The 140,258-nt window shown below is 54.7% G+C and overlaps 1 protein-coding gene across 6 annotated transcripts; it reads left to right on the forward strand.

Annotated features, from left to right (window-relative positions):
- Nucleotides 1-40,575: 40,575 nt before the first annotated feature.
- On the forward strand, nucleotides 40,576-105,793 carry MVB12B (multivesicular body subunit 12B). Of its 6 annotated transcripts, none has more exons than XM_075439075.1 (11): nucleotides 40,576-40,623; nucleotides 45,664-45,749; nucleotides 46,814-46,936; nucleotides 52,939-53,046; nucleotides 56,434-56,530; nucleotides 59,599-59,728; nucleotides 60,024-60,146; nucleotides 74,303-74,400; nucleotides 95,960-96,015; nucleotides 97,844-97,903; nucleotides 101,220-105,793. In XM_075439075.1, the coding sequence occupies exons 3-11, from the start codon at nucleotides 46,826-46,828 to the stop codon at nucleotides 101,304-101,306; spliced, it is 870 nt and encodes a 289-aa protein (XP_075295190.1). In that variant the 5' UTR covers nucleotides 40,576-40,623; nucleotides 45,664-45,749; nucleotides 46,814-46,825; the 3' UTR covers nucleotides 101,307-105,793. The 6 variants fall into 6 exon arrangements, 5 of the variants coding, with proteins under 5 accessions (XP_075295190.1, XP_075295189.1, XP_075295186.1 ...); XR_012765837.1 differs by lacking the exons at nucleotides 40,576-40,623; nucleotides 45,664-45,749 and adding an exon at nucleotides 40,931-41,034 and having other exon boundaries at nucleotides 101,220-102,370; nucleotides 103,644-105,793; XM_075439074.1 differs by lacking the exon at nucleotides 40,576-40,623 and adding an exon at nucleotides 40,931-41,034.
- Nucleotides 105,794-140,258: the final 34,465 nt, after the last annotated feature.

Consider the following 140,258-nt stretch of genomic DNA (forward strand, 5'->3'; position numbering starts at 1 on the left):
AAAAGTGCTTTTCAGGAGCATTACTAAATTTCACTTGCAATATTGGCTGAAAATGACCACGGCCGAAGACACAAACACAGGGGATGTGGAGGGAGGGAGTTATTTAGCTGTTCTAACGAGGACATGTGGGAAAGCATTTGCAGCACAGATCCAGCTCTGTCCCACAGGTTGGAAATCCCACTGTGTGAAACTCCTTTGCAAAAAAATAACGTACCTGTCAAGCCACATGTGTGGAACTGGCATGAAACATTCAGGGTTAGAAACTAGCCATCGCTGGCATTGCTCTGTGTATCCTCTCTACTGATTAACTGATTAATTGATATTTAATTGATTGCACTGTCAGAGCAGGACTTTAGCACGTGCTGATTGTCTCGCTGACTGTTACTAACAAGTCTGAGGAGCATTTAGTATAAATCTGTAGGAACTGTGCACGCAAAAGGTACGGAAACTGCTTTGGTGGCAACAAAGACCTGAGTTCACGGAGCACGGTCAGTGAGCAATGTAATCATTCACACACAGAAAGGTCTTTCTCCGTGCTTTTAAAATAATTGTTTAGAGAAATTAAAATTTAGCTGATGAGGCTGGGTAAGAAGCGTCCTCCGTTTGACTGCCCCAGCAACGTGCTGCTCCCCGCTCAGGAAGTTCATCTGAAGCGTTTCTGCCTTTCCAGCACAGCCCTGTTTGTGCCCAGGAGATGGGGACACCACCCCCGCGGAGGAACTGGTGCAGACCGAGGGTCTATCCTGGTGCGGAGAGGAGGCAGGTTTGGGGGAGCAGCCGGGCCCAGCCCTGGCTCCCGCCCCGGCCTCGAGCAGGAGGGCAGGATCCGGCCCGTGCGCCGGGTGGGCAAGCTCCGTCCCCCAACGAGTGGTCCTGTGCGTGCACAGTGCATCGCGTGCTGTGTGTCGAGAGCTTCTTTAAAGGCCTCTCGCTCTGCAGAGTTACAGCCTGTAGCAATCTGTCCTTTTCTCCTCAAACAAACCCTTTATAGGCTTGTTCTTGTGAAATTTATGGGTTGCTGGGCAAAACATTAGGAAACATTACATCAAAAATGTAGAATGCTTTTCCCAGCCTGAACCAAGCGCTGGCTGCTGAGATATGGCTCTGAAGCCTTTTCTTCACAGCAACCAGGGCTGCTAAGGAGTAACAGCCAGCGCCGGCAGCCCCTCCGCCGCGCCGGGCGCCGGCTCTCCCGCGTGCCCTTCGGCCGGCGTCAGGGTGAGGGACCGGATTATGCCATGGGAACTGTAAAGACGCAGAATACACCACAGACCAGCCTGGTTTTTACGAGATGCGTGTTTCGGTGTGCTGGGGAAGCCCCAGAGTTCACCGAGGGAACAAAGCTGGCTGGAGAGCGGCTCTGAACGGAGTCCGAGAATTTGGAAGGACCAAAAGGTCTGCAGAAGAGCCGCCAGACAACCGTAACAACGCTGTCTCGCTGCATTAGCTTAATGCCCCCTTGAATCGCTGACCTTACGCTCTGAAAAGGACTCAACCCAGAAACGGATGATTTTTTCCATGCAACATGACAGAGGGGCTGTGGTCGCTCCTAAATGCAATTTTACGTTCGCTTATGGAAACGCTTTGTTCCCCCGCTACTTCGGAAAGAAACCGGTAGCTGCTCCCTCCCGGGGCTTGGGCCCCAGGCCCGGCGCAGCCGCTGTGTGCGGCGGGAGCGCAGCGCCGGGCCGATGCTACCCCCTGCTGCCCGCCGCCGGCTGCGCGCCTGCCCGCGCCTCCCCGCGCTGCTCCGCACCGCCCCGCGCTGCTCCGCACCTCCCCGCGCTCCTCCGCGCCGCCCCGCGCCTCCCCGCGCTGCTCCGCGCCTCCCAGCGGGCAGGGCCGTTGGCCGGGCCGCGGGGCCTGTGGCGTGGCGGCAGCGCCGAGCCGAGCCGAGCCGAGCCGAGCCGAGCCGAGCCGAACCGAGCCGAGCCGAGCCGAGCCGAGCCGAGCCGAGCCCAGCCGAACCGAGCCGAGCCGAGCCGAGCCGAGCCGAGCCGAACCGAGCCGAGCCGAACCGAGCCCAGCCGAGCCCAGCCGAGCCGAGCCGAGCCGAGCCGAGCCGAGCCCAGCCGAGCCCAGCCGAGCCGAGCCGAGTCCAGCCGAGCCCAGCCGAGCCGAGCCCAGCCGAGTCCAGCCGAGCCGAGCCCAGCCGAGCCGAGCCCAGCCGAGCCCAGCCGAGCCGAACCGAGCCCAGCCGAGCCGAGCCCAGCCGAGCCCAGCCGAGCCCAGCCGAGCCCAGCCGAACCGAGCCCAGCCGAGCTGAGCCGAGCCCAGCCGAGCCGAGCCGAGCCGAGCCCAGCCGAGTCCAGCCGAGTCCAGCCGAGTCCAGCCGAGCTGAGCCGCGCCGAGCCGAGCCGAGCCGAGCCGAGCCCGCCGGCGGTCCCTCGGGCTGCTGTCGCAGCAGCCGGGCTCGCTGCCGGTCACTTCCCTGGGGGCTGGCGCTGCCCCTCCGCGGAGCGAGGGGAGCCGAGGCGGCCGGGCGGGCACCCCTCGCCGGGGGGCCGGGAGCTGGCGGCGCGGCGGGGCCGGCCTCGGGGCGCGGGGGCACGGACGCCGTGCAGCCGCAGGGCCGGGCCCGGGGGCGCAGCCCGGCTGCCGGGCAGGGCTCCGCCGGCGCCGGGCACCCGGCGGAGCCGCCCGCGAAGCTTCCCGGGGGAGTTAACGGGGCCCGGGGCGCGGCCACAGCAAACGGGCGCTGCGGCCTGGGGCGCTGCGGCCTGGGGCACGGCGCAGCCTGGAGCTCGCAGCTCTCTGCGTTGTACTGCTCGCTCTCTGCATCTTGTTAATGAAAAGCATGGATGTAATTTCAATTAAAGATAATTACATATTTAAACTTAACATTAAATTCTGCACTAAAACAAAATTACATGAAATCTCAGTGTGCAGCCATGCTGCAAGGCGGCGCGTGAGGCGAGCGGAGGAAGGAAATGCTGTTCTGCAAAGCGGGCTGATCCTTTCCACTCATCTCCCGCCTGCGTGATGCTTCCCTGTCCAGAAGGTAAATCTGACCTCTTCCCACCGCCACCTTCCCAGGCGCGTCCTCTCGCTCGGCGCTGCTGGGCAGGCCCTGCAGCCGCTCAGCCAGAACCAGCGCTGCACCGTACGGCGCCGACGGGATCGTTGGCTACCCCAGGGCGAGCCCGCCGGCAGCGCTGGTGGCCTTTGCCACTGCCAGCAGCCGCCGCTGCCTTGGCCAGGTCCCAGCGGCCTCTTGCATCCATGGGAGGGGGCTGAGGATGCTGCCGCTGGACCAGCTCTGGAGTCAGCCAGGGCTCAGGATCCTGAGTGAAGCTGGGAAAGCATTTTTGAATCAGTGGTGAAAAACAGTTCCCAGACTGTTAATTTTTTGTGTGTGAAATCCAACAAATTTGTTGGTTTCAAAAGCAGTTTTCTGAAAATTGAAGACTTTTTTGATTATTCTTTACAATTCCCCCTCAAATCCCAAACACAACATTTCCTTCTTCCAAAAGCAAATACTTTTATTTTCTGTCCCCAAACACACTGAAAATCACTGGTTCGAGATGGCATAAATTGCTTTTTACTCTCCCTGCTCCCTGTTCAACCGACCAATTAAACACCCCACCCAATTATGTGCCCAAGTCGGTGGCTGGGTTCAAGCGCCAGGCTGGCACAGCGCAGGACTGAGCCCAGTCACCACCGGCCCGCCCAGCCATGAGGTTCAGCCCCCGTCCCCGCAGCCCAGAGTGCCACAAGACCTTCAGAGGGAGGGGACAACACTCACGTGTTGGTGGCTCGGCTTGAGGCCATGTAGGGATCTTTTTTTCCTAGCTTTATATATTTCCTAAAAATAAATGGCCAGAGGATGAGTGGGTTAAAGCCATGCTAATTCAGACCGACCTAAAGCCGTGCTAATGAGACCTGGATCTCGTGGGCTAAGCAGGTCTCCTGCCCCGGCTGCAGACAGAGCCTTTTCCGGGCTCGGCTGGAGGTGGTGGCCCCAGGCGTTGGAGCGGGGACAACCCCCTCTTCCCGCCTTAGCTTTCCATATGGCCGGCCGAAACGCGGGGGGCTGCGGGAGGGGAGGGTACGCTCACCACTGCCCGGAGTCCTTGTGCCTGCCTGCGGGTCTGTGCAAACCGCGAGCCCAGCGTGGGAGCGGAGAGGGACGCAGAGGGCATCCGTGCCCCCGTCCCTCCAGAGCAGGCTTGTGCTCGGGTTCGTCGCATTGCCCTGCTGTGGCAAACCAAAGACACCGTGGCACCATCAAACCTCTTCAGAGAGAGGCTTTTGTTTAATAAAACATGAAAATTATTCACTGTGTGATTTAATTTGATAGGAAATTCATGCTGTTCCTGTAATAATTATTATCATTATTGATTATTGCAGTGTGGCTGAGCAGCTGCAGCCAAGGGCCAGAGCCCCACTGTGCACGTTCCGCCAGGGGCCAGCCCTCACCCTCGCAGACACCCTTCTCGCACTCCTTCACCTCAACTGGACACAAATGCGGTGTTGAAATTGCGGCTTTGTGCTGTGTCAGGGTCAGGGCTGCCAGCAGACTTCATAGCTGCACCAGCGGCACCGTCAGTACCAGAAAATCAAGACATCAACTGAACAGACGTGGTGCGTGTGAAACTGCCACACTGGTGCTGCTGTCATTAAGCTTCAGTGTGAACAACACCGGCAGAGTCCTGTGCTCCTCTCCTCAGGCCACAGTTGTTTTCTAGCCCTGGAAGATGTCGGTTCCTCAGCATGCACTGGGCAGGGACGATTTGCTGCCGGGAGGGAAGGAGCTGGCAGGATTGCCTTGTTCCCGGGACGGACACGGCGAGCGGCACTGCGGGCACTGCGGGCACCGTGCACGGCACAGCCACCATGCTCCAGCACCGGGGTTTCTCCTCTGTTAAATGATTGCAGTTATCAAGCACTGACAAGTGGCATTAAAATTTATTAGCCAGCATAAAGTTTTATTTAAGGGATGGCTAGAGATTTAGTGGGCTCTGCCAGTCCTTACTTAGGCTGGCTGTGTCACCTTTAATAACTGCCTGTGGGGCGTGCAGGACACGGGGATGGCCCCGGGTGTCCCACTCTGCTCCCACCCCAGGATGTCCCCTCTGCTGCCCCCCACAGTGACCGTGCCCCAGACCCCACGTCCCGTCACTGCCGGCCCGGCCGTGCAGACCCGGCGTCGGTGAGGGACCTCCTCTGGCAACACTTCCATTAATCAGTTTGGCAATCGTGAAATACACTACACGCGTACTGGAGTTTAAATCCTGGACTCACTAATGGTTTACTACCCACTAAATCCCCCTTCATGTTATTTAACTTTTAAACCCAAGGAATATTCCAAATCAAAGAGGCTCTGTGTCACGCTTAGCCCATCTCAAAGAGCGCGGAATTAACATCCCTTCATGGCTCGACAGTGCCTGCCGCACAGAGCCACTGCTCGCTCCTTATTAATATTTATGATGGGGAGAGAAAGTTGCATAAATCTTGGTTGATACTTAATTAAACCCCACTTCTTTGGATTTCTTCTCTTTCAGCTTCGCTTGGTGCGGACTGTACAACCAGTCGAGGCTCACCCCGCAGGGACCAGCCTGGCATGCGCGGTGGCACCCACCGGGCCGCGCGGGATCAGCGCCCGCAGCCCCTCCGCCCCTCGCCCCAGCACCCCGTGCCACCGCCGTGGCCTGGCCGGGGCAGCCGCAGGTCGCAGACCGCAGAGGCCCCACGGGCCAGCGCAGCCCCGGCTGGCGAAGCACAGCTCCGCTCCGGCCCCTTCGCTCCGGTTTATCTGCGTCTGGTGTCTGATCTCCAGCGCGATTCATAAGCAAACGGTTAGCACGCGGCTGACATATCTGTGATGGGACGATCATACCGAGGAAGCAGCTTGACCCCCGAAGGCTGCCGCGAACGGCAGGATTGACACTTCACATTGACTTTGCTTCAGGCTTATCAGCAAATCTCAGCCAATTTTATTAAAGAGCCGCGTGTGGCGTGTGGGACCGCCAGGCTCAGACAACTTCATCTGGCGGCGGCTCACAGACCGGCCAAGGCCTTGCCTCATTTTCTGCTCCTTCGTGTTTTCACTGTGCTGGCGAATTTAACTTTACAAGAGCTCCTGGTGGGCTCCAGGGAAGGCTGGGAAGCAGTCACAGCCCGTAGCGCCGCAGGAAGAGCAGGGGGAGAGCCGCGGGGGCTGGCCGGGGCGAGGGGCTGCGGGAGCGCGCGGTGGCGGTGAGGCCGGTGTGTGCGGCCGGACCGGGCAGCGGTCCCGGCGGAGGCAGCACGGACACAGCGGCTCCGGCACAGCCGGACGGGCTCGGCCAGGCCGGGCCGCAGGGGCCGCACGCTTGGCAGGCCCGGCGCCGCGGCGGCCGCGGGGAGGTGGGTGCTGGCAGTGGGCAGGGATGCCCCAGCACCCCGGGAGCCGCAGCCCCGCGCTGCCCCGAGCTGGACGAGGGGCTTTCGCCTCTGCGGGGCTGCGACGCCCATCCGGAATGACAACCCCAGGAAACGCCAAACTCTCAAATCCCACCCAAAAGCCAGCCGAACCCGCTCGGGTGGGCCATGTGGGCCACACTGACTTTTCTAAACTGGTTTGCTTGCTTTAGGCTCTATTTTTGAGCTCAGTGTAACATGTACGTAGTATTTTTAGCACCAAAAGAGGACTGGGGCAGGGGCCCCCAGGACAAGAATCAGGGCAGCAAGCAGCCAGCAGCATCCACCGCTCTGAGGCATCACTTACTAATTATGTCTCTTTTTACTCATGCAAATTTTATCAATATTATTTATATATTCAAAGCCATTTATAAATAATATATACATTTATGCTAAGGTAATTGCCTCAACTAGATTATTTGTCCCAGTTTTTATTGTCTATCCAGATGCTGAATATTAAAAGTATGTTTTCTTGTACGCATTAGGGTTCAGAGCCGCTGTCTTGTCACGGGAACAGCACTTCTGCCTCTGCGGGGTTGGGGGGGAGGTGGAGGATGGTTCTGGTGAGGACAGGGCAGAGAGAGGGGCCGGGCGACGGGGAGCAGGGAGGGGAGCTTGGGGCGGGCGACCGTCCCGGCACCCCGGTGCCAGCCCCGAGCGCAGCGATGCCGCTTTGCCCCAGGGCTGCGGCCACCTCAAGCCCCTTCTGCAGGGCAGCAGCGCATGGGTGGGCTCTCACCGGGAGGGACGGGGCTTCAGCAGCAACTCGGGGAACTGGTCCCAGTATTGCTCACATCCCATCCCACCTCCCACCTCTTCACTTACCAAAACTTGACATCGCAATGAAAAAAGATTAGGAGCATTGACAGGCCTGCAAAGGTGACAGCTACAAAGAAATATGGAGCAATCACATTGTCAGAGTGCCTATTAGGAACCTAAAAAACCTCGGCTCTCCTGCACAAGCAAAACTGATTTATTGCACAGTACAGTTCATGAACTCATCAGTGGTTTTGCATGGAGAAGAGATGGATTTTCTTTCAGATGTTTATGGTGTGAGCAGACTGTCCTGAAAGTTATTGTTTGATTTTATAAATCAGTAGTGCTTGCTAGGGTGAGCTATGAACAGAGCTGGCTCTCCAGCCAACACACAGCCAAAATTCGAGCGGAGGCCTGAGGAAGCATCTCTAGGGTTGGGTTCCTCGGGAATTCCTGGCACGGCCTCTCTGCATGGAGGAGAGCTCGCACGAGGCTGGGCTGCGTCTGCCGGCAGTGCCAGCAGAGACGAGGATCCTGCCCGTGCCTGCCAGAAAGCCAACCGCTGCGGCCTTTTCTGACCGACTCCCAGACCACGGCGCAGTCTCCCCGTGCGTTCGCGTGGCACATGGCCGGCTGCCCAGCTCTGCACAGCGGAGCAGCAGCGCTGGGGGCTGCGGCACACGGCTGCCGGGTGCTGGGTGCTGGGTGCCATGGCAAGAGGAGCAAGAGGGTGTTTAAAGGTGCAGATGCAGGCTTTGCTTTCTGACAGTCTTGTACTTGTGTTAAACATGTAAATGTTTTCTCTCCAGAGCGGGATTACGCCTCGGATGCCCTGGGAACAGCTGTGGTTTATGTAGATTTTAAAGGTGAACTTTCATGCTCAGTGAAATTTTAAAAGCAGCTGATTTACACATGAATCCATTTCTCCGCGAGTGTCTGTGTAGCTGTTTCTCTTCCTTAATGGTTTGTGACTGAAGAGCCGGGCTGTAAACAAGTGGCTCCTGCGCAGAACAGCCCTGCCTGCGCGGCGGCCGAGACCACCCTGCGGGAGGGTGGGCAGAGCGGGCAGAGCGGGCAGAGCCTGCAGGCAGAGCGGGCATCAGGGTCAGGGCTGGCTGTCGGACCATCGACACCATCTCCACGGTGAAAAGTGTTTCTTCTTCATCCCCGCACGTCTGTAAGGGGCTGCAGGAGCTGGGACATCCCGGCATCCCACCTGCATCATCCCAGCAACTCGCCCACCTACGCAGCCCCAGAATAAGGGATCCATGGGCTGACGTTGCCATTTAATACACTTTATAGCAAATAGTTCATAAAAATCCATGTCTGCAGTCAAGCTGCCTTGCTCCTTCGTCCAGGTCACGTACCTCCTGCCTGGTTCTGGGCGCTGCGGGAGGTGACCTCAGGCACGTGTCCGCTCACCGAGTGTCCTGCTAGAGTCCTGCCCTGAGCCCCACGGCCAGTGAGTCCCTGCACGTCAGGGCATGGGCAGCAGCGTGCAGCCTCCTGCCCTGCCCAGGAGCTGCTGCCGGCTCCTGCCCTGCTCCTGCCCTGCTCCCGGGCCCTGGGGACCTGGCTCTGGTCAGCATGGCCACCGGCATGGCCACCGGCATGGCCACTGGCATGGCCACCAGCACGCGGGGCTCCCGCAGAGCCCGCGGCGGAGCTGCCGTTGCGGGTGAGCAGTGCCGGGTGAGCCGTGGCGGAGGCCCCGAGGCGCTGGCGAGCGTCAGCTGCCCCAGGCCACGTGCCAGCACCCCGCACACACAGCACCGCCGGCTCGCCCCGGCCACCGGCCCCGGCGATCCCTCTTAAACCTGAGCACCGCACAGAGGTCCCCAAGCCCTCTCCAGCCCTGACCCTTTAAAGACACTCTCTCTTTTTACTTTAAAAGCACAAACTTTAAATGGCTCTGAATAAAATAAAAGAGAATAACTGAACTGTGAAGGGTGATGATTGTATTTCTTTCACTTGTAAGAGAGACCTTTATAACTCTCTTGGGAGGAAAAAAACAATAATGGTCCTTCATGGATGAAGTGCTCTAAATATGGTGTATATTTTTTAAAATACCAGTTCTACAGTTATTGAAACAAATTATTGTTAAATGCATTTACAGCATAATAACTGTGCTAATTTGCTGATAAAAAGCATCCAGCGTTCAACCCCCCATACATTATTTTGTCATTAGCATTTGTTAGCTCCTCGTAGGTATTTTCAGACAGAAGGCTTTGTTCTGTATTTAGCACACAGGCCCCGCGCTCCTCGCTCTCCCCTCCCAGTGGGAATTGCTTGTGCGCAGAACTGCAGCTTTTTTTTAAAACTTCATGTTTAAAAACGGAAAATTTATTTCATTTCATTAATGGGCGAGGGAGGGAGGGAGAGGAGGGAGGAGGGTGCGTGATTTAGCGAGCAGCGTGTCACGTGCCGTGTCAGCACCAGCGACAGCCGCACCCAGGGGCGAGCGCAGCCCCGAGGCGTCCCTGAGGGGCACGGGGCGATGCTGAGCCCCCCACGGGACTGGGGCACGGACCCCACCGGGCAGCCCGGCCCATGGCCTCCCGCGGGCTCGGCACCGCCGCCGGCCACGCGCGGGAGCGATGCGCCATGGTGGGGTCAGGGGTCCTGGCCCGCTCCCAAGGCTGAGGGCCACCAGGGCTGCCACCGGCACCGCAGGCCCTGTGGGCACCATGGGTGGAGCTGGTGATGGCAGAGCCTGGACCCTCTGGGGATGGGGAGGGGGCCGGGGCATGGCCATGCCCTGAGGACAGTGCCGGGGGGTGGTGGGAAGGGGCAGCACAGGGCTGCCTGTCCCAGAGCAGCCCGGCAGCCGCCTGGCCCAGAGTGGGGTGTCCGTCCCACAGCACATCCCATGGTGGCTGCCCAGTGCCCCCAGCATCCCCGTGGGTGAGGGGGCCTGGGGCGGGGAGCAGGGGCCGGGGCGGTGGGCAGGGGATGGGGCAGTGGGGACAGCATGGGGCGGTGGGGACAGGATGGGCGGTGGTGCAGCACGGGGCGGTGGGCAGGGGATGGTGGTGCAGGCAAGGGACGGGTGGTGGGCAGGGGATGGGGCAGTGGGGACAGAAGGGGGCGGTGGGGACAGGACGGGCGGTGGTGCAGCATGGGGCAGTGGGCAGGGGATGGTGGTGCAGCACGGGGCGGTGGGCAGGGGATGGTGGTGCGGGCAGGGGATGGTGGTGGGCAGGGGATGGGGCAGTGGGCAGCGGACGGGTGGTGGGCAGGGGATGGGGCAGTGGGCAGCGGACGTGCGCTGGGCACAGCCCGGGCTGGGAGCGCCCGGCAGCCACCACCAGCGGCCGGGGGTTTCTAGAGCCACCGTTGCCATAGCAACCCCGCTCCGATCATATCATCGCCAGGAAAAAAGCAGCTTTATTATCAACACAGATCTTCCCAAATTAACCCTCGCACGCCCGCTTGGCTCCAGCCCGGTGCTGGCCCAGCACGTGCCACCAGCCGGCTCGTGCCCTGCGCGGCTGGGCTCCCCGGGGCATGGCACCCAGACCTCCACACTAACGGCGCGGGCGTTCTCCGCCGCCCCGGGAGAGCAGCAGCATCTCGAGGGTCCTTTCCAGTCGTAAATGTTTGTTGCCGTCCATGCAAGTGTCAAAACTTTAAGCCATCCACGTAACCAGCATGGCTGGAAGGGCCGGCGGTGCGCACCGTGCGTCTCCCCGCGCAGCGCGGAGCTGGGCAGCCGTCGGGGTGGCGATGGACCAGGGCAGGGGGGACCGGGGAGCGGGGGCTCGGCTCCCGGCCCACTTACCCCTCCTAGCTCCGTTTAAAACAGGAGATATATATTCCCCCCCTGAAATCCTGGAATATCACAGCTAATTCTCCATATGAATGTTCCCTGACCCTTCCTGCGGCCTCCAGATGCAGCCGTAATGGATAAATAATGATAATGAGCAGCGAGGGGGGGGTCAGCGCGGCGATGCCGGCGGGGACCGCGGGAGGAACCTGGCGGAGGCATCTGCAGAGGGCCCGGAGCCGGTGCCCCCGGCACCCCGCTTCCCGTCCCCGCGCGGGGACACCTCGCACCCGCTCCCCTGCCGCACAGGATAACCTCCGGGTAACCGATGGGCTGCGGATCGAAGGCCTTAGACAAATCAATTAAGATAGCTACTGTATATTGATTAATACCCGTAGCTATAAAAATATAATTGATTACCTGAAGAAGAGCAGAGGTAATGTACAGAACAGACAGAAAACCTGTCTGAAGAGTGATCAATACTTACATTCAGGAAACTCACCCAGGAGTATAATTGGACAAAGCAGAATTCGGGCCAAACTGAGCACCAGGAAAATAATTTTGCTAACAACAAGCCATTAGGAAGCTCGCAGGACTGGCCGCCGTCTGTCCCAGGGAGAGTTTGCAGCCATGCTAGCTGCGGTAACATTTTTTATTTTCATTCCTTTTGGATAAGGATGCAAGACTGTTTTCCTGACCAGACCGGACGCTCCGGATGGACTGAGCCTTCTCCCCAGCCCCAGGGACACGCCAGTCCCCGGGACGTTTCCCAGCCGCTTGTGCAACAGCCGTCTTGGCAACATTCCGCTCCCGACTCCAGGGGTGCTCTGAGCTGGACCTGCCCGAGGCGAGCGGTTTGTTCCTCGCTCCTCAGCCACACGGGAAGCCTGTGCTGGGAAACCCACTGAACCCCCAGGCAAAAGGCGAGCACAGTCTGCCGGGTGTTTGCTGCCCAGCCTGGGTGCCAGCCGTGCTCCTGCCGCACGGAGGGCCGGGGCGATTAGCAAGACAAGCAGAGAGATTACAAAATGCAGTGAAATACTGAAAATCTGCCCTGCAGACTAAAGTAAATCAGACATGACTTTGACAAGGTGAAACCAAAGTGATGAAACCAATCCATTGTGCTTGGGGAATCGATCTCCCCGGCAGGGAGTAGAGAGGCCATCGATTCACAGCCTCAGCAGTCAGGAATGTCAGGCTGCCTGATCTAAATTTCTATATGCATCACTCCAGATTAAATGATGGAGGAGCACGTCGTGTGCAGGCATCCACCTGCCCGGCCTCGCCGAGGCACCAGCACGAACCCGCTGGGCGACGCGCAGGCGGTGGCCGTGCCTCTCCGGCAGCAACGGGCGCCTGCTTGTCTGTTCTGGGACCTCCACGGCGCAGACCCCACACATGGACGGCGAGCGGCGGGGGGCTGCAGGCGGGGGGAGCCATGGTGGGGCCGGGAGGGTGCAGGGACCCCGACCGCCAGCGCCTGCCCGAGCATGGGGACGGTGCCTGTGTTACAGTCTCACTGTGAAACCTGGTGTAGTAATTAACATTTCATTCTTAAAAATTAAATATTTATCTGGAAACATGATCCCTAGCTGCGAGAAGCCGGGGCGTGCGTCGGCACTCGGGGCACTGGGACAGAGAGCCGTCCCTGGGCAGGGCACCGGCCCCATCACGGGTGACACCGCGCTGGTGGGGCCAACGCCATCGGCTGCTCCGTCACTGTCGGACCCGGCGAGGCCATTAGTTTTGTCAGTGTGAGAATAAAGAGACGTCTCTGGGGAGAGATGGAAAAACTCGATCCGGCTCCCAGCAGCCCTGAGGGGGTTGTGTTTTACCATTTCTTTATGACTTACCAGCTGGAACACGAGCAGGCTTAGCCGTCGCGAGTGGCAGGAGCATTTTCCGCTTCCAGCGCCCACAGGGAGCCTGTGACAGAACGTCAGGGACCGGTGCAGGAAGCCGAGAAGCTGGGGAACAGATTGAGGGAGGCAGGGAAGGGGCTGGTGCTCCGTCGTGCCAAATCCAAAACACTCCTGGCACGTGCCTGGCCCGTCCCACCCTCTCCCTCCCCCCGGAGCGTCGCTGGGACGGGCACAGCTGACAGAGGAAGACTCTGCGAAAGGCCCGTCTGCTCGGCGGTGACACGGCCGTGCTCAGGAGGGGCATCACCGGCCCAGGTACGCGCTGCGGAACTGGTCTTGGACCATCGCGGTGAGGGACGGCACGCAGCTCCCGGTGCCCAGCTGGGATGGCTGCTTTCACCTAATGGATGCAAATCTGTATGGAAATAAATCCCGGTCTCTGGACTCACAAAAAACCCAGAACTCATCGGAATAGATATGGTTTGGCTCAACTTTTTTTTCATCCACCAAATGAGTAAATTTCTCTTTTTCAACATTACGTCTCATGACACATTTAACCATTTCAGTACAACTCCACAGTAACAGAGATGATGAGCTAATGCACAACAGCAATTAAAAGCGGTCGTGACCGCTGTCCCGGCTGGTAACAGAGCTGCAGTCCTTGCCGCACCTCCTCCAAGTCACCAAACAGCATTTTCCTTTTTTTTCCTGTCACTTTTGCTGCTTTAATACACAGACACGCCATGTCTCTGAGAACAGCTGTGTGTGAGGAGCTGCCCAGCCCTGCCGGCCGCCGTGTCCCGGGATGTGCCGCCCTGGCTCGGGGACGGGCCAAGGGCTTTCCGCAGGGCTGCGCGGCGTGACGGGGCGCGTCGGGGTCCCCAGCCCTGCCCGTGGGCTCAGCTCCTCAGCGAGGCTCTGCAGAAGCACCTGGAGAGTTGTGTCCCCAGGGAAGGTCCCTTTCCCCACGACATCCAGGGTGGGATGAGGGGCAGGACCCTGCCGGCAGCCGCCCAAAAGGGGTCTGTAAAGCCGTGCACAGCGCCTGCGCCCTTGGAGGGGAAGCTGCGTGTGATGGACGGGGAGAGCGGGCTGGTATCAGCCAAATAATCCCTCTCATTAGTCTTCCGTAAAGCAGGAGATAAGGCAGTGAAAGGGACAGCTGCTCCTTCGGCCGTGCGGTGGGTGGGGGTCTCCCGCAGCAGATCTGACAGTGCCAGAGGACCTTCCCGCAGGAGGGGTCCCCGCAGCCGGCACGGCTCCGGCTCCATTGGCGGCAGCGCGTCGTCGCCCCGACGAGCGGCCAGAGCCCAGGGCAGCACCGGTGTCCCAGCCCTCGCCCGGGGCACCCCGGCTGCGTGGAGCGCGGCCCCCACGGCAGCTCGGCCGCCCACGAGCCAGAGTCGCTCCCTGACCGCAGCCCTGTGCCAGCGCCCAGCGTGGCCCAGCGAGCCCCGCAGAGCCCACGGGCCAGCCCTGCCTCCGCCGGGCACGAGGGAACAGAGGTCACAGGTTGTACTTCTTTCATGTAGGTATTTTACGCGTGGGTTCCATTCTGGGACGCTCGGACGTCTTTCTCCAAAGTGCTTTTGAAGAGACACCGTCACGCGCGGGTCGACGCTTCCTGCACGGACACATGGCTGCCCAAGGGCGATGCACGTCCTTGCGAGACGTCTGGCCGCTTTCAGAATGGCGTCCCTGAAAATGTTCCCGGTCTGTTCTCAACATCCTCAGAAGCTGCGCAGAGCAGTGTCTGCCAGCAGAGCACGAAGGGAAGCGCGGCGCGAGCCCCAAGCCAACAGCGTCGGTACAGCGCTAGAAAAAACGTGAGGCTTCTGTAGCTGAAGAGTTACCAGTTCGATAAGAGCTTCTAAATTGTTTGCTGCTTTTTAACCTCACAAAATCCATTTGCAGTTATTTATACCAGTTCTGAACCAAACAGACGCTGACAAACACACCTGAAAAAAGGAATAATCTTGATACGTGGTAATTGTTTATGCAGAATGAGCTGTCACTGCCCATGTTTGGCGTTAGTATACATCTTTGTCAACAGTATTTTAGTAATGTTCCATTTTCTGTATGAATTATATTTGCGACTATGAGATACAAAACACCACCCAGCAACCACACCAGCTTCAGCTTCCCACTCTCACATCGCCAGAATTTTGTACTACATGAAAGCTAGTTTCAAAATTTCATGTTTGTAGTTACAGATTAAATAACATTAAACAGTATTACACTTGAAAGATTTGTTTCCAAGTAGCAAATAGATTCCCCATATTATTCTTTAGTGTAAGTAGTTGTTGTTATATCTTATTCATCTGGAAAATAATTTCAAACAGCCATGAAAATAGCGGATTTCTCTCTGTTAAAATGATAGTCAGAGCCTGGGCCGCTGACATATAGTAACATGATTCACTTGGACAGTTACTGACTGCACATCCAATTCATTTCTTCTCTAGAGCACCAAGTTATTATCTGAAATGCACAAGGTGTCTGGGGGTAACATATGATCAGCCAGGGACGCTTTTGACGGCTTGAAGAGCAATCAATAAAAATTGTCTCCAGCAGTTTTGTAGAGTATGGAAGTTGGTGGTGAAATGAAGTGATGGAGATTAACTAGTGGAAGTCAATGCCCTGGTGCTGTGAACCCTGTTTTTTAATTAAAGATCCAAAGCTGCTTTTCACTTCAGTAGGGTTTCCTCCCCCCGCTGCACCAAATTCGGTGCTGAAGGATGACTTCCCTCCGCTCTGCGTGTGCACGAGTGCGTGTGCACCGGTCACAGCCGCCGCCGCGGCCCGGCGGGGACGTTGGCGTTGACGATGGTGTTGGCGTTGGCATTGGCGTTGGTGTTGGTGTTGGCGTTGGCGTTGGCGTTGGCATTGGCGTTGGCGTTGGCGTGGTGTGGCGCAGCTCTGAGCAGCCCAGCTCCCTCCTGCCGTGCGCAGGCGAGGGGGACGTGTCACTGCTGTGGGCAGTCACAGGGGCTCACCCCTCCAAAATGCGTGTTAAGGATAATCTTGACAGTCATGCTGACCAAATGAGTACTCTTGCTCCCAGCACCACCACCCAGCTACCGCCTTTACTGGCAGCTGTTGGTTCACCCAGTAAGCTTCCAGTCTTCTGTGACACTCGTTTAGTTTAGGTCCCGTACGTAGGGGTCTGCACGCACTCTCACTGAGGTTAACGCAAGTTTTTCTGTCAACATTAACAGCGCGGGACTGGGCTCTGCTCTCCTTGCAGAGTGACATTGGGTTGTGAGTAAGCAAGTTGTGCAGAGTCTGCTGGTTCTTTACGGCTCATCTGCATGGCACGGGGGTGTTTGTGTCGCTGAAATGGGTCATGGCAGTGCCAGCGAGGCACCCACCTGCTCCCAGCGAGCCAGGGACAGCCCAGCCTGCCAGCCCATGGCAAATCCGTTTGCCGTTCCAGCATTTCTTAGTGGCTTTTAAAATCCTCCGTTAATTTTCGTCCATTAGAAGCAGTACAAAGCTATACGGTTTTGATGGTGACAAAGTAATAAACACTTAAGGACTTGTTTACAAAGAAATAGTTATTGTTTGCTAAATAGTTTTAATGGAAAACAGCAAAGCTCCCTGCTGGGGTTTAGTACAGGGCTGCTATGGATGCAGGGTGGGCAGTCCCGAAGCAGCATGCCCTTTGCCTCTCACATGCCAATTACTGAGGCGCAGAAAAGGTTTTTGTAACAGCTCCAGCGCCCAAATATCAGATGATTGCATGCTTTAAAGCAAATCTTTCCTCCCATCCATTCAAGCGCCTTTCTTACCAGTGCCACGCTTAATATTTGCATTTCTGTGGATGGCTTCTTTCAAGCACGCCTGGCGAGGCCGTGCTTCCACAAACGGTACGCACGCACGTCGGCTCCCGCGACGGGGGCTACCTGACAGGATCCCTCCCCGGCGGGGTGAGGACTGGGTCGCCCTGAGCTGCAGGGCTGGGAGCTGAGCCTGGCCCGGCTCCTGCGGCAGGCACCAGCGCTCGCAGCGCGCCGGCTTCGGCAGCTGCCGGTCTCTAGCGGAGCAGCCGGCTGGCTGGTGCCCGGTCTGGGGGCAAAACAGAGCAGGGGACGTGCTCCTGCTCCCAGGGCCGGGGTCGCCCCCAGCCCGAGCTGCTGCCGGCTCTGCGTGGCGGGGCAGCAGCCCTGGCCCTTCGGCCCCCGACTCTGCCCGGCGCTGCGCTGCCTGCGCGGTGCCACGGCGTGTCATCCCCGGATAACTGCTGCGGTTTTCGGCCACTGCAGAATCCAGTCCTTTGGGTCCGGGTTTTGGTTCAGCAAAGATGTTTACAGACACTGTGTAAAGTAAATGACAGAAGAGAAGAGGTGAATTGTGGTTTGAAGGTAGCAGCTCACGGACGCAAACCCGGCAGACCGGGTCCACGTGCCACTCCTTGTGTGCCAAAACCCTACCATAGATGAAAAAGTCACGAAGAAACTGTGCTTAAAGAAATCTCTGCCAGTTCCAGTGTCAAGTGAACAGGAGCCCGGGCTGCCCCTGAGGACCATGAAGCCTGTGGGACCGTTCTTCACCACCCACCTGGGTACGAGCCCTGTGCCCGCACAGCCTGCCCGCTCCGCACACACCCGCCCAGGGCCAGGGCACCCTCAGCTTTAGCCCAGAGACCTCCGGGGATGTTTCGCACCGCAGCATCCAAACAGCCTCCCCACCGAAGCGACGGAGCGCGCAGCGGCGCTGACTTCTCCGCAGACCCACTCGAAAGCAGGGGGCAGCTGCCGAGCCCCGGCTTCCCCTCCCAACAGCCTGGGAGGAAAGGTGGAAAAGACAGATTTTTAAAGTGAAATTAAAAGAAATAGTTTTAGCCGTGAACCCAAGGGCCTCCTGCAGCCAGCAGCAGCATCCGCACGGGCCGGGTCCTGGCTGCGAGTGCCCGGTGCCGCAGCCCAGCCCTGCCAGCGCCCGGCAGCAGCCGCTCTGCCGCGCAGCGTTAACCCCCACTCCACATGCTTGCGGTAATCCACCCGCGAGGGCTGGCTGCACGGGCTTGAACTACACCGCTTGGTTTAATAAGAAATGTATAAAAATAATAAAAATGGAAACTCATGGATATTATTTGTCAAGTGTGTGCCTAGCAACTCCCTGTTATTTCACATATCGTTCTAGTGGGAACATAAGTAAAACACATTAGCAGTAATTTAAAGTTGCTATGTGCATTGATTATTTATACCCTTACATAAAACTCCAGTCTCTCCGTGCAGCACACCAGCCTTGATAAACTGTATATGTTAAATCACAATCTCCGCATATGTGGACAGAATCTCCAGGCGAATATTGTAGGTTTTTTTAATATATATAGAGAGAGATAGATCCACTCTTTCGTAGTGACTTGTTTGGTTCAAGTGCATCTCTAAATCACGCTATACATATAAATAATAAATAAGGGAGGCTCATATTCTTAATATTATTCTCATGTCTTATTAAACTAATATTTCAAAAAACTTTTATTTTTCCTTTAGTTGCAGGTCACCGCTAAAGTTAAAGAAAAAATTACAATCCAGCTCTGATGCTTCACAGGAAGAATGCAAGAGTCCCTGGTAAAGCACAGGCATGAATGATTATTCTAATTGCCTGGAGATGCCTTCTGAGAGATGGAATAATTAAGCGGTGAGATGATTGAGACCTTCGGCACCTTTGTCTGTGTTCCCCCTCAGGCCCCCCCCCCCAGCCATGGAGAAGAAAAGGACCGTTTTCTGAAAGCATGTTTTATTTTTCACTTCATCACTGTGAACATTTCATTTGATTTCTTGCCATGAAAATCTTTCACTGCGTCTGGGCGATTTCTGACGGCCCTTTGTGCAGAGCTTCCCCTCAGGAAGGCAGCGCTCGGGGCTCCAGGCAGCGCCGGGGTGGCCAACGGGCCGGCGAGCTCTCTGCGAACGCCCCTGGGACCACCACGCCGCTCGCACGGCCACCGAGACGGTCTGAGCACGCCTCTGCACGCCTCTGCACGCCTCTGCACGCCTCTGCACGCGTGCGCGGCACGGCGCGTGCCTGGGCTGCCCGCCCGTGAGCGCAGCTCCCTGCACCCTCGCGGGCGCGTGCCCTCGCTCCCGCTGCCGCTGTTCGCCTGGACCCGCTGCGAACCCGGCTGCATGCGGCCGCGGCTCCCTCCGCACCGGCACCCGCCCAACGCCGCCGCTGCCCCGCAAGCGCAGCGCGCACGCGCACGGCAGCGGTCACTGCCCTCGCGCGGCACGCGGACTCTGCCTTGCGTACGCACAGAGCTGCAGGCTGTCGACTGCTGACCGCTGCGGCCCCACGCGACGTGTGCCACAGCACCGGCGGCGTGGCAGCAACGACGATGCCATGGATAAGCCGACGGCGTCACTGGGGAAGATGAAATGGCAAATCTCCAGGCCGCGGTTATCAGAGCCCCCAGGCTGCGCGCGCACGGCTGCGGCGCGGGGCTATCGCCGTGCCCTGGGAATCGCTGGGAAGCATGCAGCGACTCGGGCGGCCGGGCACAGCGTGCCAGGAGCCGGAGCGAGAACACCGGCAGTGCTCTGCGGGGATCTCTGGGCTCTGCGCCGCAGCCGCGGAGGCAGCCAACGGCGCTCAGCTGCGGCCGAGTCAGCAGCAGCCGCGGGGGTTGCTCGGGAGGTGATGCCCGCAGGGATGGGCACGGCTCTGCCAGTCAAACCCGGAGTAAACATCATGCATCAAAATTTACTGGGAATTAGCATCCCGAGCATCTGCGGGAGTTTGACCAGTGACTGTCACCAGGGCAGCCCGCGGCGGAGGAGCCTGGCACGGCTGTGGGAGTCGGGTCGGGGCTCGGCGGGTCCCGCACCGGGCGCAGCGCTCGGGAAGGCTTCACCAGCCCCAGCACCGGCAAGGCGCTGGCTCCCGTCTGTTAATGCCTCTGTGGCCAGGCCGGGTCTGCAGGGACAGGCAGGATGTGCTGTTTAGCCAGTGAACACATTTGGAGGAAACGTCACAGCCTTGGGGCGCGCGGGCGATGCTCCAGAGCCGGCACGGGACGTCGTGGCTCTCTCTCCGCGTGGCCGGCGGTGCTTCGGCACGTCCCGGCTGGCAGAGCCGTCGGGGATGGGGAGCAGGCGGGCGCTGGGTGACAGCTCGGGGTGCTCCTGCTCCCCTCCCGCGGGGCGTCCGGGCTGCGCCGCCTCCGTCGGGAGCACCGGCTGGCCAGGAGCAAGATGTTCTGTAGGAACGTGTTGCCTTTGACAAAAATCTGTTTTGAAAGAGTAATTGGGGAAGTGGGGGGAAGTTTTCCTGATAAGGTCAAAGCATTCAGCCTCAACCTTTTCAGAGCAGAACATTTCAATTTTCCACTTCAGCCTGATATTTCATTTCAATTTTGTACTAAAAATGTAAGTAAAATAAATATTTTGAATCAAGTGTTTAAATTTTCCTGAAGCAAGTCATTTCTGTTGACCTGAAAGTAGACTTTTCACACAATTTTGTTCCATGGAAGATTCCAGAATGGTCTTGCCTCCTCCCACTCGGGAACCGGCTCCTCTTCCAGCCCAGCTTTAACTGCTCTCTCGGACAGCAAGGTCTGGCTTTCTGTTTTGCACTGGTTCATTGCCTGGTGAAAGGGTCTCCTATTTCCCGTGGGGCTTGCTATTTTCACCGTAACGTAACCAAATCTTTAATAATACTTCACAACATGATCGAGGGACGATGAGCCCCGGTTAGAATTGCACTCACGTGACAGTAGAACAGGGAAAAGCTTCCAGAAGAGACGGACGCAAACCTGGGCAGTGCTTCGGCCTCGCTGCCTGCAGCTGGTCAGAGTGACGGTACCGCAGTGCCGACAGTCATGTGCACCGCCTTCTAAAACGAGGTTTGTCCACTGCCGGCCCCCTGCCACAATTGCAGGGTGCAGGATGCTGTCCCTGGGAACGGGCACGTTCACTGCACTGCCGTCCGGCCCCGCCGCGTGAAGCAGCAGTGCGGCACGCTGTCCGTGCCCGAGGTGGTGAGCGACGGCCGCTGCGCGAGAGGAGAGCCCACGGCTGTGGTGCCGCATCGCGTCCTCGTGCGAATGCCGGCTGGGCAGCGCAAAGAAGCAGTTCCTTCGGCGCCAGGCAGCACTGCGGTCTGGTGACACCTGAAATGGCTGCGTGAGGTGCTGTACGCCGGCTCTGGCGACTCGCTCCAGCGCTGTGACTCCAGAGACTGGGCGTTACTGTGGGTAACCGCCTGCACCCACCACATCTGTCTCTCGAGGCAGAGCAGTGTGCGGCGTAGCCGCAGTCCTCGCTGCTCCAGGCTCTCTGTGCTGCTCACAACCATTTCAATTAAAAATCTCTATCCATTACAGAACCTTCAAAACTCTCCATTAAATCTAAAAAGCTTCTATATTGAGCATACAGAGCTGATCCTTATGCTACCAGGACTCAAACCGTTAATGCCGTCAGTGCTGCTGTGCTGCAGCTGGACCACGGACCGCAGTGCCCGGCCAGCTCGGCTCCCCCTTGTCCCACCAAGCACCGTGGTCCCGTGTCCACCGAAACCACTCCTGCTGGGGCCGACCAGCATCCTTTGGGCTGGCAAGCAGACGGAGCCCGAGGACATCGCTCAGCTGCCTCTGACACAGGGACCCTCTCCCACGTCGCAAGCTGCAGCCAGCACACGGAGCAGACGAACACGGCTGCTCCGGCGCGTGAGCAAACGGCAGCACCCGGCTGCCTGCTCTGCCAAAGCCCTCGGGGCTGGTGGCCGAGGCGCCGAGTGCCTGGGTGCTGCTCCGGAGCGACGCACAGCTACTGCCCCGCGCAGCGCCTGGCTCCGGGGGCTGCGGCCAGGGCACGGGGAGCTCGCTGCCAGCGAGCGGGAGGGCGGCAGCGGGACTGCGGGGGAACAGGCTCGGCACCGGAGGAGGGCGAAGTCCGGTGGCTGCTCGCTGCCCGGCTGGGCTTGGGGCACCGCTGCCCGGGGCGCTGCCTGGACGTGGGTGGGACCCGGAGCTGACGTGGGGACCCGCGGCGGCTGGGGACGGTGGGTGGCAGGGTGGGCACTGTGCCTGGGGACGGCCAGCTGCAGGGCCAGGCAGGAAGGGGGGACAGAGCCAGTGTGAGCCCAGGGCAGTGCTGGGAGCCCACGGCCCAGCTTGCGGGCTCAGTGTAGAGGCTGCCAGAGTATCAGCGGTTGGCTTATGGAAAGGGTCTTGTAATGTTGTGCTAGATACAGCGAGTTGCTTCCCCAGCTGGCATCCCCAAGGGTGTAGGAGCCACCTCTCCTGGTCTTCTGCAAGGTTTCGCACCCGTAAACCCCGGTGCGGGCAGGAGGCGGACACTGCCCGAGCCCCAGCCTGGGGAACCCGGCGTCAGCGGGGAGCTGGGGGCTCGGGGGGGTCAGTCCACCGTGCTCACCCTTCTCCGGCACAGCCGCCTGGGCCGCAGGGCGTTGCGGGCCGGAGCAGCAGCAGAACCGCACATTGGAGGCATTGAGGGCTGCTTTTCGCACAGCAGCGGCTGCCGCTGCACTGGCTGCCAGCGCCGGGCCCCGCGCGTTGCCCCCCTCCCCTAGCCTGGCGCGGCTGTCGGCGCAGTGACATGAGAACAATACTTTATGTAAATAACTTCCAAGCAGAGTTACTCATTATTAATGCAGACAGTTCTGAAGGCGAAAGCAAACAGCATTTGGCAGCAAGAACTTTTAATGAGAATGTCATTAAGGAATTCAGACTGCGCACCACAAAGTGATTCCTGGTGCACCCGGCTGACTTCTCTGCCTTCCCCTTTCTTTCCTGTCCACTAAACATAAAAATGTCATTTGTTTTTATAACCCCAGAATCCAGACTTTCTCTCTCTCCTTTTATTAACCAATTTATTAGCAGGACAAGAGCAGCCAGCTGGAGTTGGAGGGCAGTGCCCTATGAACCCTTTTTTTGCAATCGCCCTAATTATTTATTGCTATCAGACATCAGTGTTTCTATAAATTAAACCTTCTCTTCCCAAAGCTGCCCTGTGGGTTTAAATCAATACCACGCATCTCACATAATACACGATTATTAATAAGCAACGGTTTGAGATCATTCTGCATAGCATTACCCCTTCGTCTGGCGTGTGCCAAGGCGAGCAGCAGCGGGGGGTGGGCAGGAGGCAGAACGAGCCCCGGCCTGGGGGAACGTGCCGCTGCCCGCGGGGCTGGGGCGGCTCCGGGACCCGCCTCAGCCCGGGTAACAAAGTAAAATCTGGGATTGGAAACGGTCAGAGAACACCGTTTCCCTTCTACGGAACGTGCTGGCACTTTGAAATGCATTTCCCTCTTGAATTGGAAAAAAAACCTCAATATTCACCGTGGAATAGGGAAAAAACCCCAAACCTTAATTCAGAAGCATCTGGGCTTCCTTCTTGATAATGTCAAATTGTTTCATTATGTACAAAACATGTATTATCAAATACACGTTATATATCATAATGCTAAATATTTAATATTATATCCAGTTCTAAGCAAAAGTAATTTAAGTAACAACAGTGAATGTATTCATTTTTAATGTTTTACCTTCGCAAATCAAAATTTTCAACCAGATATAAAAAGGAAAAAAATGGTTTAATCTTTCTCCCATCAAAGGTGCCATCGAAGCTGACACCCCCACCAGCATTTCCATCTCAATGCAAACGCGTCCCTTGACGGAGAGCGGCTCTCCTCAAAAAAAAAAAAGAAACCCGCCCCCCCCCAGCAGCAGCGCCGCTGCCCTCCGCGGGGGGGGGGGGGGGGCGGGGGGCGCAGGGCGGCCCGGGGGGGGGGCCCGGGCCGGGGAGGGGGGTCCGACGCTGCTGGTTCGCGGCGTCCCGGTGCCGCCGCCCGCCGCCCCCCGGGTCCGGCCGCGCCGGTGCCGCCCGCTGCGCCCTCCCGGCCCCCCCCCCCCCCCGCGGTGGGCGGCCGCCGGCTCGCCCCGCGCCTGCCCCGCCCGGGCCGGGCTTGCCCCCGCCCCCGCCGACCCCCGCCGCGCTGCCCGCGCCCGCCCGGCCCCGCCGCCCTCGGGACGCGCCGCTGCGGGGGCTCCGTCCGCGCGGGAACACCGCGGCCGCCCCCCCCCGTGCGGGGCGCGGGGCTCCCCGGCACTCCGCGCGGTGCCGTCGGGCTGCGGGGCCCTGCGGGGCGGTCGCAGGTCAGCGGACGCGGGTCCCTGCCGTCCCGGCGCTGCTCCGGAGCCCCCGGCCGGGGCGCGGCAACTCCATCGGCCCCGAACCTGGAGCTGGGGGCGGGGGTCCCTTCCCGGGCCGGGGGGGCCGGGGGCGGGGCGGGGGCCGGGCCGGGTCCGCGCGGGCCCCTCGCCCCGGTGGGCTCCGCCGCTCCCTGCGGGCGGGGGGCGTGGGGGGGGCCGCGAGCCGCGGCAACGGACACGCGGCGTCCGCCGGCAGCGCCACCTGGTGGGCGGGGCGCGCTTCGCGCGGGGCCGCGCGTGTCCGGGCCGGGGCAGCGCGCGCGCCGGACGCGGCGCACACGCGCGCCCCTCGCGCTCCTCCCTCCGGCGTTTGCCGGCTCCCGCGCCCCGTGCTCGCGCCCCGGGCGGAAGAAGCAACTTCTTGTTCACGTAGCGGTGCGCTGCCCCGCGCGGCGGCACCCGCAGGACTCGGTGACTGCGCGGCGCCCGCGCTGGTGGCGTTTCCCTCCTCACACCTTCAGAGGCCGAACGAGGGCGGCGGGGCGGCCTCTGCTCCGCTCCCGAGGGAGCCGCGGGAGCTGCCCGGCCCGGAGGTTGGGCCCCCCGTGGCGTGGGGCCGTGCGGGGGACCCCCGGCGCGTACCCCACAAGCGCCCAGCCCCGTGCGCCGAGCGCCGCGGCCTGGCCCTCCCGCGCTGGCGGGGCCGGGTTTGCTCCCTCCGGCGGGCTCAGGCGTTGGGACACGCGTCCCCGAGTTTTGCAGACCGAGGGAGCGAGGGCGATGGCCAAACGTCTTCCTCCCGCATTCCGCCGTGCCGCAAACGCCACGCGCTGCCCAGCACCGCCGGGGCACTGCCTGGCGTCTGCTGGCGGCGTCTGGATGCCGAGGGGTCTCCGCGCAGGAGCAGAGTCCTTCGGGGAGCCCCCGCTCGCTGCCCCCCTGCTGCTGCGGACTGCGGAGCGCCGCTGCGCGCGCGACGCCGGGGCCTGGAGCAGAGGCACGCAGGCGGTGGCAGCGGCGGATGAAGATACCCGGTGCTCCGTCACGAGTCCCAGCGAGCCCATGCACGCGTGCCAGGGAGGCAGAAGCTGGGCAGGACCCAACAGGAGCGTGGCGACAGGCTGATCAGAAACACAAAGCCGCCGGCGCCGTGCGCAGCCGCGGGGACTGCCCTGCGACGAACACGCGCGGGCTGCAGCCGATCGCCGGCGACGCAGCCCCGGCTGCCTCCGCAGCAGCACGACGAGCCCTGGCGCGGCCGCCCGCCTCCTGGCACCTCCGCTCTCCGGCTGTATCTGCGCTCGCACATCTGTGCCGCCGTGCCGCCGCGTGCCAGCCGGGGCAGAGCCAGCCCTGTCACCGAGCAGCGTGGCAGCGTCATCCCCTGAGCACGCTGCCTCGCAGCTGAGGCCAAAAGCTGCTCCCGGTCTGAGAGGGTGGGAGAGCTTTCGGGGCGTGCTGCGCCCGGCTGCGCCCCGGCCTTGCGCGCAGGCAGGGGCTGTGCTGCGCCTGCCGCGCGGGCCCGAGCCAGGGAGAGGTGTGGGCAGGGGGAGCGGGGCTCTGGCTGCGGCATGCTGCTCGTTATCAAAACCTGTGAGACATTCGTTAGCTCGTTAGCGCTCCGGCTGTGGAGCGCTGCTGACGGCTGGAGCGGGCGTGCGGCTGTGGGGCTCCGGCGACGCGGGCTGCCCCGGGCGCGGCAGTGCCGGGCACCCGAGTTCGGGGCACGCGTCCGCTCATGGTGCTCCGGGTGCAGCAGCATGGAGATGGGATTGCGCTCCCCCTGTGCGGTCACCGTCCAGCGAGGAGCAGAAAGCAGAGCCAGCTGCCCCTCCTCAAGCGAGGAGGTGTCTGAGGGAGCTGCGGGAGTTGGGTCCATGCTTTGGGGGTGCTCGCCGGGAGCAGGAGACGCTGCAGACCCCGAGGGGAGCCCTTGCCTAGACGACCCTGCGCTCGCCAGCTTTCAGCCGCCCTTTTTGCGGTCTGTGTGCGGCCGTGCTGCTCTTGGGATGTGAGCCGAGCTGCCCGCAGCGCAAAGGGATGCAGGAGCCAGTTTGCGGGCAGGGTGAGCTCCCCGGGGTGAAGGCGTGCGTGGTCAGAGGGTCGGGGAGTGCCCCTAAATTCCGCACTGATGCTCAGCTGTCACACAGCAACACCGTGGGAAGGCTTCCCGGCGAGTGCCAGCAGCCTCCCCTCGTGCCCGGCATTGCCGGCCCTCGGCTGCTCGTGGCAGCGCTGTGGCTGGGTGACGGCCGCGCCGTGCCCACACCCGGCTCCCCTCGGCGCTGGCACCCAGCACGTCCCGGGGTGGCTCAGGGCCAGACCAGAGCAGGATGAAGCGATGACGGCTCGTGGGACAGCAGCAGGCATCGGGGCGGGACGCGGGGCAGGCTCGACGTTGGGCAGCGCAGGGGTGGGATGTCCTCGGGGTGGGTGCGAGTCAGGGCTGGGCAGCAGCCCCGGCTCCGCGGAACGCGCTTTCCAGCAGAGCTGGCGTTGGTGTCACCCGCACTGGCTGCCCCAGGTGGGGACAAGCAGGTCCCCAAGGAACGGGCGCCGACGTTGCGGCTTCGGCCGCGGGCAGCGGCGCCGGCAGCAGCGTGGTGCCAGGCTGAGCCCCGCGTGGAGCTGCCGGCAGCGAGCGGGCAGCGCTGCCCCGGGCCCTGCCGCGGCCGGCGAGACAGCGGTGAGTGACAGCAAACACCGGCGCCGCGCCAAGAGGCAGAGCGGGCTGTGACAAACACTCACTAGAAAATAATAAAGTGGCAAAATAATTCTGCATCGGACACACTTACCAGAGCATAAAGAGTCTGAAACGGAGACAACATCTTGTGTCATCTATCTTCCTTAAATACCCAAGCTGTGACAAAGTGGAAAGCAAAATTATGATGAATGATCGGACGTATTTAGTCTGTACCTGTGCTCTTTAACTAGGCCTGGTGAAATGGGTGCTAATCAAAAGCAGAACACCTACCAAAAAGAGGAGATTTCATTGAAAACAAGTCTTTATTACAAATTGGCACTTCGTTTTCATAAAGTGCATAATGAAGGTGCATATTGTGACATAAATTAAAACAGGCAAGTGATGGGTCAGCACTGCAAAACATTACACAAAGACAAATCACCAGTGAGCCCTCGACAATGGCTGTATCTCATTTACAATTTTTCGAGTACATTTTCAGATTGCGAGGGAACACGGCTAGGTTTTGTTCATAAACGGCATGCCATCATTTATTTTACTGCCTCATTTGAATATGATGAATACTGTAGCCCTTTATTTGTTCACAACAACCAAATAATTGTAGATCCGTGGGTTTCTGGGCAATTAATCACATTTTTTTCCTCCAACAATCCACTATAAACATGACATTGAACAATAAAGTACATTAACCTCTGCTTTGCACAAAAACTTTGCTTATTTAAACACGGCCAGGGTATCGGCTCCCGTTCTCCTGCAGGATGCATCCCGACGTGCCGCCGCGCCCTCTCCCCGTGGGATGCAGCGGAGGGCGAGCATCCCGCCCCGCAGCAGCTTCCCGGGCGCCGGGACCCTCGGGGCCGTGCCCGTGTCATCGCTACAGCACCGTCCCAGCCATGCCGGGCCGCTTTCTGCCACCTCCAAGGCGCAGAGCCGGGCAGCGGGGCAGGCGGCAGCTCCCCAGCGATGGACCGGGCACCGGGTGGTTTCTGAGTCGACCTGATAAATGCAGCTGCACTCGCAGCTTGGGCGTCCCACGCCACCAGCCAGGAGCCGATTCCTCCCAGCTGCCCGGCAGCCGAGCAGCCACGTCCTCCTGGCAGCGGGCACGTGGGCGGCCGTGGCAAAGCCGAGCTCGGCGCCCGCTCCCGCAGACGTCCCTGTGCTTGCCTGGGAGCGGGACGGCCGCGGGGATGGCAGCCTGTTTGGGGTGCAGGGGACCGTGTGAGCCTTGCCTGACGAGGGCCTTTCCTTCCGGTCACACATTAGTTAGGGGCAGGATCACTTCAGTGAATTTCCTGACTCCAAAGGACTTGGCAAAAAGCCTCGTCAGTGATTCGGGCGTCCTCTTTTTACAATAAAAAAGTCCCCGAGCAGCCCTGCCCTGCGGCCAGCCCGTCCCACCGCTCACGCCGCGGAGGCCCCACAGCCGTGTCTGGGGGTCCAGAGATCCCCCCCGTCCCGCTGGAGATCGGCAGACCCCAGCCTGGCCCCACAGCGGTGTGAGGGGCTCATGGTGAGGAGGGGGCTGCCTGGAACCCACCCACTCTGCCGTGTTAAACCGGAACATATTTTTCTTCCATGTTGCTGCTATTTTTAACATTTTGAAAAATCCTGTTTGTGGTTTGTGGCGTTTTTTCAATCTACCACTGGGGATAGAGCCTGCCTGGAAAAAAATGGGAGTGCAGCCACTGTTAAGCCATGAAAAGCAGTGGCTGGACCGCTATCTAACACTGTTGTAAGGTTACTATTTATCTAGAGCAACTGAAGTTGGCACTCACATCTGGCGCCTGGTACTTAGTGCAATTATTTATGATTTCCACCAAGATTTAAAAGCTCATCGCCGGCCTTGTAATGCAGTAACTGATTGCACTGCTAATGTAATTAAGAAAAGATTATGATGTCCACGTGGCACACCAGATGGTGGCATTCATAGCAATCGGCACACACAACTGGCAGACAACTGCACAAGGGCAGCGAGGCGCAGGCAGCTGGAGCGCTTCGTTTTGCACCCTCCGCTCGCAGGCGATGGAGCACGGGACCGCTGCCCGGCTGCCGTGCCCCCTGGGCTGGGGTCCTATCTGTGCTGAGCACCCATGCACATTCCTGCACGTGGGCTGCCCCGCTCAGCCCTCCAAAGGGGGTGTTTGGAGGGCTGAGCGGGGCAGCCCACGTGCAAGGAGGTCCCCCTTGGTGGGTGCACGCATCCTCTGCTAGCGTGTGCCCCCCTCGCCCTTGCGCAAGCCCACCCTCGTTACAGCGGGGAAACCGTTTGGTAGGAGCAGTCTCCAGTTTGCCGTTCATCGTCGTTCCCATCAAAGCCGTCTCCTGGGAAATGGAGACTTTTTCGGCTCCCCAAAGTGTCTTTTTCTCCACAGTGTCTTTTTCTCGAGCAAGCGTGGACAGCACCGTGACGCTGCCGCCGGCCAGGGGACCCTGCGGAGGGAAGGCGTGAGCCCCTCTGCACAGAATCACAGAATGGTAGGGGTTGGAAGGGACCTCTGTGGGTCACCCAGTCCAACCCTCCTGCTGAAGCAGGGTCACCCAGAGCAGGCTGTAGAGGACCTTGTCCAGGCGGGGCTGGAATATCTCCAGAGAAGGAGACTCCACAGCCTCCCTGGGCAGCCTGGGCCAGGGCTCCGTCACCCTCAGAGGGAAGAAGTTCTTCCGTCCTTGCTGTGGGGTCTTTACAAAGAATCAAGTCACCACGGGGCAGGCGCCGAAGGGATTTCTGCTGGTGGGAAGAGGGAGTTTGGTGCTGTGACTGCAGTGCTAACTCCTGTGCTACGGCCCAGCTCCACATCTCTGCACAGATCCGGGTGTGATCCGCTGTTTCTCCCGCCCGAATACGCAGGCGGTGGGGACGGAAGGCACGGGCTAGGCTCTAAACAAGAAAGTTTGCAATGTGCTCAGGGAAAATTGTGCTGCCACCTAAATGGGAGGTTTCTGGCTGATGGTGGGAGTCCGATCGCTGAGGGCGATGCAGCTCTGCACGTTGCGGGGGTGGAGGTCTCCCACCTACGACTGTCCGAGAAGCGGGGTTGGAAAGCAGGCAGCGGGCAGGGTCCCGGCTGGCCTTCCCCGGAGAGCTTCCCTCACGTCGACTCTCGCGGGACAGAGGCTCTTCTCCCACCGCGGAGCCGAAATTATCTGCCGCAAAAGGACAGCTCTGCTGCGCTGCTCCGGAAGCGTTCCTTGGCCAGGGGCCCTGCCAGGCTGGGCCAGCAGCGCCTGCCTTCTCCGGGATTTTGCATTCCCCACGAGCGGGAGAGGCTCGTCCCTGACATTGCGGGATCCATTATTCAGGATTAATGCCCATTTGCTTGTTGCACCTTCTGTTGCAGAAATAATGGTGCAGCTTTGAGCTGCTTCCAGCAGGGCAATGGAGAAAGCAGAGTTAATATTGTGTCAGAGCGGAGGGAAGAGAGGAGCGTTTTTTCTTGGAAGCAGTAATGTATGCAAGGAGCTTGTGTCACCCAAAGCCCATTCAACATCGTGCGTCGCCTTCCTTGCTATTGCGTGTGAATTTAATAAAGCGGCTGTGACTCATTCGCTCTCGGTGGTGGAGCTGACATAAGTAAATACGCAGGCTGTAACCTCGCTGGAGGTTTTATACCATCTGTATTTACAACATGAATATTTCAGCAAATTTGACATTTTGGAGACTTCTGTCTTCCAGGTTTAGTGATGACGAGTATCTGGGTCAGGAGTGCTGCAGGTTCACAAGCAGCATCCTGTCAATAATTTAATGCTCCGAGTGCTAAGCAGCGCTAGCAGGACGCACGCCGGCACTGCAGGGTTTGTTGGCTCATTGAGCCGACACAGCTCTGAAGCAACATAAAAACAGTTTTTGATCTCTTGCTGCTGGCCTCTGCCTGAAAAGCATAAAGCAGGAGGCAACCCTGTGGCAGCTATTCTGCTAATGTCACCATAATACGGATGCTGTTTTACTGTCACTTTTAAGATGAACACAGCAACACATGGGGCAGGGTAGGACAAGGCATTTTGCAGCTCTTTTTCCTGCTGTCCAGGTATGCGGGGTGGAGGAGGGTTCCTGGTGGAGTGCCGGGATCTACTGCTCGGCCACGTCCTCTGCTAAACCCCCGGGAGCTCGTGCCCCGGCAGCCGCTGCCCCGGCACAGGGACGGTGGTGCAGGCGTGCAGCCACCCAAGCCTTCTCCTCCGGTCACAGCCCGGACCTGAGCCGGCACGGCCGGAGCGCAGCGGGATTCCCGTCTGCCAGGACACACTGCGGGCGACTGCACAGAGTTTTGTCTCTGATTAATTTAGGCGTTTTTTTATAGACACAGGGTCGGAGTCTCCAGCACCGTGTCACTGGAGAGGGTGGACAGGGTGCCCTGAGCACGGCTGTAGTTGGGGTTCCTTTGGTGGGCTGCCACAGCAACACCCGACAGCCCTGGTCCTGCTGAGGATGGGCGCAGGTCATCACACCTGTGGGAGACGGCAGCATTTCCCGGGGAGCTCTGCCCCAGCGCGGGGCGTTAATTGCCCTAATGGCCCTGGCCAGCCCGACCTGGGCCCCCACCTCCTGGCCCAGGAGCCCATTTCAGCTCAGCTCTGGGTCCTGAGCCCCCACTTGAGCTATGCCTTAAGAGGCTTAGGCCCATGCCCTGCAGACCCTGTGGGTCCAGCCCCTGACTGGCTTCCTGGCTTGGCTTTGGTCCTGGCGTGTCCCCATGGACCTGCCCAGCAGCCACTGGACCTGACTTGACCTGTGGGTTGGTTTCCCAGCCTGGCCTCAGAGCTGTCCCATCCCATGGACCTGCCGGGGGGTCGGGCTGGGGGGCTGACCCTGGCCATGGCCAGCCCTGCTCGTCTCGCCCCGGGACCGTGGGGGGCTCCCGGGGGCTGGGGCCCCTGCGCTGCTGCCTCAGCAGAACCTCAGCGTGTGCACATGCTCGCACGTGTGTGCACAGGCTCGCACAAGCGGGCTCTGCGCTGGGAGCCCTGCCGCTGTCCCCGGGGCTGGGGGTCCCGCTGCCCCAGCCCAGCCCCGGGAGATGCCGAGGGCAGCAGGGACGGGACAGCCGGGAAATGAAACCCAGACCTGCCCTGCGCAAACCCCACGACTGCCCAAGAGACGGAGGGAGCAGGGAGTCCTGCAACAAGATCTCTCAGGAAAAGAAGAAACCCTGCGAGCAGGCCTTCCTGTTAAACTCAGTTGACATTTTTTTGTCTCTCTTATAAAACACTGTTCTTAAAATATTTACATTGAAAAAACGCACCACTTTCCATATGAAAGCTGTGTCTGGCACAAGCATCCTCTCGGCTAGAAAGGAGCCGGAAGAGCTGTTCTCATTCTAATGCCATCTCATTATCGCGTTGTTGAGGCGCATTGCACACCCTGAAAGCGAAGCCACCCCCGCTCCCCTCGCGTCAAGAAACGATGATTTCGGCAGCAGGGGAGCAGTCCTGCTTCAGAAGTGTCTGCACGCTCAGGATGTGCTTTGAGGGAACCGCGGGCCTGTAATCGTGGAACAAAAACCTTAAAACTTACATAGGAGTAAACTCAAAGCTGGAAAGAAAATAAAATGGGATGTCATATTATGTATTCAAAGAATGGCTTCTCATTAGCGATGCTGGGTGATCTGCGGATTCTCCCATCACACAGCACCCATCCTCTTGTACTTCCCAGCAATGCAGAAATCTTTCTGAGGGAACTGGCTGCTGCACTTCGTTTTGGTTTTATCTCCCTCCTTGTAAGGATTGTTAAGTGTGTTTTCCTGAAGGGATCCTGCAGGCGTGACGTTTCAAGTATCGGTAAAGCCGGAGGACGTTAAAGCAGGTGCTGGGTGCGCAGCCGGCGCGGGAGGCTCTGCCTGCGGTCGCACCACGGTGGGGCTTAGAACTGCTCGGCAGGGTCAGGGCTTCTGCTTCAGCCGCTGACCACGGTGGGTTTAGACTTTTCCATGGAGACCCCATTTCTGAGCTCACACTCCCGTTTCTGGTCCTGAGCCTCAGCTGCGTAATTCATCCGAGCGGATCCTGCCCTCACCCGAGGGTGCTGCGATGCCCTTGGGGCTGTGACCTTGTGCTTGGGGACGGCTGGGGAGGCTCTCGCGGCTCCCGCTGGCCCTTCATCAAGGGTATTTGGACGGCAATTTTTCTGATCTCCCAGTGATACTGTAATTGTCCGGTTACAACCAACTTTGGCATCGTTATCCACACTGAGTCCTGTCAGACGAGTAAGAAGCTCGCTGGGGTGCTAATATGCACAAGCTGCAGCAGCCGAGGAGCCAAGCAGCCGTGCCGAATGCTGCCAGCTGGCCTGGGAACTGCGACGGAGGGAGCCGGCGTGCTCTGGCGGGAGGGGACGGGGCCCTCGGCCTTACCTGGAGCTGCTGCGCTCCACAGTGGTGGGAAGCGGGGCAGGGATGATGGCTCGGGGCTGTGACTGGGGGCATTAATTCTCTGGCTGCAGCAGTTTAACCAATATGTGAATTATTTCTTTAGGTTTAAGATCAGTGAAGGGTGCCGGCTGTGGCCCTGCTTTGGGGAGTTTGAAGACCGGAGCTATATTTTTGGGGTCCTGCATGGCTCAACGGAGAAGGGGCTGCACCTAGAAAGTCTTGTGCAGGCAACTGAACCGTGGCCGATTTCCCAGTGCCGCCTGCCAAATGGTCACCTATTAACTTCCTCCCTGGCATTCCTCTGTGCAAACCATCTGAACGCCGTCTGCTGCCAGCCTGTTTCTGAGACAGCAGCTTTGTGTCCCTGATGGCCACCATCCATGGATGTTCCCTGCACGCATCCGCAGGGAATGCCTTGGCAAAGCCGTGAGCAGCGTGCTGCTGGGTCCAGCTCCCTCTGATGGCACAGCCCCCGGGCAGAACTGCGGGGCACTGCCCTCCCCGAGCCGGAAAGCAAGGCAAGCAGCAGCATTTCATCAGAGGAGGTCTGCAAAGAAAACATTATTTCCCCAAATGTGTTCATCATTCAAAATTATTCAAGCAAAGGTTTCCATCTCACTGTGGCTATTATTCATAATCTGAGAATCTGGATGTGTGGCTCTCCTTGGTAATTAAGCCACATGGATTTTTTGCTGCCCTCCGTTTGGGTGGAACAGCAGCTGTAGTTCAGTGTTGGGGTGTCTCTGCAGAGCAAACAGGGCTGGTCCTGGCTTCAGGGCCTTGAAACAGGGCTCATGAATCCAGAATTCAGCCTCGTGCCCCTAAATAGTGCCCGTTCCCTGTGACCCAGGCAGGCCACGGGATGCTTTGGGACCTGGCCTCCCTGCGGTGGGAGGGGGCTGGTGAAAGTCCCCCCTCCTGGGCCATCTCTTCGCACGAGGAGTGCCTTGAACCTCTTTACGGCGGGTAGGGCTGAGCGCCTGCCCTGCCGGAGCAGTCGCTGGTGCTGTGCAAATCCCGGTGATCGCTGGCAGCGTGGCTCTGTATTGCTGTTCTGCACATCGTAACCGAAGCGGGGACTGTAACACAAACCTGAGGGCTTAGCTATACCGCATCAGCGCTATTTACCAACAACTGTGGGACAGGGAAGTAAACAGGAAATAAATTGAGAAACAGTGGCTTTTCCAGATCATTTTACCTGGTCCAGAGTGGATCCCTGAAACAACAGTTCAGAGCCCTTTGCTGCAGAGGCTATTTTGGTAACTTTCCAGGAGTTGCTCGCTCATGTCCTGTGAGTGTGATGCTCCGGGCAGTGAACACACTTGCAAGCAGGATTTTCCTAACCACGTGTGTGGCAGGAAGGGAGGAACTCGGCTGCCAGCCAGAGCTGGCTCTCAGGAGAGGTCCTGGAAATGCGCTTGCAGGTGCCAGCAGGACCCTGACCCATGCATGGGGTAAGTGGCTCCCCTGCCCCCACAGCAAAGGTGTTTTGGGGTGCCCGACGACCCCCTTGTTAGGGAGAGGGGTCAGGGCCAGCAGCCCGGTCCCCTGCTCACCTCTGCCCGACGCCCGCCAGGCTCTGAACCCACCCACAGCGAGGGTGCAGCACCGTCCAAGCACGCCTGGCCCCACGGCAATGCGGTGCGTGCCCCACGGCCGCGGACATCCCCGGGAGGCAGTTCCCTCCCTGCGGGAGCCGGCCACAACAGGGACACGGCGGTGGCTTCGCTGCTCCGGCTCGGGCTGTCTGACTGCAGCAAGGCTCGCTGCTTGAGGGCTGCCATGGAGTCCCTGACCCCGCAGCCATTCCTCTAACTCAGGAGCTGGTTGAGTGCGTGCTTGAGACCGAACGCTTGTTTTTAGTGCTTTGCTGACCTGGGGCTAAGTAAGCAGCTGATAACACTGAATACAGCATTTTCCTTTTGTATGTGGGTCTTGCTCGGGACTCAGCAATAGCTGTGGCAGGAGCTGCACAAGCACGAGGGACCGAGCCGCCCACTATTCCCATTCTGCTGGAGCTCCAGTCACTGTTGAGGTCCAAGGTGGTGCTCCTGCCCCCGGGGCACCTTTTCCAGCAGGTAGGACCAAAGTCAGAACAGGAACCTGGATGAGGACCCACCACCCCGCGAGCAGGGCTGTCCATCCTCCGTGCTGAGGTCCTGGCTGGATGAGGTCTCTCTGGAGTGGGCTGGCTCACAGCCTGCCCCAGGCAGGGGTCTGCCGCAGTGTGCTCAGCGCCTGGCAGCAGGGACCCTGCCCTAGGCCCTCCCAGCACTGCCAGCCTGGCTCCTCGCCCCAGGGTGCAGCCAGCACCGGCATCGCCCTGGCGCCAGGGCAGCACCCGCCTGCGCGAGGGCTCCGGGAGCAGCGTGGGGCCCCAGCGTGGGGTTTGCCACTGTTGGGAAATTTATGAACAATTCATAAATGTGTTTTACAGACAGCTGTTAGTATGTGCTGAGCAATACTCGTTCTGTCAAGGAAAACTAGTTACAGGGTTATAGCCAGGCCACTTAAATATTATGATCCATAATATATAGGTAGTGGGCCAAGTGCTGCTGTGCCTTGGTGCTGTAAAGAGCCTTGCGCGTGCTGCAGTTCTGCACCCAGTGAAGGTGTCTGCAAGCCACATACTCTCACAGACACTTGGCACTTCCCAAAGCCGCTGGCCCAGGGTCACACAGCACGCTTGCTGACGAAGCTGCGAGGCAGCAGGCTGCCGCAGCTGCGGCTGGAGGGGGCGGCGGGGCTGGCGGGTGGGAGAGGCTTGCTGTGGGCTGGGCAGCAGCCCCAAGAGCTGTGCCACCAGCCGTGGGTGCAGGCTCCCAGGGCTGCCACTTGAGGTTTACACACATTGCCCCAAAACTACAGATGTGGTGATGCTGTGTGCCATTTCGCTCTTCAGCTTAAATTCAGAAACGATGTCTTTGAACCTTGGCTGAAGTCACACGCTTCCTCTGTGGTGTGGCCAGACCACACCAAAAGGGACAGAACAAAGTGTCGGTGCAGATGTGGCCGGGAACCAAAGGCCCAGCTCAGAGGCGACGGCTGCTGCGCTTTCACAAAGCATCTGCCCGGCTGTGGTGTGCCAGGCCTGGGTGGTGAGGAGCTCTGCTTGGGCTGCAGCCCGGCCGGCCGGCGTTAATTCACACCAAGGTGCATCGAACAGCCAAAAATGAGCAGGACTGCAACAGTAAAATAGTGAGATATTTTCCCTGCAGGAAATATTAGACAGCCTTGTTGAACAAGAAGAAAAGATTAAACTCAAAGTAAAATGAAATGCAAAAATGCTGTGAAACCTGGTGGGTGGTCTGGGGGTTTCTGACTACAGTGAGCTCCTGAAATATCCCTGCATCTCATCCCGGGATCATGTCACTACCTGAAATGCTTCAGGATCTCTTTATTGAAAAGCAACCCCCACGCCTCCCAGTAGAAAGGAGGTGCCTGCTGCAGAGTTTGCAGGTCTTTAGAAATGTTCAGGGTGCCTTGCTGGCTCCAGCTAAGAACGTGCCACTACTGCAAAAGTGGGGGTTTAGCTCTACTGTCGTGGATCTTCTGCAGGGCAGGGCTGTGCTCTGGGCTCTGGATATCGCTGAGGACAGCAGGACAGCGGTGCAGTAACTCCCAGGATTTCCTGGCAAACCTTTCTTGAGTATCCTTAGAGATAAAACCACCCAAAGCCTTCTCAGGGCAGACTTGTCGGCAGCTGCGCCCTTCCCTCATCGTCCGTGTGGGCTGCTGTGCTCCAGGGCGCCTTGGTGACGGGGATAGGGGCGTATGGGCAGCCACAGCTTCCCCACTTCCAGCGGTGCCCGAACTGAAACGTGCACAGGTGACACAAGGACTTTTTCATTCCTTTTAGAATAATCAAGATTTAAAATATGGAAGGGAAGTTGTAGCTGCAAAGAGACATTTTGGTGCACTAAGTTAGAGGCAGCAGGTTAAACCTACCTCCAAGAAACCTTAAACCCAGGCAGCAGCTGAGCCTCAACCTGCAGCCGTTCCAGCATGAAACTAAACTCTGGGCTGATTTTTCTCTAAAGGCAGGCATGGAAAAAATGGTACATGCAGCAGTATTTCACTGCTACACTAAATGTGGCTACAGAGAGATGGATTTGTGCAACACAAAGGATTTCAAACAAGCGAGGGCTCGAGCTTACAGTCAAGATGAGGATGCCGGATCCTTCACAGCTTGTCTTAGTGGTTCCCCCTGCAAACTGGAATCTCTTTTGGTGGTGAAGCGTGACCAGCGATTGCCAGGAAATTCTGCTCCCCCTTGGGAGTGAGGGACGGTGCCCCTGTGCCAGCCAGCAGCGCTGCACATCCCCAGCCCGGCACCAGCGTGCCGTCCGGCACAGCCCCGCTGCTGCGCTTGGGCGGAGCGGGGTAACACACAGCAAGGTGTGCACCGCTAACAAACCCGCTAGCACGCACGTTTATTTGCAGCAGTGTTCCGGGGGATGCAAATTTTGGCGTTCATCGACTCAGGGCTGAGCGAGCCGTGTTCGTTCAGCCACGGCTCCAGCATTGTAGCCAAGACTGACTTCAACTCCTCCTACTCAGCGTCCGCAAAGCAAGACGCTGGTACGAACTGGACGGCACGTACGTGACTGCAGAACTCGTGAGAAAAGACCCGCTCTGAATAAACAGAAGTAAACAAATGCATTTTGAAAAATATTTATGTAAAATATTCAGAGGAAAACATTACACTTGCAAATATTTATGCTTTTGAGTAACCTTACACTGGTAGATTAACCAGCTCCGGTTTATTCATGTACCTAATACCAAGTGTGCAAGGATTTGCTGATTCAGAGCCTGTGCTCTGTGGAAGAGCACAACGGTGCCTTTCCTCAGCCTCCCGGCTCGGCCCCAGTTTCAGGGTCCCCACAGGCAGACGCGCCGAGAGCTGGCCCGAGCTGTGCAGCCTCCCCAGCTGCCGCAGAGGCGGTCGCTCCCCCACGCAGCGCCATGCCCGCTCCGTGTAGCTTCTCCGAGGGTAAAACCGAAGCAGCAGCTAAACTGTGCTGGAAAGTGACTGTCTCTTTGGAAAAATGTTATTGCAGATCATGCCACTGACACGCTGGGATACATCTTTGCAGTGTGTCTTAGAATATTTTGTGGATACTAAGCAGCAATTAGAGTCTTCCTTTGGAATCAATTCATTTCCTACCACCGTGGTAGCAGGGAGGATCTTATTGAAACTCTAGGATTTTTAATATTATTACACTAAAGACTCTCTCAGTATCAGCATCTCCGTGGGGGAGCATTAGCACACTGTAATGTGTAACAACTTCTCCAGTTCAGGAAATCTTGTTGTATTTGTAATAGGGCATTTGGGGCATATATTATGTATGGGACATATATTTCTCATTTCCACCAGGCATCATCTTTCCTTCTCTCTAAATTACACTCCAAATCAAAAAAATGCATTGTATTCCTTATCACTCAAAATACATATATATATTTTTTTAAAATCTTTGGACCCAGAAGCCACCACCAGCTGTCAGGGCTGTTCGCGGTAGAAGCCAGAAAGCCTTGGTCGAACAGTGAGGGAGCAGAGACATCGTTAAGAATACCCCATCGTAACCATGGTTCAGCAAGCACCAGTCTAACGTGCTTTACTGGAGAGAAGCACCAGCCAGGACAGGAGGAAGGCTTGCTCCCAGCCCAGGGCTCTATCCAGTGGGACACCACGACTCTGCTGCTGCAGAACCCTTTGCTTTACGGGCGGGAACACAAACCCACTAATGTGTATGTTGCTTGCTGGACAAGCCTCTCAAACACGAACTAATCCAAGCTCATCGTGTTTCTCTTGGTAGTAAGTCTGACCACACTAGGCTGAAGAGCAGAGAGCTGGAGCAACCCTGAGGATCACACCAAAGAACTCCCCCGTCCCCCGCTGCACCAGCTCTGCAGGCACCTCCACAACTGCAGACCAGCTGCAGCCGGGCCTGCGGGAAACCCTCGGTCAGCCGAGCGCCCACCCGCCCACGAGAGGTGCGAAACCAGCCTGGAGAATCACGTGGAAGGAAAGAGAAGGGCTGTCTGCTCAACCGCTCCCGCTCAGTTCAGCCTGGCTAAAGGGATGTACATAGACAGCGAGGCCAAACAGGATAAAAGAAGCCAATGGTTATCCAGGCTGAACAGAGCTCCTGGAAAGATGACCAAATCTGAGCAAAAAGAAAATGGGAGAGGGGAAAAAATCAGGACTGTTTGGGAATGCGCAGTGTAGTTAAAGGCAGAATATCAAACAAGGAATCGCCCGGTAGGAACAGAGATGGGCCATCCATTAGAGGTGCCACCCCCCAGATGGTACCTGGTTTTGCCAGGGTGAAAGAGGAGAAGCGGGAGGAAACTCGGGCAGTATCACCTGAGTGAGATCTTTCTCCTCTTACAAGTCACAGAGGCGACACTTGAGCACAAAGGAAACCGTGGCCCCAAGCAGGCGGCCTGTCACTGAAACCAGAGGAGACCAGCTCCTGGCAGGACCCAGGAGACCATCCTGCCTGGTCCCTGCCCCGAGGGAACAACTGAGTAAAGTCTGATAAGAGCTTTTAGGAGAGCTTTCAACTTGACCGGTGACAAAAACTCTCCAAGCTGTGCTTCCCTGTCTTTGCTATTGGCAAGTTTTTCACATACCTTTGCAGAATCTCTCGCTGCACTTCACACCCATCGCTTCCAGCCCAGCCACAAAGCATGGGAGAACAGGTTACTGCCTTCCTCTTTAACTCACCTACAAATTAACATGTTTTCCTCCCTCCTTTACTTCCTTCTTCACCCCAGGATTTTTTCCTTAGACTAGCAGCTCCAGCTCTTTCAGTCTTGCACCAAAGGCCGCTGATGCCAATCCCCACACCAGCGCTGCTGCTCTCCAGGTGACCGTTGATGACCTTCCTTGTGGTGAGGTGCTCAAGACCAAACGCAGGACAGCTGCAGGATTAGTTCCTATGATGACCTACAGGCCATGCCACTGCTCCAGGTTATGCTGTGATTTGCATCATCTGCTAATTTAACAAGTGCGTTCTCCATCTCATCACTGGCATGCGGTAATACTGAGCAGAACCAGGCCTCTGCAGACCCTCAGGTGAGGATGTCTTCCGTGCTGCGAGTGGACTGCTGATGGCCCCTGGTTACCCAGCCGGCCTGGCAAACCCTGAGCTCTCGGGACCGTATTTGCTCCATTTGTTTTCCAGGCCGTGGTGAACGCCAGCATCTTACTGAAGTCAAGGCAGCCCCAAAGCTGCTCATCCCCCAACCCCAGGGCCTGTTTTCTCAAGAGCCCTAGCTCGGTTTGGCACAATTTGCCCTTCACCAGTCCGCAGCGGCTGCTGCCCGTCTCCTAGCTGCAGCGCGATTCAGAGCTCCTCGCGTTCTACCGCCTGGACTACGACCACTCGGCTCCTTGTCCGCCCGGGGCTCCAGGCCCGCGGCTGCCGGCCGGCTCCCACCCGCGGGGCTCGGCAGATGCGCTGGTGGCGAGGGGCTGCCCGCATCCGGCCTCTGAGCCGCCGCGGCGGGGGGCGGGCAGGGCCCGGGGTTGCGGGGGGTCGCGGGGCCCGGGCCGCGCCCGCGCGGGTGGGGCAGGGCCGCGGGGCCGGCTGCGCTCCGGGCCGTGCCGGGGCGGCGGGAGGCAGCGCGGCGCGGCCGCCACGGTGAGAGCCCGCGGGGAGGGGGCCGCGGCCGCGGGGGGCGCGCAGCGAGCGGGGCCGTGCGGCGCGGGCTCTGGGCCCTGCGCGCCGCGGGCCGGGCGCGGGTGGGCGCGGAGGGGCGGGGGCCTGCGCGGCGGCGGCGGGAGGGGGGGAGGCCGAGCTGCGCTGCTGCGGCCCCGGCGCTCCCCGGGGCCCGGCACGGCGCGCTCCGCCGGGGGAGGCTCCGCGCGGGGCCGGGCCGCGGCCTGCCCGCCGCTCCCCGCCCCGCTCCGCTCCGCCCGGGCCCGCAGGCCGCTCCCCCGCCGCCGCCGCTCCTCCCGCCGGGCCGCGCCGCGCCGGCCCCGCCGGGCGATGAGGAGCTGCTTCTGCCTGCGCCGGGGGAGCCGCGACCCGCCGCCCGCCGCCCGGGCAACAGTTAAGTGTCCCCGGGGCCGCCGCGGGCCCTCGGCCCGGCCGCCGCGCTCGCGGCTGGGGCCGGGCCCGGCGGGCGCTCGGGGCTTCTGGCGGCGGGGGCGGCGCGACCCGGAGCGGGGCCCGGCCCGGCCGCCCCTGCCGGCCCCTCCGCGGGCCATGGCGCGGGCGCGGCGGCAGGCCGGGACCCCCGCCCGCTCGGGGCGGCCGCGGGGGGGGCGGCGGTGCCGGGGGGGGGGGGGGGGGGGGGGGGCGGCTGCGGTCAGCCGGGGGGCAGAGCCCGGTGACCCCGACCCGCTCAGGGCTTACTGCCGGCGGTGTTAGCGACCGGTGGGAGAAAATAACAAACAGCAGCCCCCTGTGTTGTGCGCAGCGCGGCTGGCCTGGCTGCCCGCGTGCCTCGCCGGTGCCCGGGTCCCCGGGTCCCCCCCCGCGGTGGCACGGAGCTGCCTGTCGCTTGTGTACTCACCCCTTGCGTTACCGCGGCTTGTGAGCTTCCGCTGTGGTTTCTAGAGAGGTTCTCAAGGATCCGCCAAGCTCGGGTATTTTCTGCGCTTTCTCTGCGCTGGGGTGCTCGCAGCTGGGTCACGGTAGCGCGAGCAGAGTCCTTCAGCTGAAGAGAGCCGGGCTGGGCTTCGGCAGGTGTTCAGCTGCTCCGGCTGAAACTTGGGTTTCTCCATCTTGTGTTTCATTTTAACGGAGTGAGAACATGTTGGCGTATTCCTTAGCGGAGCCGGCCCTTCGTGTGGCAGCCTGGCGGTGCCATCCGTTTCATTTTTAGCTGAGATAGCCTTACCTGCTAGACTGTCTCAGCAAACTGGGACGAAGGCCTGGTTTGAGCTTCTCGAGGTGTGAAAGAAACCACATAACATCTCGGTCTCCTGGTGCGTGCTGCTCTGACAAAGTGAGTCCTGGGCTCAGGGGTTCCTGTAGCCCCCAGGGACTTGTTCACACACGTGCCAAGATAGAAATAACTGAATGTCATTGAGATTTTGATGCCCTGATGCAAGGTCATCTGTGCACGGGAAACCTATTTTGGTTTGAAATAGGACACACTGCTCAAATGAGCGTCCGTAGTTAGAACTGCTGTGAAGCAACACAAGATTCAATTTTGCTCATTCTGTGACTGAAGTTCCTGTTTCCATCCAGTTCAGTCACAAACTGTAGAAATTTTGCAGCTGGTACGAGGCAGCTGTCGCGAAGATGGGAGCCTGGGTGCAGGGGTGATTCCAGACATACCTTCGTTTGGGACGAAACGTGAAACTGCAGCTCTGCCTGCTTGTGATGGAGGTCTCCAGGGCCCCGACCCTGCGTCCCGCCACGGTCTCCTGTTTTTCTGATTGAAACTATGTCCTATTCCATGAACAGAAATAGAAGATTGGCTGGGGCTGTGTCCTGTTCGCGGACATGGTGGGAGGACTGGGTGTGCGTTGTGCCAGCAGTACCTGCCGCCTTTCCAAAATGATGGGGCGATAACCCGAGCAGGCGAGCAAGGGTTTTAGCAGCGCGTCTGCTTTGGTTTGATGGGATTATTTCCCGCAGGGTGCAGGAACTCAGTGAAGTGGTTGATAATTTTTTTTCCAGTTTTGCCTTAGCTCATACTCTTCTGCCTGTGGGAAGAGCAAGTCAGTGTCAAAGTGCAGGGCTTGTAGCTGAAGGAAGAAACAATACGACCATTCTCTCTCCAAGTTCCTTGCTATTTAACTCCAGAACTTGACCTGCTTTGCTGGCAGTGTGGTGCTTCTGTAGCAAATACGTCATCAGGCCTGATCTGATCATGTACCCACCAGTTCTTGAACTTGCCTAACTTGTTCAAAAGGAACACCGAGAGGGGAAAAACGCTCTGCAGACTCACAATAATACATTCGTTTCTGAAAATGTGTTCCTTTGCTCTGTGTGTGTCCCAGCCGAAGCCCAGCAGGGTGGGCGGTCAGTCACCTCGGTGGAATACTTGAAACGGACAGCGAAGCCAGCAGAAAAGTATGCCTGGGATAAACTAATAAAAGCGGAGATGAGCTAGCAAGAAAATGAGTGAGTGGTAGCAATAAGGACATAAACAGACAGTCTGGGGTGCTGGGCGAAGGGGAGTTGAGTGTGACTGCGGGCATGGGCTGCAGGACACCCTGCGCTGGGGTGATGAGCTGCCCTCGGCTTCGCCACCTCGCAGAGCCATCTCTGCCGATTTGAAGCGCTGATGAGGGATTGGGATGGGGTCTGTGCCCCGTGCCATGCAGAGGTGCCCCTTGGGGCCAGGCTGGGTCTGGCCGTGCTGGGCCAGGGCTGGGTTGATGCCGCGCAGAGCAAGTGGTCCCTTAAACCCCAGGCAGGAGGAGGCAAGGAAGACAAAGCAGGACCTTGGCTGAGGGCAGAGGAGGCTGGCAGAGTCCCTGAAGGCCCCTCCTGCAGCTGGGCATCGAGATCCCTGGGACCCCCGTACCTCCTGCCTCATGACCGGCTGGTTCAAGGGGATGGGAGGCATTCGGGATAAAGCCCACAGCGTGGTGACTGCATGTCAAGAGCCCGTTCTCCGTGTCTTGTCCTGCAGCCATGCTTCCCAGCTCTGCCACGCTCTGCTCGGTCTGGTGCCGGCAGGATGTGTGGGACTTTCTCTGGTGGAGGCACATCCTCTCCCCGCCGGCTCTCTGCGAGCGGCCCTGCAGTGTTTAGAAGCTTCTTCCTGCCCCAGGGCTCGCATCCAGCTTCCCTTCGCTGCCGGGGCGTGCTGGGGGCTGGATGTGGCCCTGCAGTTGAGAACAGCCTCCATGGAGCATGCTCCCAACGGATGGGAAAAACGTTCTTCTGGCAGTTTTGGGCTGTTCCCAGAATAACCCTGCAGTGGGTGGCGTGGCACAGGCCCCTGGCAGAGCTCGGCAGGCACGGCTTCGCGCGGGGTGGCGAGAGCCCTGGTCAGTCGGATTGAGTTCCCGGCCACCATGATGTTATGCAAGCGTATAGGTCAAACTTGTGTCGTTTAAAGAGAACTTTGTTAAAATAACAAGCTGTCTAATAGGAGTATTTATAGAATCGTGCTCCTTAATTTAATCTGTTCTTTCACTGTTTGTTTTTTAAGTTCAAAGGTGGGGTAGAAAAGAAACCAAACTTTGCAGACGCCCTGGGGGAGACGTGCAAAGTAACTAATCATCTGTGTGCCTGCCCAGCCAGGGACTGCCCTCTGACCTGTGCCGAGTTCACAAAAACATTTACCCGAGTGTGCAGGCCGGCTGCTGCCGCTCCGTGTCTGTTCCAGATGGCTCCTCAATGCCACCCGCGCGGCGGGGAGCTCCCGAGCGGCCGGCCTGGCACGGCACAGCCCCACCGGTGCCCCGGCCCGCAGCACGGCTGCCCGGGCCTCCGGCCGCGGGGCTGCGCTTGCTGGGCAGGTGCTTTGCCCGCCCGTCGCCCCGCGGCGGGCGCAGGCCGTGGTCTGGGCACACGGAGCTCACCTCGGCCCTCCCTGCCCTGGGCCCTGCGCCGCTGCCTCGCCGCGCGGCGGAAAGCCGCCGTGGAGGGGCTTTGTGCGAGGCGGCACAGCGCGAGGATTGATGCCGTGTCCCTCCGCCTGCCGCGGTCGGCTCTGACAAAGGTGCCCTTCTTCCTCCCGCCAAGGGGACGCCGCCGGGCCCAGGGCCTGCCCAGCCGCTCCACGCCGCGGGCCTCGGGGCCTCGGCCAGGCCGACCCTGCTGCCGCGGTCGGGTTCCGGCCGTGCGGCTGTGCCTCCCCGCAGCAGGCCCCAGCATGGCGAGCCGGGCCTGGGCAGCGCCTGGCACGAGGCCCCCGGCCCCGCTGCGGGAGAGCGGGGAATGCCGGGGCTCCCTGCCCGCCTGGGCTCTGCGGGCCCGGGATGGGGCACGGCCCCTCTGCCCCCCGCCGCTGCGGAGCGAACTTCGTCGGGGCGGGTTTGGGGGAGGCCAGAGGTGCCGGGGAGCAGGTCCGCTTCCCCACGGTGCGGCTGCAGCTGTGCTGGAACCTGCCGTGCGGTGTTCTTGCCACACCAGGGAATACCATTGCTTACCTGGGTTTCAGTTCAGAATGGCCTCAGAGAATCTCATATCAGCATTCATTATCTCCCAGCTCCTCCCGATGCGTAATAACAAGTCATTACGTTATTGAAAGTGACTTGGAAAAGTTTCAGAAAACGTGCATCTGTGTGAAGAACAGATTGTAAATTCTTTGTTTAAATTCACATCACATTTGCTCGGTACTGCACATTTTAGGCAGTGGGTTCTGGATTACTTGCCAGGCGTCTGGATGGAGCAGCGCAGGCAGCGGTGCCGGGTTTGCTGGGGCTGTGCTGGCTGCCACCAGCGTCCCTGCGGCAGGGTGCTCTGCTCCTCGCCCACCGTGAGGACAGGGAGCCCGACGGGGGGGAGGGTGAGCCCCTGCGGCTCAGCGCGCTTCGGAGGCTTCACCTGCGTAGGGAGCAAAGAGGGTCCGCCTTGCTCTGCGTGCTGGGTGCCTGTCTAGGTGCCGAAGCAGAGCTCTCCCCTGGGTTTGGTTCCTCGGCAATAGCGTTTTCACCATTACTGGTCACTGGCTTCTGTTGTTTTGCACCGCTCAGGTAGTCTGGCTGTTCGTGTGACATTATTATTATTTACATAGGGCCCAGACTTGCTCTTTTTTATTGCCTGCAGCACGATGTTTGTTCGGACTGGGCACTGTGAAGTGTAAACCCAGGTCCCACTGGCACCAGCACTCACCTCTGCCTTTTCTAGAAGCAGTAAGTAACCAGCCATCTACGTGGCCTAGAAATGCTGGGGTTTAATTGCTCTGAGGAGGGAATTGAATTAGGAAGCTCTGGTTCACGGCTTGTCTGGCTGCGCAGCAGTGACGCTTGTTTACTCAAAGCACTGCCCTTTTATCTCGGGGTGCGTGGGGGGTGGTTTCCTGGGGCATTCCTGCCTGAAAGCCAGAGAAGACTTGCCCTAACTGGCTGCCTCTGCAGGAGACCACGTGCTGAGGCAGTGGCACCTTTCCCCATCCTTCTCCTCAGCGAGTTGTTTCAGCAGCTCTCTTGTCCTCTCCTCCCGCTTCCTGCAACAGCATCTCTCCGGAATTGGTTGGTCTTACCTGCTTCTGTCGCCCTTTGCGTATCTCCCTCCCCTGAAGTACTTGGTGATGTTTCCCTTCTGGAAGATGCTCAGGCCTCTTCACGGCCTCTGTGCTTTGCATCAGACCGTCCTGTGCTGCTTCGTCTGTGTTCCCCTGGTGCTGAGGCTCTCCACGGCAAGCGCGGTTTTGCATACAGCGCCAGAGACATCTGTGCTGCTACATGAAAATGGTCTGGTTCGGGAGGGTGCGGTGGGGCTGAAGGCTTGCAGGGGAACCCCCGGCCTGTCTAACACCTGTAGTGGATGGGCAACCTCCCAATTAAGCCATTAGGAGCAGATTTCTTGCTGCTTAAAATGGCAGAACTGCTTCAACCAGTCTGACTTGGGGATGAAATTTGCCCTCTGTTTGGGAGGGAAGAGAATGAGCTTGGGTTTTCCGTCATTGTTAGATGGAGACCAGCCCATGTTAAGTATCCTGGAAGCAGCAAAATTAATCTCTGAAGGGGCTGCTGGCCCAAATTCCAAACCCATTGGGCACTGCACAAATGTACCCTCTTATCAAGAGCAAATGAAAGTGCAGAAGGTGTGTCTGGCCTAATCCTGTGTTTAACTTGGCAGTCTGTGGTGTGTCGGCACAGGCACTGCTGTGGCATGCATGCAGGCTCTCGGTGCTCTCTGTCTTCTGCTGGGGTGTGCTGCTGAGCAGCCCGTTAATTCTGCTCCTTTCTTTCAGGTTCAGTCCATAATGCCTGAGGTGCGAGACCTCTCGGATGCCTTGCCCGACTTGCCGATGGATCCCATCACGGGTGTCGGTGTGGTTGCATCCCGGAACCGAGCACCGACAGGTTATGATGTAGTAAGTAGAGCTATTTCTGCTGCTGTTGCTAATGCTCTGGTTCTGCACTAACGAGGTTTTTCTTTGCTGGGAAGAGCAGCTCTTCCAGAGAGGGCCTGCCTTCAGCCATGTGCTTTAAGAAGTAATTTGACATCCAGCTGCCCAGCTCAGCCCACAGCACTTAATGCTTTCCATCAGTGGAGGTTTGTGGGTGCAGTCGTGCTGCTTCATCTGTGCCACTCCAGAGGAGCATAATTACCTGGAGGAGGGGTTTTCAGAAACAGCTGGCCACTGTGGCATGCAAATTTAATAAATCCTAGTAACATTCATCCTGAAGGAGTCCTAAGTATTGCACAAATTATATCTCTGAATAAATGGATCCCACATCAGCTGTTTAATCCCACATATCAGCACTGCACAATGATGATGAGAAGCTCCAGAGCGGGAAACAGAGTTTCGCATCCAGCTGAAATTGCAAGGATGATTTTGATGGACAGAATGCAAACCTCTAAACTGAGCTTTGGCAGCAGGAAAAGGCAGCTGGATACAGCAGAAATGAATATGTGAATGGATAAAGGGAGGTCACTGTTTAACAGCTGCTTGTTCCTTGGATTAGTTGCTGTATAACCAACAGCATGGATTTTCTCCCCATAGATTAGTGTCTCAGACAGTGAAATATCATAAAGTAGTAGAGCTCTATAGCGAAAGATTTGGCCTGCAGTCTGTCTGCTCACCTTTCTATGTATCCTACTCCAACTGGGCTACGTCACACCTAGGGTTTGCAGAGTCGCACAGCTTGCGTGGTCGGGAGTGGAAACCGGTTGACTTGAGGCTTTGCTCAGACCTTTTCAGCTCTGGGCCGTTGCATACCTTTTTCAGTGAGGGAAGAAAGAAAATGGATCAGGCCAAAGTAAGGACACGAGAGAGGGAATTGTGAAAAGAATCCTTAAAGACCTGGATGGTTTTTGCATTTACTGCATTTTTCTGAGTGCTGATTACCTGTGTGAGCCAGGCTGTGTGATTAGCTGCTTGCCCTGATAAAAGAACACGGGACAGTGTGAGAGTTGAGATAACAGAATTGCGTTCTGCCTAAATGACTGGGCAGAGAGAGCGCTCACCCCAGATAGCCTGTCTGTGGTTTAGTAGGGAGCTTCAGCGCTAACGCAGTTTAAAGTAAACAAGATAGAAGAGTCTTCCTCTGGCTTAATCCAATTACGGTGGTGGTGTAATAGTGCTTGTAAATGTGGGTCACTCTCTCGTAGGGGCACAGGGAGGAGGCTGCCTGTCCTCTCCTCCTCCTCCTCCCTTCCTCTGCTGGCGGGGAGCTCCTCTCCGCTCCCACCCTGGGGCCGGCAGTCCCCGCGGCAGGCTGTCTGCAGTTGTCTTGCCCCAAGCGTGGCTTCCGCTCGCCCACTCCTTCAGCCTCACGTGTGGCAAATGCGCAGTCGGCTGTGCCGGGCGCCGTGAGCTGCAGCCGGCGTCCTGTCCGCTGCGCGGCGCCTGCTGTGATGGGGCCGCTCCGGCTGCCACGCTGCCGCGGCTGTGCGTTGCCGTGCCTGGGAGCTCGTGCTCTGCGCGAGGCCGGGCTCGGGAGCAGCGTCCGCGCTGCGGGGCTGCTGCTTCCCCCTGACCTCTCTGGGACCCAGTCTGCCCTGTCTGGAGGCGTGAAGCCCGGTGCACAGAAGTGCAGTTCTGATGGCAGCGGAGAAAGTCGTGTTCCGAGACAAGGGCAACGAGTGGACTTGGGCAATCTCAGGCTCTGTGTTTCTCCAGATACGCAATGTCCGTAATGGGACGCTGACAGCTGGTGGTTGCTTCAGGGAGTAAAGCCTTGATGAAAGCGGCTGTGGCAGCTCCATCCTGGGAGTGAGCTCCCTGAAGCCCTCACAGTTAGAGGCTCAAACTGTATCCTGAAAAGAAGAACCACTGTCATCTTCTGGGAAGCTTTAACACCGCTTTATCTTGCGCTGTTGTTGTAGTTCCCTTAGGGATCCAATAGCTTTGCCTTTTGCTACGGCAGCCTGCTGCATTCAGTTCCACAGGTGGATTCAGAGTTGCATGAGAAAGTACTTCCTCTTGTTAGTGATAAATTTGACATTGTGTAGTTTCACTGATGGTTCTGAGTTTTGTGATGGTGAAGTACCCCGTTGTCTCTTTCTGAGACAGCCATGTTATTTCTAGGCTTTACCCAGTTTCTCTTTCGCTCACGTCCTTTCTCTAATAAACAGCCAGTGCCATGTTCTTTTTCTTCCTTTTTCCTTCACTTCTCTTTAAAACAAACAAGCGAAGGCACGGGTGCTTTCAGCCTGGCTGTACGTTAAATGCCCAGGGGATGTGCTGGTCCGTTTCCCAGGTTCACACGGAGCCCCGGGGTTCGGCTGCTGCCCGGCTGGAGACGGCCGTGCGGCAGAGCCCGCAGTACCAGACCCGGGGGAATCTTGGTGAATGCGTTGGAGATCTTTTTGCCTCAGTAGTTTTTTAATTACTCAGAAAACTCTGTTGCCTTTGTGTCTGCTTAGAAAACAGCTACTGACGCTTGTAATGACTAGCCAGGTCTTTTAATAGCTGAAGCACCAAAGACTTGATTTTGCTAAAACGTAGAGAATGTGTCTGAACTTTGATTCCCGAAAGTCTGCCCAAACTGGCAAGACTGAGCGTAAGGGTGGGGAGGGCAGGGAGGGGAGGTGGGAAGCAGGGATCCTGGGGTAGGAGAGAGGTGTGGTGCGGGCTGAACGCCAGCTCCTCGCTGGGGTTTGCTCTGGGCCAGAGACCGAGGGTGCTGCTTGTGCAGGGCCGTGCTGGAGCAGGGAGGGCCCTGCATGCCGCCGGCGGGGCAGACCCGTGCCATGGGGCAGGGGGTTGAGTGGGCCGGGGGCCTGTCCTGCTGCAGGACTGCTGGGCAGCAGGTAGGTCACCGTGCCCTTGGAGGGGTGGGCTGGGGGACACCTTCCTTACTGGGCTGCTTCATGGAGTCCGTCTGTTTGTAGCACGTGCTTGAGGAGTGTCTTCCCCAGCTCTGCGAGGACAAGGACCGTTGTGCCCAGTGCTGGGCGCCTGGTGCAGTGTGCCGTGTCCTTTGTACCGCACGTTCCTGGCCTCTTGGCCGAGCGGGGGACCTGGTGAGCTGGGGCTGCACAGTCCCGTCCCGCGGGACAGGTCTGCCTGGGCCGCTCCAGGTCGGCTCCCTTCCCGTGTTGCCCCACCGAGGGCACGCTGCCATCGCGAAGCAGTGCTGCTCGGGCACGGCTCTGCTTCGAGAGGTGGAGGGGAACCTCCTTGCCTGCAGGAGCCCAGCAGATGATGCAAGAAGTTTCCTGTTTATATTGCTCTGTTTTCTTTCCCCATGAGTTTTCTGACAAGTTAATGCATGCTTATGTTCTCCAGGCTTGGAAGAAGTCTTCAGCAGGATGGTGCAGAGGCAGCACGCTCAGGGTTAATGGCTGGGGATGCCGCCTGCGACTGTTGCGTTTCGGCAGAAGCAGGAGGGTTTTGCAGTGGGGCTGCAGGGCTGTCAGGCCCTTCCCTCCGCTCCTCTCAGCTGCGCTGCTCATGTCCGCTGCAAGGCACGGCGCGGTGGCATGGCATGGTGGCACGGCGCGGCGGCACGGCGTGGCGGCACGGCGCGGTGGCACGGCGCGGTGGCATGGCGCGGCGGCACGGTGCGGGGGCACGGTGTGGTGGCACGGTGGCACGGCGCGGTGGCACGGTGCTGCTGGGTGGGCAGCGGCCGGCAGCTCGGCTGCGCGGGGAGGCGTCGGAGGGGCCCGCGTGGCTGCTCGGCGGGGACCCTGTTCCCAAGGGGCAGCGCTGTGGGCCGGGCCCGGCACCGCTGGCTCCCGGGAGCCCGGCTCCGTGCTGCCCGGGCCGGCGGTCGGGGGAGAGCGGCAGCGCGATGGGGTGTGCGGGGCAGCCCGGGGTGCTGTGCCGCCCTGGAGACGGGCCGGTGCCTCGCCGCCCGGCTCCCCAGAACCGGCTTGGGCCTTGCTGCTAGGTGCTCGATGGGTCAGAATGGCGGGGTTGTTCCTGAAAGGGGGTGTGGTGAGGGTTGGAGTTTTGGGGTTTCTTCTTCGTTAGGTCAGACGGTAACAGTGCCGAGCCTCCCTTCCTCAGAGGGGCGGCAGTGCCAGCGCAGGGGCCCATCGGACATCTTGGCCAGGGATCCAGCTGTGCCCTGAGCCGTGAGTTGTAGAGGTGTGTGCTCAGGCGGTGTACTTCCACCTCAAAAATTGTCTGGTATTGTTGTAAGTAATGTAAAGTTCCTAAAGCTTGCAGAGGTTAGATAAAAAGTGCATTTGACAGCAACTTGTATAGCACCGACTTTACAATCGCAGACTGAGTCTATTGCTGCCTGCTGAGTTTTGAGCATCTTTAGTGTGGGAGCAAAGAAAATAAAGCTGGCTAACACAAGAAAAATGGAACCATCGAACTCAAAGCATATTCATTAATAAAGTGATTAGATCTGGTTGTAGTCCTTCAGACTGTTTCTAACAAGGGTTGGAGTTCAGGCGAAGTGTCCTATCTGCTAGCATTTTTTCTAATTTTTGAATATCTTTTCACCAGGACTGACTTACCCATAGGAGAGGGACCTCTAATTTAGGAATGTATAAAATCCATGTGGATGCACATGGATTTTATACATTCCTAAATTAGCACTTTAGAAGAGAGTTGGATTCAAGGAATAATAAAGAAACAAAAAATCTGATCAAAATCCTGTTTTAAAATTTTGCTACTTAAAAATGGTGCAGGTTTCTTTGCAGAAGCCTGACCACAAAAGCTGTGTGTACCTTGCAGGGGCTTGTGGACAGCAGTTACTGAAAGGCGAAGAGCAGCCAATGCGCTTTGCTCCCTTTGCTGATCAGACAATAAACACGCTTTTCTCTCCCGCACTTCAGATAATTGGAGGGTCTTGTCAGCACACATCTCTTGCTGCTGCGCCCTGCGCAGAGTCTTGCTCGAGAAAACATGGGTGCAAACAAATGTCAGCTCTGTTCTCAGGCTGCTCTGGGGCCAAGGTCTGCTCAATTCAGTAAGATCAGACTTGGAAGCGCTGCAGTGGAGCGGTTTGTCCCCGTCGGAGAGGCAATAGGCAGAGGGTCAGCTGTGCTTCTGCGTAGCTTCAGACCATGTTAGAGACTCCTGTTGGGAGCCATCAGCTGGGCATTAGCCTGGTGGGGTCATCTTGTTTCTGCTACCCTTCTCTGTGTGTTTGCCGTTTTGTCTCCTCTCCTACTTGACAGCAAACCTTTTGGGCCGGGGCTCTTGCCAGCTTGCACCATGCCGGGCAAGTGCCCAGCTGCTGATGGAGCGGAGCCCTTTGCTGGGGATGCTGCTGCCTCGTGCCCGCTCCCTGAATTGGCTCCGAGGGGAGATGTTCCCCTGCCTTCCTCTCCTGAACATGCTCGTCTCCTCGGCGGAGGGCCCAGCGTCCGCTTCCTTAGCCCTCTGTGCGGTGTGTGCTGCGGAGTCGACCGACACGGGGCTGCGTTGGAGAGAGACATTGGCGGGGTCCGTCCTCACACGCAGCACTGCTGCCAAGTCTGCGAGTGACATGGGCTTTTCCCAGCTGCTGGAAGCAGCTTTTTGGCCTGGAAGCCAGAATCGCTTGATGGCTTTTCTGTGCAAATAATACAGAGATCGCGCGGTTTCTGTGCTTTGTCTACACAGACCCCTCCTCGCAGCTTGCCCCAGTGCAGCCTTGCATGTAGGCTGGTAATGAGAGCCTCAATATGCTGACTTTTCCAAACTATTGTTTGGAGACTGTAACCAAAGTTGCTGTTTCCTCATTAGAATAGCCTCTGTCAGAGCATCTTTAATCAACGGACTCCCACAGACAGCGTTTTTAGAACTTACTTTATACTTCCTCTTGGAAGTTCCTTGCACTGCACCTCGTGAAGAAACTAATGAGATGCTGTGAGAGTTCGGGCTACCGTTAATTAGAAGAGGTCTGAGGAAGAAGTACTGCACATATATTAACTTTATCTTGGCTCACATGTGTCCTCTCTGCCTCTGTCTCTTCTTTCCAGGTTGCACAAACAGCAGATGGCTTGGATGCTGACCTCTGGAAAGATGGCCTGTTTAAATCCAAGGTCACACGATACCTGTGCTTCACGAGATCGTTTTCAAAAGAAAATGTAAGTCCATTTGCTGAGTGTGTCTGCATGATTTGCATCTGTGCCTGGTATGCTCTTACCCATAAGATGATTCATTTTATGGAGCCAATTATAATTCAGGCAGGCATTTTGCTGAGTTTGGGTGAGTCAGGAGGCAAACTGCAATGGATAGATATTTGCATTTTGTCTGTGTTCTTTGTAGAAAGAAATCGCTGGCAAAATCTGCAATAAAAGCAGCAGAAAAGGGAATGCTTGGCTTTGAGCAACCCCCTCACGCTCGCGTTTGCTACTGTAGCAATGGGTGCTGCGTGCTCATGGTCTTGAAGAATTTGTGACTCTGGTTACCTGGAGAAGCAAACGCTGCAGGTAGTGTTGATGAAGGAAATGTTAGTTTCTGAATCCAGGGGCATCACAGATGTTTTCTTGCAGGATTAGCTTTTCCTTCTTTGTTGTTTTTGGTGCTGATTCTTGAGAATTTGCCCATGTTGTGCATATGCTACCATATTCTTGTAATCTTCTAGTATGGCTATTAAGCAGAAGTTAATTTCTGATCAGTGTCAGTTGTCTGCCCACATCTTCCGTGGAGGAGAGAAGACCATGTGCAGTGAGAACCTGATGCCTTCTACTCTGTTTTTGGCTGAGACTAGTGTGAAAACTTCCTCTTTTCTGGAGGAACTATTTAATTCTACAATGAATGCACTCCATCTAGTGGGTAATCCTGCCTTGTGTCGTCTTTTGGATATTCACAGCGACTCTGTTGTCAGGGTGTGGAGATACCATTTTGTACTCTTGCTTTCACCAATGACGGGAACAGAAAAGCGACTGTGACTTCAGAGGCTGAGCACGGGTCCTGACAGGAAAGCCGTGGGCTGCCAATTTCCAGCATTTGGCCTTTCTTCCATCCGCTTCCCTGCCTGCAGATTAAAATAAAGCTCCAGAGCTATGGGAAATATCGCTTCCTGGGGTGGAGGGGCAAGAATTGTGCTTTTCATCCTGGAGTACCTGCAGTAGCAGAAACGATAGCCCCAGAATGGGCAGGGAGGGTATTAAACAGAAAGATTTGTGATGATTTGAGTATTAAGTTTATCTGTGGCTACCTTAAATGCGAGGTTGTCAGAAATAATTACAGGATAGTAGCAACTGCTGGCTACCAGAGACAGTGTAAATACCCTCAGTCGGTGTCTGTTGAGCTTTTGGCACGAATCCTCTGCTCGGCGCGGTTTGGGAATGCGTTCCTCATATTGATGAGGAGTGAATTAAAAGGAGCATGGGGGGAGGACTGCCGGTCCCAGCTGTGCAGCAGCCTGGTGTGCGAGGCACTGCGTCCCACGGGTGGGCTGTCTCGAGGCCAGCATCGGCAACGCTGGAGACCCGCGGGCGCTCCTGACAGAGCTCCTGGGCACTGCTGCCCGTGGTCGGGGGCTCCCGGCAGAGCTCCTGGCAGCGTCCGCGGGCTGTGCTGCCCGTGGTCAGGGGCTGGCATGGCGCTGGTGCTCCTGTGGCTCGCTGCGGCCGTACCCGATGGATGGCAGAGCTCCCTCGCTTCTCGGAGCTGGCTTTGCCACAGCTGGGCAGCCTCCTCCGGCCGGCAGAGCAGGCTCCATCCCAAGGACACCTCGACACGCGCTTGTGCTGTGTGAGGCCGTGGCTTCACGTGTGCGAGGGGCTCTGTGAGGCAGAGACTGGACCAGGAGGGAGAGCCTTCTCTCACTTGAACCTTCATGTGGTGCTGCGCTTTGGCTTGGAAGTTTTACTGCTCAGAGATTTTTTTGTTTTTAACAAAACACTGGGAACTGTTTGTCCCGAAGAACGTGTTGTAGTTAGCAGAGTTAATGCACCTCAGATACCTGGTTTATGACGGAGATGGTCTGTAGTGTCTCTTTATCAGAATCATCCTTCGTAACAGCTTACAGTATTTGACATATTATGAGGACATTGCTGGTATTTGAATGTCACAGTGAGGAGGCCCGAAACGGTGCATCTCGCAGATGGGGAGGCTTTGTGCCCTTTTCTCCCATGTGTATGGCAGAGCATCAGTGCTGACTCCCAGTGTTTCAGCAGTTAACGAACTTGTCAGAGGCGTCTCTCCTGCCTGTCTGCCGATGATGGAGGAATGATCGTTGGTTCAGCTGAAAGTTGCACGCTGATGAAACACAGCCAGACAGTTTGAATAAATAAAACATGAAAGATGAATCAGCAGCGACCATTACCATTTGCTGTGCCAGGACAACGTTAACTGATACATTCAAGCTTTGCAGCATCCAGCGTTGCTCGCTCCGAGATGCCTTGGCCGAAGCGGGGACCGAGGCGCGTGGGGACTGCCCGGCCTCGGCTGCTGCGCGTGAGCCGGGGACGTGTGCCACGCTTGTGTGTGGTGGGACAGTGCTGCGGGCGTGGGGCCCCTCCTCGTGAGGAGCTGACCGTGAAATGCAGAACCTTCAGAAAACAGACTCTGAACTGGTCTCCCCTTATTTCAGAGGCTGCAAATTTAAATATATTTTTAAAATAGTTCAGTGTAATAATCGGAGAGTGGAGGTTTGCCTGAAATACTCTGCCAGATAAGAAGTGAAGGAGTTATGTAGCAGCCAGTGACAGCAGAACACACTGACATGGTTTGATGGCTTAGGATGAATTTTAATTGTTCTGTATTGCATTTCTGTTTGTAAAGGCTGTGCAATAACTTAAAAGTGTGTTTTTCTTCCACACATGAATCCAGATTATTGGCAGCAATGCTGGCTTTAACGAGAACTGCAAAGAAAATCTGGTCTCTAAACAATTGTGGAGGCTGTCATTCTGAATTGTGTTTTGAGCTCTTCAAGCCTTGATTAATAGGATGAGGCATCAGTTCAGAATTCATACGGACTCCAAATGAAGTTCTTCGTTCCAAATGGCCTGCTTTTCTGGAGCGCGCCTGTGTTTGGAGCTAGAACCATGTCTATTCAGTACTAATTAGCTAATGCATGTAATAGCTTTGGCTGCGTCTGCCTGAACCATCTTCCTGTAATGCTTTCTGCTGTTGCTGTCACGGAAATCTCATGTTGCTATTGTAGGTATAGGGTGTGTGAGAACTAAGGTGGCCTGTGTAGCAGATGAGTTGGTGGAGGCAATATTTTAAACTGCTGTGTTTCCAAAGGGAGGAATTGAATTGTGCTGCAAAGGATCCAGAAGTGTGGCAGTGGATGATGTATAAGGATCTGTAAATACTGAAAATTGTCCAGTATCTCCTAGGCAATCATCGTGCAGTTGCTGCAGAGACTGTTGCACGTGTTGGCTTGCTGTCTCCTTACCGGTTTTACAGTTGGTGGTCAGATCCAACGACAAGGCGTCTTGGTGTTCAGCAGGTGGGAAGAGCCTGGTTTGAATTTGGTGACATTGACATAGTCAACTGTTTCTTTCCTCTCTCCAAAGAGTCATTTAGGCAACGTCTTGGTTGATATGAAGCTCATTGATATCAAGGACACTTTACCCGTGGGCTTCATCCCCATCCAGGAGACCACTGATACACGTAAGTTGGCCTCTGTTCTTCAGCTCGGTGCCTTGGGAGCAGCCGCTCTGCTGGTACCTGTGTGGTTGGGCGGTGGAGGGCTGCGTCCGGGCAGAGGGATGCTCGGCACTGCCGCTCTCTGCGGTTACATGTGCATGTTTGAAGACCGCTCTGGACTGCGATGAAACAGCCTTCGGTTTTCCTGTACTCTCCAGGCTTTTTTAATACTGCTGCCTGGCGGTCACCACCTCACCTGAGAGCGCAGCGCAGCTCCGGGGCAAGAAGGAATAGTTCTTTCATTTTGCGAGGGTGGACTAGGCCTAGCAGGAGTAGAGCTGCTGTGCTGAGGGACGTTCACAGATGGGTACTGAAAGGAAGGACATGTGCATGTGGTGCTGGGTTCGTGCACGCCGACGTTACAACTCCCTCTGTGAGCAAACAAAGGCCCGTGCGGTGGCAGGTGGTGCTGAGGATGCTGGGGTGAGTTTGCGCTTGCTGAGAGAAGGCACAAGTGGAATGTCCAGGGAGAGTATCATGCTCGCTCTGCAAGGCAGAAATGGCTTTGCTGCAACATTTAAACCAGCACCTCCGGAACAGCGTATTCGGATCCCCCGAGACTGATGGCAGTGGCAGCTGGAGCCGCGTCTGGTCGCAGCACGTTGCTCTGCAGCAGGCGTCAAGCGCTCTGGGCTCGCAGCGCGGAGGAGGCCGGGGACGAGCCCCCCGGGAGCTGAGTGTGGGAGGCTGCAGCACACCGTGCGCTGGTGCTGAGCCTGCAGCTGCTGCGCAAGGGCAGGGCTGGTGCCGCTGCTCATCAGTAATGAAATCCAGCCTAGTTGTGAGCAGAAAGGAATAGTGTGAGCCTGCTTTGCAGGGAATAATTCATCTGAGTCTGCAGCAGATGAGGATGGTTTTTCAGTCACTGCTGACCTGCTTCTGGTTTGAACCCGTGACCTAGAAGTGAAAGGCTCTGCAGCCGATTTCCCGTTCCCCTGGGTCATCCCTTTTCCCTGGAGAGTTCGTGGGCACGCGTGGCGTAGGGGAGAGTCGTTGGCTTATCCTGCTCGCCCTTGGGAGCGCTGGACACTTAACTGTGTGCTGCTGTAATTTTTGTGAAAGTCCTGGTGGAAAGGTGGAAGGGGACTTTGTAATTAGTTCAAAATGCATTGGATTGCAACTCACACAACCCTTAAAGCGGAGGCACTGTCTGTATTAACGAAGCGGTGCATATCCCTGCCTCCGTTAGCATGAATAAACACATTCCGACTGACTATTTATACTACGTTTACTTAAAATTAACTCTCATTAAGCATGTGTAATTAACGAATCCAGCTCCTAAACCAAGTGTGCTAAAGACTGCAGACTCTAGCCAAGTGTGAAAGAGACCAAAGACAAAAGCAAATAGTCAGCTTTGTACTTACTGTGAAAGCCAAATAAGAGCCACTGGTTTAGTTCAGTTAAATTTGTGGTTGTACGTGTTTCTGTGCTCTTCTCTAAGTGACAGTTGACTGGTAGTAGCTGTACTAAATATAGTACTCCTTACTAGGTTCTGAGAAAATTTTCAAATGTGGAACCCTTAAACCCTGGGCTCCTAAAATCAGTTCTAGGCACTTCAGATAAAATCCCTCATTTTCCAAAGCAAGAGAAGACTAGACTTCAGGGATACAGGTATTTAACATCTCTACAAAGCAGCACTGTAACTGCGAAGCTGCATGCACAGATGCTGTGTTGTGACACACCTCGCGCTGTCTGCACGTTTATTGGTGCGGTGTGACAGCAAATTTCAGAGGCGGGGATGGATTGCTTTCTCCAAGGTGCGGATTACGAAACTGGAGGGGCCTGTAGAGACAGGGCTGCTTGCCATCTGTTGAAGTGAGAGCATATTTTTAAGCTGGAGGGTATTTATTCATATTAAACTGAAGGGTTTTTATTTCGCAGGCACTTGTTTGTAGTTGTTGGTTGTTTCCAGGTTTTTCATTCAGTGTTTGCGCTTGAGATTTTCAGTTTGTCGATAGACTTCTGTCATGTCTTTGAAGTGCCTGCGTTCACAAAGAGAAACCTCATCGTGCTCACGTTGAGACTCTCACAGACTCTTCAGGGCGAGACAGAGCTGTGGTTTCCAAGCACGGCAAAGCTGTGTCTGTGTGCCAGTACCACCCGCCGTCATGCAGCTGACCCGTAGCTGGGGGTGCATTGTGTCTGCATGCAGACAGCGTGCGTGTACCCGAGTTCATTCTACAGATAAGCCTGAACCCTGATGGGCTGGAGGTTTTTCGTGGTGGATAACATGGAAACAAGTGAAGTTGCTCTGCAATGCATAGCAAGAAAGCTGCATGCAGCATGCATCCACCCTCTGAGCACAGGTCAGTGCAGCACAGTTGCCTCGTAAGAGGTCCTAGCAATTAACGCTTTGTAAATGAGGGTTATCCCTACAAAGATACCAGGGCAAACACGGTGGGAGTATCGTTTCAGTGCCTGCTGACTGAGTCAGGAGAGGTCAGTAACACTTAGGATGCCTGAGAGCTGGGCAGACGGCTTTGTTGTTAGCCCCTCTGCATGGCAGTTGGGTTTTCTGCCTGCTCCTCCTCACGGTTTCGTCGGCTGTTTGGAAGCACTTGGCAGAACAAAATGACCGGCTGTGTCAGCAGCATCCGGGTATGTTCCTAGAGGCGATGCCTGTGGGAGGAATATTTAGATAGGACTATCCAGACTGGTAAGGCAAACATTACCCTGGAAAGAGAAGGCAAATGTGAGAAGTATGTGGAAGTGGAAAAATCACCTCCCATTTCTGTTCTGTGGTGCAGTACTCTGTGGCATACGTGATGTCTTATCTTCTCTGCAGAAGGTGGTAGGGAGTATTGGTTTATCGCAGTGCCTAATAACAAATCTCACACAGAGTGCAGAGAACTCCTGATAGAAGATTTCTCCAGTCACTGAATGGCACTGCACTCTCTGGTTTGATGACGTAGATCTGTTCTTTGGCTCCATTCCTAACATAATTATCTGCCTAATATCTGGAGAGACAATAAATAGCATTTATACCCTAATCTTGCATAAAAACCACCCTGTGTCCTGGGTTGTTTTTGCAGAAGAAATAGCTTTCAGAAAGAAGAGGCTGTGCATTAAATTCATCCCTCGAGATTCTACAGAGGCAGCGATCTGTGATATCCGAATCCTGGGTAGATCTAAACAAGCCCCTCCTCAGTACACCTTCATAGGGTAAGTATCCCTTGCTCCAGAAGCTGTTGTTATAAATTCAATTGTACTGAGGCTAAGCACTCTGTTTTCCTATAATTACTAAGTAGTAGTTTGTAAGAGCTGAAGCTTGTCATTAGAGAAGTCTGCATCAGTACAAGTGTTACTGAGTTTGATGTAGGAATTAACTACCCCCCCCTTTTTTTTTTCCCCAAGTAGACTGGTTCTTACTAAGCAAGGTGTTGGTGAAACACATCAGTGCCTGATACTTGTGCGGCATTTGCTTGTAGCTTTAATGTCTTCTGTATTGATAACACAGGGAGTTGAACAACATGGGCATTTGGTACCGGATGGGCAGAGTTCCACGCAACCATGAATCTTCACAGCCTGAAACTCCTCCTTCCCAAGTACCATCTTCAACACCAGCTCCTAACCTGCCAAAGTAAGTTTTCTGCTTTCCAGCCCCTTCTGTTACATGCTGCATGGTCTGTTGTTACTAACCTTGCCTGTTGGAATCAAGACCAGGGTACCACATTAGAATGGTTACGTGCCATGATCTGAGAGAATTGTAGAATGGAGTCACAGAATAATTTGGGTTGGAAGGGACCTTTAAACACTGTCTAGTCCTACCCCCTGCTGTGAGCAGGGACATCTTCAACCAGATCAGGTTGCTCAGAGCCCCGTCCAACCTGGCCTTGGATGTTCCCAGGGATGGGGCAGCCACCACCTCTCTGGGCAACCTGTGCCAGGACCTCACCACCCTCAGTGTAAAACACTTCTTCCTTCTGTCCAGTCTGAATCTCCCTCTTTCGGTTTAAAGCCATCACCGCTTGTCCTGTCGCTGCAGGCCCTGCTAAAAAGCCTGTCCCCATCCTTCCTACAGGCCCCCTTTAAGCACTGGCAACTGCTCTAAGGTCTCCCCGCAGCCTTCCCTTCCCCAGGCTGAGCAGCCCCAGCTCTCCCAGCCTTTCCTCCCAGCAGAGGGGCTCCAGCCCTCGGATCATTGCTGGGGCCTCCTCTGGCCCCGCTCCCACAGCTCCAGGTCTGCCCTGTACTGAGGGCTCCAGAGCTGGACGCAGGGCTCCCGGGGGGTCTCAGCAGAGCGGGGCAGAGGGGCAGAATCCCCTCCCTCACCCTGCTGCCCGCTCTGCTGGGGATGCAGCCAAGGGTATGGCTGCCAGCGCTCATTGCCAGGTCATGTCCAGCTTTTCATCCAGCAGTACCCTCAGGTCCTTCTGGGCAGGGCTCCTCTCCATCCCTTCATTCCCCAGACTATAGTGATACCGGGGTTGCCCCAGCCCAGGTGCAGGAATCTTGCACTTGGCCTTGTTGAACCTCATGAGGTTCCCATGGGCCCACCTCTCCAGCTCACCCAGGTCCCTCTGGATGGCATCCCGTCCCTCAGGTGTGTCGACCGCACCACTCAGCTTGGTGTCATCTGCGAGCTTACTGAGGGTGCACTCGATCCCTCTATGTCATTGATGAAGATGTTAAACAGTACTGGTCCCAGTACAGACCCCTGAGGGACACCATTTCTCACCATTCTCCACCTGAACATTGAGCTGTTGACCACTACTCTCTGGATGCAACCATCCAACCAGTTCCCTATCCACCGAACAGTCCGCATGTCAAATCTGTAGCTCTCCAGTTTAGAGAGAAGGATTTTGTGGGGGACTGTATCAAACGCCTTACAGAAGTCCTGATAGATGACATCCGTAGCTCTTCCCTTGTCCACTAATGTAGTCACTCCATCATAGAAGGCTGGTCAGGCAGGACTTGCACTTGGTGAAGCCATGCTGGCTGTCTCAAATCAGCTCGGTTGCCTGCCATGCTGTGGCACAGTGCTTGCTGTCCTGTACTGTCAGGTGTGCTGCAGGCAGAGATGCTGTCCTGCTTCTCAAACAGAGACGGAGACAAAAGACATGAAAAGCCAGCAGTCTTCTGGAGATTTCAGCCTGTCCCACTGGGAGCTGAGATGTTGTTTTGAAGCTCCACTGGACATAAGCTACATGCTAGCACAGGCCACACAAGATCAGAGAAAAAGATGTCTTGATTTTTAGAGCACAGATCTTCATTTTCTGTCTGCAAGAAATTCCTGCCTGGGCAGATTTCCACAATAAAGAGAAAAAATTATCATAGCAAGATAATGTCAAGGATGGTCCTTAATCACTAAGTGTGGAAGGGTCACTTTACGGCTGAGCAGGGAAGGCTGCAGAGCAGCGTCAGAGCTGTTGGGAACAGGGCCAGAATTAGAGCTCAGAGCATCAGCGACGGTCTGAAAAGAAGTGTTTACAAGGCTTATATATTTTATAACCTCTTGTTGTACAGTTTATGGTTTACAATGGCTGCAAGGAAATTGGATCAGTTTTGTTTTACTTGCCAAATAAAGCAAATGTCAAAATAGTCAATATAAAATGTATTCTAATTTGGCTGAGTTAAAACAGCCAGTATGCAGTGGAATAATTGAATGTTACATTAATGCCTCCTAGTAAAAACCACCTGTCTGTAGCCAGCTCCACTCTCATGCCCCGTGCGTGATTTACAGGTAACTTTTACACCACCAGCCTGATCATTCAAAGCATCTTTCATGTCTGTTTTTTCACTCTGATTATTTATTATCCAATATATTTTTTAAGAACTAGAAATGTATATAAAGGTGCATCCTGCAAATATTTCATTATTAGAGGGAACACATACTACTTGAAAGCCTTTTCTAATACTTTATCAGCAATGTGGTAAGTTACTCAACACTTAATGTTTGTGGAAGATTGTAGTCACAAGTAACCTCTTATTTTTACGTCACCGTAGAGAGATGAGATTACACTGGTAGCCAGTCTGCTGTTTTATTCCATGTGGATACATCCTGACAGGAACAGCAGCGAGTTACTCTGATGTTGCTGTGAGCGCTAAGAGAAAATCAGCGGGCAGTGCGGAATAGAGTGCTGTGGAGATTCTGCCATTAGGCTGGTCAGATATTTAAGCTATTCTCTTCGGTTGCTGTCTAGCATTATAAAATAATTTTAAATCAAGAGGCTGTGCTTGGGTGCTTCGGAACAATTGCTAACACTGGATATAAACTAAAACAGTAAAACACACCAGTGACCTTCTGCACAGCCAAACCTTCATAAATGGAAGGACTTTTTACTGTGGGAGATGTTTATTTCTGCACCAGCCACATTTCCTGCTCTCATCCGTGACGTAAGCTGCTGGTGGCAGTGGATGGCAGCACACCAGGGTTTTGTCATGTGTCAGAAGTTTGACCCTGCGCAGCTTGCAGTGCCGCTTCTGCTGCTCGCGTTGCGGGGTTACAGCTCGCAGTCAGAACTGCACAAGGGGAGGCTTTGTTTGATATTCATGCTGGACTGCATATGTTATTTTTCAGCCATTTCTTCTCCTTGGTGTTTCCTACTGCAGGCATCTGGCTTAATGGTCTCTAGCGGCAGCCCTCGCGCATCCCGGTGAGGCTGGCGTGCTGTGCTGTGGAGCACAGCCGTGCCATTGTGCAAGGCATCACGCCGCTTTACTGTCTTTTCTCTCCAAATTCTGCGACAGCTTCTTGGCACTAATGGCAGCCTGGAGAAATGCGCTCGCAGTTTCCCATCCTAGAAGGCTGCTACTACAGAACCGCTTTTGTTGGCGTCGTCACCAGTGGGGGTTTAACGTGGCTTTCCTCAGCACCTCTGCTCTGTGTTCCAGGCCTGCACTCTCTGGTGCTGGGTGGTGACATCGCTAATTCTCCCCCGAAAGGTGCTAGGAATAGGTATCTCACCTGGCCCTTTGCAGACCTTTGCTTCACCCAGCCGGTGGATCAGCAATTGCCAGTGCACGGGCTGGGGACCTGGAGAAAAGTACACTTTGCGGGCATTTGAGCAGTGTCGTGGGGCTCAGCCCCTCCATGCCTCGAGCTCTCTGGAGTAGGCTAGAGCAGGGTCTGTGTGACGTTCTCCTCTTCAAGTCCACTTCCAGCCTTCTGGGAGCAAGTCTCTGACTTCAGTGAATGCACGCAGGGCCAACCTGGAACCATTTTGTCTTGTGGCTGCCTACGCCCTGGCTCCGTCACAGCCGTGGTACTCTGTGAGCCCGTGTGGCTGCTGTGGTTCCATCACATCCCTTCCCGAGGTGCTGCAGGAGTCGCCAGCACTGTCGTCCCAACAGCCCTCTCAATTTGTCAGCTGCAAGCAAGATGTCAGTCAGTGCTGCTGAAGTGTGTTTTACAGTGACAGACATAATTGCGCTTAACTTTTTGCGTGGATGTTATCAATCTGTGACGGATACTTTGGGAAATGGAGCACTCTGATTGCAGATGATGTGTCACAGGCGTTTAATCTTCCTCTCGGAGAGACTGGGATTCAGTCACAACTTTTACTTGTTGATGTCAGGTTTTGAAAATGTAGATTCGTGCTGACCCTGGGAATCGTTCAGTCATTTAGTTTGCAGGGCTGTCATCTGGAAGGTTAATGGCTTACCGGGGAGAAGGAGGATCTTGCTGCAACCCGCTTGTACGCATATCATGCGTCAGCGTGGCTGGGCACTCAGCGTTTCGGTTAGGAAGGGCAGAACTCCTCCAGCTGCCTCCTGGGGTGCCTGTGGCAGGTCTCTGGGGATGTTCTGGTGGAGAACCGCAGAGGCAGGGCAGGGGACGGGGCAGGCCAGTCCTGGGGCGGGTGTAAGCTCGAGCTGAAGCTCTCGGTCAGGCTCTTGATGCCCGCTGCCATCCCAGAGGCAGAGCCACGAGTCGCTTGCTCGTGATCCAGGCTGACCAGGAAGGCACGTGGGTGAGCAGGGCAGTGTTGGCCCTGCGTGCCGCGCCTCGAAGCGTGCCTGGAGACCAGGAGAGGTGGCTGAGCCGGTGGGACGCCCGGCCCGGGGAGGCCATCGGCGAGGAAGCTGCTGTCCTGGGAACGCCGAGCAGCTCCGTTGGGCTTCTCGCACGTGGGGCTCCTGGTGCAGCCAGGCGTGAGCCATCGTGGGGACTGGCAGAAGGAGACACCAGTCTGCGGAGCCAGACGGAGAGGGGGTCGGCAGAGGGGTGGCCACTTCCCCAAGAGCGGCACGCTGCCAGCGCGCACAGCGGTGGGGCCAGCCGAGGCTGGCACGAGCCAGCCGGATCGAGAGGGCACGGCTCTCTCCGGGTTAGTGAGGCGACGCGGCCGGGCTGGCCTGAGTCTGCGGGCAGCGAGTGTGGGGCGAGCTGGAGTGTGGCAGCCCACTGCGGTGCGGGGAGCCAGGCAAGGCCTCCCTGGGCGGTGCGGAGTGTCCGCTGCGGCAGGCAAGGCACCCGGTGCTGGTGCTGGAGGTGAGGCCCGGCCGGAGGGGCTGCCGGCCCCTGCGGCAGCAGCAGAGCCCCCGGACCCCGTGCTGGCCCCGCTGTGCTCTGCCCCAGCCCGGCAGTGATGCCCAGGAACCGAGCAGCGTGTGTGCCTCTCCCTGCTGCCTGCCTCCTCCCCAGGCGCCCGGGCTTCTGCAGGCAGAGAGGGGCTGCGCGCCGTGCCGGAGCTGGGTCCCAGCACACGGCTGTTGTGCTTGTACCTCCTGCCTGACCCGCATGGCTGGCGAGGTGCAGAACCAGCTCGCTGGCGCTGCATGCAGCTCCCACCCGTCGCAGCTGCGGGTCTGCAGCCTGGCTGCCAGCCCTCGCTCCCTCCCTGCCCACGTGCCTGCTCCGAGCACAGCCGGCCGGTGCCACTGGGCACTCAGCTTTCCACACACTGATCTGCCAGGAGTATTGCACCGGGGAAGCGCTGCTCTGGTTTGGATAAGAAGGTAAAAGCTACCCTACTTAAACCCCTGAAATAAGAGCAGGAGGTGTAAATTTTCCTCCCGTGCTCCCAATTGCCTTTTAAATAGTTAAGCTACCCCTCCTTAGGAAAGGGAAATTATTTGCTCCTGTTCCTCTGCTCCCAGTGGAGTTTGATGTTAGGGAATGTAAGGGTTTCCTTTCTAGGCAGAGAAGTCTGATTTTTCAAATTGATTTATTAGTGGTGTTTGAACTTTGTCGTGTAAGCTTGGGAGTGATCAGTGTGTGGCTTTCTGCTGGAGGCCGACGATGTGCAATAGGCGGCAGCTAATAAAGCAGCACGGGCAAGCCTGTGTGGTGGAGACCTGGGCTCGCTCTGGTGATAAACCAGTCTTGCTCTGTGCAGTGGGTTAATTGAAGGCAAGGGGGAAGCCTCTTACCTTCCCTATTTTTTAAGTAGCAACAGTATTAGTTAGAAATAACTGTCTTTGATTTTTTAAGACATTTCAAATTGATTTAATGGAGAGTCTGTAGAGGAACAGGTTCCAGGGTTTCATTGCTTTTCTGCTCTGCTGGGAAACAAAGCCAAGACTTCAGAAAGCTGCCGTGGACCAGAGGCAGACACCTGGTAGCCTGACAGCCAGGATGCTTTTGCAGAGTGGTGGGGATCTACCTTAGTCCCTCATCTGAACCAAATTGTACCAGATAAGGAGTACCTCAGTATAGATGTTTCTGATTTGGCTGGAAACTGCTCTGAGAAACGTTGCCAGTGGGATCTCCGACAGTCTGATCCTTTCTACAAAGTGCTTTCTTCTTGATGGAGTTGTGTTTTCTAATCTGTTTCATCAAAAGAGCTCTAAAGTAAAACTGCCTTCTGACTTACAACTAATAAAACATATTATTTGGCTTGAATGCCCAAATCTCTTGTGTCATGAAATACAGCACAACATACCTAGTTTTTAAAATGTGTACGCTACAAGAGGCCAAGGGTGGTACAAGGACTGAGTTCCCATCACAGTAGCTATGGATAAAAAAAGCAATGAGATTGAAACAATAAGTTGAAGCTTGGAGGAAGTGTTTCCATAGACCCTTTCCAGTGGGTCTGGTAAGAAGCAGAGTTGAAGGATGAAATGTCCGTGATGCGTGTACGCTGTGCAAATCTGAACATGATGGTTGGTTTGAGAGTGTCAGGGGTGCTGGCATGCATTTACCCAGAGTCTGTTTCCCATAAGGAATTTGTTATGAAACTGCACTGACCATACGTATGGCTTGCATCCAACTCAGCTGGATGAAGACGTGCAAAAATTGGTCACCGTGCAGTGTGTTTTAGTGCTAGAAAATGATGATTAGGAAAAAATGTTTAAACAATACGAGTGGTTTCCAGGCACAAGAATCCCTTGCAGCAGAGAGAGAGATGTTAACTGTAGTTAGAAGTTTGATTTAGCTGGTTTTGAGGATGCATTGAAAAATTTGGGGAGTGCTCTGAGTGAAGAGGGTTCGATATCCTTAGAGTCATTTTTCTTTATAGAGCCTTGTTCCTGGTATAGTAATATTCCTGGAGGCGTATTTTCTTTAGGGTATAGTGGAGGGTCATTAAGTACAAACTGAAGGTATTCATTCAAGGGAGCTATATACTCAGTTGTTAAATAAGCCCTGCAGGGGAATTGAGTGTTTTTTCCCTAAAACTTGTGTGTTGTCTGCTGTTTAATATGATCTCTGCCACTGTTGATTTGTAATCCATGCTTTCACCCTGAAGTGCATGTGGTTGTGTTCAGATATTTCCTTCTTTAAATCAATCACTTTCACCATTTTCCAAAACACTTCTTGAGTTTATTGCTTTTAGTAAAGTGTTTGGACTGTCATTATTTATTACTGGCAAAGTGCTGACAACGTGCTCTTCCCCAGTGAGTCTTTATGCGGGGTATTTGTTTAGGAGGTTTGCAGGGGAGGTGTCGCGGGTCCCCGCGGCTGGGCCGTGCCTGCAGCAGCCTGTCCCGATCCGATATCGGGGAGGTTTCGAGTGCTGCGGGGAGCTCCTGGCCAGCAGCCCCCCGCGCCCGGCCCCGCAAGGGGCTCGCCCCGGAGAGACGCTTCTCGTCCGACGCGTGAGCCTGGGCTTTGTTGCGCTGATTAATTTGACAGAATTTAAAATCCTAACTAAGGAAGCTTACACCGTGTGTAATTTATCTTTTTGGAGTATTTCTGCTGGTTGGCAATTTTTCCCTACTGCTTCATTATCTGAAAACCCCTGACTCTGGAGAGTAGCTGGTGAAGGATGTGGAAAGCTGCGCTCTTCCCGTTGCAGCCTCCCGAGACGCTGCGCCGCTCCTCTCAGACAACCACTTCATAAGCACTCCATGCTTGCAGTATGAGGTCTTCGTTCTTTGATGCAGTCCTCTGCCTATAACAGTTTAATGGGCTACAGCTCAGACTTTCAAGCAGCGTAAATTAAACTTGTTGGGTTTCTTCTGCTGTTTGGCAGCTGTGCTATCCTGGTTACTGAAGTCCTCTGATCTAGATTAATCCCTGTACAGAGGAATCTGCAGGAGCTTCAGTCTGCATTAAGCCTTACATTTTGGATTGCTGGCCTGCAGCAGATCATGCTCCCTTGTTAGCACCATCGGGGTTCGTTCCGTTCAGCTGCTGGTTGTTTTAGTTTCGACAGAACAGCACAACATCATTTCCCCGGTCCTCGAGGCAGGGTCGTTTCGGGAGGGGGACGCGCAGCGGCTCGCTGTATGCAGTGCGCAGAGTACGTGTGCTGCAGACAGGCCTTTTCCCCTTCTACAGCTGGGAAAATTAAAAGGGTAAATCTGAAAGTGGAAAGAATCGCTCACTCCCTTTTTCATTCTCTCATGCATTTGGGCTTTTATAAAATCTGAATCTGGCACCACCAGCTCTCATTGATTTTTGGGAAACAGGATATTTTAGTAGCTTGGAATGAGATGAAATGCTTGCAAAGCCCATATGTTGCTTGTTTTAGGCAAAGGGTCAGAAAGGTTTTAGAAAGTATTTAAATATTTGGTTTACACGATTAGAATAGATTGTCTGGAATGAAGTCCGTTACCCGAGGTGATTGTTGCCTCACAGTTTTGTTTTTCATTGCAGTTCTTTGGAGTATGAGGTAGGTGTTCTGGCATCGCGGTGCCTGAGCACAGTAAAAGTTAAGGACTGTGAATAAATGCTGTAGATGGGATTCTGGAGACCGCTGAGCCATAGATACCTGCTATGGCGAGGTCTGTAAGCTGCAGTTTGGAAAATGCATTCTGCTGGAGCGAGCGATTGCCGAGAGGTCCTCTGATGTCTGTCAGTGAAACTCCAGCAGCTCGTTTCCTAGAAGTGGACTTTTTCCTCCCTCCATAGGCAAAGCTTTCAAGTTGGATTATGCTTCTTGAGAGCTACAGCCTGATTCTAAAGTCTTGTAGGTGTGTTGTAAGCTTTCTGCAGCTTGGAATGTAATTGTTCTGTCCTCATGTTTTCACGAGGCATGATCTTTGCATAATCCATTGATTATGGAAGGTACGACTCGTTGTATTTGAAGGTATTCCTGTGAGACTGCAGTTTTTGCAGCACTATTCTTAAGTTTGTTTAAAACAAATTGTGGTCATGACAGTGGTACATCAAAGAACAGGACAACTCCAGTCTGCAGCCTGCAGTATAATTTGTAATCTATTTGATAACATGGGGCCGTTCTTAAAAGTTTTGCCTGACTTCTCTACCACGCTCATCCAATCCAGTTGGAAAGCAAAAACTCACCATTGTTCTTTTGCTGTGCATTGTTGATGTTTTTATATGAATTATGAAGCATCCTTTGATATCTGGCATTTCCCCTTACGATCCTCGGTTACTTTTTATGAGTACTTGCCCCCTAACTTCAAAAGCAGTTCATCACCTTCCTGCAGACAGTTATTAATAACCGATTTGGAACTGTCGGGCGTTCCTGGGCATGTTTTATCCAAGTTTCTCTCCAAAAACATTCAAAAAGTGGCCATAATGCGCGCAGACCTCAAACCGCCTTTGCTAACACGTGAAGGATCTCTCTCATCACATGCTGCTTCTGTTGCTGTCACACGTAGGCTTGTTCCGTAGATTTAATGACTAAAAGAAAAACTGGAGTTAAGAGAGTGATTAAATCTACCCTGTCCTGAACTGTGCTGTTGCAGTTGTTCCGTCCTAAATTGCCTGCAAATTATTGTATGCTGGGGAAAAATATTTTTTGTATTTAACCTGTGCGGAGCAGTGTGGTTTTGACCAGCACTGGAGGGAGCGGGCTGGAGCCCTGACGGCTGGCCTGGCTGGGGCAGGCGTCTGTCTGTCCTCCGCTCCGTCCCCGCGGCACCAAGGCCGCCGGGTTGCTGGCATTCCGCGGGGAGGAGGAGAGCTGCTTTGTGACAGCTGGAAAGGAAAATAATTGGCATGGGGATAGTTAATGTGAGTTGCCATTCCTTAACGTTAGAGATTCCACTAAAGTACTAATAATTACTGTTAATATCTTTCAGTGGAAACTTTCAGAGTAAATGAGCACTGGTTGAAGCAGTATTTAACGGCATGCTGCTGGCATGATAAGAATGCAAATAAGCGTTATTAGCCTAATGATTTTGCTGTCGCCATGGCTGTGCAGCAGTAGTGTTGTGAATATGTCATGCAGTACCCGTGAATTTGGAAAGTGTGTCAAAACACAACTTCAATTAGTTTGCTCTAATTATGGCTCCAGAGAGTTCATAACTATATCACTCCTCATTAAAAGAGATTTTCTTATGTGGATTAATACAGCACGTAAAGGGATGTTTGAGCGATCTGGGGCAGAGCGGTGCAGAGGGAGGATGTCCCCGGTGGGGCGGGGGGTGCAGTGGGTCCGGAGCTGCATCGGGGTCCAGCCCCATCCCGTGAGCTCTGGTGCAGGGCTGGGAAACCTCCCATGCAGGACAGGCAGGACCGGGCGGCTGCGCTTCGGGTGTTCTCGGAAAAGGGCTTTGTCCCTCGGCACGTGAACCTGGCTGGTGGTTCTGGGCAGGCTCTTCAGTTTAAAAAAAAAACAATAAAACAAAACAAAAAACACGAACAAGGAAACCCAACAAAAAACCAAACCAAAACACAAAAGCCCTAGCAGGAACCATACTTGATGCTGAAATGGAGATCTGGCCTGAAAGCTTAGCTCTGATAAAGGTCGAGGAGCGTGGGTAGTCAGCAGCCTGCGCCAGCCCGGCGTCGCGGAAGGAGCCCTGCAGGGTGCCGGGCGGCCGCCTGCCTTGCCAGGACGTTTGTCGTGTGGTTGAGGGACTGTCTGTCTGTCTGTCCTGCCTGAGCACCTGCTCGCTCGGCAGAACTGGGGAAAGATTCTTCTGCTCACAGGTGAGCAGTTGGTGAAGGGTTAAAGTAGTAATTGTTTAAATCTTTTAGGCTTTCCTCCCACTTCTGTGATAATTTGATGAAGAACTTCACCCTAATTAAATATTCAAATTAGGAATAAGTGTCAATATGGCTTCCCATTGCCTGGAATGATGATTAATTGTATTCAAAACTCTAGTGGCCGCTGTAATCTAAACCAAACCGTTGTTCTTGATTATTTCTGCAACACATTTACCATGTTTTTGTTTTAAAATTTAAACTAGTAATTGATTTGCCATATGCTGCAGAGCTGCACATACTTTCACAATATGTGTTTAGGAACTTGGGGACTTTGTAATTGGGATTTTCTTGCTTTTCAGTGGCAGCCTCTTTTTTTTTTTTTTTTTTTGTCTTCTACAATGCAAAATGATTTGGCTTTCACAACGCATAAGGAAAATGCATTATGCAATCAACTTAGTAGGTATACGTTATGTTGATCCTGGCCAAAGTTTGCATTAATTTAAAATAAATTAGACTTTGTTTCCCATTTTGCCCTACAATGTCATGCTGTTAAAAAAGGGAAGGGGGACGGGGGGAGCTGTTCTCCTGCTGGCAGTTACTGCCCTGTGTCTTGTGGCCTTGCAGCGAAGTGTTCTCCTTGGGGAGACTTGGCTCTCCTCGGTGCAGCTCGGTGGAGTGACGCGATGCCCGTTCCCCTGCCTCAGAGACGGAAGGTGGCTGTGGAGGGGGCAGGCCAGCGTTCCCCAGCGCCCTGGTAACAGCCCACGTTCCGGCCCCGGTGCTGGCAGGCCGCTGCCGGTGGTGGCCAAACCGGCACTTCCAGCTGCTGAGACCCGCGAGCGGCTCAGGGTGCCGGCCCCCTGAGAGCGGCTCTTGGCGCATCCCCCCGTGTTGCCTTCGTCATTTTCCCCGCCGCGAGGGAACGCCCCGGGGTGTCTCTTGACGTTGGTGCGTCTGGAATGGAGAGCCAGCGGGATACCCTGCGGCAGGGTCTGGGTACGGCATCTTCTGCCGCCGTGTTGGTGCGTGTGTGGTCCCAGTCCCTTGGACGGCGAGCGATTCGTTTTAATTACACGCATGGAACGTGCACACCGCTTCAGCATATGGCGCTCCTGAAACCTGGTGCTTGCGTGAGCTGCCGGGCACGCCTGTGGCAGCTGGGGATGTGGTTCAGAAAGTCTTTAGCAAACTAAGGGTTTGCAGGTGTACTGGAAGGCTGCTACGTGACGGCTTCCTCGTGGTGCGCCCGCTGGACCCTCTCCTCGGCCTCTGGCCGAAGGGATGCTCGTCGCTGCCCTCGCTCCGTCTCCTCGGCCTCTGGCCGAAGGGATGCTCGTCGCTGCCCTCGGACTGCGGTGCTCCGGCCGGCTTGGCGGCGGGCTGCGGGGAAGGGCTGTCCGGGCGGCAGAGGGTTGGCCTCCCCTGCAGCAGAAGCTGGTAGAAACTTTTCAAATACTCTGCTTGGATCTGCTTTGTTTACTTCCAGAACAACTCCTGCTGTTTTGTTTGGGATGAAGAAAGCGGTCCCCCATACAAGGCCTTTCTGTTAGCTGTTTTGGTGCCTCAGAAAGTATTTTTGGATACTGCTATTAAAAAACAAATGAAAAGCATGTAATGCCTACAGGCAGTGGTCTTCTGTTTTAAAGTGTGTTCATGACAAACCTGCCTCTGCTCGCAAAGCGTCTCATATGGATTGTGTTTTGAACAGCAGACTGTTAGCCAAATTCAAAAATATTTTCATGCCATCTTTTTTTGGTTAGAAATAGCTTTGGGAAGCACAAGCAAACTCAAACCGATGTTTGCTTTTTTTTATTTCGTTCGTGCTGTTCATCATCAGCTGCATCAAGGTCTAAAAATACATAGTTCTTCACAAAATGTGTCCTGTTTTTAAAGGCAGATAATTTCCAGATGATTTGCTCAATAGATAAAACCTGCTGGCTAAGAACATGGATTTGATGCTCTGCTGGAGAAGACCCGGGCCCTTTCCGCAGATGGGGCGTTTGTGAGGGGACACGAAGGCCGCCTGGTTTGTCTGGCAGGAGGGCGGTGCCGCGGGTCGCGCCGCGTCCGGTAGCTCTCGCTCCAGCGGGGTGGTAGCTGCTGCCTCTGCTCTGACGCAGCGCTAAGCCTCTCTGGGAAGAGGGAGCATCTTCATTGCGTATGGCAGCGGAGTCCAGGTGATTAGTGATAGCGTTTTATAAAAATTCACACAGACCTGGGATCCGCGTTAGAAAAATACAGATTTGAATGAAAAGGGAAAAGCCCAAATCTCTCTTCAAAGCCTAGAAAGCTGTGGGTGATCAGTAACAGTTTATAGGTTAAGTCTTTTCGCAGCGGAGCTCGGTGGCTGGCCGGGAGGCCGTGCAGCGTGGTGGCAGGGGCAGAGCCGTGCCTGCCGCGGTGGGCAGCCTCGCTCCGGCTCTCCCGAGCCCGGGCAGCTTTCCTGGGCTGTGTCCCGCCGGGCTGTCGGGGCTACCCGCGGTGCCGGGGGCTGGTGCAGAGCAGCTCCGGGCTCCGGCAGCGTCGTGTGCAGCTCCCTCCCCGGCCCTGGGGCCTGGCGAGAGCGGGGCTGGCTGGACGTCGCACCCTGCCCTCCTGCACCACGTGTTCCTGGGACCTGCGCCCTCCTCGTCTTCTAGCCTGTGTGTCCAGGCTGGCCGGGTGCTGGGCTTTTCTTCTAAGAAGCTCTGAGACACTGAAAATAGTTTCAACTTCACTTCCACGAGCTCTGCTTTTTCCTATTTATAGGAAGGTTTATGGAAGATGTAAAAACATCTGTCCGCTGCAGGAATGCTGGGCAGGGTGTTGTCGGGAGGGAGGGCGTCGTGCACGGCTGCAGCAGTGACGGGTGGAGTTCGCCTTCCCTTTCCTCCGGGGCTGGTGTGGGGGGCTCAGCGTGGGCATCACCCCCTGCCTCGGGGAGCGTGGGAGCACGCAGCAGGCCCTGGGTGGGTTCAGAGCAGGCTTTAGTCATCAAGAGAGTTTCAAAGATCTCATTTATGGATGTACTCAGAACTCTTTGGCACAGACAACTCCGAAGCACTTGCTGTTAGCGCTTTCTGCCTCGAAGGAGACGCGGTTGGGTCCGGCGGGGTGTTCAGGCGTGCTCTCGATGCCTGACGTTGGGGCGCGGGGATCGTGCTGGCCGGGCACTGTGCAGGCGTCCGACGTGGGGAGCGGCCGTGCCCCGCCGGCGGGCGGCCGGCTGCCTCTGCAGCGTGCGGGGTGCCGGCAGTCTGCTGCACAGGGGCTTGCACCGGCGTGTGCACAGGCTCACTTGCAGCTGGGCTGAGGAGCGGCTGAAGCAGCTGAACCGCCCTTGCTTCTAATGGTCGAGTCACCACCTCGGTCTCCTTGTGGTAACTGGGGTCTGCTCCGGCTTTTGCAAGCAATGTTAAAATTGATGTTTGCTGTTTAACCTGACCGGAATCATCCGGCAAGAGTGAGCTGACAGCAGCAGCATCTTCCGCTCTGTAGTAACGTCCTCTCTGTTTCCCGTCTCTCTTCTTTAGGCATATCTCACTGACGCTCCCTGCCAGCTTTCGAGGGAAGAGTCACAGCACTCGCCTGGACTTGGAGCACCAGCACTCAAATTTGTATGCCATATCAGGTAAGCTGGCGCGCGCGGCGGTTTCTCTGCTCTTCTGTGTGATCGGGAGTAACCAAGCAAAGCAGCCCTGCTTGCGCAGCCAGCCAGGCGTGTGGTACCCGCGAAACGTACGCCCGGCTTTTCCTCAGTGCCGTTCGAGTGTCGAGAGCAGGAGGGGTGCACAGAGACCCCAGGAAGCGCCCAGGCACACGTGTCTGGCAGCAAAAATTACTGATCCCTGGGGAGATCGCAGCCCGCGGGGAGGGATGCTGCTGCCCACAGAGGTGCCAGATGAGAGCTCTGATGGAAAGCAGCACTGAGGCAAACTTTGCTCATCTTTTTCGTGATCGTCACAGGTGAGTCATAAGAGACAGCATCTCTGCCTGCTTTGCAGGAAGCTTTGTCCTGCCTAGCAAGGATGAGTTTCGTATACACTGTTCTTTGCTATACTCAACGTACATGTTAAAAACAGATGAGACCTTTACTCTTTCCCATTTCTATATATTGAATACTGGCACTGCACAGATTTGTTTCCCCAATACTACGGCAAATTTGGAATAAGATGTTAGGCCGTGGGAGGGTTCTGCATTATTTGTAAGAAGCATGCGCTTGCACATGCACGTTTGGTCTCTCTAGCTGCAGCTTTCTCTCTGTTCACCATTCCAGGCTAGTATACAAGTGCTGGAGCTAGTGATAGCTTCCAGATGTCAATGTGGAAAAAAACTGCCAATGAATAATTTAGCTGGTTTTTATTTTTAACTAGTACTAGTGTGCAGGGAAAACGTGCGTTTAAATAGAGTGGTGAGGATCAAGCCCAGTCCTTCACCGATGCAGGGACAGGTACTTGTTACTGTGCTTCAGGGCCACACAGTGGGTGCGGTTTGGAGCTGGGTCCCTGTGAGCTGTCCCTGACAGCTCTGCGCTTCTGGAGGAGGTCCTGCTTTTAAGTGCTCGCTGCTTGAAGGACTGAGCTACAAAAGAACGTAGCGTGGTTCTCGGAGCCCGGGAAGAAATGCCTCTGGGAGCGAGAGGCAGGGATGCTTTAGAGAGTTGTATCTCATGGAGTCTGTCACTCCTGATGTGCTGAGAGCTGTGTGGTCTGGAAGCTATTCATGAACCACAGTGAAAGGACTTTTGGTTCTGCAAACTAAAGAAAAATGTTAGGCACAGCTGTGGCACAGCAGTGCGTTTCACCTGCCTCTTCTCTTACGGAGCTGGCTCGTGTTCTGCGCTTCAGCGGGAGGAGTGCTGGGGTGCAGGACAGTTTTCCTTGGCAATTTTTTTTCTTGAGTAATATTGTACATGAACAAATATTGTGATAGGCATGGTAGAATCACAGTTAGCCACAGTTATTCTCTTTGTTATGTGATTTTTGAAAGAGGAGAAAGATGTTGACTTTAAATCTGACTCTGTCAGAACCTAATGAAAATGCAGTCCCTTCATCTGGCTGAAGGAGATTTTCAGGACTGTTTGGAAACCCAGAAAAAGCAGCAATGGATTCAGTGGGCTGTACAATAGGTAGTGCTTGTGCATAATCAGGGAAGAGAAGATGGCAAAAATGTGCCATTCACAGGTTCTTGCTATTAATAGTGAGTGACACTTCTAACATGGGAACATGGCATTAATTCATGTACCATAATCAAAGGGTTATTTAAAAGGTAATCTCTGATTGAAACTGCGGCTTCGGGTTCCTAAATAGGTGGAATATAACAGTTGCATAATTCTTGTCAGTACTCGTTTTTCTTGTTACTCTCCTGCCCTAATAGATTTAGAAATGTAAGGCAAGGCGTGTTCTTGTGTTCACATGAGACAGTCCTGCATGGAGGACGGAAAGCTGCGCTCGCTCTCCTGAGGAAGCATCAAACGTGCAAACAGCGAGGCAGCAACTCTGCGTGAACGTTACTGAGAACAGCCCTGCTCTCGGACTTCCGTGGGCTGCCTCTGTTTGCTGGGCAACCTGGAAGGGTGACCTATTTTGCAAAGAACTTGAATACTTTAGCAGATAAGTAAAGACGAAGCACAGAGCAGGCCTGCAAAACCGGGCATGGCATTAGTGCTCCACGTTTGCCTGAGCATATTTCAGTCAAAGTATATAACTCTCCCTCCCTCCCCCCAAGCTGCATGATCTCCACCAGACACGTTGTTAGGCGAGTTGTTGTGCATACGCTGGCTGTAATGGCTATTGCAGCTGTGAATCGCTGCTGGAGAAAGAAAGGGTCTTGTCATAGGAAACATCCTGTGCGCTGGCAGGGATCTTTGTGCGTAACTCCTGACCGCTGCTGCCTTTTCAGCAGCTGTGATGAGGTGCTGTGACAATTCCCTTTGCGTGCTTGCACATTGCCAAGGTAGACTGGCCCCAGACGCGCTGTGGAAACCATTCTGAAGTTTCCTGTTACGTCGATGTAGTTTGCAGCCAGTCCGTCATATCTGCGCTGCAGTGCGAGTGCCTGGCCGCAGTGCCATGGCAACGGGAAATTTATTAATGTGCTTCCACTGTCGTCCCTAATTGCTCTGCTGGGATGTGGCTTGCCGCGGTGGGGTCCTGGCTGCAGCCGGGGCGGTGCATGGGCCGTGGCAGCGAGCGGCCGGCGCGGTGGGCGAGGGGTCCGGGGCTCTGCAGGCGCGGTGGGCGAGGGGTCCGGGGCTCTGCAGGTGCGGGGCTCCTCTCCGGTGCCGCCGGCGCAGCCATGCTCGTGGGCTCCCTCTTGGCTCGCAGCACAATGGAAGGTGCTGGCGCAGGGAAACAAAAGCCGTCACGAACGGTCTCTTATTTTCCAATTTCGGTGTCACCTCTGTCTGAATTCTTGTGGTGGGGACAGGACGGGGTGTTTGGGAAGGGAGGGCTGTAAAGGAGGGTGAGACAAAGAGTTGCAGCATGGTCTTGGTTCTCTGTACCTGTAGATGCCTGAGATTTTCTCAGTAGTCAACGAAAACAGCACTTCCATCTGGGGTTCGGCTTGTTTATGGAAGGTGAAATGAATTTTGGCTGTTGAGCCTACTCTGCATCTCAAAATACATTTTGGCAGAAATGGCGAGATCCCCACTGGAACCGTCCTGTTACTCCCTGGGGTGTGTAATGTAATGATCATCACAAATCTGGAGTCGAGGGAAAAATGGTCCTGAAAGTAGTAATTACACTTTTTAACCAGCCTTATGTCATTTCCAGTCTTGGCAATGAAACATTGGGTGACCAGAAAGTTAGAGACTTCCCTTTGCACAGCAGACGAACGAGTCAGTCTTTGACAGGGTGCGTGCAGGAAGCTATCGCCCGGGCCTCGCAGCCCTGCGCCGGCAGCCTGTCCCGCGCCGTGCGGCACGGCACGGCGTCGCGCTGATGCTTGGCTGCTGGCATCGTCCTCGGCACCCGGTGGGCTCCCTGTTCCCACCCCGTGCCCTGCGCCCGAGACCGAAAGGCAGAATTACTTCTAGGTTGATCTGCAAAAGGTCTCTGGGTGCTGCTGGGAGCGCGGTGCTGAGGAGCTGACAGGTTTAATGTGCATGTTGGAGCGGGCAGCTGCTGGAAGAAGAATGCCTTGCTCCAGACAGACCTGTCGACAGACACTGCTCAGTATTTCACAGCGTAGTCTTTCTTCATGGCCTTCAGCTTAATTAAGATGTTGTTGTGACTACATACTGCCTTCATTTCAGACTTCAGCATCTTCTGGCTGCATATTGTTTTGGCTTATTGGAGCCATAAGGACAGTGAGGGAGAGAGGGAGCCCTCTCAGGCAGCCACGGATAATAACGTGCAGGGAAAATTCCTGAATGAAGTGAAAAATTATTTATAATAATGGTACTCAAATAGAAGGGAAATAAGTCACTCTAAGGGTATATAAATTTTTATGATAGTGTATAAACAGCCATAGCTTGCCTTGTCTCCCATCTATCCCTGCAGAGAATGAGAGCAACATCTAGCATAAAGAAAAATATAATAAGAAAACGAAGAAATGAATGGGAAGAGCTGGAGGATTGATCACTCGTTGTATTTGTATATCCTGATGTAAAAGGTGCTGCTGACAGGTGGCCAGGTTTCGTCTGTATAAAACCATGTGTGTGCTGTCAGGGCGGTGTGAGCAGCCTTGTTTCGATTGATGAATTGCCTGCTTTCTTGATTAAACCTTCCGTCACTTAAGAAACAAAAAGCCTGTGTTTGGATGGCAGAGTGGGACATGTCAAAAAAATCTGTCTGCTCTACCTTTGTGCAGATGTTGGGCACAGACTGTAACATGTATTATTAAAATGAATGTGGCATTTACTGTGCATTATTTCTTTCCTGGGAGAAAGGACCTGTAAATTATATGCTAATAATAAGCTTTAACCCTTTCGGAAACCAGGAGATTTAGGAGTGCAAACATTCCTGCAGGCCTCACTAATTGGATGGGCTCTAATACCAGTGTAGCTCTCTCTGAAGTTAATAAACAGCGTGTTTCAGGCCGGTGTGCTGATGCCTCTTGGGGATCTTGCCTCCAGTAAGTCTTCTGCTCTGTAAGTGCCACTGAAACGTAAACCTTTCGAATTGCAAAATCTTCCACTGAAAGCCCCCTTCAAATCCTGATTACAGGCGAAAGCTGTCTCCTGCCTGGGGATGAGGCCGGGGCGAGCGGCTGCGCAGCCAGCCATGCGCGACCTCCGCGGCGGGGGGACAGCTCTGCCCGCGCCGCCGGCACGGCCGCCCCGCACCAGCTCCAACCTCCGATTCCGCTTGCAGACTCGTGTCAGCCTGCCAGTTTGACATGCGCTCGGACCGACTCCTCTCAGGAGAAGGATTAGGGGTGGGAAAGACGTGTTAACTCACCTTGCAGAGCACATGGCAGGGTGGTGCCTCGGGAACGAGTGACTGAGTTTGCAAAACGAGATTTTTACGCTCTCAGCAGTGATTTCTGGTCCAAGCTGCGTGCCTCCCCGTCGCGTGGGTGCTCTCTGCAAAAGTCAGGTGGGCGAAAGCCGTTGCTGGCTTTGGCGTGTGACTGCATGCTGCTGGGCAGGCTGCTGTTTTGCCCTGGCATTTTGCTGTAGCCGTCTTCTGAGCCGTGTTGCAGGTAGAGGTGTTTGTCGGTTGTAGCATACAAATTTACGTAATTTGAGTGTAGGACAGTCAATACTCGGACCTTCTCTTAACCTGTTCTCAGACTGTGTCAGGACAGAAATCTCATTGCATGGAGTCTCAGATTCTTTTGCACAGCCCCATCAGAATGTGAGCACGAAGTAATTAAAGCCTCTGTGTACCAATTTTGTGTGTGAAGCAAGTGTACGAACTTCCAGATACTGCTACGGCTGTCATCTCATGGCCAGAAGCCCATCCTCAGTCGTATAACCCTATCTCCAAGGATTTTTGTTCTAGCAGAAAGCTGGAGATAACAAGATGATCACAGTTACCCTTGGAGAGGACCGAGTTTCATTTTTTTAAATACTTAAATATGGAAACTGTGCTGGGGAAAAAAAACCAAACCAACCCACAAAACAAAAGCAGAACATACTTTGATGTATGTTTGTTGATAGTATTTTCGAATAATACTTGCCAGCTGTCAGCCCAAAACAATTAAAACATTTGTGCAAGTAGAAATGGTTGATGTTAGCGGACATGCTGGTGTGCCACCCAGATGTTTGGTACCTCAAGTCGTGTTAATCCGTAGAGATAAAACGGGATCCAGAAGCACGTGTTGTTTGTGCTGCGTGCAGGTTAATTGAATTGGTTTTTACGGTCGGCGTAAGACTCTTGTGCCGTTCGGCGAGTTCTCGGTTCCGCGGCAGACCCTGCGGAAGGTGCTGGTGGGGCGGCGGTCGGGGCTGTGTGCTGCGCCCACCCGAGCTGCAGGCCCTGTGCAGGGACCCCGAGACCCTCGCCCCGTGCCTGCGCCCGAGCCTGGTGCCCCGGCCTGCAGCCTCACACGCTCTGCTGCGTGCGGCTGCGTGTGCCCTTCGGCCACGGCTGCTCCCTGCTCCGAAACCCGTCCTGTGCGTTCAGACTGCCCGCGGCTACGGCTGCCGTTTGCTGCAAATGCCAGCGTTCTGCAGTTTTGCTGATGCTGGACTGAAGGTGAAGGTTTTCATTCTCTGTCAAAGGAGAAATGCCTTGTCCTCTGCATTGAAGCTTGGATGCCGCACCCCGAGAGGTCACACGCTGTATCTACCGATAAAGCAGGATTTGTGATTGTGAACAAGGCTGCACTGTTTGCCATTCGTTTGCTGGCGGCGGGTTTCCAAAGTAGTTATTTGATGCAGCAGTGCCTTTGCGTGTGTATCTTATCTTAAAAGTACTGTTCTGTAATTGTCTTTAACCACCTTATCCACACAGTTACTTGCGTGAAGGTTTTTTTTCCCAGAGAAACTGGCCTGAACACCGAGGAAGGGAAACACGGCCAGTTGCCAGTGTGGTGTTGGCTCGCCAGCTCGCCCTGAAGAAGGATGCTGCTGTGGGCAGCTCTTACCTGCGGCACTCTCTGCAAATCTCTGCTTTGTTTATTTTGGAAGCACGCACCAGTATCTCTTACCCTAATATTTACCCTAAAGAAGTAAATATTTATTTAAATGGTTGTTCATTATTGTATGTCATATAGAAATGTTTCTTTATTGTATGCAAGTATCTATTGACCTCCTCTGACCTGTACAGGAAGGTCAGAAGAACCCGTGTGATCTGGCCGGGCAGCAGGGCGGCTTCGTGCCGTGCCCGGGGGGCCGGGGGCAGCAGGCGGCGCAGCAGGCGCGGTCGCGGTGCGGGGCAGTCGGGCTTCAGTTGTAGAGGGAAACGGTTGCACGCGTGGGTGCAAGCCCGAGCTGGGTCCGCTGGGTCACCCGGCAAACCCTCCTGGCGGGACGTGGGGAGGGTCCCCGGCGGGGCAGGGACGGGGGCTCAGCCCCGAGGAGCCCGGCAGGGGCGGTGGGTGGGGGGCCAGCCGGAACCTGTGTGCGGCGAGGCTGTGGGACGGGGGGATGTGGGAAATACCGTGAGAGCTGGCCTTCGTTCCACGCCGGTTTGTAATCTCTGGAGGCAGCAGAGAGAGTGGAAACTGATGTTAATGATCTGGAAAAACATCAAAGCTGGTGGATTCCCGAAAAGGAAACCACGTTGCTTTTCTGTATTGGATAATGCAGATCTTGGCAGGGGGGAGTTGTAATTTGTCTGGGTAGCTTTGTTGGAAGCATTTATTTCACACACTGCTCTTATGGCAGCAGTGAGCTTCCAGATTCCGCCTTCCTTTCTGGAGCTCGGTCGATTTATTCCGCGTGCCTGTGAGTTCTGATATTCTTTTGCTCCGAAACGCGCCTGGTGAGACCTTGCCAGCGCCTGGCCGTGGGGCTGGCCGGGGCCCGGGGCAGCCTGGCCCCCGTGGCTGCTGGCAGCTGCGGTTTTCCAGTGCTCAGCGATCGACTCGGCAATGTCTTGTTGCATGGGCCACTAAAAAAAAAAAAAAAGTCTTTCAGAGGTCTTTCTAGATTAAGAAATGGAAGAAAAATTATTTAGTTATATTGCAGTGCCCATATGTCAACTTCTTTCTTGTTGCAAAATGTCAGGTTATCTATGCCACAGCTGCCACTTACTGCTCTTCAATGTATATTTTCTTTTAAAAGATACTGTATCTTTTATCGGTATGTAATGAGGACAGACGTTTTAATCAGAGGTTAGTCATTTATTTTTGCAAACTATTGTTTTGGTTCATCGTTTTTGCAGATAATTAAATGGTTCACTTGGCACAGTGTGTCTCCTTTATTAAAACAGGTAATTTTGAAAAAAAGGAAGATGCTATTTTTTGGATCACTGCACAAGAATTGCTTTTATCTTCATCTTCTAGCATAGTTTCTGGTGGGTTTGCAATACCCTCCTATGTTCAAGTGTTTTAGTACGCTCCGCTCGCTGGAGGGGGAGGCCCTGTGCTACATTTTACTGTCGATCCCGATTCCCACGTGTGTGTTCTTTGCACTTCTGAAGAATAGAAGCGGAACTAAATTTATTTTTTGTGACACTGAATTTTAATCAGGATGGTCCAAAAACCAGACAAGTTGTGACACAAGCTTTGTTCTGCGTCGAAACCTCTTTGCCAAGGCTGAGATTAAAGTCAGCCTGTTTTTTGCCCTACTGCAATTTCCAGCCCTTGGACTAAGAGACCTGGATAATCTTCAAAATATAAAAGGCTCTATTAATATCCAGCGATTCAGGGAGACTGAAGTCTCATGTAAAATGCTGCAGCTGCGTTTTTCAGAGAGGGAAATGGAAGTGTTACTTAACACTATATTTAATGAGATTCAAAAAAGCATATTTCTTATTAAATTGGTTCATCGGTGGTACAGAGGTGCTTTGCACGCCTGCTGCTGCGGTGTTCTGCCCCGCGTTATCGGTGCTGTGCTCACGCAGGCTTGGCCCAAGCGGTGAAAGATGAAGCTGCGAGTTCTCCTGCCTGTAGAATTTTTCCAGACATGTGATTTTCTGATTAACCTGCTGTTGTCCGAAGTGGCGTTGTTCATCATCTCACTTTTGCACACTCGGAGAAGAGCGCGGCAGCCCTGGCAGCATGCGGCTCGCTCAGCTGCGTTGGCCTTGGCCGTCGCACGGAGCTGCGGGCTGGGGGGGATCCTCGCCCTCGCCTGCTGCCGCCCGCCGGGTGCAGACTGCGTCCGTCCTTCTCGCATCGCGCGTCCCCTTCCCAGGAAGCTGCTTGGGGGTCTCTGCCGGAGGACTGTCCGGCCGCAGCCCCGAAGCCGTGCATTACGTGGGAGCAGGGCCACCGGCGGGGACGTTGGTCCCGGTGGCGTGGGCACCGGCGGGGCTGAGCACCCGAGAGCGCGCGGCGGCTGGAGCAGCGCGGTGACGCCCGGGTCCCCGCCGGTGACGTGGAGCCCGCTGGGCAGGGGCTGCCGTGCTGGAGGGGGCCGAGCTGGCGGGGCTGGCAGCGGCTGCTTGCGGAGCGCGACCTCGGAGGCGGGCTGCGCAGTATTTGTTTTGCTTTTCCGAGTGCCATAGTTTAATTTTTTTTAAATAGGAAGCTGCTCTGTGGTTTGGATATTTGAACAGTTATTAACCGAATGACAATTAACAGATTGCATAGACAGATTTTTCTTTTCAAAACCTCTGAAATGGAGTACAGTTTGCAAAACTATCACGGCATAGTAATGACAATGAATTTTGATTTCCCGGAACTGATATTAGACTCCTTATTAAACTATGTGCATCTGCTTTTAATTTACTCCAAATAATTGGAAAATGCAATGAAGCTTTCCAATTAAAGCACGGCTTTATGCTGTTTAATAATACCCCCATAATATTATAGCTTATGAAGTGACAGGTGAGTTGGTGTATGAATAAAACATAAAGGCAGCAATAAGGGACAGAAAACCGGAGACAGTTGTTGGGGATTTTAAATGCTGGATGTAATTTGCATATATTAATCTCTTCTTTTCAGCCTTATCAGGCGTTCTTCAGTATTTGAAGTTAAAATAGCGTTGACAGGCGGGAGTACGCTTAGTTTTTTCAAGGATTTATTACTTGTATAATTTCTGATCTTTAATAAGCAGATATGACTGATCCTCATAGTTCTATAGAAATCGGTTAATTGTTCCAGATGGCGTGTACTGATTATGCAAAATTACTTTTCACACCATTTTTTTTTTCTGATGGAGTTTGGAGTAAAATTAAATTTTTTATAGCCTTCTTATCATGCTGTTTTACAGTGGTTTTTGCACAGAAGTTGAATTTAATCTACTATATTACATTGACCAGCAGAGTTATTCTAATGTAGCATTCTGTTATTTGACAAAGAATAATAGAACACATTGCTCATTGTTCGTAACTGTGCTGCTAATAAAAAGGAGTTCTAGTGCAGAAAACCAGGCTGTTATTTATGAAGAATGCTTAATTTGCACAGTTAAAAATGCAAAATTGTTACAATGAGATGTTCTCTCTTGGATAGAAGACTTGGGCAGAACAAATGAAAATAGTCTTGTTGCTACAGATTTCATCTAATAAAGGAGGGGTTTTTTAAATGGCTGGTGTGGCTAGGCTGTGTTTTACTGGGAGGAGCAGTCATCCAGGCAGCACGCTCTGACTCCCATCAAGAGGTGTCACTGGTGTTTTCCCTGATTATCATCATCTGGATATCTCAATGGCATAATTTCATAATTGAGAACATTTATAAAAGTTGTTGGGCTTCATTTATCTAATGAAAAGCTGTTTATACAAAATAAGCCACACATAAAGCCCTCTTGCTAATAAGGTTATTGCCGTGCGTTTTGGTGGTGACTCAGTAGCTGGCGGCATCGTCCCGCTGCCTCGCTGTCCCAGCCGTGCCGGGTCCGGTGCCTGTCCCGTGCCACGGCAGGGGTCCCTGTGCCGCGCTCGGTCCCGCTGGCGTGGGCAGCACATTGCAAGGGGCGTTCTCATGCTGCTGCAGGTGTGTCCGGGAGGAACGTCGGGCCCCGGTTAGTTTGGCGTTGCGTGCCATGCCGTGGGCAGGCACGCAGGCAGCCCAGGCTCGTGTGGGTTTGCTCAGTTTTCCTCCTGCAGGCTGGCCCTGGGCTGCGGAGCCTTCGGCAGCGAGCAGTGGGCAGGCTCACGGTGCGGGGCTCCGGCTTCGTCCTGGGGTCTCTGCTGCCACGCGCAGACCTCGGTGGAGGGGACGAAGGGACAGTCAGGGGCCGAGCCCAAGGCATCTTGCTGATCTTCACAAAGCGAAACAGCAAACGTTTAAAAAAATGACCTTGTGGTTAATGGAATTAAAATCTCTGATTAAATTAGAAAAGTGGGGTGATAGTAAATGGACTTGCATAAAGAGTGCTTATTTTTAATTCAGTAAAAAAAAGACAAGTAATTAACTCAGCCATTAGAAAGCTCAAAATTTCTCCTGTCTCCTGTGGAACTATAAAATTGTTTTGTGTGTACTCCTACATGTATACGAATAATATATATAGAGACGACTAACAGCATAAATCAGAAATGATTAGAAAATATTTGTTCTAATGAAGTAATAATTTGGTAGTAATGCTTTTCATCAGTGTAGCTTAAGGCTACATTAAGTGGACAGACTTTATATGGATTCTCTAATTTTAATCTTCAAAATGCTATCTAATGTCTCATTAAGACTTGCATATAATGTATCTTAAGTACAGTCATTAAATATAGTTTAGGGAGATTTATGTTCAGATATTGCTTAAAGATGTTTTAATAGGCCCATTTACTCTGATGGTATTAATGAGCTCTTAACACATATTAAGCTTCTAAAACTAGTGGTATTCCTCTCGCAGTGAGCAAAACAACCCAGGAGCTGTAAATGAACTGGCTGCTCCGCCAAGGCTGTTGTTCAGCAGAGCCTTCAGCCGCCCTCTGCCATCCGTTGAGCTCCGTCGGCGCGGGGCTGCGTCCCTGTCTGCCGCTGCGAGCTGCCGGCGTTCCTCTAGCGCGGGTGCCTGGGCCCCGCGCCGTCGTCCGGGTCGCCGCGGCACGCGGGGGCTGTGCGGGGGCTGCGGTCGCTCGCGTGACCGCGCGGGTGGCAAGAGCTGCGGCGGGACAGGAGGCTGGGCCACGTCAGTACCTGTGACGTGTCAGGCAGGTTTGGCTGTCTATCTGCTGCAATAAATGGATCGGATACTTTAACGAAAGAGCAAAACGCAGTCGTGCTTTTAGATAAATTCTGCTTTTTGATGATCTAAAGTTAAGACACGAGAGTTGTAATTACGATAATAAAAACTGTTCATTCCCCTATTGTCACTTTAGTTCCGACTCAGAAAGTTATTGCAAATGAAAGTCTCCGTTTTCATCACTCAGCTCTTCTTAAAAAATCCTTCTGAGTTCAGAGACTTTTATAATTACTAAATTGGTTTGTTAGGAGGAGATAATAGCAAATTTCTTCTTTTCATAATTGGACATTTCTTCCCTGTAGGCTAATGTATGCACGGCGCTTGCATACACAATAAGCTGTGCTTTTGAGAAGCCGTAACTAGCTAATAAGTGCCGTGGTGTCATCAGAGAGTAATGGTTTGCTGATTAGCATAATTAATGACAAACGGTGTTGCAGAGCGGGTGGATTGGTTTAGCAGATGATGGATGCGCTGCAGCCGCGGCCGAGCCCTGCCAGGCGGTGCCTGGCTGTCGCCGCTGCTCCTCGCGGCGAGGCCTCGCGCCCGCCGCCGCGCCCCGGGAAGCGCCGCGGAACGCGCCGCACGCTGTCGTGGCGCCGCGGGGCGGGGCGGGGCTGGCTGCTGCTCCCGCCGCGCCGGCGCAGGGCCCTGGGCCTGCTGCGCGGTCCCGGGGCCGGCCGAGACCAGCGGCGGCCGGCCGGCTGCTCCCCAGGGCCGCAAGCGGTGCCCGTGCGCCGAGGGCTGGAGGGAAGCGCCCGGCCGCCAGCCGTGTTACGAGAGGGGCACGTTTAGCTGTGACTTGATTAATCAGGGCTAATTTGCATTCGCAAATGAGACTGATAAAAATGGAGTTACCTTTTCACCTTTAAGGGGGAGGAGGGATTATTTCTAGGTTGTCTCTTTTTTAAGTGATAAGCAACTCTTTTACCAAAAAGGATGAAAATACTTAATTTGCATTAGCAAAAGAAGCTAATTATTATATAGTTAATTAGCATCTGGAAATGAGGATTATCTTAATTACAAAGCACAATTTCCTTAATAGCTACAAAACTGTAAGTTTGATCTGTGTGGAGATTGGTGACTATTATTATGTAATTAGTGATCATATTAATGGCGCAGTGTATTTAGATATAATTTGCATATGCAAATGAAATTTACCTGATGGAAATATGTGGCTCCACTAATGACTCTCAGCGCTTAAAAAATTAAGTTACATTAGGAGATCTGGATCCTGAGTCGCTGTGCAGAGGCACGGTGGATCTCCTCGCGCAGAAGAGCTTGTGGCTCTGCAGGGCCGTGACTCCGTGGCCCGGCTGTCGGCAGGACCAGGAACCCTCTCCTGTTTGGGGCTCCCCAGAGCGCGCTGTTGGGTGCGTCTGCTGCAGCTGGGCACCATCCTGCGCGGCACGGGCGTTACCGTGCCGTGCTGCCGTCCTCCTGCACGGAGGAGCTCAGCTTTGGGTTCCCGTCGAGGCTCCTCTGGCGAGAGCGGCGTTGCGTCGCTGGGTGGTGGGAGCGCGCGCTCTGCTCAGCCGTGAGCTCCCGGGCAGGAGACGGGGAGCCCCGCGTCCTCTGTAGCCGTGCTCGTGGTGAGGTTCTGCTTCCCGTTCACGTTCAGGGGTGCCCGTGGTTTGGGGACCGTGGTGCTTTCAGGACAGCTGACCTGGCTTCTTTACGTCTACTGGAAGCAAAAAACTGCCCGTGTGTTTAAAAAAAAAGAGTGTTTTACAGCAAAACCATGTTGAGAGCGGGTGCTGCGCAGCCTGACCCCCCGGGGAGCCCTGTGGGACAGATGTTGGTGCTCGGTGCGCAGCTGGAGACGGCCGGGTGCTGCTGCTGGGCACGCCAAGGGCGAGCGCCCGCCGCTGCCCGGTGCCCTGGCCCCCACAGAGGTGCGTGGCCAGGGAGCTGGGTGCCCTGGCAGGGACGCCCTCCCTGCCCCGCTGCAGTCACACCTCCGCAGGCGTCGGCGAAGGGAGGGCGCAGCCTGCGGGGCCAGACGCTGTCACAAAATGCGGTGTGTTTCTTCAGCGCACCCTGCGCCCAGCCTGCAGCACCGAACTGACCCAAGTGCGAAACATCCCCGTGCGGGAGGGAAGCAGCCCTTACCCCACAGGATGTTTCTCTCCGCCGGCCGGGAGCACTGCGGCCATGGCGGGGGCTGCCCGCGGTGCCGGCGGTGATGGCTCGCTCCTGCCCAGGCCTCCGGCCTCTCGCGGCGGGCAGCCACGCACGGCTGAGGGCTGCGAGGAGCCCGCCGGTCCCGGCAGCCGGAGCGGCCGCGTTTCTCCTCAGCGCGGGGGCTGGAGCGGGGCCTCCCCTCGCCTCCCGTCCCCACGCCAGTGCCCTGCTTTGTATCTGCTCGGGTCTAATTAATTAGGGGTTGGTGCTTGGAAGTAGCACATGCTTAGGTGTGATCTTTGAAGTTTAGTGTGGTGCGGAGACTTCAAAGGGGACATTTTATTAAAAAATAATAAAATCAAGAGCTCCTAAACACTTGCAATTTGAAGAGCTTGTTTGAAGTCTCTCCATGTTCTCTGGTGCCGATGCAGCCGCAGCGATGAGGTCCTACTTAGCCATCACCATGCAGTACTTAACCTTCGCTTTATTTAAAAAAGAAAATAATCAAAACCAGGAGTACTTTCTCAAGTGTTTTCATGGCTTGATCTAGCAGTAAAGAACTAATTGTGCTGTGTCCTGAGCTATGCAGGAAACAGAGAAAATCAAGGCTGACAATCAAATTAACAAAAATGAAAATTTAGTCCAGGTCTGTTTTTTTAATCAAGGTCCTTTCAAGACGAACAGGAAAGCTGTAAACCTTTCCCGTTGCAGAGGTTTCCTTCCCCAGCCTGGGAGGCCCCTGCTCTCCCGCTCGCGGCGCCGAGTGCTGCGTGGTTCGGTGCCGGGGCCGGCCCAGCCCGTCCCCGCGGCCCCGCGGCAGCTCCCCGGCGCCAGCACCGCTGGCACGGCTGCCCCAGGGCTGGGTGCGGGGCTCCGGGGCCGGCGGCACCAGCGTCAGCCTGGGCTCATGCCTTGGTCCGGAGCTGGGCCCTGCACCCTGCCCGCCGGCCGGGGCTGAGCCGGCGGTGCTGCCAGCCGAGCGGAGCGTGGACCGTCCCGCCCGCTCTGCTCTCCTCTCGTCAGCGTCTTCGACTAACAAGGGGCTGGCAGCCCACCGACCCCCCGGCACAGCCGGCGACGCGGCCTCTGCGGGAGCAGCACAGATGGTGAGCCGGGCGACGGCGTGAGCTGCAATATGTCGTGGAGACGCCGTTGGCTGCGGCTGGTCTGCCGCGTCGTGGCCGGGTGTGGGCGCGGGCTGCTCTGCCTTCCGCTGCGCCGCGTCCGAGGGCTCCCTGCCCGTGGGGCTGCTCTGGGTAGGCCGAGCAGCGGCCGGTGATGAGCCAGAAGCAGCGGGGCCGGTGTCCGAGTGTGTGGGACTTCATTAAATACTGAAGCGTGTGTGTGTGCGGGGCGGTGCTGCAGCCGGGGAGTGCAGCCTGGGGCGGTCGCCGTATTCCCCATGGCAGTCGGCTTGGCAGGAGCTCGCGGAGAGTTTGCGTTTGTTTTCCCCCTGAGGTTTTGCTATCATTAGTGATTTGGAAACGTGGAGTGGTGGTGTTCCATCTGGGACTCGGTGCACGGTAGCACAGCGTGCGCACACACGTTTGCTGTTCAGGCTGCCCTTTAAATGGCTGTGTACAGACGTACAGAAGTGGGAGGCTTAGCTGTACATTGTGGAAAGCGTGGTTTGTTCTGAAAAGCTTGCGTCCTTCTTTTGATGCGTTGCAGGCTGTTGTAAAACATTTTTTCTGTACTTCTGAATGACTTCCCCCTGTGCTGAGATCTCGTAACATGCCGGGGCCCGTGCAGGTGCCCTGTGCCGTCGTCCACGTGCGGGTGTGAAGGCTGAGGCCGCAGAGCTTGCGCCGGGGCGCTGGGTGCAGCCACCGAGGTGCCAACAGGAGCAGCGCCGCGTGAGTGCCGAGCGTGCCGGGGCGGCTGTTCTTGGGAAGCTGTCAGCCTGGTGCCGTCACCCGGGTTAACAGCCACGGCTGCAGAGGGGGGTGTTCCCCGGGGCAGAGCCGTCTCCGTCTGCGGTGGGGTGGCTCCGTGGCTGTCACAGCTTCGCCCCGTGCCAGGCACCGCTTCCAACCGCGAGAGCTGTCCCTTCCTCGCCTTGGCTGGGGGACAGGGCTGCACATGGGCTGCGCGTCCGCGCGTACACACACGTTTGAAGGGCGTTTGAAGGGCCTCCCTCGAGCCGGGGTGCCCTCCAGCCCGCAGGAGGCCGGGCTCTGTGCTGGGTGGCCAGAAGCTCTGCTGGTGGGCACCCTTGGAGTCCCCGCGGGACGGGGCTCGCGTGTCCCTCCGCGCTCGCCGTGGCTTCCCTTGGCAGGTGTGTGCGGCCGTCCGGTCAAAGCCCTGCCATGCCCACGCTCGCTGCCAGCCCCCCGGCTCTCACCCACTGCCAAGCTCCTCTGGTGTCGTTTAGCTGACAATTAAGTTTTCTCCAAACAGGTGAGCTTTGCTGGTTTTATGGTATTGCTGTAGGCTGGTTTATGAGATATTCATCTTGGTAAAACATAAACACTCTGCTAGCGTTTCAGGTCTGGGGAAAATCTGAAGACTTTTGCAGTATTACAGAAAACTCCTTCTAAAATTTAGGATCATCTAAATTTTAAAGGTGGCAATAGTACATTCGGTGTTGGGGTTTTTTTTTTGTTGGCTTGGATTACCAATGCTTAGTTTTCAAAGTCATGCAGGAAAATGTTTTGCAAGGGATTTATTTATTTAAATATTTTTAATATCAGCAGTTGAAAATTCAAGTGTAAAAGGCCATGCAAAAATAGCAATAAAGAAATCCAACGCTATAAAAGCTTATGGTGAGAATTTAAATGCAGAAACAGCTGTTACTTCCTTGGGAGCTGAGGTATATGAACTCTTCCATGGCTGTGTATCCCCACAATAGTGGTGTGAAGAATTAGCGCTCGCTGCAGTGTGCAAACTGAACCCACCAAGCACTGAGGCAGCTATTCATCTATACCCAGGAGCTAAATATGACAATGTTAGCATTTTTCATTTCCCTGACGTTACCATTAATAAAGCAATGATCCAAAAGAAGCTTTGCTGAGTCTGTTCTTTATGCTTCCATCACTCACGACTAGATAATTTCACACAGGATCGTTTCTAAATTAAATGACGATAAAAGCGCTCTGCTGTCCTGTGTTCACTAGTTCATAGAAGTCTATCAAGTCATTAATGTGTCATGACAAACTGCTGGTTGGATACAAGAGTAATTAATTATTTGCATAAATAACAGGTTGAACTTCGTGCTTTGAACCGCAATGACACACGCGTCACATCATGGACAGCTTAGAACCTCTTGCCGAGAGTTCATGGGAGGGGTGAAGCGAGCCGGGCGTGTGTGCGATCGCATCCGCGCGCGCCTCAGATGGTCGGGAGCTTGGCTTGAGTTGTGGTGCTTTTTGTGTTCCTAAGTTCTTCGTTAACGGCTGTTTCAAGAAAGCATCTGATCACTGGAGATTTCAATGAACAATTATACAGATTTTCATAATCACCATTAATCACCACATATTTTTAAAGATAATTACAGCAATTATTATTTAGATTCCCCTTTTATGTGTGCATTGTAGAAAAGAACAAGTGCTTATTACGCTGGGTAGTGTAGAGAACTACAGTCTGAAGTTCTTTGTCATCCAGAAACTCATTGTGTTAGCTGATGCTGCCTGTGAAAGTTCGTCAGCGTGTTTAAATTAGGGTAGCATTGGCAGGTCTGATTATTTAAATCTGGTAGCTTTGCTAAAAATATAGTTATTCAAAAAAGATGAATTACTAATTTGACAACTGAGATTTAGTTGGAGTCTACAGTACAGAAGGCAGCATCTATCGTGTGCTTAGAGAAGGGTGACAGTACTTTTTTGGATTAAAGAGAATTTCTAAGCAAGCTAACAAGTTGTATTTATAGAGCACGGTTTTGTGGCCTGCCCTTTAAAGGCTGAGCGTAAGTCTTGAGTAAATTATACTGAAGAAGCAGCAACTGGTTAAAGGTTGGCCGTGGTTTTGATGGTCCTGCACCGACTGAGGAGGTGGCTCTGGTGCCTGTTCGCGTGCCTCGCTCACCGGAGGGGTCTGGCTGCTGCCGGGGATTCGGGGGGATGCTGTCCTTCGGGGGGTGGTTTTAGGAGCGTGGTTCTGGCCGCTGTCTCCTTTTGACTCTTTTCTCTAATTGCAGTGGCTGAGCTAATGGGATGTGGCCCCCAAGGAGGAGCTGCTCCGAGGAGACACCAAACAGCCATTGAGAACATTTTTCTTTCTGAAATCCCATTTTATTTTGTTGTGTTTTGAGGGAGAAGAGTGCAGGCACGTCCCTGGTCTGTTGCAGAGGCTCTGGGTGTAGTTGCACGGTCAGAACCTGCTGCCAACAGGATTCAGCCGCTCGGTGCCGGGCCCAGTGCCGTGGACGTGCTCCCGGCGGGCGAGGCTCTGCGGGCGAGCGGCGGTGCCGCGTGCGGGGCCGGGAGCTGCGGCTGCCCCAGGAGACGCCGGCGGAGGGGGTCCGGATGCCCGGCCACTGGCCCAGCTCGGAGCGATGCAGGGCAAGAGCAGCTTTGCCTGCCTGTGCAGGAGGGCTCCAAGTGAAACGTGCAAGGTGCAAACATCTTACAGGTCTTTGAAAACAGAGTTACAACCTTTTGAAGACGTTAAAACCTATGGGGCTCAATGCGTGAGCTTACTGATGTGGTGGTGTGAGTAACGCTCTAAAAGTGGGACCTTGCCCACCTTTTTTATTCTGAATCAGTACTCGCTGCCTTTGGAGAGAGAGCTGTGCTTTATCACTCACCAGCACCAATTCCTTTTATCCCTTTGTGTTCCCATCTGCCGGTCCTGAGCGTGGTGCAGGTTGACGTCGAGGAGCATTGAATAGCTCTTGGCCAGACCAAAATGAGAACTGCAGCTCCAGGCCCGAGCCTGGCTGGTAAGTCTGGACGCTGCCCAAGAGAACGGTAACACCGGGCAGAATCTCAGCACAGCGCGCTGATCATCAGAGACTGCCAGGGACGCTTCAAAAGCAACGGAGGAAAAAACAGGAAAAAGGGAGGAATCGGAGGCTGCTGCTGCTGTTTATTTACAGCACAACATCAGAACAAGGGACACAAAATTAAAAGCTTCCTACAGTTCTGGTTTCATTTAATTTTATTATGAAACTAACTGTCTGCTGTAAATGGCAATTGTGTACTGTCTTATGGTGTGCGGCAGGAGCAATGGCACCCGTGCCCAGGCCCCGGCGCTGGACCCCCAGCAGACAGCGGCGCAGCAGTGGGAGCTCTTGCCCATGGCTGGAGGTGCTGGGCCCCGACGATGGCTTCCTGCGGTTATCGTCTTCCCTCGCTGCAAGTCGTGGTGAGCTGGTGTGCGGCAGGGAGTGCTGTCAGGGGCTCAGCCCACGCTAGCTCTGAGCGTGAGCTTGCGCAGGTGCAGCCCCATCACCGCAGCATCGCTGCTCGTGCCACGCTCTGCCCGGGAAGCGCGAGGGGTGGTCCCTGTGTGGGGAGAGGGCGTCTGCCGCGGGCCCAGCGCTGCTGGAGCTGGGGGTGCCGTGGAGCAGCAAGGGGCTGTGCGGCGGGCAGGGCTGCGCGGTGCCGAGCCTCCCCGCTGCGTCCTGCGGCTGGGGTTCTGTTCAGCGCAGCGTGGTGCGCGGGAGCCCCGCAACGCACACGCTGCACGTGGCGTGACGCAGCCTTGTCCGCAGGGTGTAAAAGCTAACATCAGCGTGAGACGGTTCCGTACTGTGGTGAACGGATTCTCACTGCATTTATTAATCTGCTTGGGTTTGGATTTACGCTCCTAAGAGGAAGCTGGGTGCCTCGCCCCCGAAGTCCTCGCGAACGTGACAAAGCCCTTCTCGGGCAGCAGCAGCTCTGAGGCTCTCCCTTGCTGCGGCCAGGGCTGCACCTCCGAGGGCGGCGGGGACAGGGCTGTCCTTCCTCCGACGCGTTGGCTTTGTCCGGGCTGTCGTTCAGCTTGGAAGCCGAGGCGAGGGACGAGCGGTGGTCCCCACCGCCTGCCGGCAGCACCTCCTGCGCCCAAAGAGCTCTGAGGCGCTGCGGGCTGCCGGGCTGGGGCGAAGGCGCGAAGAAGGGGCAACGGGGCGAAGGCGCAGGGGCTGCCCCGCTCCCAGCGCGGGGCAGGCGCGGCCGTGGCAGCCTGGGGCTTTATTTCCCTGAAGTTCCCCGAATCGGTGGGTGCCGAGATCCTGGCGGCTGCCGGGGCCCGGCTGCGGAAGGAGCGTCCCCGGCTCTCCCGCCGCGTGCTCCGCCGGCAGCCTGGGCCCGCTCCTTCCTGCGCTTGGGGAGTGCAGCCTTAATAACACACTTCCATGCATCGTGCCGTTTTTAAGCATGGTCGTTATGATAAAGGGCATATACTTAATTACAGGCCTGCTTAATTACAGCTCTGTTGAAGCTCGTTTGTTTAGGAGAGTGCTAATTGCGCTGCTGAGCCCTTGGCACACCCTGCTTTCATCTGCTGCTTTGCTCTGCAGTTTTGAGCTCCGGGAGGGCCGGGGCGTGCGAGGACCGGAGGACGGACGGACGGATGGACGGAGGCAGTCTGGCGGGGCTGCCGGGGAGCGCGCGCTCATCACAGCTTATTCTTTAAATTACTTGACGAAGGCCGGCGTGTGACTAATCAAAGCAGGTTTCTGTCAGGAGAACAAATGCAGATGGCCTTTCGGTTCAAAACTTCCTGCATTTGGTGATGCTGCTTTTCGTCTGTTTCCTTTTGTTTCATGTAGGGCTGTGGCTGCTACACAGCACCTTTGATAGTGAAATTGCTCCAGTGGAGGGGTTTTTCTAAGTCAAAAATGTACAAAGCAAATGTAAAATGCTAAGTATTCGTAAATAACCCTTGTTAAATCACTAGCGGGGTAACTCACTGGTGCTGATGGAAGTTACAAACAACAAGCAGAGAAACACGAGATTTGTGGGTGCAGATGCTTTGTGAAAGAAAACCCTATTTGAGAATTACTTGAGGGCATTTCAGGGCTTAAATTTACTCTAGTTTGAAGATTTTATTTCTTTCAAAGCTGAAATTTGAAGATTTATAATGCTAAAGGTGTAACTGAAATGAAGTGGGTATATTTGGGGCTGCACTCTGCCTTAGAAATGCACCCTTTTCACTCTTGTGTGGAAATTGCTGAGTTACGAGTTTTAAAAGTGTCTTCCTTGTACTGACACGTCTTGTGAGAGGCTTTCTGCTGTTGCCGAGGTGGTGATAGCAAGACAGAAACACTGAACATCGTTGTGCTACCTAAGAAGAATATACAAGGCAATAGGAAGGCCAGCAGTCCTCTTAGCATCATTAAGGCGGTGCTACAGAGAGAGCTTGGCCCGGTGACACGAGGCCGTGCCGTGTGCCGTCGTGCCCCTGTGCCTGTCTCCGCTGGCTTCTGCCCTCCGGGTGTGGTCTGCGGGTGTCCGAGCTCCCGTGCTCGCTGTGGAGCTTGCAGGGGCAGCAGCCGGGCCGGGGAGCGTGCGTCCGTGTCAGTCTGCCCGGCAGCGGTGCCAGCTGCTGCGGGGAGGTGCAGCTCGCCCGGACCAGGCGTGTTCCTCGCCGCGTTCGCTCGGGTGGTCCGGTGCGGTGGGGTTAGGTAGGTGTCTGTCCTGCTGAACTGTTGTTCAGTTTCATACACTGTCCTGGTTTGGCAGCTGAACCGAGTGGGAAGACTCAAAATGGAGAGCATGAAACTGCGTGTGGACAGAGCAGGGAGGGTTCATTGAACCCCTGATTTGGCAGGGACTAACCCAGCTGCGTCTCGAACAGAGAGAAACCGCTGACAGGTTAGAGGGAGGAACAGGCTGGCAATGACGTCTATGAGCTGTCAATCATGTGTCAGTGCCGTGAATACCTGATCTGTCACTGGGAGTGTGTGAAGTTGCATATCAGAAATCAGCTGGAAATGTGACGTGTCTGCTTGTTTTGTCCCTTTCAGCAATGGATGGAGTGCCTTTTATGATTTCGGAGAAGTTTGCCTGTGCTCCTGAAGGGGTGAGTTGCCTTCATTGTTCTCCCAGTGTCTCAAATTCATCTTTTCATGGAGAGCGATCACAAAGCATCAACACAAATTACCCGCCTATGGGAGCTTTTCTTTCGTGGGGCCTAACATATAGCCAGTGCTTGAGATGACCCAAGGCTGCGCTTCACAGTCCGCTCCTGTAGAGTGGCGGTGGCTTTTGCCGGATCACTTCTAGAGCTGAAATTCTCCTGGGAGGTGGAGGTTTATCGCCACCAGAAACAGCAACGGCAATGGGACTCTCTGGTGCTGGACACATTTCTGATTTCTTAGCATAGATCTCAGAGAGAGCTGCAGATGCACAGCTCTCCTAGATTTAACCTGCTGTGGAGACGGCGTAGTGCAGGCAGCTTTATGGCTTTCCTTTTGCACCCCAGAAGCGCAGGCAGTGGAAGTGGCACGGTGCTGCCTGGCGCCGGCAGCTGCCGCAGCTTGGCAGGCTGCACGCCTGTGCAGGCGAGGGTCCTCCACGAATTCCAGAGCAGCTCGGTCTTGGTGGGCCCCGGTGGTTTTGCCGGTGGAGCAGGAGCGGCTGCGGCTGCCCGGGGGCAGCAGGGTCGCGGCGGCTGTGCCGGCCGAGCTCCGATTTGGTGCGCAGGCTGCGCCCTCCTGCTTGCCAGCCCAGCCTGGGAAGTCTGCAGAGGCGGCTGTGTCCGGACGACACCGCGGCTGGCCTGCGGCTGGGTCCCAGGGAGCAGGAGCGGGGATGGGGACCTGGTTTCAGGATCCCTGTTGCCCTCTGGCATAGATTATCTGAGCCAAAGTGTCTCGAGTGCAGCGGCAAAACAGACGGGGTTATTTTGAGCACGGCGTGTTTCTAAGCAAGGTCACTCCTCAGGCAGGTCCTGCTCGGCGTGCCCGTGCTGCCGGCAGCACCGCTCCTGCCCGCTGGCGGGGCACCGTGTCCCGCCTGCTCGGTGCCGAGGGCTGCGGGGCCGGCAGAGCGTGCCGACGACGGCCTGCCAGGGCCGGTTTACTTGGCCAAAATGGAAACCCCAGTACCACATCAGAGCGACTTTGAGCGTTGCTGGCCCAGCAGTAATTTAAGTTGGTGATCCAGAGCTCAAAGGGTCAGCATCCCATTACCAGTTCCCTAATCCGTCCAGTCTTAAAACAGTATCTCTTTAAAAATCAATTTACAAGAAGCTGTTATGGCAAACACTGAGCCGTCAGCTGTATCTGATTTTTCATGTCGTGCTCACGCTTTGTGCTTTCTTCTTCCTGCTGACACAACCTGCGTGTGCAGCCGGACGCGGTTTTTCACAACCATTGCTTTCTGAAAGGGTTTTTTATGGGCCGTTATTCCCAGAAAGCCGGAGCGCCTGCTGCGAGGACAAATGCAGAGAGATTAGGTCGTGCTAACCCTCCCCTCGGATCCTTTAGACACCATTGCCACCATATGGTCAGTCTGGTCGGGGCTTCCCGCAGCCGATGCGGCTCCCTCCTGCATCTGTGGCCATACGAGATCTGTAGGGTGTCGCAGGGTGCGTTCCCAGAGGGTGTCACAGGGTGTGTTCCGGCCCCAGCCATCCCACGCAGGGAGAGGGCTGAAGGTCGGCCTGGGCTCCGCGACGCCGAGGTGAGTGTCAGCTGTCCCTGCGCAGGAGAAGGGCGTTGGAGCTGTTACCCCTAACCCGCCTTCCGCTTCCTCGCTCCTGTGGTGGGCTGAGGAGCAGGATTACGCCTGTGTTTGCAGATGGTGGCTCTAAATCTCTGGTGATAGAGCACTTGCTGACATGAAACATAATGAAAACAAACCAAAAAACTCCTAACTTTGACTTTTTTTTTTTTCTCCCTTGCCAGATGCAGCCAGTTGATCTCTTGGGCATCACAATCAAAACCCTTGCAGAAATCGAAAAGGAGGTAGGTACCCGGCCAGGCACTGAGCAGAAGTGTCAGGAGAGCTGTGTCCACTTTGCCATGGGATCCCTTCCCGTACGGAAGAGGCCTCTCTTGGCTTTCCCAAGTCGCTGCTGGCGGATGAAGTCAACGCAGAGTCAAACAGTAAGCTCAGAGTTAGGGATGTCCTCTGTGGTCTGTGCCAGGTGAAGATGCTTTAGGTGTTGAATCTAACGGCAAAGTCTGCTGCCCTCGTTTAATTCCAGACATCTTTCGTGTTTAACCTTTCTTTCTCATTTATTAACAAACCGTGTTACAAACAGGATGCTGTTTGTGTTGGGTTGCGTCTTGCGTCTCAGGGAAGCAAATGAACTGGATTAAGCACTGTCAGGTAAACTACTTCATTTCTGAGTTTGATGGTGCTGTTAACTTGTTACTGGGGAAAAACAGACTGTGCCTTCAGTGAGTGTGAGTCTTCCCGGAGCTCCGGGAGGAGGCAGCCATCAAACCGAGGACGGGCTCGTGTTCCCGAGGGAGTGTTTTGGCACAGGCGTGACTTGGGCTGCACGGTGCCGAAGAGCCGCCTGCCCTTCAAGGGCTGCCTCTCAGCTGCAGTCTCAGACCAGGAGGAAAATTGTCTCAGCAGCACGTGCTGCTTTGGGCACCGTCGGTCGCAGACATCTTCTCTTGTGCCAGCCAGCCGGGTTCAAGGCAGAGAGTAAGCAGATGGCATAGCAAAACTTCCAGACACCTCGTGGCTTCTCTACTTTTTGATTCCAGTTGTGAGTCCAATTTCCTAAATCCATGCTCTTCTCTGGCCTGGAAGTTTTATCGGAGTGCAGAAAGAGCGTGGCTGGTTGCCAGGGCCTTCCAGGCACGCAGCGGGCGGGGGAGCCGCGATGTGGGCTCTGAAGATGCTGCCCAGTGGGGGCCATTGCTGCAGAAGCCCCCGCTGCTGTGGGCGCTGCGGTCCGGCTGCGTGGCACGCGTGTCATCCTTCTGCTGGGGGCTGCCAGCGTCTGTCGGGAGGGCTTCGTGCGCTGGGCGGGCGCTGCCGGCCCCGGCACGTACCTGCCGCCTTCGCCGGGCTCTCGGCAGGAGCTGCCGGTCCCTTTCGCCGGGGGGAAGCGGAGTAGCGATGGGTTTGCTCCTGCAGCCCTCTGCCCGTGCCGGCTGCGGGGAGAGCTCGCGCAGCTCGGAGCTCTGCAGCCCTGCCCCGTGCCCCTCGCAGGCCCGCGGAGTGCGGGGACACCAGCTCCGGAGCCGTGGCAGTGGCCTTGGGAGGAAAGGTTGATACTTGCTGGCTCTCCCCACACCCTGCTCTCCCGTTACAGGCTGTGTGCGTTTCAGAGTAATGAAAAGTATAATTATGCAGCCCATATTCCTTGATGAAGCATCTTGTCTGCACATAGATAGCTACGCATATAAATATTGTGAATTTCTGCGTGGCTTTATTTCCCTTGCAAGCAATAGCACCATTACAGCAAATCTTCTGGATTTCCAAAGCAGCGAGAACGTTTTCCCTGGAGCTAGATGCCTCACAAAAAATATTCCCAAAGAATTCCAGGAGTTATTGTCGCCGCGTTTGCAGGTGTGAGCACCCATCCTCCGAGCTGGGGCCGAGCCAAGTGAGGGCACTCCACCTTTTCAGGAGAACTGGGGAAAACGGGCGCAGACGCTGCGCCGTGCACCCCGGCTGCGCCTGAAGCAGCAGCGGGGCTGCAGCGCCCGAGGGGCGAGAGGAGCGGAGGGTGGGGGGCGGCGAGGGCGCGTGAGACGCTGGCGTCAGCTGAGGGGCCGCTCGCCCGTGGCGTTCGGTGGACGTGGAGCCGTGCCCAGCAGCTCAGCGGCGGGCTGTCCCGCGGGGCTGCCAGCGCTGTCCTCGCCATCCCGTGCAGGGGACGTCACCGGGCGGGCGGCCGGGTGAGCGCGGTGGGCTCTGTGCGGTGCGGGGCGGCGGTGGCAGCGATGACACCGGGGCGGTTCGCGGGGCGGCGGTGGCACTGGGGTGGTTCGCGGGGCAGTGGTGGCACCGGGGTGGTTCGCGGGGCAGCGGTGGCACCGGGGCGGTTCGCGGGGCGGCGGCTGTTGGGCAGCCGTGGTACCCGCGCTCGCGGGACGCTGGCGGAGCGCGCCCCGGGTTTGTTTTGGCGTGGTGTTGGGTGACGGGTCTGGAGAGATCCAATTAGTGAAGTGGGCGTCCAGTGCTAATCACCCCTTTCAAAGTGGCAAGGCGGGCGGTTCATTTAACCGCTTGATCGCTCCGAGCTTTCATGGGCAGCTCTTCGCAAATACATTTAACGAAGAAATTGTAAATCTAAAAGAGCTCAAAATTTTAGTTTCCCGCCGGACTTGTGCCGCTCCCGCGCCAGCCGCTGGCTCCCGGAGCGCTGTCGCCGGGCGCGTTCCGCAGGTGAACAGGTTTGCTAACTGGCATGATTTCAGTTTTTAAAACATTGGTTCCACGATGAGGCATTTTTTTCAGCTCCCAAATGACTGGAGAAATTCGTCTTGATTATAATTGCTCTTAGCCACGCATATCTAATTTGTGTCTCTTTAAGTGTTAATTAGTAAACAGTTTGAGCTGACATCTTTATGTGCTGCGCTGAGCGCGAGGCGGGGGCCGCCTGCTGGGCCGGGGGCGGCGCCGCGAGCGGCGGCCCCGCGCCATCGAGCCGCCGTTAATGAAGACGCGCCTGCCAATTAACGGCGGGCAGGGCACCGCGGCTCCGCGCGCCGCCCCGCGCCCCGCCCCGCCCCCTCCGCCCTGCGCCCGACCGGGGCGGGGGCGGTGCCGCGGTCCCCGCGCGCCCTCTGCCGGCCTGCGCGCGGCCCTGGCGCAGCTCCGAGGGCTCTGGGCAGGGCGTGGCCGCGGCCCCGCGCGAGGGGCCCGCGCGTCGTCCCGGCGGCACCGGGGGGGGGGGGGGGCGGGGGCGGGGAGTAGCCCCGCTCATCGCCCCTCGCCGCGCGCGGGAGAGCCACCGCCCCCGGCCTGCCCCGGGCCTCGGGGTGCGGCCCGCGCCGGGCCGCCAGGTGGCACTGCTGCCGCGCGCTCCACGCGCGCTGCGCCTCCCGTTCCCGCGCGGCGGCGGCCGGCGTCAGGGACGCGCGTGGGCGACCGCCCAACTCGGGGCCCCGGCGCGCGCCAGCGGGGCTGCCGAGGGGAGCCGTGCTGACGCGCCGCGTCGCGCGCGGGAGGAGCGCGGCCACGTGCGCTTCCCGCCGGCTCTCGGGGGAGGGACCAGTCCGACCCGGGCGCGGGCCGGGGGCGTGGCCGCGCGGAGCCACGTGGCCCCACGCCGCGTGTGCCCCACGCCCGCCCTGTCTGCTTTGCCCGCAGTACGCCTACAGCTTCCGGACGGAGCAGAGCGCGGCCGCCCGCCTGCCGCCCAGCCCCCCGCGCTGCCCATCCGGGCCCCCCTCCTGAGCCTGCGCCTGCTGCGGGGCCGCCGCGTGCCAGGGCCGCCCGCAGACCCCGCGCTCCAGCCGCCGCCGCCCGCCGGGCCTGCCCGCCCTCCCTCGCCACCGCCGACGCCTCGCCACGGAGCACGGACCAGAGCCTGGCGGCAGCCCCTCCGCCGTCCCCGTCGTCGCCCCGCAGCAGGACGGACGCAGACACCAGAGCTGGAACGCGCTGCGGCGAGCGGCCGGCTGCGAGCTCACAGCCCGTCGGGCAGAGCTCAGCGGCCGGCGCTCAGAGGAGGGACCAGCACCCAGCATGGCGGGTCGATCCACCAGGCCCGCACGCCCTGCCCAGCTGGCGTGGAGCCGATGGGCTCCCGACACGGAGCCGATGGGCTCCCAACGCCCCACGGCAGGCGGCCCCACGGGCAGCACCGAGCCGCAGCGGATGCCCCGCCTGCCTGCGCCAACACCGGGCGCGGAACCACTCCGCCACAGCCGGGGCCAGCCCAGACTGGGATCGCTTGGTTGTGCTGTGGCTGCAGAGCCGGGGCCGCTGCTCAGCCCGGCCTCGGGCCCCCTCCCCGGGCACGGGCGAGGCAGAGGGGCTCGGGGAGCTGCGCTGCGGCTCCAAGGTGAGGCACCTCCGCCCTGCACGGCACGTCTGCCCACCCATCAGGACCCAGAGGGACAGACGTCCTGTGATTCCCTGCGGCCCCGGGCCGAGCTGCCCGCAGAGCTGGGCCCTGCTGACAGCGTGGCCGCTGGCACCTGCCCGTCCCGCCGCACTGTTGGCTGACGTTTGCCCCACCAGCTGCTAAGACAGAAGAGACGTGCCTGTTCCCTCGTGCACTGACGGCGAAGCGCTGCACTCTGACGTGGTGCAGGGTGAGAGTGGGACGCATTAAACCCTGACCTCGGCCTCCTCGTGATCACTGACCTGCGCTCGCTCCCGAGTCACAGGCATGTCTTGGAGAAGTCTGTTGCTGTAATAAGTTATTTAGAAGTGCCCATCTGACTCCGTGCTGCTTTTTCAAGTCTCTGCTGTAGAGCAAAGCTACATCATGGCAGCAAAATGGCCATTTTTAAGTAAGTGTTAAAACGTACAACTTTTTATATTGTAAGATACTGATTACCTAACCCCATTGAAATGCAATTGCCATAGTAACAAATAACAGTGTTGTCGCTCTCGGTCTGGGTCGTGCGTGTGCCCTGACCTGCTTTGCACTGCTTTGGATTGATACTGCGTTTTCTAGTTGGACAGAATGGTGACTAACGGTAGGTTTTGTACTGTCAGCTTGTATTTTTTATTTGTACATATGTAAAATATTTCTTGTCCAAAGATTCATTTCTGGTTTTGAGGCACCATACCACATTGCTGGGATAATGAGCACACAATATTGTAACATTCGGGACAGAGGGATTACGAGTCTCTGCTTCAACTTCTTCCAGTCAGGTAAATCATTTTCTAAAACTGCCTCTGGAAAGCAAGGCTGCGCGATTGGAAAGCAGAGGCCGCTTTGGTTGCAGGTGTGCATTATTTGGGCAAGAGAATTCAAGCTATGCCGTTTGCACCAGCTCCGGAGGTTGGGGTGGCCCCCTGGAAGCGCTGCTTTACTTGGAGGTTGCAGCACCATTTTTAGTTCATATTTATCCTGCAGGAAAGCAAAGCCAGACCTTACTGCCAAGCTGCACAAAGGCTAGATTGATGATGCTGACGTCGACAAATGAACATACCATGGCAGCCTGGTCATTCGGCTCAGGTTCACTTGAAGTTCAAATCCACTCCATGCTGTAGTGCTATGCCCATCTCATCCATCTTTTGTCTTTCTATTTTTCTGCTTGTAATTTGTTGTGTAGTTTTCTGTGGCATCCATTTACAGCTTCTCCTGTGGCTTGGTGGACTCTGCAGGTAGGTAGAAGCTGCCAGCAGCAGTGCCTTCCTCCTGGCTTTGGGATGGAGGAGCTGCCTGGAGCTGGCCTTCCCCATTACTGGTGGTGGAGGAGCGAGGGCAGCCGGCGCAGAGTCTGCAGAGCTCCAGGGGCTGTTCTGCTGCCGGGAGATGGGGAGGCGGCTGCCGGGAGCCCCTCCTCGAGCCGCATCTCCCCGTGCCGAGGGCAGGGCTGGCAGCACAGCAGCTGGAGCACTCGCCGAGGAGCGGGACGGGGTTGCTGCCGAGCCCCCCGTGCAGTGGGGCACTCCCTGCGTGTGTCTGGGGAAAATGGGCGCGTAGCTTCGAGTCCCCTCCTGTGAGATTTAGCTGAGAGAGCCTCAGTAGATATAATTGGTGCTTTAATATTTATAGTAACAGTTACGTTTGCTCAGCCTTCTTAGAGATATTGAGCTCAGCTTTCTCTTCAGCGACCTACAAGAAACACTGGATGGCTCAAAACGCTGACAGGACACGCAGCTGGGACAAGCGTCTAAGAAGTCTTCAGGATGTATTTATATAGGTGGTTCTCACTCTTTACTCTCTTACACTGGCCTAACAAAGCTGCTTCAGGGGTGCATCTGCAAAGAAACTTGAGATTCGTGTATTTTCAGTGTGTCTGCCCTGTGGCCCCTGTGCTGAAAGCATGGATAGTACAAATGCAGTCCTTGTGGTACAGACGCAGCAGAGGGGTTTGAAGCAAAGAGCTACAGCCCCTGAGAGGCAGCTGAGCTCTCGGACCTGCTGACCTGCTACCCGAAGGCCGGACAGCTGGGCATTTCCGAAGGGGAGAGGGCCCAGAGCCGGTGCTTGGAAGCGCAGCGGGACAGACGGTGTACGTGGCTGGCTGTATGTGTCATCTTCTCAGTCCACCGATTATAGGAAGCTTTTTTATTGCACCTCTGACTTCCCGGGATCTCGGGCATCAGGTCAGCGATTCCACAGGCAGGCTTTATTTGCTGTTCCGTAACTTTTGTACTCACGGTAACTGATTGCAAGGCTGGTCCTTGCGTCCTCGCAGCAAGTCCTCCCCGTTGGCAGGTGCCATAGCCAGCACCAGCATCCCTCTGCGTTTTACTCCCTCCCTGTCCAAAAGGCGACTGTGGTGGCATTGGCCCGGACAATAAATACTCAGGGAGCCTGATGTTGGCGTTGTCTGGCTGCGGAGAGGCCTTCTGGAGCGTCAGGGGAGGGGATGAGTCAATGGAAAGCAACAGCAGTGGATTTGCAGAGCTTTTACCAGATGTGCTTGGCTACCTTGCCTCTTATTTCTAGAACAAAACTAGTCTCTAGGTAGCTTAATCCTGTGGCTGATGGAGAAACTAGTTTGCCAAATTACCGTATGTCTGCAACAGAGACAGAAAAGCAGCGGTGAGGGGTTTGCATACTGTAAAACACTCCTGGTGTGAATCGGTGGTGAGCCACTGCCTCCGGGATTCCCCACGGCAGAGAGCAGGGCCTGCGGGCCGTGCGGGCCAGGCCGTGCCGTCTGCGGTGTCAGCCATGGAAAGGCAAGAAGTTAGTCCGGAACGGAATGTAGAGTGTGAACTTTGTGGTAAAATTCCAGTGTGGGCAGTTGTAGCAGGTGTCTTCCCTGTGGGAGCACCTCGTAGCTGTAGTTACGTAGGAGTAACCTTTGTCGGACGTTTTTCCTGTGGCTCTCCCCACGTTCCCGTGGTGTTTGTAGGGGAGGATCCCCCCGGCCTCCCGGGTGGGGCGAGGTTGTGGGTAGTCTGTAGCTTCGGGCTTGTTTGGTTTCACACCGCCCTTGACCCACCGATGTCCTGAGCTCCCCAGCCCGGCCACGCGCACCGCAGGGCCTGGCCGAGGTGCCGGCGGGTGGCCAGGAGGACGCGGGTGGCCAGGCCGTGCGTCCACAGGTCTGGGCACCTCCGCAGCCGGGCCCCGAGATCTCCCTGGGGAAGGAAGCGGGTGCGGCCGTCGGAGCTGGCCGGTCCCCGCTGCCCACCGGCGACCCGGGGCCGTCCCAGCGCTGCCTCCCCCCGCGGCAGCCGGGGAACGTCCGGCGGGGGCACGGAGCAGCCCACCCCGAGCCCTGCCCACGCCGCCGAAGGGCACGCGGCTCGCTGCCTTCGACCCTGCACCTCGGCCTCGGAGCCCCGGCGAGCAGGCGGGAAGCCCTCCCGGCAGCGGGGCGGCCACGCGGCGGCGGCCATCCGGAGCCGCGGAACGCAGCCTGGCAGCGGGGAGGGAGCTCCCCGGCTCGTGAGGAGGCTCAGCAAGGTGCTGCTCGGTTCGTCTGAGGCAGGGAAACCAAACAGTCTGCATATTCTGGTCGTTTGTTGTGAAATTGTTTCCTAACAGCAACAGTTTTAAACGTCATCGTGCAAATGGAAGAGAGAAACCTCTTATGCAGTTGCAAAGTGTTTTCTAAGATGCTATGCATTTTGTTGGGTTATTGAAAGTGAATTTACTGTGCATTAATCTTATGAATGTTACTACGTTTTATATTTATTTTAGATGACCCTCCTGTATTTTACAAAGGGAAGTTTCATTGTGTGATAACTTAGTCTGTATTCTTAATATAATTTGTTAAGTAAAACTTGGCTTAATCAGTTTATTCTCTGTGCTTTGTGTTTTAAACTTGGAGTTTAAGAAGCCTGAAACTCTGAAGCTCTGATTTGCAGGGGTGGAAAAGGGCATCCCTTGGGACCAGACGCTCTTTTCCCTCTGCACCATCGTTGCACTGGCTTCTTCAGATCCCAAATCTGGACGCTTTGAAAGTAGTTAAAAACATCTGGAGGAATGAAACATGGGTCAGTGCTTCCTCTGACCCGAGCCACCGTGTCGTGGTTGGGGCTGTGGCACCTGGAACTGCTTCTGTTTCGTGATGCGATTGCAGGTTTGCTTGGCACAGGTGATGCTTCTTACAGTGGGCTTGGACTTCAGCGGGCACCGGGCTTTGTCCCGTGACGGACGTTCGCTGGGGAATGTGGGGGGTGCAGGGTCGGCCTTACACGCCGCGAGGGTACGAAGCCAGGTTTGGCCGTGGTGCCCGGCTGAGGTGAGCCTTCCTCCCTCCCCGTCACCCGTCCACTTCGGGAAGAAAATACCAAATCGTCGTGCCCGTCAGTCCGTGGGCTGGAGACTCAGCAGAGACCAGGGATTGCAGGCCTTCCTGCGGGAGACTGCTCACAAGGTGCTTCTTCCTCTGCCACATCTGAGCAGATGATTGCTTTCTGCGTCTGATGGGGACTTTCTGAGCAGTTTTGGGTGGGCATGAGGGCTGAGAGCAGAGATGCCTTCTCCTCTGCTTGCAAGCTGTCCCGGAGGGTGAAGGACACTGCAAAAGATGGGACCTGGTTCCAGACACAGGGAGAATAAGGAAATGGGAGCAGAGGCAGCACTGGAGTTGGACCAGGGGCTGCGAAGCCTCCGAGGAGGAGCTGGCGAGCGGCGGTGGCTGCTGCGGGGCTGGCCGGTCTCAGCTGGCGAAGCAGCTGCGGTCTGGCCGGGGGTCTGAAGGGTCGGCTTCAGAGGTGACAGCGTCATCCCCCCGCAGGTAACGTGCGTTTGTTTGTGGTTCTTTGTCCTTGGAAATTAGATCCAAAAAGCCTTGGAAAATCTGTCCAGAATGTCTCTCAAAGGGTACGCTGCAAAGTCAGAACCCTGAAGTCAAAATAGCTCAACTCACGCGTTTTCTGGAGCATCAGGGACCGCATGTGACATCCACGCTGCCACACAGGCATGTCCCAAATACATGTGGCAACAAGTGTGTCACTACAGTAAATGACGGCAGCGCCAGTGAAATAACTTGTTTATAAAGATTAACAACTTTAGTCACTCATAATTACCAGCTGCAGCGTTTGCTTTGTGTGTAATTAGGAGGAGGTCAAGCTGAAGTCATGGAGTCAGCCTCAAAGCTTGGCGATGCCAGCGCCGGCTTGACTTGCCAGCACGGGCTTTCTCTGGGCTGCTTTCAACGTGTGCGCGCCTGCGCGTCGCCGGCCCTTCCCGGGCTCTGTCCGGGCGTGCTTCCCCGTGCCAGGGATGTCGCTGCCGCCGCAGCTCGGGGCAGTGGTGGCTGTCCCAGGAGCGCCTGGCGCCGCACCCAGAGCGGCAGTGGACGGCTGCAGCCGCGTGCAGCAAGTGACAGCGGTGTGCACTGGGACAGCGGTGTGCAGTGGGAGAGCAGCGGGCAGGGGGACAGCAGCGGGAAGCAGGTGACAAATATTATAAACTGGGATTCTGCAGAAATAAACAGGGTTTGTAACCGTCTCTGAAATACGTCCGTGCTTTAAGAGAGGCAGTTACGGGTGGAAGTGCGGGTTGCAGGGAGGTGCTGTGCTTTTACGGCTGACGGTCTGTCCTGCATGGCCGTGCTTTTCTCGCACTCGGCTGAGCACTGAGCACTCCAAGGACAGCACAGGGTCGCTGCCGGGACGGGCCTGGGCTCGAGCGATGGCAGACGGTGCCGGGTGTCCGTGCGGTGTCAGAGGGTGAGGTCCCTTCAGCGGCCTCCCAGCAGTGGGGTGACGCCTCATTGCTGGGCAGCACAGAGCGAAACCCGGCGAAAAGAGAGCCTGGCGTAGGGCCCGTGCCGGCGGCCGTGAGGGCAGCGTCGGCTCGGGGCAGAGCCGTCCCCGGCGGGCTCGGGCAGGCGGCCGTGGGGGTCCCAGCTGCGGTGGCCGCCGGGCCGTCATCGCTGCGGGCAGGCAGGGACCCACGGGGCCGGTGGCAGCAAGTCCCTGCGGCAGAAACGGACTTCTCAACTACAGAGAGGCTAATACAACACCACTAAAACTGAAAATTGTTATTCTTTGTGCTAAATTATTCTTCTGAACTTGACCCAAGCTGGTGGTGCACAATATGACCTCTGCCATCTTCTCTCACCCCAGCCAATATTTCTGTCTCACTTATTGTGAGTGGTCTTTGAATTAAAGGAGATTAATACCCAGTTCCCGACATTCTCTTCAGGCACATGTTTTTATAACCTCCTTTTGAAAGTGAGTACCACTTGTTCCACCAAAAACTAAGAAACTGCGTCTTGGAGCTGCTGTGGGAGCCATCACCGGCACCTGATTGAATGTCCCGGCCGGGGAGGGGGCGGCGCAGGGGGGACATGAACCAGAGTGGGCCCGTCCCGCACACCGGCTCCTGCCTTCCCGTGTGCGGCGGGCAGGCATGCGAGCCGCCTCGCAGCCGTCACGGAGCGGCTGGTGCCTGCAAACATCAAAGCCACTCCTGCCTCCTTAGCTGCCGCCGCTGGACGTGGGCTCTGTTCCGTGGCATGGAAGCTGCGTGGGGCTGCGCATCCACTGCCTGGAGACACGGCCGAGCCTGCAGGCAGGCCTGCCGGGGAGGACCCCCAGCCCCCAGCCCTTGTCTGTGTTTGTGGTTGGACCCAGGACCACTCTCGCACGGCGTGAGCTGCCCTTCGTGCCGTGGCTGGTGAGTGGCACTCCTCTCCCCGTGAGGCCTCTGGGACCGCTCTGCTGTTGAAATACTCCAGACTTTACTGAAATCCCAGTATTTCTGCTCAGCCTCTGATCTTTGCATTTCCTAATTCAGCTATTCAAAATTTTGGGGTAATTACTGAATGTTGAGAAAAAATTAATTCTTTACCAAATCTCTCTGCCGTTTCTGCAGCACTTCTTCTGAAACAGCCACCATCTGAAGAGTTGCTGTTACTGGTGGTGATGAGCTGGACGGGGGTCTCCATCCTTAGGCATCCTCCTCCCTCTGCCTTGCCAGCATCAAGGGTCTTCCCTGTCTGCCCCTCGAGGCATCGTGTGGTGCTTTGGCCGGAGGTGTTCTGCTCACAGACCAAAGGTGGAGCGTGGACACTCTGTTCAAAAGCACAAATTGGCAGGGATGATAAAAACAGACGGAAAGAAAACCCAGAGCCTCACCGCGTCCCTCGGTGCCGTCAGAGGCCAAGGCAGTGGCTGACCAGTGTTTCCTTTCGTTATGAAAACAGAAATTGCCATCCATTGAACCATCTTCTCCCCCTCAGCTAGAACAATATTCTCTGATATTTCAGTTCCTTCTCCTGTGTTTGTCCCATGTTGGACAAACTAAATTTAAATTGGTTTGCAAAGGGGTTTTTGATGCCAGGCGGAGAGCTCAGCTGGTGCCTTGGGGCTGTCGCCCCGAGCCCTGCGCAGGTCTCGGCCGGTGCCCGTGCCGCGGCGCAGAGGCCGGGGCGGTTGGCAGCACCGACCCGCCGGGCCATCGGCTCGTCCGGGCCCTCGGCCTTTGCCCAGTGCGACCGCTCCGCACGGCACCGCGGGTCCCGGGTACCGGCAGGGACCGACCCGCCTGCCAGGAGCATCCCAGCACGGGTGCGTGGGCTGAGGCCGCAGCTGGTTTACCTGGTCTGTCACGGAATTTGTTTTTTCATGGAAAAAGCACGGATTTCCCCCCCTCCCCCCATGGAATTTGTTTTGTAAGGACAATTTCTAATTTCTCGTTTCTTCCGCGCTGCTTAGCGCTCCCGGCACGGGGGCGGCTGTTTGTCCCTGGCGAGGCGGCTCCCGGCCATCCCGCCCCAGGGAAGTCCTCCTTTTGTCAAAGGGGCAAGCAGCAGGCGCAGGGGCTGCAAGGAGCCAGCCCGGTCCCCGCGGCGCTGGGCGTTGTGTCGGGCTTTGTGTGCCGCTGGTTTTGGTGGTGTTGTTTGTTTTCTTTTCCCCTCTCCCTCCTACAGCTTTAAAAATTAACTTGCCTGGGGAGTTTCTCAAAATCTTTTCCTTTCTCTGCAATGATGGATAAGCCATGTAACTGATTGTCATGGCCCTGGAGAGGGTAAACATCTTCTGCAGTTTAAAATAAAACCTCCTCGCTTCTTGGTTAATAAGTGTTGAAAGAAGCATAAATAGAAATAACACAGGATTTCCATGACTAACAAGATGACCACATCAGTGAATGTTGTTTGGGGTTAAAAATGACTCAGCTTTCGCTTCCCTAGGGTAAGATGTTTTATCCCAGCGCAGGAAAGGCTGCCAGCAGCACTTTGAAGGTCTGGCAAACTCGACGTAGCCTGGATTGCGAACTGGGAAGTGTTTGAATGCACAGCTAGGAAAAAAAGCCCTAAACTCTGCTCCATGTGTGCCGATTTCAGGAAGATAAAGGAGCCCACAGCTTTATCCAGCTTGTGCTGACGCTTTTCTTTTCAAAAGCCTTTTCAGATGTTTTCACTTTTCTGCTTGCTTTGTTGAAAGATGTAAAAATTTAAGACAACCACAAAGTAAACATTTCAAAACTTTCTATTCTGAAAATTAGTGACATTTTCAAAATCCCTTGAATTCCGTTTCTGCACTATCAGAAACAAAGATGTTTGGGGTTTTTTTGATTGACAAATTTTCCAGGCAGGTTTTTGTTTACTGATAACCTTTCTTTTATTTTTCAAATAAATTAGATTTATTATTCAGTAGAAACACTAGATAAGTAGATGTCTTGTCAAAATAAAGCAGGTTTTCTTTATTAGAGTGAAATAGTAATGAACTCATCTGCTTCCAATATTTATAAAGAGTAGGGAAGGCCATTAATTCTACTGCTTGTGAATAAAACCATCTGTGATTTCTTTCCATTTGATGTGTTTTGGTTTTAATATACATTTTTCACAAATAAGTGCAGGGATTTTTTTGTGAAAATGTCACATTCAGAATCTCATAAAGAAGGAACGCGAAGAGGGGGAAACGAAATGTTTTGTTAGCTAAGTAATTTCTCACCTTGCACAGAGAATAAAATTCATGCCAACTTTAACACATTAGGCGACAGAATTACATGTTCAGCCCTAATGCAATCCGTGACATGTAACAAGGCAAACAGAGTATGTTTGGAAGTTTGTTTTCCTCTGGGAATCACACAGTACATTTAACCTAATCTGTTCTGACACTTGAATTATAATGTTATGAGCTTCTTCAGGGAAGCCAAACGGTAGATGCCTCTTTTTAAAGCAAAGCAGAAGTTAATAAAATGGGCGACGTGTCAAGGAGAAAAAGCCCGATCAAACCGCAGCGCAATTCTCGGAGGAAACAGGTTCTAGGCTGGTTTTTTTTCCACCAGAAATGCTGGAAGTCTCATGACATACTTCTACCGAGAGTGAAATTTGACCTCCAGAATTTTGCTCGATTAAACCAAAAACTGTGAGAATACCCCAAGTGGGACCACTTTGTAGTTTGACTTGTGAGTGCTGGATCTAAATTAAACTGAGTATTCACCCAGCTGCTCTGCCAGATTTTATGTTACGGTCTTCCCACCGGCTCATACGACGGAGACCGTACTGTATTGTAGCTTTCCAAAAAGATGCCTGTGCAGGTGAAGGAGCGCTCTGCCCTCCCTTGCCAGCATGGGCTGCTGATAAAAAAAGTCCAAACCAAACTGCAGCAATCCTCTTTGAGGCGCTTCGCGGGAACAGGCCTTTCAATGCTGTGTGCTCAGCTGGGTGTCTCTCAGAAAGGCCAGCTATACTTACGTATTTTAAGGCCCCAGATTAAAACGCATCGTTCAACAGGACCGAAGCAGATCCTCCGAAACGAACACGAGGGAGTGACGCAACCCGAAATCAAGTAACGCACATCCTCAACCGAGTCCAGAGCGCCTGGTGCTTCGGAGCCAGCCGGGCGCGATCCTGCGGAGGGATAAGCGACGCCGGGCGGTTTCCCATGCAGGCAGAGCCGCGGCTCCCAGCCGCACTGGTCAGCGGCGGGGCGGTGGCAGCGGGACCCCGTGCCCACAGGCACCCGGCGAGGCTGCGAGAGCCGGAGCCCCGTGGGAAGGAGCAGCGGTCAGTTCTGGCGGGTGAAGGCCTGGGGGCTGTGCTGGTGATTCACACCGCGACCATAAACCGACCTGCGAACAGAACGCTGCTGTGAGACCCTGTGTGTTGCCTCTGTGCTCGAGTAACTGCAGCCACGTGTTGGAAAGAAACACGTCGTCCTTCATTTGTTTCTTTTTTTGCAGTTATAACTAAGATCTTGCTTTTCCTGATCAGAAAAAGGACTTTCTCGGACGGGTTAGCCGCAGCCAGAGCTGCTGGCTGTGCCCGGAGATGGGCTCCTGCGCTGCCCTCGCAGCTCCGCAGAGAAACCTCGCTGGTGCCTGGGCAGCCGGGGGCTCGCAGACCCGGCCGGGGGCCCTCCCGCTCCTGGCCCGTGCTGAAACTTCTCACTGGTGACATTTTTCGTTGAATTTTTAGTTTGAAGGATATTTTAAAAAGCAAAAGGAAATACGTTAAATCAGATGCAGAAATTCACTGACAGTTATCACTGAAAAGGTTGGCGAACTGGCTGTTCCTCCAGCCATGTGGGAGATGGAGCCGGGAGGGGAGAGAGGGAGAGGACTTTGCTGCGGACCCCGGTGCTCTGCGAGGCGGCCGAGCTCCCTGGCCGGGCACTGCCTGGCCCGGGGCCGGTGCTCCCCGGCACTGCCCGCAGCCGCCGAGACCGGGACGCGGCAGGAGGAGGCTGTGCTCCTCGCTGGGGAGGTTTCCCGCGCCGCTGTCGGACGGGGAGGCTGCCCGCCGGCTGGCGTGGAGCTGGTCGTTCTGTAATTTGAACTGCTCTACCGTGGAACAACCAAGACACTGACTGCCCAGAGAAGTTTTCTGGTGAAACTGAGCTGTGCTCGCAGCTGGGCAGACAAACCAGAGCGGGGCAGTGTCCGGTTCGGCCAAGCCCGGGAGGTGTTGTGGCGGGTCCGGCACCGCTGGCCCAGGGCACCGTGACCGTGGGATGGTGCCGGGCGCGGCGCAGCCGGCAGAGCTGTCGCGGCAGCAGCGGAAGAGGCTGGGAGGGACGCGCTTCCTCAGCGCCGGACCCACGACCCACTGTGGGTCTCCTCTGACCGAGAGCACCGAAAGTGCTGGGTTTAAATGGTAAGAAGGAAAATTCATACTGGATATCAAGAAAACTTCCTAAAGGGGAAGGAGCGAGGCCGGGGAGGGCCATGCAGCCTCCGTCGTTCAGTCTTGGCTAAGCGCTCGCTGGGAGCAGCAGAGGTAAAGCCGAGCCTCTGCGGGGAGGGGAGGGCAGCGGTGCCTGACGACCCCCATCCCTCCCTCCCTGCCTCGGCGCTGCCCCTCTCTGGGAGCACACCGGTGGGCTGTTCCCACGGTCACGGCAAAGGCTTGGGATTTGGGTTGTTTGGGTTTGCTGGAAGCCAGGGGAGGGCACCCACGGAGTCACTGAAGTGTCAAGAAAACCGGGAGCCCGAGAAGCCGATGTGCCGTAAGGTCATTTTAGGTCATTCCCCTGCCAGGGAAATTCTCCCAGCAGGAGAAATGACTGAAAATAGTCATTCTTCAAAAAATAGGCAAGACTCCCGTTATTACTGTTCCCTGAAGTGTGTCTGCAGGAGCACCTGAGGCCTTGGTCAGGAGGCAGAGGGCGTGAGGTGAGCCGGGAAGGAGAGGGGGACCGTGACTGCAGCCGGGCCGGCCCCGCGCCAGGGGTGCGGCAGTGGTCTGGGCGCTGGAGGTAGCCTGAATGCCACGGCAAGACACACTGCGTACAGAGCTACCAACAGCACGCCGAGACTTGCTGCTCAGTTGGACTCATTTCTGGAACAACACTTTTCTTACCTGTACAAAAACCGCTGTACAATTTCCCTCCACCTCCAGAATGCAAACGGCCTGTTGTCTGCGGCCACACGGCACAGAACCCCTGGCACAGAACTCACAGCACCAAATCCCCATCACCGAACCCCCCCCACAGAACCCCCGGCACCCCAGCAGCGGCACAGGGCAGGACATGGCAGCCACCGGCGGACTGGCAGCCGGCGCGGTGCGGGGACACGGCGACACGGCGCCCGATGGCATCCCCCATGGCGGGACGCCGCTGTGAATCGCCCTGCCTGCAGCAGGGCTGAGCCGCGTGAAATTGCGATGAACGAGGGAAGCAGCGAATGGGCCCCACGACATGCGCTGCTTTATTTGATAGCGACTAGCGAGTTTGCCATTGACAGGGAAAAAGCCATCGTGTCCATGAACCGGGCTGCCAGCAAAGGCCAAGAAGTGCATACTTCAGGGACACGTGAGAATTAATTTGTTTCACAAGCACTGGAGGTAATGCAGGTGGTTTCCTGCAAATGACTTTTATCTGAATTTTTCAAAGATTTTCTGCTCTTCCCACCCACACCTAAAACTTTTCCCACAGTCTCCTGGCCATGACCTGTCACAGTCGGCAGAAGCCGGTCGATGGACTCAAAGCCCTTAATGCAAACTTTTCGCCTGTTCTAACTCTGAATTCCTTTTTCTGCCCAAATGCCTACTTAAATGAAACTTTTAGGAACGTAATTATCCTTGAGACTTCTACCTCTCTGTGAAATCTGGTTTAGATCAGTAAAGAAAAGAGTTCGAAGTTATTGAGCAGGACAGGCAGACAGACAAGCATACAAGGATCACAGGAACCTTGTTTTCATAGGAAACTAGATTAAAAAAATCCCACAGCAGTCACCAGCCCTTTCGGTGGCACCCCCCGCCCCCGGCCTCGCGCAGGGCGATGCTCGGGGTGGGGGCCTGGGGCAGGCACCGCAGCCCCAGTTTATGCTCTTCGTAAGTGGGGAGGGAGACGGGAACGAACCCGGCTCCTCCAGCCAGGCTTCGCCCGGGCGGTGACGGTGTGGCAGCCGTGATTCTGCAGCCTGTTTGCTTTTCCCAGCTGGATGCAGATTCACGACATCCCTGCTTTCTTTGGCATGCAAACCTGTACCTAATTTCTTCTGAAAAGGGCCCTGAGGAAGTCAGCAGATGTTATTATTAAAGCATTGAGGATCAGCAGCTCCTGAGATATTGTCAGTTCGTTAATGAGCTGATCAAACTGGGGAAAGCAAGGGGTTTCCCAACTTCTTATTAAGGAAAATAAGACCTCCAAGGTTAAAAGACTTCTTTTAAACTGCACCAGGTTTATAGGTTGCAAAATGTTCTTTAATCAGTTTATTCTTAGAAGGCCCTAACTGTCCAGGCACAGGAGTGGGTGTTATCTTAAATGGTCCCTGTAAGGAAACATAGCAGCTCTATTTTGGTAGTGCTGGCTGGCATTTTTGCTTGCTTACAGTCATCTTAACAAGCCAGTTCTGTGCAATTTCTGTAATTCTTTTGTGAATGCTTTGTGCATCACCACCAGCAGCTCTGTCCCAAGGCTTCTGCTGATCTGTGAATTATTACGTTTTGCTGTTTGAAAGTTAAATTGAATTTCCTATCAACATATTTGTAGTCTCAGTTTGGCAAACCTTAAATCTCAGCTGTTTGCCAAGGGTGCAGGAAACACAAGATGCACAAGTGAGCAAGAAACAACCCTGAATCGGGAGTCTCGCTGCCCCTCTCCTGTGCACTGCCTCCCTCCAAGCCGGTTTCTATACCTGGGGCTGCACTAGGTACCATTCTCCTAAAAGCAGTGGCTAATGGGGAACTTTCTTTGTTGTTTGTTGTTTTTTTTTCCTGAATCCCATACTATCTGGAAGTTTCCTTGAGGTTTTTCAGCTGCAGGAATGTTTAGAATTTGGACAACTGTGCTAATCAGACTAGAGTAAATTGGTAATGGCTAAAAGTTTAGGAAAACTCTTCATTATTTCTACAGTTCAGCAGAGGAGCATGACAGCCTGAACGGTGCCTTACCACTGGTATCACAGGAGGCAGGTCCAAGACCTTAGTAGGATAAGCTGAGACAAACCCTTGTCTTGGGGAGCTTCGTTATATCCAAAATGCAATTAGGTAATCAGCTACAGAGGGATGATCAGAAAAAGAAAATACAGAGAAGGTTCCTTTTAATCCTCTCCATTTGCTCACTGGTGCCAGCATGAAAGAAAAGACATACCCAAACCCTTGCCCAAGTGCCCTGTGTTCAGCAGCCCCAGTCTGCCCTCGCCATGGGGGAACCGGCCTCTGCGCAGAGGGCGGGCAGCCTGCCCCGTGCCCGCAGGAGAGGCTCCGCCATCCAGATGCTCATCAACACTTCCTTCCCGCCATGGGTCACTGAGCTTCACATCCACGTCTTGATTTATTTTAGCACGGACATATTTATACCATCTGATAAGCAGTGACTGCTATAAATATGTCCGTGCACTCCCTTTTGCTATGCACCAGTGAGGAAGGGGCATGTTGTGATAAATTGACCCTGAAATATGGTGTACGTGCATGATTTTAAAGACCGAAAGGATTGGGTTGGTTTGGTGTCTCTCGGTTGTGGTTCAATTAGTTATTTTTAAAGGCATCTGCTGAACTGTGGCTTCCAGGGAACATTTCTGACATTACCTATATTTTTAATCCTGACTTGTGTCACTTGGTGAAACTTTATGGCCCTGGACCATGTCTTGGTGTCAAAGCAGCACTATTCTTTTCCTGCTTTCCCAGCCCTCTGCACCTTACGCTCCCGCCGGCAAAGGCAGGAATCCTTGCTGGCAGCCCGTGCAGCCACAGCGGGCTCGGCAGGAGCAGCGTCGTGGCGGCAGTGCCGCTCCTGCCTGCCTGCGCTCAGGCTGCCCCGTGGCGGGGACTCGGCCCGCGAGGCGCTCCTGGCCTGCTCCAGGCCTGCTCCAGGCCTGCTCCCAGTCCACTCCCGGCCTGCTCCTGGTCTGCTCCAGGCCTGCTCCCGGCCGCACAGGGCAGGGCAGGGGCAGCAGCGTGGCAGAGGCCCTGGGCCAGGCAGCCCACCCGGCTCAGACCCCTGCTCCGCGCTGGCAGAGGAGATGCCGGGTCAGCGCTCGCCTGGGAGCCGCTGCTTCTCGGCCTCCGGCGGGCAGCAGCGCCAGCACCTCCCCGTCCCGCGCTCTGAGACCTCCACGTAACCGCAGACAACCTCTCTGACCTAGAACATTGCACACATGGTTGTGGTCAGCAAGCGCCCTTTCTCTGTCCTGGGTCATTCCTGATGGCTTCAGATGATAACATGTCACAGAGAAAGAATAAGCAGGAAAACAGCCCCCAGAACACGGAGCTGGGTGTGTTTGTGGGGGAGGACAAGGGCGCCGACACACCACGCCCGGCGTCCCGCCGAGCCGGGTGACCGCACGCAGCGAGCCGGCCAGGCGCAGGCCTGCCAAGCCAGGCTCGGGCTGACGACCAGCGGAGGGACCCGGCGGAGCTCTCCCCTCGAGGAAGGCCAGGAAGGCCTTTTCTCATCATCTCTGCCAGGTGTGGAGCCAATTAGCAGCCATTTGCAGGACGGCTGTGGCAGGGTTGCTGCTAGCTGCATCTTCTTCCAAACCGTGAGTAGCAGTGATATTTTTTTGTCTTTCAGAGGAATTTTGTAATTAGGCTGGAATTCTTCAGAAAGAGGCAAAGGCCATGGTGATTTGTATTAGATTGTTTTGTTAAATCTCAAGAAAAACTGTTTTTCATTAAAGAATGTGTGTTGGCTTCCAGAGGAATGGCTGAAGACCTTTCCCCTTTCTGGTATCTAGAGTCTTGTGCATTTCTAAACTCGAATTTCACTTTTATTTAAATATTTAAAGCTTGCCTTTCCTTTTGGCTCATAAAACTTGAACTGAACTGGGGCCATGGTGCGTGCTGCAGGCTACGGGAGCAGAAGCCGCGTTAGCCCTGGTCGCAGGAGCCTTGGCCACACGGACACTTACAGGGTCACGGCCGGTAGCTGAGCAGCCCAAGAAGGTTTGTCAAACAAGTGTCAGAAGGGGAAGGCTGGTTCCCCAAGGAATTTTGGATGGTTGTTGGTCTCTACACAGGGCAGAGCAAGAAAGCTCGGTAGGTGAATTAGGTCAGGTAAAGCGAGCTTTACTGCTTAATGTGTTTGGGTGCCTTTTCCATGTTACACAACTGTTTGTTTGGTTCATACTTGAATTGCATTTGAGTAACAATGCTTCTGGGGTTCCATGGCCAAATTGTATAACTCCTCAGATGTGTATTTTCCTTCTATTTTTGAAAATCTTTCAACTTCAGCAGTGTTCCTCTTATATTTCATCTGGGTGAAAGAGCCATACCTGGCTCTCTAGATAACAAGCAGCCAGATGAGCTGTGTATATGTGCTTACGTGTAGCACAAGATAGCCATTTCTATGTTGTGCTGTGCAAAACAAGCCAAGGAAGGTGGTTCCTCATGCAGCGTGGCATTATATCGTGCAATGCGTTACCACGGGCTGCGATGAGAGCTGGGAGGGAAGGAGTTCACTGAGGGCTGCTAGACGTGGAAACCACCCGTGTCTCGGGAAACACCGTGGCCGTGGAGTGTCAGAAGAGCATCCACAGGATGCACTGCTCTGCTTCGGGCATTTGCTGGTGGACAGTGTCAGTCTTGGTTGGACAACTCTTGCTTTGACCTCTCATGGTCGCTTTCCTGGTTTCCATTAGTGGGGTACAGACTTTAGGTGAAATGTTTTCCTGCAGACTGCATCACTAAAGATGCAGAGCGGGAGAGAGAAGTGGGAATATGGCTACTGCTGTGAGAAGTGTCCTTCCCACGTCTGGCTGGAGACAGACCTGGAAACGCAGCGAGGCCACCTTCCTGCCTCAGTATTGCCTGTGCTGTGGATGCACAGTCAGAGCATCCCTGCAGCCGTAGTGGCTCCAGAGGCGAGAGCATCCTCAGGATGCGAGGGGAGAGCAGGCGATGCCACCAGAGCTGGACGCGTCTGCTGGGGGCTCCAGGGCAGGTGCTGCCACGCTGGCCCGGGTTTGCGGGCCCCTGGAAATGGTGCCGTGGTGAAGGGTCCTGACACGAATTCATTATGAGGTGGGTTTTTTGCTGAAAATAAACCTGAAGAGGTTAAAGGGGTAATTCTGCACTCCTCTGGTAAAACACACCACCCTGCACGTTGTTGATGTTGCATGTGTGGTACTTAGGTCACCAAAACCTTAGAAAACATGAAAGCATTTCATGTAATCAAAAAGGACACTGGGTACAGGCCTATTTCTGTATTCACGGAACTATTTTGGAAGAAGAATTTCTGTGATTTTAAAAAAACTATATATGTATCAAGATACAGATTTTTTTTTTTTTCTTATCATAACACCAAAAAGGAAACTAGTGCAACTTTCGGCAAATTAGAAACAGGCTTGAGTATTAGACTTTACATTGATGGTACTCGGGTATTAATCCATTAAAGTAATCAAAAGAGCTTAAATAAGAATCTGAAGGCTGCAATATATATGTCAATGAACAAGCTGTAAAACTTCCTGAAAAGGTGATTTCAAAGCCATATTGCCCAAGCTTGGCAAATTGCATATTTAATTATTTTGTCAGTCCCTCTTTCTACTCTAATCTTTTGGTGAAATACCTTTAGACATATGAAATCAGTTAAGATAATTAGGGTATGATGGAATTAGGTGTTACTTGATTTTTAAGAAAGATACCATCCTCTGCCTTGGTATAAAATGTGTGCAGACCCCAAAAGCTGGACTGTATTGTAATGTTTTCTTTTCTATAAAGATCAAAGGTCTCCAGCCCCTTTCAAGATGTTTGCAGAATTTGTTTCCTAATTATCCCACATTTACTTATTTGTGTGCTGGGACATCAGAGTTAACTCTTTGATTGTAAAGATGAGATGGGACCTTCATCCAGATGACTGCAGGCCAGAAAAAGCCTTGCATCTCTAAATTGTTTTTTAGATTACCTGGCTTCTCTAATTCCAACATTCTGGTGCAGTTTAAGGCATAGCAGATGAGGTGTTGTGTTTGCTTTATTTTAATACCCCCATCCTACAGCAAAGATTTATTTTTCCTCAGTAAGAGTTTACACCTTCATTAATATCCTTTACAAGTTTACATACTCTTCGTAAGCAATAGTAAACTATTTAGTCTTTCATTTGTCTGGGAGTTGGAACTGTTTTCACCAAACCTTTATAATCTTTCCATGATGTGGTGCCCGAGTTTCTTCAGGAGAAATTTCTGTGAAAGTTTCAAAATTAGAATATTTTGGCTCACTTCATTGACTTTATTTTTCCCCCATCTAGAGAGATATAAAAGACTGACAGGACACACCAGAAATGTGAAAACAGGCTGTAAGGTTTGCAGTTTCAGTTGTGAAGTTACAAAAATAAAGTTGATTAGAATAGCATGAAATCTATAAAATAAAAAGTAAAAGGTTTATAGGGGAAGTCTAATATGAAACATTTTTAAACAATGTGTTTTATTTACTTTTTATATATTTCCTTTCTCATATTCTTTTGAACTTTTTTGAATCTTCTCATATGTTTCCTAATTACATTTGCCCCTATGACTCCTGTCTCTATTTTTTTCCTTAGTACTGATAGGGCTGATGATTTTTCAAAGAAAAAAAAAAAGGAAAAACAAAGATGCTACATCAACCTTTTCTGAGGGAATATTTGAAACGGCAACCACTGAGATTCAGAAATCGCAGCTCTTGGGGCAGCCCCGTGAGATGCAGGGTTGAGACAGCGAGTGAAGGAAGCGCACCCGTCTGCTTAGAGCTCCGGTGGGCAAAGCCTGGGACCTGGCAGCGTCTATAAATCCTCTCTCTTTGAAGACGCTTGTTCCTACTATTTGACCCCTTTAAAACGCAGCTCGGTCAGAGCCGCAGGAAACGCGAGCTGCTGCTCTTGGCCCCGTCCTGCACGGCACAGCCACCACTGCCGACCCGGTGCCTCTGCCCCTCGCCCCGGGCTGGGGCTGGCAGCGTCGCTCCGCTCTGTGACAGCCACAACCTGTTCCTGTGCCAGTGGTTATGTACAAAATCTTGGCAGGGGGAGAAGGAGATGGGCTTGAGCTGGGCAGCCAGGAGGAATTGGGGGCTTTCTCACCAGAAATCACAGATTTCTGCTCATGGTGGCAGCTCCTTGTTTCCACCCACATAAACTTGCGCCTTGCCAGAGGGGCTGGTGGCACTGGCACCCCCAGCCCATGTCACACGGTGCTCTGGGAGAGCCGCTGGTGCACTGGGCTCCGTGCTGGAGAGGGTTTCCCTGGAGGACAGGCACCGGTGGCCCGTGCCGTGGGCACGCACGGTGCTTGCTGGGGATGCTGACCCTGTGCCCTTGGGCAGCGCAGCCCCTGGCATGGCACAGCCTGGGGATGCCTCCAGGAGCTGCTCAGGAGGAAGGAAACACCCATACGGTCATTCCAGGGAAAAATTTCTTAAATGGTGCTTACCAACAAGTATAAGCTTTTTTCCTTTTATCATTAAGTCTTCCTGGACTATTCATGGTTCAACACACCATGCTTGGCCTCAGCACAGGATGCAGCTGAAGATCAGCAGGGCTCGCTTGAAGGCTGCGAGGAAGAGGAGGGCTCTGAGCTCCACTGCTCACTGTGCCATCCTCAGCTCCTGGCCGAAGGGGACGTGGGCCCCTGTCCATGTCGCTGCCTGTCACTGCACGCAGACCAAGCACCCACTGAGCATGACCACGGTACTGGGAGTTCTTCTTGCCTCTCTGCCATACAGGTTGGGGACAGCAGGGTCCCCCCAGCACCCCCTGCTCCTCCATGCAGCCCCTGCCACCCATCCTCTCCCAGGATGGGCTGAGACCACCAGCATGGAGGTGTGCATCTCGGCTGCCCGCTCCCCAGCCCCATCACCAACACTGGCATGTTTTCCTGGCTAAAAGCCCTGAAAAGCTGTCTGCTGTTGGCTCTCCCCGCTTGGCCTGGCTGACCCCAAGAGACCTGGCTGTGGCCGGAGCACTGGCCTGGGTGGGATGGGAGAGATGCCCTGCACGTGTTGGGGCAGCCCCGTCCCCAGCATTACCCGCTGCAGGAGACCCCCAAAGCCTTTTAGCATCCCTGCAGCGTCCCCCCATCTGCTCTCCACGACACGCCCTGCACGCCGGGACCTCCTCCCACCTCTGCAGCCCAGTGCAATATCTTCTAATGAGCCCTCGTAGATGCCGTGCGTGTAATTCATCAGCCTTCTTGGGCATGTGGTGTTGCGCAGGGGTCAGAGCCAAGGGCCTGGCTCGAGCAGAGCCCTCTCTGTGTGCGCAGCCCCGTCGGGCTTAATGGGGCTGCGCACGAGTGACTTATGTGTTTAAATGCTTTCCTGATTTTTGCAGTGCTATTTATTTCTTTGCCATCTTAGCTCAGGTGTGAGGTTACTTATTGTTTCTTTTTCCTCTGCCTTTTAAATTCAGGGAGATTTTCTTCAGAATCGACCATTTCAGTCTTTGCTTTTGATTTTTTTTTTGTTCAGTTCTTCTTTTTCCTACGATTTATTACTTACATAGGACTTTAAATTTGTCTTTCACTGGCTTTCATAGGAACAGTTTTCTTGTAACTCAGTAATGAGCAAATTTACCTTTTCCCCCTGAAGAAGTCACGATTCATTTTAGTATATTCATTTGTTGTTATTCTTGACTTCTGTAACATCAAAGCTGAGTTTTTACATTATGTACCCAGTTCATAAAGGTGTTGGTGAAAAGTAAATAATTTTTTTTTTAATTAAACACACACCTAAATTACTTATTGGGTTCTTACAGGCTTTTGCTGAGCTTAAGTGCTTCAGTCATTAAGAAGTATTTCAGATGATGCTTTGGACTGTGAAGTGTATGTCCTTCTGTCTGGGCTATTTATTTGCAGCAGATAAATGCAGAACATTTAAGTTCTTACCATTGCATATGGTTACAGTTTTCAAAAACAGCCAAAGAGATGAAAATGCACCTTAGGTGTTTTAGTGATATTCCCATTAGAGGTCAAAAGGCTGTCCTATATGCTTGGGTAAAAAATTATAAGTAAACTTAGACTTTTAAGCATCACAGGAGCTTTTGAAAGCTTGCCCTGTGTTTCATCGAGGGCTGCGTCGAGCGGCTGTAGCGCTGCCCTCAGCAAGCTGCTCCTGGTACCCTGCAGTGAAGGAAGCCTGGGCAGTTTCAAAGCAAGGCGTTTGATCCAGTCTCATCTCGAAGACTTTGCATTTGAGCTACTCGAGATCTGCAGAACCACTTACTTGGCTTCTAGCTGTAATTTTGCCTTGATATTCCTTCACTGGGAAATTGTATTTAGAAAGAAAAAGAGGGAGAGAGGAAGGAAATATGCCGAGGTTTTCCTGAGGAGCTTTTTTTTAAGTTTTGGGCTTTGTATCTTTGAGGAATTTGTAAGTGTAGTTATAAACTCTGTAGTATTGCCTCATATGGCAACCCAGAACATTAACTCCCGAGTTTTCTGCAAATGTCGCCCTTTAGCCGTACCTGCTGCGCTCCCCTAGGAGAGGGAGCAACTCTTCGCTCGCGGTACCTGCGAGCGTTCCGGCAGAACAGAGAAGCAGCGAAGCTATTGCTGGAACAAAGAGCTGCAACCTACGTACGCGACGCTGCTGCTGCTAGGTGGGGATTCTCTTAAACCACAGAGTTTTCATTCACGTTAATTACTGCGATGAGCAAAGTAGCCCTCTTCAATAAGTGTCTGTGGAAAACTAGAGATACATCTTTGTTCAAATGTTTTTAAAAAAAAAAATAGGCTTTCAAAATTAAACACTGAAGGCAAAGCTATCCTGATTGAAATACCTTAGGTATGTTATTACTGGTAAGAATTATATTCAATGTACTTTATACCTAATTCTAAACAGATTAATAAAAGACGTTAATTCCATGAAGAGTCTTACGCAGATAACTTTCTACAAAAGAAAAGGAAAATCTGCCATGCATTATTTTCCCTGTCCTTTAGAGTATGCTTAATTGATTGTAATTTATGCTGCAATTTTAGCCAAAGCAGCAATAAATATATTTGAATATATATTAAATTCAGCTAGCATTTGTTTGTTAAGCTGGTTAAACACAACTGTAAAAATCCAAGCATTTACCTTGCTGTGATTAGAGGCAGCAGACGCCCTAGAAGGTGAGGCTCGGTGATGGGTCTATGTGCAGTCGAAGAAGCCCGTGGAGGATTAGGGTGTGTGAAGTCTCTCCTCAGACAGGTGCACAAACACTTCCCCCTTTTAGGTGCTACCTGCTCTTTACTGGACGTTTATTACAAGTCAATGCAATTTCACAAAGCACCTGCATGCAATAAAAACCTATTACATGTGTGAGGCCTTAAGGAAATTAACGGTTCCTCCCTAGGGATGCATATTTTGTTAAGATGTTTATTACAGATGAAGTGGTCCTGGGGTAAAACATTAACAAGTTGTAGAGTGATAAAAGGAATTTTATCATTTCTCAGTGACATAAATAGGAAGAAACCTTTAACTAAATCTATAAAATTCCTGTTTCCTAATGAATTTGCTTTAACTATTTATTAACTGGATGAACTTGTTGTTCAGGCTAGGATTTGTTTTTCTTCTTCCTTGCACCCTCCTCCCCCCCTTTGCCCCCCCAAACCCCAAGCAGAAGCAGTCCAGGGTATCACGGGTTAGCTGATGTGAGCTCTGGTACCCAGAAAAGAAACTTTATCTCAGTATCAGTTTTAAAAAATATCATCAATTTTCCCGTGTGAGTTTAAGGCAGAGACATAAAGCTCGGTTCATTCTCGTAATACTGATTTTAAAATTAAATATAACCTTGAAATTCTGTATTATTACAATAATGCTGACTCATACCATTTAAATTACATATTTTATTTTAGGGTTCAGTCCAGCAATTTATTTTTGGTTACCATTACAAATGCAAATTCTTTTGTTAACACCGTATTAACCAAGTTTGTCTGTGCACCATTATTAGAGATGAAAGCATAGAATACTGGCTTTGGACTAAGAATGCTCAATCTAATTGAATTACATGAATGCAGTTAAATGTCTACTTCAGAAAGGCTATATTCACTTTCAAGATTAGTTACTCCAAGAGTTAATGGGCTATTTAAACAACATAGTCCAAGAGCCAAACACAGGTGGGCTGTGTTAATAACTTTATTTAAACCGTTTTTTCCCCTTTTGAGAGGCACAAGCCATCCATTAATGCATTCATTAGAGTTTATGGCATAGTTCTGCTTTTCTCCTAATGACACTATCCAGACTCAAGCTTGCCCAGCTAATTTAGCCCAGCTGCCCTGTGCCTCTCAGCAACAGGTCTCTTGTTCTTCGGTCCCACACGCCCAAGTGTCGTGATGATTAGGGTTTGGCCATTGCTACTCTTTGCAGTGTTGTTTTGTGCGTTCTCTGCATCAGAATTCACTTTTCCTGGAGGTTTTTGCTGAGTAGCTTGCGCGGAGCAGCCGTTGGCGAGGGCACGGCAGCGCAGAGGCCTCGCCGCGGCCCTCGCGTTGCAGGGCGGCTGAACGCGGGGTTCATCGCTGCTCTGACCAAACAAGCTCGCGGGTTCCACTGCCCAGCCCCGCCGAAGGCACCTGGGGCCGTTCCTCGCCCCCGCGGCCTCCGCGCTGCGCCGCGACCGCTCAGCTCCGTCCGACCCAAACCCGCCTTTACTGGTGCCACTGCAGCTGTGGCACAGCTGCGGACACAACTGCCTGCTTCCTCCCGCAGCTGCAGCGGGAGCCGCCTCTGTGCGTTTAGTGAGGAACTCCCCGGGTGCTACCGCACACCGGGATGAGCAGGAGCGGCCAGCGCTCACCGGGGGCCGGGGACGCGCGGGGCTCGCCTCGGCAGGTTCCCCCGCTCGGGGTCCGCGCGGCTGCGGCTCCGGGGAGGCGTGTGCCGGCTGCCGGGGCCGCCCCGCCACCCCCGCCCCGCCACCGCAGTGCGGGGGCTCCGGCGGCGCGGGGCGCTTACCGCGGGGCGTGCGGGACTGACGGCGCGGGACGCGGCTGTGCCTAGGGACGGCAGCGGGAGCGCAGCGCGCCTTGTTGCTCGCTCGCGCGTCGGCCGCGGGAATCATTTCTGCCGGTCCCGCTGCCGCCTCCGCGCCCGCAGCCCGCCGCGGCGGAGCCTCCTCGCACCGACCCGCGGGGCGGCCCGCACGCCCCCGACCGCGCACAGACCGCAGCGGCCGCGCACGGGGCCTGCCACGCGGCTCCGCGCAGCGCCCGGCCCCGAGGGCCGCAGCCGGGCGGGTTCTGCGGGGGGCGGCCCGCACCCCGCTGCCCCGAGCGCCGCCCGGCTCCCGCCGCGGCGGAGGTGCGGGGGGTGGGCGGGGCCGGACCCCTCGCGGTGCTGCCGCGCAGCGCCACGGGGCGGGAGCCGGGCGGGCGGCGCTGCGACACGCGCCAGGTGCTGTCCCGGGGCACGGGCAGCGGCCGCCAGGGGGCGGGCCCGGGGCGGGCCCCACCGCGGCGGCTCCGCCGGGCAGCGACCGCCAGGGGGCGGGGCAGGGCCGGGCCCGCTCCCCTCGCCCGGCGGCAGGGCCTGGGGCGGGGCCTGGAGCGGGGTGAGCCGCGCCCCCGCGCATCCCGGCTGCGAGGAGAGCGTGGCCCCGGGAACGGCGCTGCCTGCGGGGCGCTGCGTGCGGGTGCTCCCTGCGGGGCGCTGCGTGCGGGTGCTCCCTGCGGGGCGCTGCCTGCGGTGTGCTCCCTGCGGGGTCTCCCTGCGGGGCGCTGCCTGCGGTGTGCTCCCTGCGGGGGCTCCCTGCGGCTGCTGCTCGGCAGAGGTCCCCAGGGGTTCCCTGTCCCGGTGCGTGGGTTGGACGCCGTGCCGACTCCCGGGAGCGTCCCTGGGTGCCAGCGCCGCGCTGCTGTGATGCAAACCGTCTGCAAGCAGCGGCAGCACCAGTCCGGGCTTGTCGCCCTGCCCAGTCAGCGAGTTTACCCGTGCTGGGATCCCCGTTCCTAGCAATGAGAGACAGGCTGCGTAATTTCGCTCCCGTTCAAAACCGCTGTCAGCTGTGCCAGGACAGATGGTGCCATCAGCGGGAGGATACAGGTGAGAGGTGTGAAGTTACCAAGCTACAGTGGTCAAGCGCTTAACGACAGCCCAAGCAGTTTCTTCTAAAGCTGCCTGTACAATAGCAGTGCAAGTACTATTCAGAAACCAGAAATTATAGTTGGCACCATGGGCCGACGTTCAGCTTGGGAACCCTTGCTACAATGGCCCTCTCCAGCTGCAGGGAACGCTGCACAAATGAATATCTCGTGTGACCCGAAGGCTGGGGCAGCCTTTCCAAGCTACACGGGGCTGTGGGCATCCCTCCTCACCAGCTGCACCTGTCCTGTGAAGTTTAACTGCAGTCCATCGTAACTCTTGCAGAATGAACTGTAGCAGGTCAGAGACAGAAATAAAAGCTGTGGCAGGGTTGCTGACTTTCTTCAGCTGCCAGGGAGTGCGGCCCAGAGCAGAGGCAGTTGGCACTGGAGGGTCTGTTCCTCAGTAAATTCTGTTTGTAAATGTTTGTTATCCCCAAATCAAAGGGTGTAGGCGTTCAAAACATTGTTGTTTACTGTTGCCGTTATGCTATTTCAATATTCAGTGTATTTACTGGCACAGCAGGATGCAGGTGCTGGAGAGCTGGCCTCGCCGGCGTGCTTGGTGGCAGGAGGGAGGTCACTACCAGCAGACAGCACCTCCCTGCTGCCCGGTGCCTGCCCCGTGCTCAGGCTTCCTCCTGGAGAAGGGGACGGAGCAAACACAGCAAGAGGCTTGGCAGGCTCACAGGTGGATTTGTGCCTTTTTGAAGTGTTACGAATGAAATTCCGTGCTGCGCTTCACTAGACGTTCTGCAGACAGTCATGTCCTCATATTAATCACTGCCCCTGAGGTCAGACGTGCTGTCTGGCATGCTCGCCTGGCAGCGGGCCTGCCTGCTCCCGCTTGATCGCACAACTGCTCTACTGCCTGTTGGCTCCAGGACGGAACAGGCAAGTTCTCCGGTGCAGGACACCAGCATTCAGTGACTCTGCGAGTCTGGTGAGGTTTCCAGCAATGAGAAATGAGGAGCTAGGCAAGGTCACCTTACAAAGCACTCATCTGCTGTCCTGCTGCTGGAAGTTACTGTTGGCCCCAGCACGTGTTTCCTGAGCCTCTTGCTTGCTTACAGCCAGGTACCAGTCTCTCCACAGCAAGAAGGCAGCTGTGGGACTGGCCTGGCTGCCCAGGTCTGTGGTAGCAGAGCGTGGAGTAGGAGGCAGCAAGGGAGCAGCAACCTCAAGGAAAGCTGCAAGGCTGCTGAATGAGCATGCTGCATTTCGTGTCACTTCACCACCTCTGTGTTATTGACCTTGTGCCTAAACCAACTGCGTTCTCCATGCAGCTATTCAAAGCACCAAGCCACATCTCTTTGTGCCACACACCTCTGTCCTCGCTGCAAAGTAGCGAGGAACGTCGCACTCCGAAGGGTGGAGGTGAAATCATGGAAGCCCCTGTGAAATGAATCCAAGCAGCAGAGCAGAGGAACAATATTAAGGCACTAAATAAGGTGCGCTCTGTCCCACTGCAGCCAGGAGCGCAGTGAATGGCAATTGTAGATGGTTTTTTTAGCCTCTGTGCAAGAATTGCATGTTGCAGGCTAGGGGTATCATTATGAGGGATTACCAGTAATCCCTTTCCCTTTTTCATGGCTTCTTCATTTGATGACTTTTAGCAGACTTCTTTATGTAGGCAAGTGACTTTCCTATGTTTTCTGCAATACTCTAATGATTAACACTCTCAGCAGCTTGGAATGTGAAATCTCACTCTGCAGAAAGGGGAGTTAGGTCCAACAGGCACCTACAATATATCCGGATGAACTGGAGCAGGATGTTGAAACTGTAACATCTTGTGACCCTAACACTTTCATCTGCAGTAGCAGTGAAAGAGTTAATGCATTAGTTAAAAAGAATTTCAGCATGGGTCTGAACTGAGGCTGACGATCCATCATTCATAACTCCTCAGAAACCTGTAGTCTCATTCTTTTCTCTTTCTTTAGTGATTTACAGAATATTACAACTGTAAGCACTTTGCAGTTGGATTTTTATTACATATTCCAAAGTGAAGAATTATGATTCGGGGTTCATGATGAGCAAATGTGTTCTGGTGTTTGTACCTCCTTTTCATCTTCTCTGTCCCCATCTATAGCTTGCCCCGCTCAGAGCAGGGAACCTCTGCCGTCTGTCTGTAGGAGCGAGCGCTGCCGAAGCAGCTTTGCCGTTGCGCCGGAGAGGTGACACACTACAGGCCCATCAGCAGAGGCGTTGCCCTCCACCCAGAGCAAGCCGGCTCTGGGCGCAGATGAAAGCTGCTTGCACATCCCAGCAAGCGGGCGGGCGGCCTTGCAGGAGCCTCTTGGCAGTGCTAGGACGAAGGGGAAGCGCTGTGATGGGTCCAGCACGGGGTTCTTCACAGATGTACCCAGTTTGCCCTTGCACTGGACCCTGAAATCCAGATCCGCCCCGAGCAGTGGTGGATGTGAGTGTTGAGTGTGGCCACCACTTGAGCTGTTTGAGGTGAAAGTCCTGTTCTCACTGAGGCACAGCCATGGGGAGGAACACATTCTGGGACTGGTTGGAGACCAAAAAGCTCCCTTTCCTGCAGCAGCCTGTGCTGGGGCGTGCTGCCAGCATCCTGCCCTGTGCCAGCATCTGACAGCAGCTGCTCACTGCTGCTCTGATCAGCTCCCTGAAGAAAATAGTTGGCAAGAATGTTACTGTGGTTGCAATTCAGAAACAGCCCCCTCCAAGGGGGTTTTCAGGCGCATTTGAGGACTACTGTGGCAAACGTGGTTAAGGGTGGTCCATTAACTAAAAAGCATTTGGGTGCCTTTGCTGCAGGTCTCCTTGGCTCTGGAAGGACAACTGCAACAAGAGATAATTTTTCATTATGGACAGGAGAATTATGAGGTACAAACGAGCGCGCACAAGAAGATTAATAAATTACTTGGGATTAGCTTCAGTGATAGGTAGATCTGCTGTGTGCAGCATTAGCCTGGCAGGACAGACAGGATCCTGCGCAGTGTTTGTCACAGATCAGAAACACTAGCCCTTTGACAGATGCCACGTAGATCTTCATTTCCAAATTCACCCATCTGAGAAACATCTGTGTGCTTAGGCTGGCAAATCTCAAGGAATGCTCTGCCAAGCAGTCTGCTTCCGCTTTTATAGCTCCATAATCCTTGCTTGGGACTCCTCCTCTGAAAAGAACAGAAGTGTGTGCAGCTCTTCAGGAAAACTGCGTAGGTCCGGGAGAAGTCTGTGAGGAAAAGATTCACGGCATGATCAAAAAGCACCCAGGCCTTTTACAGACAGGGCTCAATAGGTACTTTAAACAGTTATAAATAACAGCAAGGAGGAGGGGAACATATTAAAGAGCCAAGTGCTGAGGTCTGCGCTAGACTAGGCACAGCCACGACGCCGGCTCGCTGCTCTCACACAGCAAGATGGCCGCGGCGTCTCGGCAGGGTCGCGCACGCACAGAAGCATTGCCTGGCGCAGGAGGACGATGTGGACTGTGTAGCTGTCCCTGTTCGTCATGCCAAGTCGCAGAGGGCTGCAGGGCTCGACTTAGGCATCTGATGTTCAGAGACTGCGGGATTTTCCCTGGAGAAACCTGGGAAAACCCTGCTGATGGCAGGTATGACACAACTGCTTTGCAAACAGAGCTGTTAGTAAGTGTCTGGCCCCCAGATCGTTAGCCTGGCGTGCAAAAATAAACACTCGCCTGAAGTACTGAAACCATGGGGAACTCCATCTTATGTGTGTTAAATCCTGGTTCCAGCTAGCCCGTTTTGCGCAGTCCAGTTTGTGGCATCCCAAGGCAGAACATCCCACTGTCAAGACCGTTGGAGCTCTGAGGCTCTGCAGGTGGGATACACGTGCCTGTAGCACGCTACACAATCATTTGCACTGTGTGCAATTTGCTGGCTTATAATTTTGGGGACAAATGTCCCTGCTACTTCTGCTGATGAGTAGAGGGAAAGGTAAGGGATGAGAGAAAACGGGAGCAAAGAAGCAGTGTGGGAAAGTTACTCTCGCTCAGTACGCAACTTCGGTCTGCTTGGAGTATCTTCCAGGAAGATCCATGTGGATACAGCACAAATGCTTCTCTCATTGGTTTTGTATCCGTTTGATTTGGTTTTCTTCAGCAACGTTTACGCCGCTGAGAGGTTTGACTAGGACCCCCTCTGCCAGTAGGATGACCGTACAGATTAAAATGTCCCAGGGGCACAAAGTCTCTAACACTGCTTTGCTCTTAATCAGTTTCTGTTTTGTTTCTTCCCTATGTGCTTTCCCTTTACCATTAAACTGCACCAAGAAACCCAGTTCAGCTTCATACACCTTCCCTCTGCGTATGAGCCTGGCCTGCCAAGCAGACACCCTAACTGAAATCCGCTTTTCGCTGTGGCTTGGCAGAGCAGCGCTGTCCCCAGCGAGCCCGCACCTCGATGGCGCTGGGAGCCACCAGCCTGTCTCTGACCAGGCTTCTCCCGTCGGGAGTGACTGCAGCTCTGCTGCTGTGGCACTCGCTGCCTGCAGAGCCTGGGAGAGCAATGCGGGGGGCGAAAGTCTTTTTGGCTGTGGCCAGTCTCAGTAATACCATACATGATTCAAAAAGCTAAAAGCACCGTGGGTGCCACCATAGGGCAGCCAGCAGCGCTCAGGGAAGGCCAGGAGCGGTGGCAGGAGGCTTTGTCCCGGGCACACGTGCTGGGAGTGACCTTGTGCCCTTGCAGGGGGAAGAGATGTACACAGAGGGAGGGCTCGCCCCTGCACCGCTCAAGCTGTGAGAAAAGCACAGAGGCAGTCAGGAAACATGGTGGAAAGGAAGAGCAGGGCTGCAGCCAGACAGACCGAGCCAAGCTGCCTCCTGGCTGTTCTGGTGAGGGCATTGTCCATGCAGGAGGGATCTGGAGATCTCGGCAGCTGTTTCCTTAACACTAGAAGCACCCATCGGTGGAGGTACTGCAGTCCTTACTGATGCGAGGGGTTTGGGGAGGACGCCTGTGTCTGAACGCAGCTGGGGGTGGCATGGAGAAGTACACCCCTCCACAAAGCCTGTTCCTGCTGTGCTTTTCACACAAAACCCTGCATCCAGGCAGGAAAGTACTTGACGGGCTGATAAATCCTTTACCAGAAACTCCAAGCTGCAGGCAAGCACGGGGAGCTGGGTGGTGGGAGCTGCAGCCTTCAATGCTGGTCAGGAGGGAGGCAGGGGCACGGAGCACCCAGCGACGTGAGCGGTGCCCAGCAATGCCCTACAGACCCAGCGGGCACTGCACGGTGCCTGCGGCGAGCTGTGCGGTGAGCTGCGGTGAGCTGCTTTGCCGTGAAGGTCTGGTCTAGACCCACGCTCCCGCCACCAGCGCCGAGGCAGTGAGCTGCCTGCTGCAGTGCCGGGGCAGGAGCAAGGCAGGGCTGGCTGACACGGGGGACACGGCGGCAGCGGGGTGCACAGGAGCAGGGCCCCTTTTTCCAATGCAGGGGTGATCCCCGAGCGTCTGACCTCATGTGTAATGAAATGTAGTTGCACAAACAGAAAGAGAACTGAACCCACAAGACAAGCATCAGGTTAGCCTCAAGATTCCATTGGTGCTTTTTGTTAGAAAGGTAATTATGCAGCTCTGCAGGATGCAGAAATGAAGACAAATGTGTCAGCAGAACACCTAGCAGCAGCCTAGATGTGTGTAAGCAAACCGTGTGTGCATGAAGGGCACAAGTGGGAGACAGAGGCTTCGCTGTGCTTGCCAGGGGAGTTACCTGTTTAACCACAGGCACGCTTTCCAAGCTGCCGCTAATTTTGACATGTAGCATTGTGGGAGTCCAAACAGTCTTCTCGGACCATGATTTCCGATGATGCTAGCAGCACTGCAGCCACTGCGCGAGAGCAGAGGCAGCTGTTGGACTGGGGGCATTTGCTGTTCCCAAAGAGCAAGGGCAGCTCTCAGCATCCACCTCTCCTGCAGCAGTGGGTTTCTGGCTCTCGGAGCGGCCGCCGACCCTGTTCCTGCGCAGCCGCTCCGGCTGCGGTGCAGCCCCTCCGGCAGCATGCTGGGAGCCGCGGGGATGGTGCGCACGTGGAGGGTACAGGCCCACGGGGAAGCGGTGTGAGCGAAGGCGTGGGTACCGCTCGCCACGTGCTCTAGAGCAGGTCTGTGGTCATTCCCTGTGTCCCCAGTTTTCCCTCCACTTCGCAGCCTGTGGGTGAGTTCCCTCAATACCACATCTCTTCTCGTGTCTTTTTGCGTGTGCCTCCACCCCTTTTGGAGGCACCAGCTCGTGCACTAGTTATAAAACACGGCCTGTTTCCCCAGGGGATTTTGCATTTGGAGCAATTCTGGGAAGTCTCTGGATGTTCCATACACAGTCTGCAGCAGTCACTGGGGGAAGGGGGGGGGGAGGGAAGATTATGATTTTGTGTTTTGTTTTATTTTGAGAGAAACCTTTGGAGAAGTATTAATAGCCTAGGGGCTGCCCCAATTTTTTCCATTTGTGCAGGCAAAAGAATAATGATGGGGAGGGGCAGAAGCACCCACAGCACCCTCAGGGCTAAAGATCTTCCATAGGAAATTGTTGTTTTCAGACAGATGAAAGCAGATCCCTTTCATTTTTCATAAGTGCACGCGAAGAAAAAAAAAGGTGCTGTTCAGGTGTGCTAGTATTATCCCCCTGGATTCAGGCTCTGTCTTGGTGGAGCTTGCTCTCAACTAGTCTAAAAATGCAGTGATAAAAAAGAATAGCAGAAGCATTTTGTTTTTTAAAGAAGTATCCCCTGACAGTGGGTGATGGGTCCCAGCAGGCTGGCGGCACCGCAAGGCTTTGGGGTGTCCAGGCAGGGCGAGGTGAGGATGCAGCAGTGGGCTGTGGTGGGCTCTGGCACCTCTGACGAAGAGTGGCTGCGTGGCTCCGGTTCGCCCAATGCTGCCGCCTCGCCGGGGCCACGGCCCCTGCCCACCCTCCTGCCCCGGCAGCCTTTGGCCTGGGCTGCTTTGCCATGGCACCGGCGAAACCTCACCTAATCCCCGGCCCACATCTGCGCATCTACTGTATGTTCTTTTTTTCCCTCCTGCCAACAAGGAAGGCAGTGTGTTTTCTTAACATTTGAGGGCATGATTTATAAACAACCATTAATGTGCCTTTTAACCTTTTTTTTTCATTGTTTAAATTTCAAATTTTTTGGATGCAAACTCTTTAAATCAGTTCAATATGCTCTGAAGGGCTTTGCTAGAATTCGAGTTGAATTGCTTCCAAATGGAAACACTTTACAACACAAAAAAAGCACATCAGTGATTTTAATTGACTCTCCACTGTGCATGTACTCTTAAATAATTGAAGTGTTTCCAATACTTATAGATGCCTCGATTTGGCTGTGATTTGGGTATAGGCGTAAGAAAAGGCAGAATGTAGAAGTGTTATACCTAGGGCTTCACAAGGGATTCGCTCTGGATTTAATTGGGATTCCTGTAAAGCTATGCAGAACTTCGGTAATGAAACTGGAAACCAGGTGAGCTCTTGGTGAATCTGTGTGAGTTTTGGTACGACCTGAGTGGCTTTGAGGTTTTGGATGGAAACCAGGCAAAATTCACTGATTTCTCCTGATCCTTCTTTTCAGTTTTAGGGTTTATTTTTAGCTTGATACACAAAACCAAACCTGAGGCCTCTGGATTTCCCTGTTTGGGGGCCTTTTTGAATGAGGCAGATAGAAAACTGGTCATTTGAGGATTGGGCTGTTCTTCCCTGGAGGGCCTGTGATGTTCTCTGCTGGCTCGAGCTGCCCCAGGGTTGGCTTCTGCACCAAGTCACAAAAGGCTGGTAATGTATTTCTCCACTGTCATGTGCCAGCTCGGTGCAAACCTGAGCTCTGGCTGCGAACAAGAAAAAAATCATCAAGAGAAGAGAATATTCACACCTAAACACAGTAAAACTGCAAGATTTGCTCTCATGAAGTTTTCCTGAAGTGAATTCCTCTTTATCCAATATAAAATTTCATAGGTGTGATCTTTACAGTTGCAATACTACTGAAATAAGAGAGACCAGGCACCTTGTAGAAAAGCTACTTTCTTGTGCAATGAAGGTGCCCGTCCAGCGCTATCTCGGCAGGGTAAGTGCCTGCTCTCCTTGTCCGGGCTGGCCAGGCTGCTGCCCTCTCCCTCTCCTTGCTGCAGAGGCCCCCCACCTTCTGCACCCCACTCAGAAGGACCCTTCCCCAGGGCCTGGGGGCTCCGCTGCCGCCCCTGCCCCCTGCCCCCTGCCCCGGGGCCAATGGAGCACCCTCCCCACACAGCCCCAGCTCGGCTGTGCCCACGGGGAGCCGGAGGGTGGCCGGGGCAGGGAGGAGACCCCCTGCTGCCGGGGCAGGGTGGGGTGCCATGGAGGAGGTTCTGGGGGCAGGCAGCTCCCCTGTGCTGTGTGGAGCAGCCGGCTGCTCCAGAGCGCGGCAGGAGAGGGCAGAACCCACATGCCAGCTGGGAAACACCCAGCGAGGGGTTCGTGTGCCGGCTCCCCACCTCTAAGTCGGCTGCCCACCCTCTTGCCATCCCGTGACGTGGCCAGGCGTGGGATTGTCGTCCACTGCGGAGCACCCGAGGGACCACGCTGGTGTGTGTAGAGGGTGGCAGGGCTCAGAGAGCGTTCGGTCCGTGGGCACCCAGGCAGGAGAGGATGCTCAATAGCAGAGGACACGCTGTGCTCCCAATAAAGCCACTTCAGGTGATTGTTCAGCCAAAAACACCCCATCTCAACATTTGCCGTGATAAACAAAGTTGGTTTTTTTAAGAGCCTCATGTTACATTCAAGTAATTTTATATAGAAATATAAATTTTCTCATAGGGCTTTATTACTATAAAATTTGTATTAAGACTTAATATCTCATTTTAAATTAAGTAGAAAAACTTCATTTTTCCACTGTATTTGTACTTCGTTTCTTCTTTTTTAATTCTTAGCAGAGGAAGACAAACTTAGACAAAGGAAGTAGGAGGACTCTGTCTCATTTCTTTCCTTTTTCCCTGAGGAGAACTGTGGGGGGAAAAAAAATCATTTTTCTGTTTGCTTGCTTTTAAAAATTCAAGAAATAGCAGCTACTCTTTCTTGCATCTATTTTCTGTTATTTAAGGCTGTTTCACTAGAGTGGAAAGGGAGAACTGTATAAGTGAGACTGGATGCACGAAAATGACTGCAGCATTTTAAGCAATGATAGTTGCTGATTTCACTTACAGTAATGTTTTGTTAAAATCTGAACGTTTTCTTTCAGTAACTTTAATGACATAATGTTTTAACAACAAAGAAAACAAAAAAAGCAAACTAGTGAACCAAAGTTTCAACAACTTCTACCTGGCACACAGAGCTAGGAGACCAATACACCAAACACACGAAACAAGACACAACTGGAATAAAGCATCCAGCTTTAGTAAGAGTAATTAAGTTTTTCTGCAGATAGCCAAAGACGGGGCAAACGCTGCCTTCTGTGGAGATTTTCAGTCCAGATGAGGCACAGGTTCGCCTTAACTTAACATGCCTTACCGATCCAGATCAATGCAGAAATCAGCAACAGCAAAAGCTGAAGCTACATTGTCCAAATCATCTTTTCTGAGGATAAAATATATGAAAATGTAGACACTGAGGGTTTTTTCTTTTGTCTTCTGCACACTAAAGATTCCTGTGTCAGATTTTAACATATGAAACTTCACAGACTTCGCTTCATTGTTCGTGTTTGAACCCCAGCTGAAATAGTTTCCAAAAAACCCGCTCTCTGGTACGGCGGGGTGGTTTCTAACGTTCCTTCCCTGCCGGCTCGCAGGGGCTGCCCTGCTGCCGTCGGGGTCGGAGGGCTGCCGAGGAGGTCGGTCTGCAGCCGCGTGCCCGTGCCGTGCCGCGCCAAGCTGTGCCGAGCCGTGCCGAGCCAGGCGGCTGCAGCGAGCGCAGGGCGGCAGCGGCAGGGCCTGGCACGAGGGCAGCCGGGCAGCTGCCAGGGCAAATCTCCAAGCTCCGCCTTCCTGGTAGCCTGAGCATTTCAGTGGCACACCAGCAGGATGTGAAATGCGTCTCGCTTTTATTCTGCTGGTGCTTATTAGATATTCCTCTGACCTTTCTTATTTTCCCTGAAGAAGGAAGCTGTGGTTTAGTAGTACAAACACTGTGAGCACGCTAAAGAAATGCCACAAACATTCAAAACACATGTGTGATCCCATGTTAGTTTAGGCTCAGTTTGAAACATGTCAGGACACTGCTCAGGGCAGTTTCTGGGCCTACATGTAATCTTCTTGAGTTTTAATCCTGCACACTAAGTTCAATGGAAACAATTCTGGCCAATTCAGGCCAAATTCTGCCCGTCTCAACTGTTTAATATCATATCTTTTTTCAGTAGGTTTCTAGTGTGAATAAAATAAGCAAAGTTTGGCTTCTAAAGCGTGTCTGCTACACAAAAGCATACAATCCTCGGTGGCATTCCCTCTCGTCTAGCACAGCGCATCTCACAGTCTGGGTGTAGCATCCCACAGTGAGACTGTATGTTCCGATTTCAAACAGATTCACCAGTGCCATTAGAACCCAAATGACCAGGCAGCAGAGGGATTTGACTGGAATATTCCTTTCTTGGATACAAAATGTGTCTGTTATTTTGCCAGCATGTAATAATATCCGTTTCTAAAGTATGTGTTGTCTGCATAATGACACGCACACTGCGCTGCATAAACAAAGGCATCCTATAGATTCTGCCATCATTTCTTGCTAGGAAGGAGATGGCACTAGCCATGCTATACCATGGCAAAACATAGACATATGTGCATTTTCCAGACCAAAGTCCAAAACATCACCTGCTCCTGCAGCACTTAGTTCGTTAGATTTCATGGCGCATTGGCACAAGTTGTTCAATCTTTTCATGCCCGCAAACCACACGATCAGAAAAGCATGTGGGCAGAGAAGCTCATCCCCTGGCATGCAAACTATGCGCACGGGGGAAGACAGAGGAATTTCCAGTGACTGCGAGTCCTGCTGCCTAGAGCACATCTCATAGGATGAGTGGTCTAATGAAGCACAGAGCACGCAGCCTTGCTTTCTGGGGCTCAGACAGTAACCCCATCCTCTTACCCAAACACTGGCTGCACATCCTCACCTGAGGCTAAATCATCAGGGCATCCAAGGCAGAAAAAATTGAGGGGTTTGCTTCTTTTATTTCCTGTTGTTCCCTGTGCATTTCCTCCTTCCCCAGCCTCAAGGTCAGATCCTAATGAGCTCTAGGGTGGCTAAAGGGCACGGTTCAGTCAGGTTGGGGCAGCATCAACCAAACTAGCTGAAGGTGCTCACCTCTCTGCAGTCTGGCAAGACAAACTGTAGATAAATACAGACAAATGTTCTTTCGAGCCTCTGAAGGGAGTCGCATTTGAAGCTGGAGAACGTCTCGTAGGCACGTACGTGGCAGGAGGCTCTGTTTCTGCAAACCTCCCGCCCCTGCCTGAGGGACCCCCAAGGTCCTGAGCTGTCCCAGGCAGGGGGGGAAGCAGCAGAGGGGCAGCCCAAAGCTTTTGCTGTCCTTGCCTCAGTGATTTGCCTGCTCACTGTTACTGCCCGCTGTACTGAGTAGCTTTTTCCTACAACTTTATTGCCTTCGTCCTTCCTCCCGTGCCCTGAGCTTCAAGAACACAGGAACAGTCTGAATTTGGCCAGGAATTAATAGATACTAAAGCATCTCTGCTCTAGCTGTTGACATGTTTCCACCCTGGACTAATTAGGGAATATCGAGCATCTTGGAAAGCAGTTGGCTCCCAGTAGAGTTCCGGGCTGATCTCTGAGCCAGAGGAATCAGATAAGACGTGGTGATGTTGGGGAATGCTTATACAAACCAGACTCGCCCTTTTTGCGTGCTGTGTACATGAATGCATTACGAGCACTGATTTTTCAGTAGACATCTCAGTAAGTAGCCTCCAATGTATAAAATAATTAAACCTTCTTCATCTCCCTGTTGAAGCCTTCCTGTATTTTTCTCCTTTGTGCTAGTGCCTCTCTTCCTGAGCTGTCTCACTGACACTGGTAGGGTTTCTGAGTGATTACAGTCCCTCGTGCATGCACAGTAGGACTGGCTGCACACGCGTGACCTTCTCCTCCGTGTCCCCATGTCACGGCCCTGCTCTGCCTTCGTGTAGGTGTTGGCTAACCCTGGGCAAGGGGCCAGGAGGTGGAGGTAGGAGCTGTGACCCCAGGAGTGTGCTCTGTGTGCTGTATCCGTGCCCTGCGTCAGCCCATGAGGCTGTGGCGGTGGCAGGATGCTGCTACGCTGTTTCTGAGGTCATTTGCCAAGTTCTGGACAATGCCAGTGGCCAGCGTGTCCCCAGCTGCTTGGCTGTAAGAAGCCCCTTGCTTGGTTGTTGCTCGATGGTGGGACCCGTTACACAGTCTTGGTACAAGGCTGGATACCCCGAGCAGGGTGGAGGTGGGTTACGGGTTACGGCTGAAGCACCCCGAGCTCGGGACTGTCTCCTTCCTCGCCTCTGTTTGGAGACACAGAAGTGCAGAGACGGGTTCGGTGCCTCCCCAGGTCTGCTGCAGTGTACCTGGAGGCAGCCCATCATGGTTCTCACACCTTTCAGGTCATGACAAGAAATACAAGTGATTTGAGGTTTCTCTCTGTGTCATACATATAGGTTATTTGCATCACGTAATTAATTGTCCCCACGGTGCAAATATTCAAGAGGAAATAAATAGTTTTAAAGGTGCATAACGTCTGGGAAGCGTGCACTGTGCTCTGATCTCTGGGGAGCAGCTTGATTTCCTGAATGCGTTTTGAACCTACCACTTCTGACAGCTCTCAGTGTTTCTCCAAGCCATTTGCCCATCAGTTACAGAACCCACTTCAAGCCCGAAATAAGGTTACTGATGTTTCCTAGAATTTTTTTATTAACCACCTCCACCATCTTGTAATTTAAAGCACCTGTCCATTTAAATTTTCCTTCTGACCTACTAAATAACGCTGCATGATACATACAATGAAACTAATGGCTTTTGGATGATGTTGTTGAAAACTAGCTTATGAAAAGTGAGTTGAACGAACCACACTGCAGGAAATCCTTTTCATACCCCCTGGAAAACTGAGCTGGAACACCTTTCTGGTTCCACATGCGGGGCTTGAATTCTTAAATAGTTATCACTCACTTTGCACTTGAAAAATGAGGACTGTCTTGTGATTTCTCAGCATTGTTGGTGTCACTGTGCAGCCCTTCCCATGGCATTTTGTGAGAAATGCCAGAGGCTTTGCATGCCCAGGTGCATGGTGAAACCAAGAGCACTTGCCCACTGAAGACAGAGCCGTGCAAAGAGACTATCCGCTGCCTTCTGCTTCACTTACTCTTTTTCTTACAAAAATAGAAAGCTTTGGTTTCTTTCAAGGAGTAATGAGTAGATTTTCTTCCAGCTAGAGCGAAAGCAGCTCTGTGCTTCTGCTCCAGTTACAGCTGTAGTATCTGTGA

Source organism: Opisthocomus hoazin, chromosome 19, assembly GCF_030867145.1.
Source record: "Opisthocomus hoazin isolate bOpiHoa1 chromosome 19, bOpiHoa1.hap1, whole genome shotgun sequence".
In the NCBI taxonomy this organism is placed as follows: domain Eukaryota; kingdom Metazoa; phylum Chordata; class Aves; order Opisthocomiformes; family Opisthocomidae; genus Opisthocomus; species Opisthocomus hoazin.

Excerpts from the sequence above, each read along its gene's own strand:
- MVB12B (XM_075439071.1), top strand. The coding sequence starts at position 40,972 with ATGAGGAGCTGCTTCTGCCTGCGCCGGGGGAGCCGCGACCCGCCGCCC. Across the intron at positions 41,035-46,813 it reads CGCCCGCCGCCCGGGCAACA|GTTCAGTCCATAATGCCTGA; the intron begins GTTAAGTGTCCC and ends CCTTTCTTTCAG. Across the intron at positions 46,937-52,938 it reads CACCGACAGGTTATGATGTA|GTTGCACAAACAGCAGATGG; the intron begins GTAAGTAGAGCT and ends TCTTCTTTCCAG.